General features: G+C 46.5%; 5 long non-coding RNA genes across 6 annotated transcripts; 2 read left to right on the top strand and 3 right to left on the bottom strand.

The window, feature by feature from the left end:
- Positions 1-19,646: 19,646 nt before the first annotated feature.
- Positions 19,647-25,915, top strand: LOC309854572. Its single transcript, XR_014306299.1, has 3 exons — positions 19,647-19,711; positions 23,051-23,172; positions 25,820-25,915. It is a non-coding gene; the product is annotated as an uncharacterized lncRNA (long non-coding RNA).
- A 20,323-nt stretch (positions 25,916-46,238) lies between these two features.
- On the bottom strand, positions 46,239-51,753 carry LOC309854015. Of its 2 annotated transcripts, none has more exons than XR_014306057.1 (3): positions 51,374-51,753; positions 50,359-50,501; positions 46,239-46,718 (listed from the first exon to the last, which is right to left on the bottom strand). It is a non-coding gene; the product is annotated as an uncharacterized lncRNA (long non-coding RNA). The 2 variants fall into 2 exon arrangements; XR_014306058.1 differs by lacking the exon at positions 46,239-46,718 and adding an exon at positions 48,918-49,022.
- A 44,812-nt stretch (positions 51,754-96,565) lies between these two features.
- Positions 96,566-143,022, top strand: LOC309854573. The gene is made up of 3 exons (XR_014306300.1): positions 96,566-96,633; positions 138,234-138,320; positions 142,839-143,022. It is a non-coding gene; the product is annotated as an uncharacterized lncRNA (long non-coding RNA).
- Positions 113,838-133,862, bottom strand: LOC309854571. Its single transcript, XR_014306298.1, has 4 exons — positions 133,818-133,862; positions 124,292-124,513; positions 124,035-124,149; positions 113,838-113,995 (listed from the first exon to the last, which is right to left on the bottom strand). It is a non-coding gene; the product is annotated as an uncharacterized lncRNA (long non-coding RNA).
- LOC309854730 lies at positions 135,393-136,305 on the bottom strand. Its single transcript, XR_014306391.1, has 2 exons — positions 136,082-136,305; positions 135,393-135,912 (listed from the first exon to the last, which is right to left on the bottom strand). It is a non-coding gene; the product is annotated as an uncharacterized lncRNA (long non-coding RNA).
- Positions 143,023-144,179: the final 1,157 nt, after the last annotated feature.

The following is a 144,179-nucleotide window of genomic DNA, read 5'->3' as shown; positions in this document are numbered from 1 at the left end:
TCTGGCCCCCAAGAGTGGGGTTCACGGTATAGATAAATATGGTGGATGATCCCAGAGGTAAGTCTTACATGCTCGTACATTTCCAAACCATGGGACTAGACGTGCATTTAGTGCACAAGGCATGCCCTGGGTACCCCCTTCTCTGCTGTAGCCTTTTCCTCCTTCTCCGTGTCCATCCAGAACTCTCTCACAGAGCCGCCCCCCACCCTCGAAAGCACACAGTTCCCACCAGGATTGTCCATACTTACCTCCTGGTAAGCCACAGCTCAGCCTGGCATGACAGAAATTCTCCCTGCAGGGCCTGTGGGTGTCGGTGATCTTGGAGGCTCCCTATGACCTCTGAGAAGCTATGTGATGCAGGAATCCAGCTTCAACATCGACACCTTGATCGGAGTGTGGGTCACTGAGAGAGGCTTCCCAGAGGTGCTCAGGAGTTAGTCTACACTCATTGTCCCTTTTATCCTGTGGTGCTATTGACCCATAGTTCTCTCCCGCTGAGGTCCTTCAGAAACGGATCAGATGATGCTAGAACTCTGGTGGTTCAGCCAAATGAGCCTCTCTGGAAGCCACTCCATACTCTGCCCCCAGCCTCAGTTGGAAAAGTTGTGCCAAGTGAGTCTAAGGCTCAGGTCTAACTTGCTTTGTCTCTCTTCTCTCTCACCAACTACTTTGCAGACATGGACATTACCCTCCTTGTAACCTTCCTTCTCTTCCCCACCCCTAGTGGATTCTTCATGTCTCAGTGAGCATGTCTTCCCAACTCCACAAAGGAGACAGTGAATTATAATTAGATCTATGACATTGTGCTGGTTAACTGTCGCTGTCCCCCCCACTCATCTTGACATCTCCTCTCTGACTTAGATGCCCCACTTCTGAGTTCCTACAGCCCCTGAGCAGACTGTGTTGCTAACACATGAGTGAGTGTGAGATGAAAAGAAAAAGTCTCATGCCAGATGGCTTGAGTCCAAATTCTGCCCAAACCCTGTACTTTTGGGTAAACTACTTCACTTCCATTTTTTTTCTTTTGGCCTCAATTTTTTTTTCATCTGTAAAATGGGGATATTCAATATGTCTTCCTTCCCAAACTATGGGGAGGATTAAATGACGTGTATATATAAGGTGCTCAAAACAGGACCTGAAAGAGAATGAGCACTATAGAAAATGTTGGTTGGCTTTGTAATGTTTGACACCGTATCTGGTTCGATGCCTCCCTGCCCAGATCGCACAGTAATTTCTTTAAGGTAGGGTCTGTGACTTGTACATCTCTAGTCCCAATTTGTGCCCAGCAGCTGACACGGGATAGATTTTTGATCAATGCTTGTGGAGTGAATCAGTGAAACCACAGATTATTGAGGAAAGGAACATAAGACAAAATTTTATTCTTTTCTTGCAAAGAGATAGATACTCTCAAAGTAATTTTGTGTACTTGTCCGCCACCCCCTAATTGTTATACAGTTCCAATTGGTAATCGATATTGCTCAGTATCTATGTTTTGAACATCTATCTCATCGTAGGTCCTATAATCTCACTTTGCTTATCAGCTGTCAGTAAATACCCTCTGTGTTGGGGAGTATCTTTAACGGAACCCCAGCCTGCGATCCTGAAGGCAGAACCAGAATTACTGCCTTCCTCTCTCTACTGCATTCCCATATTCTGACTGTCATATGGGGTCTGGGTTGTTTTCCAGATTCCTGCAGGCTCTTGTCCTGCTGAGGGGCTGGGGATGCATGGCTGTGTGTGGCCTGGCGTCTCTTTCCATATCTCTCTGTTATCCGTGGCTGGCAATGTTTTCTCATCTCTTCACACGTCCTCACTTCTGACTCAAGTATAACATGAGGGCATCGTTCTTACAGTAAAGGAGGGGGCAGGTGAACTCCCCCATGAGAACCAGGATAGACTGAAGGAGGACCAAAAATGGCAAACCGCCCAGTCAGCTTTGTAAGCTACAGAGCTGCCTGGGCCGCATTTCACTGGAAGATTATATAGTTAGTGCCTCAGAGGCCATAAAAGTCTACTGCGGAATGGGAAAAACCCTCAATTTGCAAAGAGTCAATTCCAAAGGGAAAAATATTTAATGCTTAGGGTTTATTTTTTATTGTAAAGTTGGGTGACAGTGATATTTTGTATCAATTAACTCCCAAGTTAAATTACTTAGGAACAATCTATCAAATGGAAAGGTTCATCGTCTGAGTGAAAAAGTCAGTTCATTGTGATTATCTAATTCTGCTTAAAGAACATGATTAGGTACATTTTAATAGCAGTATCCAGAGGCCTGACTATAAGCTTATACTTCTCATTAACAAAACTTCACGCTTGGCTAGCAGGCCTTGAACTGTGATCAGCGGCAGTAAGAAAACACTGCTTTTGGATCTGTTAAATCATCAAGACAGCACAATCTTAATTAGACATTTAAGCTAAAATGAGTGTTTAAATACTGAGGCTTTCTTTAACTCTCTCTTAATTTTTTTTTTTCCTATAAAACATGGGCATGCCATTTCCTGCCTGAGTCAACACAAAAAGCCTTTGGGACAGGAGCTGGAGGGTGGGGGAATTTCACTCTCTCCATCCATGTTTCATAATAAAACCACTGATCGAATTCAGATAAATTACATCGATTACTAGTGCCTGATGGCTGATGGAGCAGGTTTCCATTTTGTTGATCCCTCAACCAACCGTCACTCTTTTCCATCTGTTTCTGCAGCCATCGCCCACTTAAGGTGCCCTTAAAGATGGTCCAAGCACCATTGTAAAGACACAACAGACCCTACGGCCCACATAAAAGCCTCCATCCTTTTCATCCATCCAGTAAATGTCTTAAGTCATCATGGGACTTACAGATTTGATAGCCAGCCGTCCTTCCTTTTAATTTTGCTCTAATCAAGAAAAGTGACATAAACATGGGGAGAGATGCCCAACTTGGATTTCTCCCCTCAGTATTTCTGATGGGGCTTAATGATTACACAGCATTCGCAAACCTATTAAAGTTTATGGACACACATCTTTGCAAAATGTCTCCAAACTCAAATTTCTCTTCCCCGCTCAAATCTTGCCTTGTTTATGAACTAATTAAAACTGTGGGTATTGACGATGTAACTCGTATCTCAGCCAAATGCTTAAATAACTCGTCCCTACACAATTGTGTGTATGTGTGGGGCAGTGGGGAATGCTACAGGAAGCATAAAGATACACAGTTCTATGATCACAACAGACAGCGCTGTGAAGGAGGTAGACATGAAGTCTCTATTCTTAGAGAAGGGGACACCTGTGAGGGTCAAGAGAGAAAGACCTACAGAGGCAAAGCCAATTCTTTCTAATGAACCCCAGGAAGACTTGTAATTTGAAGCCACCAGGTGCCTTAAGAGCACCCCTCTCCTTCCCCCGTGCTGGGAGAGAATCGCGCTCCCCACACGGCAGGACAGGAGAACCATATTCTCAGGAGAAACTGAGTTGGAGATGCTCTAGGACTGGAAGTGTCTGTCACAGAGGAGGGCATCTGGAGAATTAAGTAAACCTCTCTAAAAAAATCCAATCATTATCTCTCCACGATCTTCAGGATGCTAGTAGCTAGGCATACATGCTCCACACAGCAGAATAGAAGCACTTTCTCCAGAGAAATTGAATTTCCTTGGAGAAAAGATTATACAAATACCAAGTTGGAGGTAAGGGAAGTTTCTAACAAAAGTATCAGCTGGGCACTCAATAGTAAAGTCAATCAGTGGAAAAGCCTCATTTGTGCTTGCAGAAATTCCAATTTGCTCTTCAGTGTCTCCTAAAATATGAACAGATGGTCAAGGATCAATAGACTTGTAGGGAAGGTTTCCTATACACAAAAGAGAAAACTTGAAAAATAAAGAATTGGGGAGAAAATGCAGGAAGCAGAAGTGAACTCCAAAATGACTATACTTGATATCATCCCTGAGATGACAAGATAAGGTACCCTTGAAACGATGTAACGATGATCTGAAAAGAAATCTTTAGAGAATCAAGAATGAGCTCTTGGAAATTAAAAATATAGATGAAGAGTTGGAAAATAAGAAACGAAATATAAGAAAACGAGATAATCAGTTGGAACCAGACAGAATATTCAAGGTCAAGAAAGACAGAGCAAAGGAAAAAGTGCAGAGGAAATGATCAAAGAAACAATGTAGAAACACTTCCAGACTGGAAGGACATGTGAGGCAAATCATCATGAGAATTCAGCACAAAGGGAATAAAAGGAATATTGTTAAAAGCTTCCAGAAAGCAAATCAAAGGACCAAGAATAAACAAAGGCATCCAGCTTCAAACGTGAACATCGGTGACTTGAGGACAATGGAATTGCGCCTTCAGAAGCAGCGTAGAAAAGAACATCTAACCTAGAATTCGACAGGCAGCCAGATTCTCGTCGTTCGAGTATGGATAAGAAGGTCTTTAACACGAGAGAAAGCTGAAGGATTTCCAGCACGGCCAAGGTTAAGTCCCTAAGGACAGCCCTGTGGAAAGTCTGTGGAGAAATCCGTTCCGACCGGAGCCTGAGGGGTCTCCAGAAGGGCCATCCCCGGAAGACGAATGAAAATGGAGAGATTGTCAGATTGTTTTGAGAGATGGTTAAATATGGGGAAATAGGACGTTGTTATTACATGGGAGGGGGAAAAGTGGTCACTGTATACCTTCGAGCTCAGCAGTGATCATTATAAATAAATAATTAGAGTAATAAAGACACTGAACATGGGTTTAATGAAGTTTGTGATATATTGGAAATCTGCAAGAAATCTCCAGAAGAGATCAACTGAGGGAAAGAACTAGATCCTTGCCGATCCAAATTTTAAGTAAGTACTTTGTGTTGTAAAATGAATGACCACTCTGATATGAGGAGTTTGAGGGGCAGGGCGGGGAGGTCAAGGTGAGGAGGGAAAATGAACCAAGATGGGACCAGGGAGGGGAAAAAAAAAAACCGTAAGGGACTCTTAATCTCAGGAAACAAACTGAGGGTTGCTGGAGGGGAGAGGGTGGCTGGTGACGGACACCGGGGAGGGCATGGGCTATGGGGAACACTGTGAATTGTGTGAGACTGATGAATCACAGACCTGTACCCCTGAAACAGATAATATATTGTATGTTAACAAAAAATAAATAAAATGAGTGATCAGAGAGCAGTAGATGTGTCTTACTTAGAAAGTGGAATTAATGAACATATCAGTAAAAGTGCTAGAAAAGTGTTGCTTCCTTGGAATGGGAGAGGGTTGGGGTTGGGCAGGAATCTGATATCTCTGAGGAAGGTCTTCTAGTTTTATACAATTTTCAGGCCATGAATTATTCCTTGAGGATATTTTTAAAAACTGAAAATGAATACTAGTACAGAAGGGCCTATCTAACCCATCCGACCCAGTTGGACCTCCAAGAACACCCACCATATTTCTTCTGTGGCTTTGTCCTCCTTGCCCGGGACGAGAGACACTGGGGATCTACATACCACGGCTGAAGAAACTTTGGACTGGGTTGTCATGATGGGAAAAGGTACATTTCCCATTCGACTCTTGCCCTCTGAGACCCCCTGCCCCTCATTACTAAGATGGTCTCAGTCCTTTCTCTTAATGATTCCATGTGTGGCCCCAGGGTTGGTTCTAGGACCCTTGTTTGCACTGATCACGAAAGCAAGGCCCAGGCATGGTCCACGATTCACCGATGTTCCACGCGTGTTCATTATGGTTTCCAAGCTGGTCACGAAAGTGTGGTGCTATGATGCTTTTGCTCACATCCAAGGAGGAGAGAGGTATGTCTATTTATATGTCCCTTAAAATTTTTTCTCAGCTCGAGGCTGAGCCCGTGGAGAGGCTGTTGAGCACCAGCTGTCTACGGTCTGTATTGCTAATTCATTCAGCTTCATGCTTCGACCTCTCTGGAAATCACCGCCATCGCGCTTACCGGCAGAACAATGACGCCGGAGTGCTTTCCTGCTCCAACTGCTGACGGTATCAGTTATTTAGTTTTCTGCCAATTCCTATTAGACTTTTTCTAACTGGAAAATTTACACTGTGTTATTGAATTAAAAACAGTGGAAGGCTTCAGGGAATTTAAACTAATTAGCCTGCGTTTGTAAACCCTTTTGTTGAAGATAATTTGTTTACAAGACTAATTCAAACCTTTTAATTATGGGGGCCTGCACGGACCACGGAAGGTGCCACTGTGGCCATCCTTGGCTGGGTGGATGCCAGCATGGCAAAACTCGTTTTCCTTGGTGATGAGGTCTGATGGCCCAGCCCACTGGCCCCTAACCTTGCATGTTAGCATGCTTATATTAGCATGCTTATAACTACACTTGGGAGAAGCATCAGGCTTTTCAAGTTCCTGGTTGTGCCTTTTTTAGGGAACAATTTCTCAACCCGTGTCAGCAGGGCAGTTCCAAATAACTGCTTTATCTTTCCCCGTCTTCCTGAGCTTGTCCCTGCCACCCCCAGTCCCACCGATGGCTCTCAGACCTCTTTGGCTACCAGAAGTCATGACTGGATTCTTCGATGCTAAGACGCTCTATCGGTCATGCCACGTGTGGCCTGTAATTGGATATTATCCATCTGTGTGTACTCGTCGTGCTAACTGCATGGCTTGGGGTAAACACAGCCGAATTTGTCCTGGGAAAGGGGAACAGGGAAGACTGATGTCTGCTTCGGCTCCATATTTAAATTGTGTTTCTTTGTGGTCTCTCGATAAACGCAACTTTCTTGTTGAGAGTGGTTGGCAAGCAGGTGACAAACAGACGTGTGTTTGCTAAGAGTGATTCTGAGAAATAATATCAATGCTTGTGAAGGCGGAATGTATTTTATTTTATTTTATTGAAGATTTTATTTACTTCTTTGGGATGAGAATGAGAGATCAATGAGCGAGGGGGAAAGGTAGAGGGAGAAGCAGGGTCCCCGCTGAGCAGGGAGCCTGACGTGGGTCTCGATCCCAGAACCCTGGGATCATGACGTGCGCCAAAGGCAGACGCTTAACCGACTGAGCCACCCAGTACATATTTCAATCAACTGAGTACTTTAGTTAAGATTTAAGGACTGGCTTATCAATTAACATTAGCAAGAGCATCGTAAGCACAGCCACGGTCCCTGTGAGTTTCCGTATGCAGGACCTTCCTTGGCTGATGCCTCCTCAGATGTTTTAAATCCCAAAGTCAAGGCGGGTTGGTAAATAATTGAACGTGTAGATGAAATTTTTAATTGCTTCTCATTTCTGGCTCCAATGAGTCCATTGTCACCTTCGGATTACAAATTAATATGCATGGCAAAGTATTTTAAAGCACTCTACTCCTATTTCCAGGTGTGTTGCAGACCTGGACTTCAGGGCTGCTCTGCGGTATCACCTTCCCGGCAATGTCTGAAAGCAAAGAGACCAACCCTCTTTTGTGGAATTCAGATCCCACGTTCTTTGTTCTGTGCTGAGGTAAAGAAGGTCTCCCTCAGCATCCGGGAACATGGCGGGGCTGGCAGAATGTGGAGGTATTTCGTTAAAATTCGAGGAAGGTGCTCGTCTCGCTTCCTCCTGATTGTACCCAGGGAGGATATTTTTCACTTAATTTCTGCGTGTTTGTGCTGATGTGCAGAGAAGCGCTGTCTCGGCCGCCGGCATCGGGGGCCTCCTTGATAGACATTACATCATGTAATTCCCCATCATCCCTAATGGCTAGTGAGCATGATTCCTTTCTGCTGAAAGGGACAAAAAAACCAATGCAAAGTGATTTGAGTAAAAAGGCATTTATGGCTTCTGGCGTAGGAAAGTCTGGAGGCAGATCTGGCTTTATACTTGCTGGGATCAGGTGCTCAAAGGCATTTGCCTCCCTGAAAATCTCAGCTGCACCTTCCCGTGTGTTGACCTCATTTGGGGGAGGTCATCCCACCTGGAACGTTGCCTGGATCACCCATAAGTGGGGTTCTGCCTTCGATGGTTTTGTCAACTCTCCAGAACTTAGGGCCATGCCTGGCGCATAGTAGATGCTCAGTAATAGTTATTGAATGAATGAAAAAGGTTCTGTTCAGCTCTCGGGCCCAGTCTTCGAGCCTGGGGTTGGAATCGGGTCCAGCTAATGCATGTGGCTAAGTAACGGATATTATAAAGTGAACAATTGTGTCTCCCCCAAATTCATGTATTGAAACATACCAACACGTTGTGATGGTCCAGAGGTCCAGTCTTTGGGAGGCGATTAGTCTCAGGAATTATCTTATGAATGGGATGAGTGTCCTTATAAAAGGGGCCTCAGAGAGCTCCCTTCCACCATGTGAGGGAGGTCAGCCGTGACAAGATGGCCATCTATAGACCAGGAAGCAGGTCCTCACCGGACATGGAATCTGCCAGCACCTTGATCTTGGACTTCCCAGCCTCCAGAACTGTGAGAAATACGTCTCTATTGTTTCTATGCCACCCAGTCTGTGGCATTTGGTCACAGCAGCCTTTAGCCAAAGAGACTAAGACAATGAGAGAGTATGTTTCCCCCAGGAACGGTTGCTCGGAAATACAGGGATATGAATGCTGAACTGGCAAACACAATTGATGCCCACTTCACTGTGGCCAACAGTAGTGTCCCATGTGGATTTTCCAGAGACTGATACACTATCTGGTGGCATGGGGTCCTTGGACTTCTCTTCCTTTTGCATATATACTGGAGGGGATGGTGCCCTAAAGGAATGTTACGATGCTGTTGCCATAGAAAGGAGAAGGAAGAGGGTGAAGCAAAACCAACAGTCTTCCGCAGAGAACATCATTAGGACAGAAGGTAGATTTTTTTTTAAGATTTTATTTATTTATTTGACAGAGAGACACCGAGAGAGGGAACATAAGCAGGGAGAGGGGGAGAGGGAGAAGCAGGCTTCCCACCAAGAAGGGAGCCCAACGTGGGACTCGATCCCAGGAGCCTGGGGATAATGACCTGAGTCAAAAGCCTAACGACTGAACCACCCAGGCACCCCAGAAGATAGATTTAATTCAAGAGTTGCAGAGCTGAAGGGCAACCGAGTGAATGGGGTGAAGGGTGGGTGAAAAGTGATCTCTCCCTGTGTGTCAAAACAATTTCAAGTTTTGGAGAATGTGACAGGCATTGTTTCCAGTGCTTGCATGGGAACTAAATTGTAATAGGGCCCAGAAGGAACCACGAGTGCCCACAAACAACCTCTGGGCACATCTGCCTCTCCCAGACTTCCTTGTGATTGGATTGGTCATGTGGCTCATTTTGGCCAACAGAATATGAGCAGAAGGAAGCATGTTGTTCTGAGGCCCAGACGGTTCAATAATTGGTGGGTCCCCTCTGTGCTCTCTTCTCTAACTTATCTCTACCCGCCTATTATAGGATTCCAGGGAGAGCCTGGAGTCGTGAAATAGAGCCACCAGGTGGAAACAACCAGGTCTCTAAATTGGTGCTTTGAAGAGTGCTGTATTATTTTCATGAGACTGAGATTTAAGTGAGAAATAAAATGTGTTTGTGTTCAGCCCTGGAGAGTTTGGGGATTATTGGAATCAGCAGCTAGCCTTAGTTCTTCTTCAATAATCTGAAGCATAAAGGCAGAAGCAGGGAGGCACATTGGAGGGGCTTTTCCAATAATGCAGACTGAGGGGAAAGGTGTCTCAGAACAAGATGGTACCAGTAGAAGGGGACAGAAGAATGTTTGGATTTTGAATATATTATGAACATAGAGCCAAAGGATTTGAGGGAGGATTCAATTGGGGGAGTAAAGGGAAAGGGAAGCCTCAGTGATGACCTCAAAATTGTTGGCCTGAGCAATTGTAAGGACGGAGTTGACATTTAATTAACTGGAGAAGACTGGGGAAACAGAGCCAAGGGATGAAGGAAACAAAGAAACCAGGAGTTGTGTTTCTGACGTAAGTGCTTATGATGGATTCAACTGGGTTCTGATGTAGGGATGTCAAGGAGACAGACAGCCATGCATCTGGAGTTCAGAGCTGTCTGGGCTGGAGATAGGCATTTAGGAGTTGGCTATGTTTGAAGGTATGTTCAGCCCCAAGAACAGAAGAGATCACCAAGGCAATGATCATACGTGGAGAAGGAAAGCCAGTATTCAGTAAGAACCCTGACATTTGACATCCACAGAAGGAGAGTGTGAAGAGCAAGAAGCATAAGCCACTTAGAAGTTGAAGCTAAAGTGTGTAGAAGAAGACTCGTGAGAGAATGTTCCAGAAGCAAGAAGGAAAGAGTAAAGATTCATGTCAGAGGCTGCTGATGGGTCAAGTGAGAAAGGAAATGATCACTGACCATGAATCCAGCAATGAGGAGACCAATAATGTCCCAGACAAGAGCTGTTCTGGTGCCAGAGGCAAGGGGTGGGGTGGGGAACAAAAGCCGTTTTTTTTTTTTTTAAGATTTAATTAATTAATTTATTTGACAGAGAAAAAGAAAGATCACAAGCAGGCAGAGAAGCAGGCAGAGAGGGGGAAAGCAGGCTCCCCGCCGAGCAGAGAGCCCGGTATGGGGCTGGATCCCATGATCCTGAGATCATGACCCCAGCCTAAGGCAGAAGTGCAACCCACTGAGACACCCAGGTGCTCCGTAAAAAAGGCTTGTTTTGACTATATTAAAGAGAGAAGGTTCAAGGAGGGGAGAGAGTTCAGAAAGAATGAATCCTGTCAACTGTTTCAAGGGGTCCCCTAGCCCATAAAGTACCCCCCTGGTTTTATTTGGTGGGAAAAGGAAAATACTCTCTCTTGCTATACACATCCTTTTCTGCATCTCTCTTGCATCTCTTTAGATCGACATCTCCCTGCACCCTGGCCCCAGTCACTCCCCTTGTGTCTCCTCGTTGACCCCTTCCCCAGCCAAGCACAGCATCTACTGTAGCCCCCATGCTAATCATTCATGAATGAATCCATTCAGCCCAACACCAAGTGCCTGCAGAGGGCCTCTTACCTGTCACGCACAGTGCTGCTGGGGCCCACGGTGGCCAATAAAACAGCTTACAGACTAGAACGGGGTCTTTAAACCTCTCTGTTTATGACTCCCCCAAGACAGTTTTGGAAAAACTGTGATGTCTCTTTCACCCAGACTTCAGTTTTAAAATGAGATTTTAAGTTTTAAAAGTCTTTTGTAGGGAGTACCTTGGTGGCTCAGTTGGTTGAGGGTCTGCCTTCGGCTCAGGTCATGATCTCAGGGTTCTGGGATGAAGCCCCGCATTGGGCTTCCTGCTCAGCAGGGACCCTGGTTCTCCTTCTCCCTCTGCCAGTCCCCCCTCCACCCCTCTCTTGCTCACTTTCAAATAAATAAATAAAATCTTTAAAAAACAAAAGGCTTTTGTAGGAAGGAAGGAGAGAGAGGCTCAGTAGACACTGGGGGTTACACCATACCTCATTTCTGAATACATTAAAATTCCAGGTTTTTTGTGACACAAAAGGTGTTTTTCATGGTCATCAGGGAGGAAAGAACTGGTGGGACCAAAGCAAGGGAAAGGAGACTTTCCAGCAGTCAGTCTAGTGAGTATGGACAATCCCTTGGGGTCTTAATTCCACCAACTTCAAAAAGACCAATTGAAATGAATGTGGATTTGAAAATATTCCCAGTGAGATCCAGTTAGGGTCAGTCACTATGGGAATACTTTAACTTTCTTCCTCAAGTTTTTTTCAAGTATTGACATGCCCTACTAACTTCTTGTGGATAGGCTGTTTCTTTATCTTCTTGTATACATATTTCCTTTTCTTTTGGGGACATGTCTCTTGAAAGAATTGGCTGTGGCCGATGTTGAAGAGATTACTGCCTATGTTCTCCTCTAGGATTTTGATAGATTCCTGCTGTACGTTGGAGATCTTTTATCCATTTCGAGTTTATCGTTGTGTATGGTGTAAGAGAATGGTCAAGTTTCATTCTTCTACACATAGCTGTCCAATTTTGCCAGCGCCATTTATTGAAGAGACAGTCTTTTTTCCACTGTATATATTTTCCTGCTCTGTCGAAGATTAGTTGACCATAGAGTTGAGGGTCCATATCTGGGCTCTCTACTCTGTTCCACTGGTCTATGTGTCTGTTTTTGTCCCAGTACCATGCTGTCTTGGTGATCACAGCTTTGTAGCAAAGCTTGAAATCAGGCAACATGATGCCTCCAGTTTTGTTTTTCTTTTTCAACATTTCCTTAGCAATTCAGGGTCTCTTCTGGTTCCATACAAATTTTAGGATTGTTTCTTACAGCTCTTTGAAAAATGCTGGTGAAATTTTGATCAGGATGGCATTGAAGTTATAGATTGCTCTAGGCAGTATAGACATTTTGACAATGTTTATTCTTCTGATCCATGAGCATGGAAAGCTTTTCCATCTTTTTGTTTCTTCTTCAGTTTCTTTCATGAGTGTTCTGTAGTTCCTTGAGTACAGATCCTTTACCTCTTTGGCTAGGTTTATTCCCAGACATCTTATGGTTCTTGGTGCTATAGTAAATGGAATTGATTCTCTAATTTTTATTTCTATATTTTCATTGTTAGTGTATAAGAAAGCAACTGATTTCTGTGCATTGATTTTTTATCCTGCCACATTACTGAATTGCTGTATGAGTTCCAGTAGTTTGGGGGTGGAGCCTTTTGGGTTTTCCATATAAAGTATCATGTCATCTGTGAAGAGAGAGAGTTTGACTTCTTCTTTGTCAATTTGAATACCTTTTATTTCCTTTTGTTGTCCAATTACTGTTGCTAGGACTTCTAGTACTATGTTGAACAACAGTGGCAATAGTGGACATCCTTTTCGTGTTCCTGATCTCAAAGGGAAGGCTGTCAGTTTTTCCCCATTGAGAATGCCATTTGCTGTGGGTTTTTCATAGATAGATTTTATGAAGTTGAGGAATGTTCCCGCTATTCCTATACTTAGAGGCTGTTCACATTGAAAGTGATAATTGAAAGATGCATTTTTATGATGTCAATAAAAATGTACCTTTCAATAATCACTCTCAATGTGAATGGCCTAAATGCTCCCATAAAATGGCACAGGGTTGCAGAGTGGATAAAATGACAGGACCCATCCATATGCTATCTATAAGAGACCCATTTGGAACCTAGAGATACATTCAGACTGAAAGTGAAGGGATGGAGAAGCATCTTTCATGACAACAGGCCTCAAAAGAAAACTGGGGTAGCAATTCACATATCAGATAAATTAGATTTTAAGCTAAAGACTGTAGCCAGAGATACAGAAGGATGCTACATCATTCTTAAAGGGTCTATCCACCAAGAAGATCTAGCAATTGTAAATATTTATGCCCCCAACATGGGAGCAGCCACCTACAAAAGCCAACTGTTAATCAAGATAAAGAGTCATATTGATATGAATACATTAATTGTAGGGGATCTTGACACGCCACTCTCAGTAATAGATCATCCAAGCAGAAAATCAATAAAGAAACAAGAGCTTTGAATGACACATTGGACCAGATGGACCTCATAGATATAAACAAAACATTCCACCCTAAAACAACAGAATACTCATTATTCTCAAGCACACAAGGAAATTTATCCAGAATAGACCACATACTGGGTCACAAATCAGGGCTCAACGGATACCAAAAGATTGAGATTATTCCCTGTATATTCTCAGACCATAATGCTTTGAAACTGGAGCTCAATCACAAGGAAAAGCTTGGAAGGAACTCAAACACTTGGAAGCTAAAGACCATCCTGCTTAAGAATGTTTGGGTCAACCAGGAAATCAAAGAAGAACTTAAACAATTCATGGAAACCAATAAGAATGAAGACACATTGGTCCAAAACCTATGGGATATGGCAAAGCCAGTCCTAAGGGGGAAATACATAGCTACCCAAGCATCATTCAAAAAGTTTGAAAAATCCCAAATACACTGGCTCTCTTTACACCTTAAAGAATTGGAAAATCAACAACAAATTAAGCCAATCCCACACACAAGAAGAAAAATTATCAAGATTAGAGCAGAGATCAATGAGATAGAAACTAGAGACACAGTAGAACACATCAACAAAACTAGAAACTGGTTTTTTGAAAGAATCGATAAGATTGATAAGCCACTGGCCAAACTAATCCAAAAAGAAGAGAGAGAGGACACAAATTAATAAAATTATGAGTGAAAGGGGGGAGATCATGACTAACACCAAGGAAATAGAAACAATCATCAGAAATTACTATCAACAGTTATATGCCAATAAGTTAAGCAACCTAGAAGAAATAGATACATTCCTGGAAACCTACAAACTTCCAAAACTGAATCAGGAAGAAATTGACAACCTGAATAGACCAATATGTAGTAACGAGATCGAAGCGGTGATCAAAAACCTCCCCAAAAAACAAGAGTCCAGGACCTGATGGATTCCCTGGAGAATTCTACCTAACATTCAAAGAAGAAATAATACCTATTCCCCTGAAGTTGTTTCAAAAAATAGAAACAAGGAAAACTTCCACTCTTTCTATGAAGCCAGCATTACCCTGATCCCCAAAGCAGGCAAAGACCCCACCAAAAAAGAGAATTTCAGACCAATATTCCTGATGAATATGGATGCCAAGGTTTTCAACAAGATCCTAGTGAATGAGCTCCAACAGTACATTAAAAATGATTATCTACCATGACCAGATGGGATTTATCCCTGGGATGCAAGTGTGGTTTGACATTTGCAAATCAATCAATGTATACATGTTTAAATTAATATCTAAATATTTTCATCATGAGTATACACAATTGCAAAGGATATAATTACCACTGAACTATAAACATTATTATTGAAAAAAATAAAATAATTAAGGGTGGCTTAGCAGGTAGAGCATATGTCTCTTGATCTCAAGGTTGTGGGTTCAAGCCCCACACTGGGTGTGGAGTTTACTTGAAAAAATTTTTTTAATAAAATAAAAAATGTTAAAAATGCCTACCTTTAAAAATTATTTTTAAATTTTATTTATTTGAGAAGGAGAGAGTGAAGCAGAGGGAGAAAGAGAACAGACTTTCTGCTGAGCAGGAAGCTCAATGCAGGGCTCCAATCCAGGACCCTGGGATCATGACCTGAGCTGAAGGTAGATGTTTAGTGACTGATCCACCCAGGCACCCCAATGACTACCTTCTTTTAAAAGCATCCAAGGACATCTACATATCATAACACTGTGGTACATAACATCATCCATTTTTAAAATGCACAAGTAAGCTTTTCTTCTGTGGTAAGAACGTTGAAGGTTTCCTTTACTGAGCCTGTATTTCCATTCTGTTCTTGATCCCACACACCGGATTTTATCCTCATAGTTTGAGCTTGAAAGACTTTTATTAGGTCTCTTATTTTTTGTGTGTGCCTTTATTTTTATTATTATTTTTAATGTTATGTTATGTTTGTCACCCTACAGTACTTCATTAGTTTTTTATATAGTTTTCCATGATTTGTTGTTTGCTTATAACACCCAGTGCTCCATGTAATATGCATCCTGTCACCAGGCTCACCTATCTCTCCATCTCCCTCCCCTCGGAAGCCCTCAGTTTCTTTCCTGGAGTCCATAGTCTCTCAAGGTTCATCTCCCACTCTGATTTTCCTTCATTTTTCTCTTCATTCTCCTAATGTCCCCCATGCTATTCCTTATGATCCACAAATAAGTGAAACCTTAAAATAATTGTCTTTCTCTGCTTGACTTATTTCACTCAGCACAATCTCCTCCAGTCCCGTCCATGTTGATTCAAAAGTTGAGTATTCATCCTTTCTGATGGCTGAGTAATATTCCATTGTATATATGGACCATATCTTCTTTATCCATTCATTTGTTGAAGGGCATCTCAACTCCTTCCACAGTTTGGCTATTGTGGACATTGCTGCTATTAGCATTGGGGTGCATGTACCCCTTCTTTTCACTAGATCTGTATCTTTAGGTTAAATACCCAGTATTGTAATTGCTGGATCATAAGGTAGCTCTATTTTTAACTTTTTGAGGAACATCCTCACTTTTTCCAAAGGGACTATACCAGCTTTCATGCCCACCGACAGTGTAAGAGGGTTTCCTTTTCTCCAAAACCTCTCCAACATTTGTTGTTTCTTTTCTTGTCAATTTTGGCTATTTTAACTGGTGTAAGGCAGTATCTCAATGTGGTTTTGATTTAAATTTCCCTGATGGCTAATGATGTTGAACATTTTTCATTTGTCTGTTAGCCATTCATATGTCTTCTTTGGAGAAGTGTCTGTTCATGTCTTTTGCCCATTTTTTGACATGATTATGTGTTTTTTGGGTATTGATTTTGAGAAGTTCTCTCTAGATCTTGGAAACTAGCCTTTTATCTGTAGTGTCATTTGCAAATATTTTCTCCCATTCTGTGAATTGCCTCTTTGTTTTGTCAACTGTTTCCTTAGGTATACAGAGCTATTATCTTTTTCTGCAACAAAAATTTGTACTTTAAATGGCCTCTAGACAAAAGCCAACCAGAATGCACTTGGCATTGAACAAATCAGGTTTCTCATTCACTGAGACAAGGGAGAGCACACACCATGGGGAACCACTGGGCATCTGAGTACAAGGGTTCTAGAAAGGATTTATTATATGATTTGGATTTTAAGTCGTTGGGGGAGAGTTCATGGAAGCTTGGCTTCTCTCTGGATTGGATGCTTTCAGGAAGCAGGGACAATTCCATGATGGGTTTTATCTTAATGTCATGTGGATGGGGGTGAGTAAGGTGAAGGCTTATAATGGTAAGACACTCCTATTAGCTGGGAGGGGATGGGTTTACATTTCTCTAGTTCGCACAGTGACTTTTTCCCTTTGTTTCAGTGAACATCACAAGCTGATTTTGGTTATTGTTTTACTTAGCTATGATCACCCCTAACTTTGTCTGATGTTGATGCTTGGTGAAACTGTTCATATCCAATAGGAGAACAGCATGTCTAGCTGTGAGCACGTGTCAGTGCCTAATAACCACAGTGCATCAGGGAATGCTTTTCACTTTCTGGGCCCCTTCTTTTAGACAAGGACAGATGAAGTCAGACCACAGGATATTAACTCATGATGAGAGATTTTGCTTCCCGTCATCAAGAAGGTGTCTCCTGCACCTCTCCAATAGATAGACTAGGGTCAATCCCTCTTCTCCATTGTAAAATGAGTTGTTGAGCCATCTGATGGGACAGTGGCTGCCCAGGAGACTTTAAGACTCTGGACTGGATACGTCAGCCAACTGTAACATACCCAATTACCAGAAACCACATGATTATTAGTCCTTGTAGGTCTCCAAGCAAGAGGTCTAGACCATAAACCCCAGGCAAGGAAAACATATCCCAGAATCCAGCAGGGCCTGTTTTAGAGCCCCAGGTGGTTTCTTCTCGCCTTGTCTTGAAACTTGCCCTGTAGTGTTTACTTAGAGACCTCAAGCTTGGAGGAAATCAAGCATTACATGATCTTCCACGGCAATGCTGGCTAATGAATTGAGACACGTTTACTAGGTGTCCAAGGTAGACAGTGCATTATTTATGACATCTACTGGGGTCCACGACAAGTTTCAGGTCACCATGGAGATTGCAGTCAGGAGAGTTTGCAGGGGTGAGGGCATCAGTTTTCCCCTCTTGGAATATCTTATGCTGGCTTCATGCTGGAAGTTCCTGAGAGGGCTGGTGTTCAATAGCTCGTATTCTTGAGGAATCACACCCAAGCACACAGGTAGTTAGAGGAAAACAGGCAGCTATGAGCCTGATAATCACTTCGGAAGTAGAGTCCCAAGGGCACAGGCTGTATTGGGAATATAAGTATCATTTATCACAACAGGAGGGAATCAATTCTCTGTCCATTTCCTAGGGGTTCCTGCTGTGCTCCAGAAATCCTTGTTGTTTTTCAATCATTTAAGCCATGGATTAACCCAGACCATTTGCCTCTTATGGTATACATATATATTTGCTCTTCTGTCATTTGTGAGTTAGTAGGTTTTGCTAAGGGGAATTAACTTAGGCATCTCAACTGATTTAATCTCTGTGAGAAGCCCAAATGTCAATGGTAAATTCAGCTCTGTATTGCAGAATCTCTTAGCAAGTTTTAGTTGTTGTTGTGTTTGCTTTTTTTAAGTCGGATGCACCAAAACATAGAATTAAACAGAGATATCCAAAAAAAGACTCTAGAAGATTTGAAAAAGGTGTGAATACTTCCCCAGAGAGGTTACTTTTCTCCATAAAAAAGAGAAAACTAGATTATAGAAAATCAAGAGCTGTTTATGCCCTTTAAAAAAATGTATCACATCATTTTAATAATTTTGATAGCAAAACAATAAATAAATAAAAAATGTTAATATATAAAACCATCCAGAAACAATAAGCATAAAATTGTTACAATCACTACAATTGTGACAAAAACAATTTATTAACCTATTGCTGTTTTAAGAAATCAGGATAAATTATGTTTGATGACCAATGTTTCATAGTTATTCCTTAATTAAAAACTATCCAGGCATCCAAAAATTGTTTATTAATTAATTTAAAGTTTTGTCTAATTCCTTAAAACTAGTTATGGTCCTAAAAAATACAATTTGGCTAATACGCTAAATCCTTACAATTTGTAGTATTGTGAAAGGTGCATACAGTTAAATACTCTGAAGACATATCCATTATCATCAGTTTATTTTCATGAACATAATTTGATGTGTGTAAATGCTTAATTTTAAATAAGCTATGGAGCCAGCAGTAACCTAATGAACTCGTAAAACCAATGCAGGCAGCTTAGAAAGTTGAAATATGAGACATTTGATTCTGTACTGACACAAGTAAAATTTTGTACTGTAAGTATTTTTATAGGGTCAACTAATTTTTAAGGACTAGATCATGCTCTAAACTCTTGTTTTATCCTAGAGCTAAAGCCATTTTTTTCCCAGCCATAGGCAGAATATCAAAGGCTGTTATATAAATACACTTTTGGGGGTCCACAAAGAAAAACACTGCGTAATAACATTTTTTTCTTTTAAGATGTTGTTGAGTGTTTATCTGGGGTAGATATTCCCAGAGTGCTGACACAGCAACTGAACGGTTTTTTTTGTTTAAAATTTTTAACCTCTTTTTTCCTGAGAGAGAGACAGAGACAGAGAAAGAGACAGGCAGGGAGACAGAGATACAGAGGAACAGAGACAGAGAGACAGAGAAAGACAGAGAAAAGGCAGCCAACTCCAGGCAAATACGAAATCATCACTACAAGATGTTGATTGTATTTTCCCTCCAGAAAGAAGACAGTAAGTCTAGATGTAGATGAGGATTTTGACATATTTGCTCAAAGAGAGTGGCACACAACTGGGCTCGGTAGAACTTCTGTGCATTTGACATTTTGTCAGCCCAAATAATTAAAAGTTCAGCAGTCACTAATCCCCAAGTTCTGAAAGGAGAAGGCATGAGTTCTGGGTTAAACGAGATGCTCTCTCTGGCGGAGAAACAAGACAAGTGACCTCCTCTTGAGGATTTCTTTGCTTTTTGTTCGGAGGTACCTTTCAAAAAGCTTCCCATCTCGTACCCAAGGGAGACAAACCATCAGTGACTCTTAATCTCACAAAACAAACTGAGGGTTGCTGGGGGGAGGGGGTTTGGGAGAAGGGCGTGGGGTTATGGACATTGGGGAGGGTATGTGCTTTGGTGAGTGCTGTGAAGTGTGTAAACCTGGTGATTCACAGACCTGTACCCCTGGGGATAAAAATATATGTTTATAAAAAATAAAAAAATAAAAAAATAATTAAAAATTGTAAAAAAAAAAAAAAAAAAGCTTCCCATCATGGTGACTGCAATTTTGGGTGGTTCCTGGGGAAATGGTGCAGGGAGTGAGGTGAGCATGCAGGTTAGCATGATGCTGAGGAGACAAGAGGAAGTGGGCTTGGCCTGGGCGACACACAGTGGAAATGGAGGAGACACAAGGTAGAGGGGGGAGAGGCAAAGTGTAGATGGAGGAGACACAGTGTAGATGGGGGAGAGGCACAGTGTAGACGGGGGAGAGGCACAGTGTAGACGGGGGAGAGACACAGTGTAGACGGGGGAGAGACACAGTGTAGATGGGGAGAGACACAGTGTAGACGGGGGAGAGACATAGTGTAGATGGGGAAGAGACACAGTGTAGACGGGGGAGAGGCACAGTGTAGACGGGGGAGAGGCACAGTGTAGACGGGGGAGACACAGTGTAGACGGGGAGAGACACAGTGTAGACGGGGGAGAGACACAGTGTAGACGGGAAAGAGACACAGTGTAGACGGGGGAGAGACACAGTGTAGATGGAGGAGAGGCACAGTGTAGACGGGGGAGACACAGTGTAGATGGGGAGAGACACAGTGTAGACGGGGGAGAGACACAGTGTAGACAGGGGAGAGACACAGTGTAGACGGGGGAGAGACACAGTGTAGACGGGGGAGACACAGTGTAGATGGGGAGAGACACAGTGTAGATGGAGGAGAGGCACAGTGTAGACGGGGGAGACACAGTGTAGATGGGGAGAGACACAGTGTAGACGGGGGAGAGACACAGTGTAGACAGGGGAGAGACACAGTGTAGACGGGGGAGAGACACAGTGTAGACGGGGGAGACACAGTGTAGATGGGGAGAGACACAGTGTAGACGGGGGAGAGACACAGTGTAGACGGGGGAGAGACACAGTGTAGACGGCGGAGAGACACAGTGTAGACGGGGGAGAGACACAGTGTAGACGGAGGAGAGGCACAGTGTAGACGGGGGAGAGACACAGTTAGACGGGGGAGAGACACAGTGTAGACGGGGGAGAGGCACAGTGTAGACGGGGGAGAGACACAGTGTAGATGGGGGAGAGACACAGTGTAGATGGAGGAGAGACACAGTGTAGACGGGGGAGAGACACAGTGTAGATGGGGGAGACACAGTGTAGATGGGGGAGAGACATAGTGTAGACGGGGAAGAGACACAGTGTAGATGGGGGAGAGGCACAGTGTAGACGAGGGAGAGGCACAGTGTAGACGGGGGAGAGGCACAGTGTAGACGGGGGAGAGACACAGTGTAGACGGGGGAGAGGCACAGTGTAGACAGGGGAGACACAGTGTAGACGGGGGAGAGACACAGTGTAGATGGCGGAGAGATATGGTGTAGATGGGGGAGAGGCACAGTGTAGACGGGGGAGAGACACAGTGTAGACGGGGGAGAGGCACAGTGTAGACAGGGGAGAAACAGTGTAGATGGCGGAGAGATATGGTGTAGATGGAGGAGATACAAAATATAAATGGGGGAGACACAGTGTAGATGGGGGAGGGGCACAGTGTAGACAGAGGAGTGCCTCGGAGCTGCTGGGATCCATCCATAGGTGTTTGTATAATTTCATGGCTCTGGGTCCTGGCAAGGCAGTCATCACCGAGCCGTCATCGGGGAGCAGACAAAACTCCTGATTTTAGGCAAACAAAAATAAAGTTCTCAGAAACACCAAGACAGGACTGAGGGAATGTCCTCATATGGCTCTAAAATGGCAATCCAAGTCCAAGTCAGTCTACGGAAGATGCCGCGTCTCAGGGGACATCCCTCAGCCCCTGGACCCAGCTTGGGCACCAATTGATCAGCCCACTTCCCAATTTCAGCTGCGACGGTCGACATCACGTGTCACTCTGGCCAGGCCACCATCCAGTTCCCCCGTCAGTCGAACATTGAACTAGGTATTGCCGTGAAGACGTTTTGTAGATACGATTGAAGTTTATAATCAGCTGCTTTAAGTGAAAGAGATTATTCCACATGATCTGAGTCGGCCTGATTGGCAGGGTTGGAAAGTCTGGAAAGCAGAGCTGAGGCTCCCCTGAGGAAGAAACTTGCCTGTGGCTAGAAGCTTTGGCAGGCTCCAGAGAGTTCCAGCCTGCCTTCCTGATGGCCTGCACTCTGGATTTTGGACTTGCCTACTCAGGCCCTCACAATCATATAAGCCAACTCATTGCAATAAATCTCTTAATACAGATCGCTCCTACTGGCTCTGTTTCTCCGGTTGGACCCTCACTAGCACATTCTCCCTGTAGACATTTCCCGTTATAGACAAAGAACCCCCTCTAAGCCATTAGACAAGCAGACAGGCCAGGAGCAGGTGTTAGAAGACTGGAAAACAATTTCAGCAAAGAATAATGTAAATATGATCAAATAAACATGATAAACCCAATGCTGGCATATTTAACACAATATTGGAGCTCAACAGAGCACAAACTTATCTCTCAGGCGTGCGTACAGGGGGCCGTCTCCAAAAGGGAGAGACACAGTGGGTCTCAGATGGGAACAACAGCACTGGGTTCAGGCTTACCACCCAGGGCAGGGAGGACTTCAGCTGGATCTTGGTGGCATATCCCATGCTGTCAGTGCCCTCCAGCCGTATACCACAGGGGCACCCACTTCCAGCTGGACACATCAGGCTTCTTGCTCATAGTAGCAAGGGAAAATGTACCCACAGCTGAAGCACTGGGAATCTCAGGAAGAAGATGGTAGAAAGGACTTATTATAGGATTTGGACCTTGGGTAGGTAATTGGGGAGAGCTAAACGAGGCAACCTTTACTGTGAATGGGATGCTGACTGGACACGGGGCCAAGTCTAGGATGGGTTGTCTTAATAAGTCTCATCTGGCAGTCTCCTTATCTGGGAACTTCATCTGGAAGACAAGAGCATGGTTAAAACAGTAACTGGCAAAGAAGCAACAGTCACTCATATTAGCTGGGGTAGGGTGGTGGGGTACTTTTGTTTCTGTAGTAATTTTGTGCTGTAGATTGTGTCCCCAAAAGTCTTAATTCCTGCTGTGATGATATTGGAAGGGGGGGGAGGTCTCTGGAAGGAGGTTAGGGCATGCGGGCAGAGCCCTCCTAAATGGGATCTGTGCCCTTAATGAAGAGACCCCAGGGAGCTCTCTCACCTCTTCGGTCATGTGAGGACACGGAGAAGACGGCCATCTTGAACCAGGAAGGGGGTCCTTGCCAGACCCTGGATCTTGCCAGTGCCCTGATCTTGAACTGACCAGAATCCAGAATTGTGAGAAATCGATGTTTGCTGCTTATGCCACCTAGCCTGAACCAACTAAGACGTTTCGGTTTTGTCTGTGCTTAGATAAGATTCTGAAATTGTGTTTTGTTTGTTTGTTTGTTTGCTTGTTCTTATTTTCCCGTCTCCCTGTATCATCGTTACAAAACACAGAGCATCTGACACCCCTTGGATGCTGGTTGATGTCTGTGGTTGCTGATCTCCCCCAGGAGGACCCCATGGTCTGGCTGCGAGCTCCAGACCAGCTCTTGGACCGGTTCTCTGACAACTTCAAGGTCAGTTCGTAGATGTCCAAAGTTGTTCTCCTCTTCCTTTGTATATAAACTGAAATTGTTTTTAGTTTTTTATGGCCCAAGATTTATTTTTTTAAATGTGGACTGAGCTACAAACTGTGTAAATATTATTATATCCAATATATACCCAGACAATAAAAATATATAACATGTTGTGATCATTACCAAATAGAAACGTATGATTAGAAATCAATCTTGATGAGACAGAAAGGAAAGTTTTCATGTGGTTCAAGCATTTATGAATAAATATTACTTATTCCTTATATGAAAAGAGCTGGTATATATTTCATTCCCACTTTTCAATTTTTATTGAAAAATATGAGAAAACTCATATCCTTAAATGAGTCAATGGGAGTGGAATTAAAAAAAAAAACCAACAACAACAAAAACAGAAACAAAAACCAATGACAACAATTTATTCAAGGTTATCTGCAAAATGCTCATTTTGATATACCATAAAAACTAATTCTAATCATCTGCCAGTTCGCTATGTAATTGAATCCTCAAATTGAAAGCAGAGAAACCAGAAACTTGGAAGCAGAGAAATCAGGAACTACCTAACTTGCAAAGGTCTTGTCTTGTAGTTGTTAGAGCTCTGTTTTTCCAACCTGAAGACCAGCATTTTAAATTCCCCTTTGTTCAAAAGCCCAGAAGGTTCCCCACCCTGCATAAAGGAATGCACTTTAGTAGGAAGGGGGATGGGTGAGAAGCCTGTCTGTCTTTTGTACAAAGCCAGAAAGGTGACTAAAAAAACAAAACAAAAATAAGAGGCTATTTATTTATTTGAGAAAGAGCATGAGTGGTGGGGAGGAGTCTGGGAGAAGCAGACTCCCCGCTGAGCAGGAAGCCAGATGCCAGACTCAATTCTGGGACCCCAAGATCACAACCTGAGCAGAAGGCAGATGCTTAACCATCTGAGGCACCCCAGGTGCCCCAGAGAGGTGACTTTTTAAGGGAAAGTGAGGACTGACTCCATGTCACCTCAAGGGCAGGTGAATTCTGTTAAAACAGTTTCAGCAAAGAATATATATGTATGATGAGAATCTGGATATTAATTCTCTAAAGCTCTACACACTGAATACCCCTTGGAAAGTCTGTTGGCATCGTCAGGATGACCTGTGCTTTACTTCGAAGCTTCCCCAAGCGATCTGTAGGTTGCTTTCCAGGGGAGGTCTGCTGCGCCAGTATAATAGGATCATGATGGCCCGTGACCATTTTATTGTCTAGCAATGTTGCTCTCAAATCTCCCATAGGTCCTATAACACTGTCTCTGCCCGTGGGAGGGTCTTTGCCGATATTAACTAGAGCAGAAGTGTCCATTGTACTGTTTTAGGTAAGAAAACACATCATAAACGGCAGTACAAATATTTGATGTTGTTCCTGCCCCTTAAGAGATGGCCCACAATTATTGATTGATAATATTATTTCTCTTTTATGGAATGCCTAGAGGGGCCTGGCATTGAGCATCCATGTGTGTATGGGGGCACCTGGGTGGCTCAGTTGGTTAAGCATCCAACTGTTTTTTTTAAATTTTATTTATTTATTTGAGAGAGAGAGAGAGAAAGATAGACATAAGGACAGAGAGCATGAGTAGGGAGGAGAGGGAAGCAGACTCCCCGATGAGCAGGGAGCTGGATGTGGGGCTTGAACCCAGGACCCTGGGACCATGATCTGAGCCAAAGGCAGACAGCAACCAACTGAGCCACCGAAACACACGGAGCATCGAACTCTTGATTTCTATTAGGACGTGCTCTCTGGATTGTGAAAATGAGCCCCGCATCAGACTCTATAATGAGATTCTCTCTCTCTCTGCCCCTCCCCCGCCAAAAGGAAAAACAAACACGCACCATACAATGACCTCACAAGATAGCTACTGTTATTTCCATGTTGTAAAGAAGCTTCTCAAGCCATAGATCTAGTAGACGATTGTGCAAACATTCTAATCCGGTCCCAAACCACCGGGATGTTTTCGTTCCTTCTTAGTCATGCCTGGACTTAGATCTTGGCGATCCTAGAGAATAGCAAGTTTATTAAAACAACAACAACAACAACAACAAAAAACCCGCATCTCTCTTTTCTTACATCGAAAAGGAGGAAGAGTAGGTCTGTCTTACACTTGTGAGATAAATATGTAGTATACCAACAGGCACATGGTACACCTTAGGCATTTAACCAATGCTCCTTCCCTTCCTCGTCTGCAAGGAAATTTGAAAAGAAATAGAAAGAAATCGTCAAATTCAGAACTAATCTGTTCAGCTTCTGATGGGACTTGGTGACTGTTTTTTTTTTTTTTTTTTTTTTTTTTTTGGTGAAATAAAACATTTTCCAATTGTCCAAGTCTCCAACCAAAGCAACCAGCTAACTGCCAATTTCAAAAGCCCTGCTTCAGGCAAGACCACTTTAACACAATTCTGGAACGACGGGTTCAATCCACGCTGCCAAGATTAGAAACACTCCACAATTTTCTATCATTTTAAGGAGTAGAACCCAACCTGAAAATGGAATATAATTGGAGCGCAGAAGCATCTCTGGGCTGCCTCTTTGATTCTCACTTCCTCAGGAAGTATTCATAGTTGATCTCTCTGTGCACGAATGGGAATTAGAGTGACTCTCTTTGTCTTTGAAACAGGCAAAGGGAACCAGCCTGGATGACATGAGTGCTGTTGAACCACATCAAACCAATGATCTGATCCTTAATAGCAAACAGCCCCTGGTCTTTTTAAAGGCAGAAAAGAAAAAAAAAAAAAAAAGTCCTGTAACACAAAGGCAGAAATGAAGGTAAGCCGGTCCCATTCTCTGCAGAATTTCTTGCCCGCACCCTCCTGGATGGTCTACTTTTATTTGCTCGCGGTATACATTTGGTGATGGGGTTTGGGAATTCATGTATCCATCAATATATACAAACAGATCTTCAAGCAAATGCAAACAGAGAGCTCAGAGACAGCAGACCTCGGATGAGGCAAGTCTGGATTTGGGAAAGCTTGGGAAAGGCCTTTTTCCTTTTCCCTCCCTGGCTGTTAGGCGACTGAATGAAAATCCAGAGACCCTCCAAAGCCTTCCTCGGTTGGCTTAGCCACACGCAGGGCTTTAGTCTTTGCTCTGTGAAGGGTTCAATGAGGCAGGCATGGCGGTGGGGGAAAAGAATAGAATAGATGTCCCACCTCCTGCTCTTGGCTGGTGTTCAGTCAAAAGTTTCTCTTTGTACATGCTGCGAGAGGACAAGGTGCTAGGAATGAAATGGCATGGGCAGCACAGACTTCCAGTTTTCAAAAACACTGAGATAGTCTTGTAATGCCCCCACTACAAGGTGAGAAATCTGCGTTCCTTCCCCTTGGACACCGTGGAAGGTGGAGCTGGCTTCCTCCTACTCTCATCAAGGTAATTGTCTTCCTGTCACATGAAATCATAATTCCAAACCCTCTGATGATTCACGGCAAAAACAGGTGACCAAAACATCGTGGCCATTGGCAGTCATGGAGCTTACAGGCAGAATCCGTTTCCTATCAGCTGCTGTAACAAATTCTCATAGATTATCCTCAAGCATCTTAATACAGATGTATTCTCTTCCAGTTCTCGAGGCTAGAAAGTTAAAATAGGTCAGCAGGGCTGGTTCCTTCTGCAGACTCTAGAGGGGAATCCGTTTCTTTGCCTTGCTCAGCTTCTAAAAGCTTCCCACATTCCTTGGCCAGTGGCCACCCAGCACCGCCTTCATCATGACTTCTCCTCTTGCTCTGACCCTCCTGCTTTCCTCTACAAGGACTTCCAGTCTTCCATTGGGCCCACCAAGTTAATCCAGAGTTCTCTCCCCATCTCAAGACCCTTCATGACATCTACAAAGTCCCTTTTTACTATGTGAGGTAACATACCTAAGGATTTTCCAGGATCGGGCCATGGACATCTTTGGAGGACATTTTTATTTAGCCTAGCGTGTGTGCCAAGTCCCCGTCTTGGAGTGCAGAATCTAAAATCAAGTTTGTCTTCCGAATGGGCCAAGTAGAGTGAAGTATAAATGCTTGACATACTTTTCAATACTGGGTAGTAGAAACCATTTAATAGTGACAGGTACTAAAACCATTTCCCCTGATGGACTGAGAAGTCCTTGAGGAAAGGGAGTGCATTTAGATGACATTTGTGTTGGTGGCTTATGGACCTGCCACAGGCTGTGTCCAATAATGGGTTTCGAATGAGACTCCATGGTCCTTTGTATACGAGAATGTGGGGATGGTGAGGGAACCTGGTAGAAATCTCAGGAATAAATTAAACCCACATTTGATCTTTCACAACATATATTACTTTCTATTTTTTTTTAAGATTTTATTTATTTATTTGACAGACAGAGATCACAAGCAGTCAAAGAGGCAGGCAGGTGGGGGAGGGAAGCAGGCTCCCCGTGGAGCAGAGACCCCGATGTGGGGCTCGATCCCAGGACCCTAAGATCATGACCTGAGCCGAAGGCAGAGGCTTTAACCCACTGAGCCACCCAGGTGCCCCTTGCTTTCTATTTTTGGCAATGGGTTTTTGGTATTTGAGTGCTCCTTGGAAATGCAGAGGATGAGGGGAAATGATTTATTATAGGGACAAAGCAGGCAAAATGCAAGATCAGTCCAACCAACCAAATAACCAACCAACCACACAGAAAGAAACAGAGAACCAGCCGTGCTGAAGGAGCTCCCAGGAACCACAGAGGCTGTTGAATCCAAACTAGACAGAGGAAAGGAGGAGGGAGGGGAAAGAATGAGATATACCCCTTCATTGCAGAGGAATTCCGAATAATAAATGTAGAAGGAAATAGAATGAGGAAAATAGAAAGTCATCATCAGAACCTCTCAGTAATAATTACTGCTAGCAAAACTGTTATGAATTATAGCTGTATTTACATTCTTTCCCTCTGATAGCATCAGTGTATATGTAACATACCTGTATAACAATGACAACAAAATGCCCCATGCTCACTGAAGCATTATTTACATTAGCCAAGAGATGGAAACAACCTGAGTGGCCTTGGACAGATGAGTGGATGAAGAAAATGTGGTATATGTCACTTCAACCTGTGTGCGTGTACGTATGTTGGACTAATAGTCAGTCATCACAGAAAGAAATTCTGGGGCACCTGGGTGGCTCAGTGGGTTAAAGCCTCTGCCTTTAGCTCAGGTCATGATCTCAGGGTCCTGGGATCGAGCCCTGCATTGGGCTCTCTGCTCAGCTGGGACCCTGCTTCCTCCTCTCTCTCTGCCTGACTCTGCCTACTTGTGATCTCTGTCTGTCAAATAAATAAATAAAATCTTAAAAGAAAAGAAAAGAAAAGAAAAGAAAAGAAAAGAAATCCTGCCATCTATAACCACTTTGAGGACATTAGGTCAGGCAGGGAGAGAGAAATACTGTTGATCTCACTTATATGTAGAGTCTGAATAAGAAAAAGCAAACCAAGAACACAGAGATCCAGAGACCAGATCAACGGTTGCCAAAAGCAGAGCTTTGGGGTGGTTTGGCGAAATGGGTGGACGTGATCACAAGGTCGAAACACCCAGTTATAAAGTAACTAAGCCCTGGGAACGTCGTATGCAACAAGCACTCTTGTGTGTGATACCGTACTGCATATCTGGAAGTTGTGAAGGGAGTAGGTCCGAGAAGTTCTCACCATAGGGAAAGAATGTAACTGGGTGCAGCGATGGATGCTAACTAGACGTGCTGTGGTGATCACTTCACCGTATAGACATCTATCAAATCATTATGTCATCCACCTAATATCAGTACAATGTTCTATGTCAATTACTTGTCCATTAAAAAATAAGTTTACTCAAGAATGGGCGGAATCAGCAGGTGGAAGTTTAAGGGGAGACGAACTATTTGTGTAGTCTCGAAGTTATGCGTGGGATTTGCACATTCTTTCCCAAAAGGAATGCTTATGAGTTAGAAGGGAGAAATGGTGACTTCACGGTGGAGAAACCCTCCAGGCAGCCCCTTAGGCAAGTGACCAAGGTTAAGAACTGATTACCATAAAATGTAGCAACATCAGGTACTCCCGAGGAGAACTCATCACTTGGTGATGTCCCTCCTGATAATTCATAACCTCGGTCCAGGCATGGGAAAACAGAACCAAACTGGAGGTCTGTCCACAAAGTAACAAGAGTCTCAAGGTCAGGAAGGCAAAGGGAGGCTTGTCCCAGATTGGAAGAGACACGAAAACCAAATGCCGTGTGGGATTTTGGACTTGATGCTAGCACCGAAACAGGACATTTGTGCAAAGACTGGGGACGGCTGAGTCAAGTTTGTAGCCTTGTTAATAACATGGTGCTCCTGTGAGTGTCTCCGTTTAGCCGGTTTCACTAAGGTTATGCAGAATGTTAACGTGGAGGGGAGGCACTGCTGGAAGGATATGCCGGAACTCTGTCCCCTAAGTCTGAAACTATCTTAAGATAAAAAAACAGTCAAAGCTGACACAGAGCAGAAGGTAGTGCTGGCAGCTTTTCTGCGTGATTCCAAATGCTTACGTTGCCATTGTCCTAGGCAGGAAGGCACAACCTCTTCCAGGGTGAGGAGTCCCTGCCTCGGCTTAGCACTTAAGAGTTCCGGGATGTTGTCGCAGTGGTTTTCCCATTTGAGCCCTCGGCAATGTGCGTGATAAGTATGGAGTAATGTTCCTTTTCTTTTTTTGGATCAGAAAATAGATGTTTAGGGAGAATAAACAACTCCAGTAAATAACCAGTGGGTGGGGATTCCAGGTCTGCCGATTTTAAGATCAGTGCTCTGGCCGGGCATCCTGCCAGTAACATCCCTATTTGTCTCTTCTTTGTAGCCATGAAGGCATTACCATTTTGGATTTGAAATCTGGCTGATAACTCTTTATTCTCTAATTAAATACCAGGGTATCTGGCGTTAGCCTTGTTTAGGGACGCTGCAGGTCCCGCTACGCCCATCTACGGAGTTTCTCTTCCTAATAACTTTTCAGTATTCAGAAAGGGTCTGGGTTTAAGCCTTTTCTTATTCTGATGCTATGTTTTAAAGAACTCCCCAAAGTTCTCCAACTCTGACAGACTCATTTGCATATACCTAAAAAAAAAACCGCAGGCTCACGCTTTCAGCTTGATCCAATCATCCAACATAGCCACAGCAGGACAGGGTCGATTCAAGGTTTGAATTTATGGATGATTCAGCATTTCTAAATTTCAAAAGCAGCTTTGATGACGGCAGAATTGTGAGCAAGGGAGGTGGGCCCTGGGAGCGATAAGAGTTTCTGTGGGCTGGAGCTAAAACACCCGCTGTTCATGCCTGGGTTTTGATGTGGTAACTTCACGTGTCAGTAACCGCATCTAATTTAGGGGGCTGTAAGCAAGGGCATTGGCAGTCTGGGTGGGAAAAAAACAAACAAACAAACAAACCCAAAAGCACACATTCTACTGTGCTACAAAGCCCGGTTCTTCCCTTTCCCAAAGCAACCCTGAGCGATGGAATATAGCATCTCCCCTAGCCAGCTGGGGCTACCGTAGACTTTGAGGTGACTTAACCAAGAAGACACCTATTTTGTCACCATCTCAAAGGCTGGAAATTGAGATCAGGCTACCAGCAGGCTTTGTTTCTTGTTTCCTCCTGAGGCGTCTCTCCTTATAGAGAGCGAGCCAAGAGCCCCCATACATATATCTTATAAGGACACCCTCCGTACGATCAGAACACACCCTAATGACCTCATTTTAACTGAACTCTGGAAACACCCTCTGTCCAAATACAGTCCCCTTCATTGGTGCTGGGGATGAGGACAGCAAAGTGAATTTTCAGGGGACACAGCTCAGCCTGTGACCGCGTCCTTGTTACAAACATGCAATCAACCTGTAACACTCGACAGGACTCCGTGGTGACCCTCAGCTTGCCCGGTTCTGGTCCGGTTTTTCCTTCCCCTTCAGGGGACTCCGAGATGACACCCGCTACAACCACGCCTTGGGTCCACCATAAAGTAAGCCCATACGGGGTCATCTTAGTGCCACTGGATATCCTCTAAGGTTCCTCTCCTTTCCTTGCCGTGCATTCTCCTGATGGGACTTTGCCATATTGCTGTGGAGGGGGATTGCTGTCCCCCCAGCCCAGGAACCCCCCATCAGCACCTAAAAAGTATTTTCTCACCCTGTTTCCTTGCCCTGCATCTAATGTTCTAGCTCATTACTCAGCTCAGGCTGTCAGTTTCTGAGAGTTCACTCTCTCCAGAGAAGGTCGGAACGGATTGTCGAGGGCTTCGACATCAGGCCAATGTTGAGTGTTCATTTTTAAAATGTCAGCTTTATTATCATTCAGGTGTGATGAAGCTGACAGATCAGGAGATGATTGTCCATGAAAATAGTTTGTTTCTTAAGGGTCCCAAAAAGGGGCATGCTGTGTGGGGACACACGGAGAAGCAATCATGGTTAGTCAGGGGGCAGGGGAGAACGTATGGGCAAGAACCTTCACTGTGGTTTCTGTGGAAAGGTCGACAGGCTTGGGATAGGCAAGTTTGAGTAATAGCGGTAGTCTCTGGGGTGTAAGGACTGTTTTCAAGGTGTTTGGTGCTTGATTCTGGGGTGATTAAAGGGAGACTATTGGTCTGGAGTGTGAAGGCCCAGTAGAAGATGTGGTAGGTGCCAGCTCTGGACTGGTGGGTTTTCATGTGAAACATAGGCTCGTATGACAGTCATTGACTGTCTCGAAGAACTGGCTAGCTCTGAAAGGGGCAGGCTCCTTGGAGTCATTGAGGACCAAGATGCCGGACATCAGGATACAAAGATGGGCTTTAAGGTCGTGGCACCTATGATTGTCCCACTCTGCCAATCATTGGTTCATGTCCCAGACAAGACTAAGATACTTCTAACCTCTCTCCTCTGAGGGTTTGAGACCCTGTGTCCAGAGAACAGGGGAGACAGGCCGTTAGGGCTCTGGCAGTGTGAGATAGATCCATCCAAGTTAGTTTGCCAGGTAGGAAACAGGAGACTCTGTCAAAGTTCTTAGGGGATGTTGGGTCCCTTTTGAGACAGGTGACTATGTTCCCTTGACCCCCTTGCTCACTTCCCATTCCTGGGGAGCCCCACATTTGGTTGGCAGACAATGGTGCGTGGGCCAGAAGGGAGAGGGAGCCAACACTTCCAGAGAGAAGCTCTAAACTTGGCACAGACATGGGGCAATGAAATCATAGTCAAAGCTGGACAGAGGGCAAGGAAATGGGCAGACGGCACACCAGGCAGGGGGTGGAAGCTATCCCATTCCAGATCCTGGTACAGGCATGGTGACACTGAAACCCCAAGCCCTAGATGCTGGGTAGGGGTTTAAGAGGACTGCCCTTCCTGAGGGTAGAGTACAGTGGCAGCTGGACATGTACCTTCTGATGCTGTCAATGCCCAGTGTCATCTGAAGACTAGACAAAACAAGTGTAGGGCTACATGGAGTCTGGAAACCCAGCGCATGGAGCTGTCTGGAAAAGATCCCAGCTCACATGGTCCCTAGGCAGCCCTCCTCTGATGCAGCACCCCAGGTGGATGGAGAGAGTTGGGAACACAGTGACCTAAGGGAACGAGAAGTATCCTGAACACCACAGGAAACATCCAGAGGTGATAATGATACAGTGGTGATCCTGCAGTTGTCCATTCATAAATATCAGTGAACACTTACTACGTCCTGGGTACTAGACCCTGGGATTATAGTGATGAGCCAAAGCACATGGTCCCTGCCTGGTGTTTAGACTGCTTTCACGGCAGAGCCCTGGTCTTTAGCCCTTTAACCCTCTGGCACAGAGCCTCCTAACATCCTCAAATACCACCAGCTGGCAAGTGACCACTCTTTGTATCCTGACCGTCTCACTGGGTCTCGGAGGACCCTCTGTAAGAAGCCAGATGTTCATTCCGTAGCAGAGTTCAAGACTCTTCATGACTCCCGACATACCTACCCCAGTCACTAGTTTTCATGCCCTTTCATGCCTCCCAACCCCCACATGAAGTAAGATGATAATCCCATTTTGTGGATGTAGGAATTGATTCCAGAATGGTTGAGCAGGTAGCCAAAGGTCACGCAGAAGAAAAATAATTGAAACCCAGCTCCAGCTGACTCCAAAGCCAGCGTTCTTTCAAAATCGCCAGGCGTAGATGCATCTGCATTGTTAACCTGATGCAATCATTCCATTTGCTAATAGGTATTGTATCTATTTCTGGGTGTGTCGGTACATGCTTCTTTGTAGCACTTTGACTCGCCGTTAATTAAATGATATGGATATACCCAAAAGATGAGTGGATAATTTACAGTTTTTAAAATTTTAATGAATAAATAACAACTCTTCCTTTATTTATCTAGTTTAAAATGTTAATGAATAGCTCCCCTTCTAATTGCAAAGCTGAGTATTTAAGGGAACCTGACACTTTATAAATATCAAACTGTGAGGTTTTGTGTGTTGGTTTTATATAAACATAGGAATTGAGTAATTATCATCCCTGCTATTCATTAAAATTCAAAATTAGATAAACAATAAGCAGGAATGTTTTTGTTCATTATTATTCATACCGAGTACTTTGCTTAGAATATTCCCTGCTTCTTTTCATGATTTCTTTCCTGCACTGTCCTTTCTCTTTGAGCACAAAAATGAGCCATTGAGTGGAAAACTCTGCTTTTCTTTGTTCTCGCTTCAGCTGAGTCATTTTCTTTGGAGAGAGTGGCGGCAACAGAGTAGGAGGTCTGGGCTCAGGGTTGCATGATCCTTAGTGCTGGTTTAGCTCTGTCTCTAATTTGTGATGGGCTCCCTAAAGCAAGAATGATCCCCGGGCCTGGGTTCTCTTGTCTTGAGGATAAAGAATGTGTATGAGGTGACCATTCATGCATTCCTTTATTTTCCTAGAACAGATCTTGTTGTGTGTCTATGTGCCAGGCGCTGAACTATATGAAATTCTAGAGGTGAACAAGAAATGATTGCCGTTTCTGACCTGGTGGAGCGTCATCAAATAAGCAGGCAAACGATTCTAAGATCACAGTTATGCTTCTTACTACGAAGGGGATTATATAATGTATGAACCATTATAATAGAGCTTTGGACAGAGAAACATCAGGGGGAAGGTAGGCTTACATTGATATCTCAAGGATGAGTCAAAGTTAGCCAGGTGAAGAAAGAAAAGAGGAAAATCCCAGGAGCTAGAAGGGCTTGGGCAAAGGCCCTGGGGCAGGAAACTGTAAAAGGCCCATCTTTCTATAAAGGAGATATGGGGAGATTAGGGTGTCTGATGAGGTTGTAGAGGGTAGGTGGGGCCCGTTCAGACAGGCCATCTGCAGGAGTCTATCTTTACCCTGAGAGCAAGAGCAATGAACATCAACATATATTTGAATCATGTTCCTTTGACACTGGTTTCGTTAGATGGAGGTTAGGTCTGTTTATGCTGCTTTTTTTCTCTCCTCTTTTCTTCAGATCTTGAGAGCCTTCTGAGCGGTTTAATTTGCAAAGCTCTCTTAGGGGTGTGGGATCTGAGGACAGTTTATAAATTTATGGGTGAGTTCCAGGCCACAGGTGGGTGGGGTTGGCAGACCTTAGGGCTGACACGTCTGTGCTCCTTTCCCTGGCCTACTGCTCCAGGATTCCTGCTGCTTTGCTGAAACACGGCTTTGCACAAAAAAGAACGGTCCCAATGCCGTCTTCCTAAAATGGCCTGATGAACCCGCGCCTGGACCGTCACTCAGCAGCTGTCCTCCAGCTCTGTAACCACACAGGCCCCTCCTCTGATTCTTCCAGAAACTGACAGAGGTCCTGAGAACACGCAGTTCTGTACTTTTATGTATTAACAATCTACGAGTCCCATTCCATGGTACTTGGCTTGATATAATAATCTACTCGGAATTTTTTTTTTTTTTAAAGGAATAAGAAACACAACAGAGACGCGACCCTGGCAGTTTCCCCACGGGCAATCCCACTGGATCAGCGGTGCAGGGGCTCACAGCGAGACTGGGGGTTGGCTCAGTACCAGGATTTGTTTTGAAGTTGACCACAGAAGGCTCTCCAGGCTCGAATGGGACCCTGACCGCTGTTGGTGAGAAAACCGGGAATATCCTGGAGGTGACGTACCTTTGTGTGACAGGCGGCTGAGCTGGGAGAGGACATGGCATCAGGGTGCTTCTCCTGCGCTCTCAGAATCTCCTGAAAGCCTTCTAAGACCGCAGATGGGTCAGTCTCACGTCCATGGCTCTGTTTGTGTGGATCAGGAGTGAGGCCGGTGAATGGCCATTTTTCACAGGCTCCCTCATCGGATTCAATTTGGGAGCTTTTCTGCCATCCCTGACGCAAACTATTTCCCCTTCCAGGATGGAAACTCTCCTATTCTTCCTGCTAGAGGAAGGGGATGTCCAGAGGCCCCAGGACATGTGGAGGAACTCAGAGGGCTCCCCGGAACTGAGAAGTCAGGGGCGCTTTTCCCGCGTGCCCTCTGCTGTCCTGTGGTCCGCTCCTCCCGGAGCCCAGTCCCTATTGCTTCTTTTTAAAAAAATTATTTTAATTCAAGTATAACGAACATACAGTGTTCTATTAGTTCAGCCGTATAATGTAGTGACTCAGCAAGTCTGTACTCACGCGGGGTTCATCACGGTAATGGTCCTCTTCCTTCGTTTTATTTTTTTTAGACTTTATTTATTCATTCATGAGAAACAGAGAGAGAGAGAGAACCAGAGGCAGAGAGAGAAGCAGGCTCCCCGCTGAGCAGAGAGCCCGATGCGGGGCTCGATCCCAGGACCCTGGGATCATGACCTGAGCCGAAGGCAGCGGCTTCACCCACGGAGCCCCCCGGGCGTCCTCTTCTTCCCTTTTACTGCTTTCCCCACCCTCCCTTCCACCTCCCCTCTGGCAACCACCAGTTTGGTTTTGTACTGAAGAAGGGGAGGGAAAGTTCCAGTCGCTTGGTCTCCTGCGCCACACGTGGTCTTGTCGGTCTTCTTCAGGTCTGCACTCTCGTGGGTGTGCAGCTGTGAGCAGGCGGCTTCCAGCTTCTTTGCAGTGGCCGTCCCTCATTCCTTCAGAAAGGACATCACCTCACAAAGGCTGTTTTACCTTGGAAACGGGAAAGGGTACGGTATCCAGGGCCTGGCGTACAGTAGGTGCTCATTAAACATCAGCCTGCTTCTCTTGGCTCTGATTCTCCAGCCCGCCGCGGGTCTCACGCCACATCCGCAGAATCAGAATCCCTGGGGAAGCCCAAGAGGGGCTGCTTTGTGGGGATGAAGCTTTGCCGGCCTCGGGACAGGGCCCCAGCCTGGGTCTGGCCAGTATCACGGGGCAGCAGGGGACTGTCCTGACCCTGAGGATCTGAGGTCTGAGCATGCCTGAAGGAGGCCAGCGCGGTGGAGCCGGGTGGCGGCTGCAGTGACCTTCCCGGGCTGGCCGGCCGAGGACAGGCGTGTCTGCGATCCCCGAGGATTCGATGGGGCGGGGAGGGAATTTGCAGCCGTGAGGTCTCAGACACGACAAGCTGTGTCCGCAGGCGCCTGGCTTCAGCTGAGTAGGGATCCTGGGCCATCGGGTGCCACTCCTTAGGCCGGCTTTGTGTGTGTGTGTGTGTGTGTGTTTTGTTGTTGTTGTTGTTGACAAGGTTTACTTGAGTTGCAGAAATTTCCCTCCTTTTAGCCTGTCCTCCCCCGTTCAATCTTGACTGCCACAATGAGACAGACAGAAAGCGCGAGGACGTTTTTCTTGCATCTCTAGTGGAAACCTTAGCAGCAGACAGAACTGCTCCAGGTCTGTCAAATGGATGCGTTGGCTTTGTGTGGTTTAATGAGGCTTTTCCAGGCTCTCCTCTGTAGCCAACTGGCAAAGACGTGCCAGCAGCCAACGGGGGGCTGCCAAGGTCCCCTTCTGAGGATAGCATTTACGCCCAGAGCCCCCCCCTGTTCTCCTGTGAGCATGATCCCCAGGGAGGGGACAGCCAAGCCCTTCCCCGATCCCCACCCCCAAAATAAGAGATCCCTGCTCTTGGCAGAACCCTAAAGCAGAGTGTGTCTCGGCCTTCCTGTGGCTGCAATTCCTGGAAAGACTTTCTTATCTAGAATTCTAAAGAGCTTGCTCATTTTGCAAAAGGGGAGAGCACGGAGAAGGATTGCCCCAGACTCGAGGCTGTTGTCACCTCTTCCTCTGTAGACTTCCACACCGGGCCTTCTGTTCCATAGAGGCTGGGTACCCGCTAGGTGAGTCGAGCCAGGTTGACATCGAAAGCTCTGGAAGGTTGGGGTATTTCATACTCAGGCTGAATGGGGCCGGATGATCCTGACCTGCGCCCTCCCATCACTGGCTGCCCGCCCCGCTTCCTCCCCACGCTCCCACAGCTCATGGCCGGGCCTTCTGCTACTGACGCCCTCAGTGGCCAGGGGCCTCCCCGCCCCGGGAGCTGCTCTGTGCAGGGAGACTTCTCTCCACCCTGTACCTGCCCTGAGCCTCCCCAACACCGTGCTCCCCTGACGCCCGAGAAAACAGTCTGAGCAATAAGGTCTCAGGGCTTTTCTCCTAGTGCCTCCTCAGGGGTGGGAAGCACCCTTTCAGGAAACCAGAATACGGGTTGAAGACCACCTTCCTCCTCTCCATGAACCGCTATTGTGCAGGTAACCGCCTCAAATTCAGTGGCTGAAAATCACATCCTTTTCCTGTGCTGACAATTCTGTAAGGCGGAAATTTGGACAGATCAGTGAGGGCAGCTTGTCCCTCTGACCCCCAACCCCCCGAGGCCTAGGACCGCCAGCGGAGAAGTTGTACACGGCTGGGGATACCTCCAGTGGTGGGGGCCTGGAGTCGTCCAGAAGCTTCTATCCTTGCTACCCTGGTGCTTGGGATAGGATGCCTCAGAAGTGGGGCTAGCCTCCGTGTGGCCTCTCTGTGGGGCGTGATCTTCCTTACAGGGCCCAGGCTTCTTTACACGGAGGCTCAAGGGTCCTAAGAGCAAATCGAGAGCATCCGAAGACACATAAGTTCACCTTGGGTATACACTGTGAATCAAAGCAGTCATAAGCTCTCGTAGGTTCAAAATGTGGGGGCATGGAACCCCTTGGTCAGTAGGAGGAGTGTCATATATCCTGTATTAGAACGGCTTGTGCCTTAGGGATGCCCCCTCCCTTAAGTCATCCTACGCCACATATTATTTGTGGAAATCCCACCCGGAGACGTTCCACTTTGCTTCTCTCCTTGGCAACCGGAAGGGCCTCTGACAATGGCAGCTTTGAGGAGAACACTGTTCCGGGAGGGCCCGAAGGATGGTGCGGAGCCGGGTGGAAAGAAGAGGGGCCTCGTGGCAGGGAGACCACCCAGGTGACCTGGCAGAGGCTCGGAGCAGCTGGGACTTGCATCCACAGAGGGGAGAGAAGCGGCCGTGTCTCAGAGACCAAAGAACGAGATTCGGGAGGGAGCAGCAGCTTTCAAGAAGATCATCTCATAGACGGGTCAGATGGCCACCGTCTGGGGCTGGGTTAACGCGTATATATGGACACGGTTACTCCTTCCCAACGAGTGGCTTTGAGAATAGCAGCATCTCGGTCCCATAGAAATTACACCAAATACAAGTCGGCTGTCCCAAGCCTCTAGTGCTAATGAGCTCCCGGTGTGTGTGTGTGTTTTGGGGGGGGTGTTCCTGGCCCCCTCCGCCTTCGTTGTACAGGAAACGTATGAATCCTTAAACATCCAGGAAGCACATTGTTTGTGATTACTTTAGACCTTCCAAAGGAAGCACGAACATCAATTCTGAGATGAATAGTCGAGTGCTGGAAGCCTGCCTCTCTGCTTGACTTCAATAACTTATCTCAATGAATCCCCAGCAGAAAGCATCTTCTGTACTCCAGTTCTCGAGAAGATGAGACGTGAGTGCTGGGGAATTAGAAGACAGAGGGGCTTTATTGCAACAGTGAACAAGCTGAAAATTACAAGGTAATGGAATCTCAGTGGGAGGTCCCCGTACCCTGCCATTAGCTAACTCAGACGATGATTGCGGCAGAGGAGACGAGGGTTAGAGGAAGGCCCTGCGGATTTCGGCACTTGGCATCCGAGCCCGGCCAAGTCCAGACGGAACCGCGCTTGAAGGCAGAGGGTACACCTGCCCGCCGGCATACACCTGCCCACCGGGAGCTCTGACCTCAAGGGAACGGTCTCCAGGATGACCTGCCTTGGGAATCCTTTATTCTACTGGAGAGGATTTCATTCTGAGCCCTTGTGGTCCTTGAAGCTAGATTGTGTTCAGCAGAAGGGGGGGCACCTGGGAGATACTGCCAGGCTCTGCCTCCTGCACCATTTGTGGGATCACTGAACCCCATGACAGCCCAGGAAGGGACCCCAGGCAAGACCCTCTCTCCTGTGTCCCCTACAGTGCAGCTGTGAAAGCTTTAGGCTGAGAGACCTATGGAAGCCAAGCTGCGTGTCCTGCTCATGGGGCGGAAAGAATACAATAGTATCGGAGGAAATTTGTATACCGGGGACCGGGCTCGTGTTCCACGTACCTTTTCTTTGGCCCTTGTCAGGACCTTCTCGGGTCTCAGCCTCCTTCTGCAGAGAAAGGAAGAGGAGCTTGTGCTTCTAGTGCACGAGCAACTCGGATACCATCGTCCCATGAAATGCTGCTTACTAAAATTTGGCCCTTTGAGATCATCTTTATGGTTTTTGCCCCATCTGAGGACTTGGACTCAAGCTGCCCAGCTTGCCCGTGATGAGCTTAGTTAAATGGCAGCAGAGAGGAGGGGCGCAGCCCAGGGGGAGCCAGGCACTGGACCAGGTTCCCTCCTGCTTGGCTAAGCCAGATAGGAAGTAGGGTTTAGCAGGAAAATCCCCGAACAGCAGTGAGAATCCAACAGGGTGCAGGAGAAGGCAGCCGACCTCCTTGAAGGCTGAGTGAAAGATGGTCGAAGCCTCGGCCGGAGGGGATTCTGTGGGTGTCCTGCAGGCTGGGAAGGAAGTAACCTATCAGAACTGACCCCCTCCGCTGTGACCTTGAATGCAGGCTTTCCAGTCTCCCGGAGGGGCTTCCCAGAGCAGAGCGGGGGGCACCCTCGCTGAGTGAGGTTGGTCACACAGAATAAGGTGGGGGGGGGCGGGGACTCTGTTTCTAGAACGGAAGCCGAGGCAGGGAATGAGGCTAGAACTCTGGACAACAGCCCCACGTGGCAGGGGCTTAAGGGCAGGCCCCGACCCCAGAGTCAGGATGCCCACAGTCTCCCCTGTTCCTCGGTCTCCCGTAGGGCAGAGAGCGAACCGCAGGTGGGCTGACTCTGCAGGTGGACGGCCCAGCTGCAGGGAGAGGAAGGCGCCAGGCAGGGAGGCACGCCTACCAGCCAGGGCTCCCGCGGAAGCCGCCGCTGTCGTATGTTAACACGGGTTTGCTTTCAGTCCCCAGTGGGAGAAGCACGCGGGTCAAGTGTCTGCTCCGATGAGCCGGCAGCGTTGCTGAACACACTCCGACGAGCTCACCTCCCGGAAACTCCTGCGTGCATGCGAATGAGGAGCATTTCCAGTTTGTGTTTACAAGCTAGTGATGTAGAATGGGAGGGTGCGCGCCACCCAGAGCCCTTTAAGGGGGAAGAAAGGAAGATGGAGAGGGTTGGGGGAGGCTCTCTGAAATCCGGGGCCCTCGGGGTCCGTTCTCGGTTCTTTTTTCACCTCGTTCTGCGAAAGAGCACGATCGGCTGATGCCCAAGGTATGAAATTCGGTTCGGTTGACTGAAGATTTTCTAGGAGCGCTGTGCGCTGAACGAGAAGAGGAGGAAGGCAGGCAGGCTTCAACATGGCGAGTTAATGTCTTGCTCACATCATGTGTTCACTGCAGGTCAGCGGGTGGGTCTCTGCTTCTCAGGACCAGGACACACAATCCTAACTCCACCCCGAAGGCAGAGAGTGGAAAACACCGGCTCAAAGGCCATCAGTGAACACCAGTAGCACCCACAGTTTCTACAGTAACCCCAGCTCGCGGAGCTGGAGGTGTTATTCTCATTCTACAGATGAGGCTTCTAGAGCTGGGACAACTTGATGAACTCAATCAAAATAAAAAAAAAGGTTTTTGTGCCTTACTGCGGTTTCTTTTGCTTTTGGTGCGTGTGACCATGTTTCCTAGAAAAAGCTGATCTGTAGGGAAACTGACAAAACGATCATCTGAAGTTAAAAACTGGTTGCCAAGCTCTGTCCAATGACAGGTCCCTTGCAAAGGTCTTGCCCATGGGGCTGGCCACTTCACTGGCCTCTTTCCTGTGTATATCTTCTCACTGCACAGCTTAAGCTGGGATGAGCTTCCCCAGACAAGGGCCCCATAGAATGTTCGCTGCATTGGATACTAAAAATTGTTGCAATCAAGGATTGAATTTGCTACCCCGCCTTGGGTTTCTCCAGAAGGGAGAGCTTATCACACGATAGTATACAATGTATCTTAAACCTATTTGCTTTAGTCTTCCAGAAGATCTATGAACAAGGAAAACACTGGGCCAAGGTGTGAATGAGGGATAGTGAGGCTTACTGCCTTTTTAGAGGTCCAGAGCATAAAACTTCTCTCCTGTAGTGACTCTGCCATAGGAAAATTCGGGCACGGTGGTATTAATTCTATCACACACCGATTCTGCACTATATTCCTGTGGATAGAGACACTCACTGGTACTGTCTCTACCTTCAAGGACTCCATCATTTAAACGGCCCATGGTCAGCTCTCAGCAAAGATCATTTGCTCTCATGGTAGGAAGGCAATTTAAAAATCTTTGGTCTGGCTAACCAGATAGTTCTCGTCTTCGTTTTGTAGATGACTCAGAGTCAGATTAACCTGCCTGGTCAAGATCACGATGCCAGTACGAGACGGGCTTCCCGTCTGGGGTCTGTCACCCTCCGGCTTGGCTACTCTCTGCCAGGTCTCCTGCAGGGACAGGACTAGAGCTGAGAGGAGCAGTAGGCACCAGCTTGCAAAGCTCAGGGGGAAACACCTTCTCTCATAAGTGGGACTTCCCCAACCTTCTCTGAACGCAGAGTGTGCATGGAGCTCAGTGGTGCCGAACCTTGACCATGTAACGGCAACACCCCAGGAACTTCTCAAAGGGCCCATGTCTGCTCTGTACCCCATCTCGGGGAGATCAGAACCTCCATGGGTGGGGGCCCAGTGTGAGGATTTTTCGAAGCCTCCCAGGGATTCCAATGTGGAGTCCAGTCGGGGAACTGGTGGTGTGGCACTTGCTCGGCCTGTGCGATGAACCAGATTTGCTCTTAGAAACTTCAAGTTGGAGGGGTGCCTGGGTGGCTCAGTCATCAGCAGGGTCCTGGGATGGAGTCCTGCATGGGGCTCCTTGCTCAGTGGGAAGCCTGCTTCTCCCTCTCCCACTCCCCCTGCTTGTGTTCCCTCTCTCGCTGTGTCTCTATCAAATAAATAAATAAAATCTTTTTAAAAAAAGAAACAAGTTGGAGAGAGATCCTACCTGAGATGTAAAAATCGGTCTGTTCCAAGAGGAATTCTGTTTTCTTTTCTTTAACATCTATATCTGTATCTACACCTATATATGTATATTTGAGGGATTCCAAATCCCTTGGAAGGTGCTAGAACTTTGGATCTGGACTACCCAGGGTTCTATGCTTGCTGCCATCCAAGCTGGGGAATGGCTTCATCTCTGGTCTGCAGTGTTTTTTGTTTTGTTTTGTTTTGTCTTGTTTTGTTTTTATTGCATCTATAATGATGACCTCTGCGTAGGCTGCTACATAGAGGAAGGGGCAGGGGGAAGGTCAGCATACCCGCCTGGTTTGGTTCTTGGCATACAGCTGGTGTTCAAACACAACAGTCCCTTTCTCTTCCTTCACTGTTTCTCTTCTCCTTTTGCTTAATACAAAATGAATGAAGAATCTTAAGAATTTCATGGCTGTCTTAAAACTGAAGCTGGTGCCGTTGCCCTGAGGCCCCATCACTGGGACCAGGGAAGACCTAGAGGCATCGCTTGTGCCATCTTCTGTTGGCTCAGGCTACACGATGAGCAGTGGCACCATTCTAATGGCCTTTGTTTAACTTGAGGACCTGGAGTCAAATGTTCATTGAAATCAGTGAAGCTCAATGGAGACAAATATGTGTATAGAGTCTCCATTCAGAGATGCACTAATTGCTTGCCCGACTCACTAAATTCTAATTAAAACCATTCCACCAGATGATTTTATTTTATTCCTTTCAACTTGTAATTAAAGCATTTACTGGCCAGCTCTCCGAAAGAAGGGAAGAGAATCCGCTTAGGTGTTCAAAGAAGAGAATGGGAGGAAGGTCCCCAGGGGCGGTGACTTGCTTGTTTGCTGTTGAGCAAGACCAACGCCTTGTTGACTGGAGAGGATTGTAGGGGAGAAGTTGGCTCTGCTTTGGGACATTCAGTTAGCTGGATTCCAGCTTGGTTCGAGAATTCAGTTCTTCGTGTGGATGCACTCCCAGGAGCAGGACCCTTAACGTGAATCGTCACTCCAAGAATTCATTAATGCCAAGCCCAAGGCTCAGGGGAGGACCGGCACACTTAGGACTTTCTCAGGACGCCCTGCTGTGGTCTTGTGTTCCTTGCTCTTGTCCTCCTGGTCTAGATTGGTTCCAGTCCCCTCCTCGTATGAGCGCCCCCCTCTTAATGACTGTCCTCAACTGGGGACCCCCAGAGTTCTCTCAGAGTCTCCTTGTTGCTCACGTCCTGCTTGACCTTCCCAGCTTCCCACCTTCTCTCCTCCTAGACACAGGTAGTAATTCCTGGGGCGTAGGAACTGGACAGACACCAGGTATCCAGGACACCATAGATGCAGCTCGAGAGCATCCTCCTTACGAGAGAGAGGCAGCCTTTACAAACTTACAAGAAAATCACGGAGGTCCCGGTAGAAAAACAAAGGCAAAAATCATTCACAAAATATGAGTGACCCAGAAACCAAGCAAATGAACAGAGGGAAAAAAGAGACCCAAACCAAAAACAAACAAACCAGATTCAAATATAGAGAACAAGCTGGGGGTTGCTAGAGGAGACGTGACGGGGATCGATGTAATTTATGGAACTGAGCGACGGCCTTTAATAATGGTCCCCTGAGTAATGCGCAGAATCGTCGAATTGTTAAATATTCATCATATTATTATACTGTATACCTGAAACTCATATAACTTATACATTTAATTATGGTTGAAATTTTAAAAATTTAAAGATTTTATTTGTTTGAGAGAGAGAGCACACTGAGAGAGAGAGAGAGTCATGCAGGGCGCAGGCACATGTGCACCGAGGGGGAGGGGCCGAGGGAGAGGGACGTGGGACTCGACCCCCTGACCCCGGGATCATGACCTGAGCTGAAGGCAGAGGCTTAACCCACTGAGCCACCCAGGCACCCCACCCCTGCACCAAAAAATAAATGTTTAAAATGCAGATTAAAACAAGCATGAGATACTATTTTGCGCCCATTTAACAATGGAGTCGCTGTAACTCAGAAGTTGGTGAATGCCTGTTCACGATCAGGTGAGCTGGTAGGAGTAGATACGGGTATTAGCCTCCCAGGAACAAGCTCAGGGCCCAGGACAAGGGTCCGATCGGAGGCCTATGTGTCATGCGTCTACGTATGTAAGAGTCACAAAGAAGCTAATACACTGGGAAATATTTTCAGTCTTCCTGCCTTCACAAATACACCTTCCTAATGAGTTGGGTGAACCTACCATTCCCGGATTTCCAAGACTTCCTTCAAGAACTCGGTAGAGGGAGAGTGAGCTGTAGGCTCCTGGTGCCTGGCCTTCCTCCTTTTCCTGCCCCCGCTCTATCTCCACTGTAAGGGGCATTGTGCACACATATGTGGACACGCTGAGGGTATGTTCAGGATCTTTCCAGGTGCCTCCCTGCTCCCCCACCAGCAGATCAGGGGTATGGGCACTGCAGCTCAGGTCTGCTTTTGAGAAAATGGTCCCCAGGGAGGAGACTCCATAACCCTGGAGGCAGGTCTGGGAAACGGAGGCAGGCAATGCCAGGAATCCACGTGCTTGGGCCATGACCTAGGGAGTGAAGGGTCATGGGTTCCCCACGGGTTATCCCGTCAGCCCTTACAACCCTTAGGTTACGGGAAATACCGTGGCTCAAGGAAGGCCAAAAAGGGGCCTGGGAAAGTCTGGGACCAGGGTGGGGGCTCTTCTTGCCAAGATCAGTAGCAATAGGTACACTCTTTCTAGGAAACAACTAAACAATATGCCTCAAAAATGTTAAAATATGAATATGCCTTGACCCAGACGCCCAGTCTTTGATTAGCACTCAATACAAAACAAAAGGTGAATTAATGTTTACATATAAAACATTGATAGCATTATATATCATAACCCCCCCCAAAAAAACCCTACAGCTGACATGTCTAACAATAAATCGGTTACCAAATCACTAGGGTACCATCCAAATAAGGCTTACGACGTCCAGTGTCAAAAACAATACAGTATTTAATACATAACGTTAAGTGAAATATTTAAGTAAAGCGTTTTTATACGTAACAGCGGATGGAAAAAGAAAAAATCAAGATGTGAAATTTTCCAGACATGCTCACTTGCAGTGTAGAAAAATATTTAAATGTAAATATGTCAGAATAGAATATGAAATGCTGTTGATGAGTGAGTAGGGGTGAGGGAATGCATTCCAGGTAATATTTTTCTCTTAATGTTGGCCTTTTGGAAAGTTTTCTAAGTAACAGCTTATTAGTTTTAGTCTCATTAAAAAAAAAAAAAATTAGGGCTCCTGGATGACTCAGTTGGTTGGGCGTCTGCCTTCAGCTCAGGTCATGATCCCAGGGTCCTGGGATCGAGCCCCACATTGGGCTCCCTGCTTGGCAAAAGGCCTGCCTCTCTCTCTCCCTCTGCTGTTTCCCTTGCCTGTGTTCTCTCTCTCTCTCTCTCTGCCAAGTGGGTAAATAAAATCTTAAAAAAAAAAAAAAAGAATGTACAAATTATTTTAGATGTTTTGATATAAGGCTTAAATACACAATGTAAGTCGTTGTGATGACTTTAGACTTCAGTTTGGAACTGGGCTCATAGGTGCTTATTACATTGTTAAACATAAGTTCGTACAGTAGCAAAGTAAGCAAGAATTATGGTTTTCAGAGAGAAGGGCTCGAGGTGAGATCTGACTGATCTCCTTCGGGACAGCTGAGGTCCAGATTTAATGATAAAAAGAAATACTGAATTTCTTAAAAATAAAGATATATAGAAATGTGGGGACAAAAAGTAAAGGAGAAATGAAGTTTTGCTGACTGTACGGTAAACGGCGCCGATTGGAGGTTTTTTCCCGGAGCCTGCCGGCAGGCGGAACAAAGCAAGGCCGGCACCGACTCTACTCTCTGTTTGTAATCAGCGTTGACCAGACGGAGGTCACTTGGCACGATATTGGGATCTGTCTTTTACTGCCGCCCTGCCTTTCTGGAAGGCGTCCTTATCTCTCTGTTTCTGGTCCAGTTTATGAGAGGGGCACAATCAAAACAGGTTGAACTCGGCTCTCTCTGACATTTCCTATACCTGCATGTAAGCTGTTGAGTCAAGACATTTCTCTGCCCTTCCGGGGTCCCAGGAAGACTCCGTGTTGCCTTGAATGGTGCTTTGTGGCTGCTGGAGAGAAAAAAAAAAAAAAATGTTTGTCCCTTCTTTGAAGGTGGGTACCAAGAAAAGCTGACAGGACAAATTGAATGGGGAAAATCAAGACGGCATAGGATTTCTGTGGGGAAGAGTTTTCAGGAGGAATTCTTCTGACTATGGTGCATGGGGGTGTGCGGAGTTCTGGGGTCCCCAAGACCACCAGTGCTTGAGACATTGAAGGCAAGTTCAACGTCCCCAAGTCTACCTTCAGGTTTGGTAATTGTCTAGAAGGACTCGCAGTCCCTGACAGCCACAAGATACGATGCTACAATTTATTATGGAAAAAGGATAAAGACTAAAATCACCCTGTAGGCCAGAGTGCCAGCAAGTTCCACATGTGGAGCTTCTGGTGGTCACCCCCCAGTGGAATCATGGACAACAGTCTCTTCTCCCAGCAACGTGTGACAATATGCGTCCAGTGTTGCCAGCTGGGGAAGCTCACCCAAGCCTTGAAGCCCAGAGCTTTGACGGGGCTTCCTCATGTCAGCAGGAGTGACCACCCCACGTGGCTTGACCATAGTCTGGGGCTCCGCTACTCAGATTCTCTAAAGCCAACCCAGGTATGAGGTGGTTTTGGACCATCCCATGCTTTAGGGACTCCCCATGGCTGTGCCCCTTCCTCATCCCTTGCCAGTGAGAACAACCCAGTCTCGAAACAACACAGGCCTATGGGAGCAGCGTCTCTAGATAGTAGAGTCGCAACAGTCCTCCTTTGGAGAGCAGTTGCTGAGACAGAGTCACTCGTGCGCCATATTTGTTGAGGAGCACCTGGGGGTGAGAGACGGGTAGCCCCACAAATGGCCATCTTATGTCCCTGGAACCTGTGACTATATTATTACCTTACATGGTAAAAGGGACTTTGCAGCCGGGAATGAGTTACGGATCTTAACACGGGGAGGTCGGCCTGGATTATCGGGGTGATCAATACTATCAAAAGGGTTCATAGAGTAGTGAAGGTCAGAGGTCAGAGGGTCGGAACAAGAAGGAGGAAATGTAGCAGTAAAAGGAGAGGTCTTCGAGGGAGGTTCGAAGATGCCTGTGACAGTGTTGGCTTTGAACATAGAGGAAGAGGTCAGGAGTCAAGGAAGAAGCCCGTCTTAAGAAGCGGGAAAAACCAGAGAAACGTTCTCCCACAGAGCCCTCAGAGGGCCTGCAGCCCTACCGATGTCTTCACTTTAGCCCGGGGAAGCATGTGACCTCCAGATCTACAGGACAATGCCTTTGTGTTTGTTTGAAGCCACCAGAGTTTGTGGTCATGGGTTACGACGGTCCTTGGAAACCAATACAGTGTCCAGGCGAGTCTAGCAGTGATGCTGGCGTCTCAAGGACAGCCTTGACCAACGGTCCAGGGAGCTCTGGAGTGAGCGAAGCCTTCAGAGCTGCGGGGCCCGGATGGCCAGGCCTTCACAGCCCTGCGTCTGCCCGACGGTGCTGTGCTGGAGTCGACGGGGAAGTGGCCGCCCGCCCAGTGAGGGCCGCCTGCCATCAGCGTCTCCCATTTACCTAAAGGGACGCCTGTGCATTACGTCCCAACGTGTGCACGTCATTACGTCCACACAGTCACCCTGTTTCCCCCTGGGCCCCGTGCTTAGGTCAGAAGGAGCAGAAAGAAGACCTGTTCCTGGTTTTCTTTCGCAGGGCAATAGCATTTTCATGACAGTTCCGGTAGAAGGTTCCAGAAGAAGGGAAGCCTTCGTGTGTGAGGCTAATTAATCCATGCAGGCAACAGAAGAGGAAGGCCGTTGGCTTACTCCAAATGTGTGGCTCTTCTGTTTGTAGGTTTGCTGACGGTTCCCAAGGGCCCAGGGGGCTGTCAGGATAGAACCCTCAGGACAAGGCGCGTGGCCCGGCACAGGGATGTGGCCGGGGGAGGCTAAAATAGTAATAGTAACCGCCAACACTTGGTTATTGAGGATCATGACCTGTTCTAAGTGCTTTACAACTTTGCCACCTGGGACGCACAGTCTGCAGCTGGCCGCACCCGGGAGCTCCCCAGGAAACGCAGACCCCGAGGCCTCACCCCAGACTAGCAAATGAAAGAGCATTTTAGCAAGATCCCCAGGTCATTTAGAAGCAGGTACAAGTCTGCAATGGACTGCTTTCCTTGCATGAACTCTTTGCCTTCTCCCGGAAAGCCTTAGGAGGGAGCTGCGATTATTCCCGCTGTAGAGATGATGGCGTTTGGGCACGGAGGGATTAAGTGATCTGCCCGGGCTGGTGAGGGCTGAGCCAGCATTGAATTGAGGTCGTCTGTTGCAGATCTGAGACCTGAAGCTCCTGAGGAAAGAAAAAAAAAAAAAAAGTGACTTTGGTATTACCCAGAGCTAGATTCAGTTCTCAGGTCCTTCTTCCTGGCTGTGTGACTCTGGACAGGTCACTTCACCTCTCTGGGCTGCTATTCCCCCATCAGTAAAGCAGGACAAGGACAGCGTGTACTTCACAGGGCGTTTGTGAGGCAAGAGAAGAAAACGCACACGAAGACTTCGCAGTTCGCGTCCGTTCCTGTTAGGATCGCTGTCGGTTTCACTGTCTTCCTTGTCATTGTCGCTGTCCTGATGGTCATCGCCGTCAGACTGCCAGGAGGAGCACCCAGGTTCACGGGGACAGGACCCACGGGAACTCAGCAGGGAGTCACCCGACTGGAGTGTCACGTTGGTGCTGACCAGTGACCTTGATGCGCTAACCACAGACCCAATTTTTTTTTTTTAACCTCCCGAAGCCCCTGCGAGGTTTGTGGCTCCTGATGTGTCGAGAGCCACGACTCCGTATCTTCCTGGGAGAGTTAACTCCAGGGCAGTGTTCTCCCCCCAAGTGGTGGTTGCCGTGGAAACAGGGGCCCCTCGGGGACCAGGACAACGCCGGCAGAGACCTGACTCTTCATCTCCTGGGAAATAATTGTCCAGTGTTTCCTGTGCCTGTTATTCCCAGGTGACGCTGGCCAAGAGAGCGCACGCTGCGGGGATTCCCCACCCCCACCCCGAGCATCACCTCTTCTTTCTGGCTCTTGCAAGGAGTGTGTCTTCTGGCTTGTGTTTGGGTCTCTGCCTTGGTGCTCACAGGCCGGGTCGCAGGCGGCACGGACTCTTCGAGGATGATTTCATTTTCCAAGCCTTGCATTATCTTGAAGCTCCTTGCCGATGTCCTTTTAATTTCTGGGACTCCTCCTTTGAACACTGCCCTCCCTTATTTAAAAGAAAGCCAGAATCCTCAAGGCTCTGTCTGCCGCAAAAGAGACTCTCAAGGAAGGAGGCCACCGTTGTCCGAATCGCTCTGTTTCCTAAAGTCTGTCTTCCCTGCGGGGGGAAGGGGTCTGTGTGGGTCCCCAGAGTGCCCCCCACACTTCCCCTTGAGCGAGCCGCAGCCGTTCTAATCCATCCATATGTGGGTGCGTGTGTGTGTGTCAGGGTGAGGGGTGTGGACAGCAATAGCGTTCCCTGGTTTTCCTTATCACAGCCAGGATGGCCCAAGATACTAAAAAGAACCTCACAAAATGGCAAGGAAAAGCAAAAGAGAAACAAAGAAAAATAACAGAGGCATGAAAACAGCCCAGAACGCTGGGACAGGTGTCTAGGCTCTACTCCCAGAGTTCTCGCCCCTCCTGTGGGTCCTTTACCTTCCAAAGTCCGGCGTCCTCCCTCTGCTGTGACCGCCGCGCAAGGAGCTGGTTACCCGGTCACTTCTTGAAGCAAAGGCCAAGAAGAAAGGTTCTGACTCTGCTGCGCCCACCCATTTCCCACCAAGAAGGAAGGGAGCATTCTAGAATAGAGCAGGATGTAAGAGAAAAGATTGCATCTTACCCTCTTACCATCTGGCCCTCTCAAATATTTCTATAGATGGGACTTACGTTTGTGGTTAGTCAGGATAAACGAAGAGCCGCTTGACTGTCCTGACCATCCTCACATCCTCTAGAATCCTCTCTGCTTAGAAATCAACCAGACTTCGCCCATCCCTTTCTCTGTTTCTTGCTTCCTCGCCCCCCGTCAGTCCATACAGTAAATAGAGTTTCAGGGCCCCTGCGTGGCTCCGTCTGTCTAGCGTCCGACTCTCAGTCAAGGCTGAGGTCATGATCTCAGGGTCGTGGGATCGAGCCCCGTGCTGGGCTCCGTGCTGGGCTCTGTGCTGGGCGCGGAGCCTGCTTAAAGTCCTCTCTCTCCCCCTCTCCCTCTGTCCCTTCCCACCTCTAAAAAAATCGTTTCAACGGTGTGCAAAGTGCCCTGGTAGGGGGCACCGTTTTGAAAATCTGTTGAATTTCAGCCCATGTTTCTGTTCCTAAAATGTGCTGGGCTGAATCGCACTCGACCTTGCGAAGAACGAAACCGCTCTGTAATTCCTCCCTCCCTTTCTTCTCCACAACCTCCCCAACGCCGGACGCGATGTGTTCCCAGTCTGTGTGGACACCCGCGTTCCTGGTAGCCTAGCCACGTGCCCCAGAACGGGTGTGCACGCGTGTGCCTGTGTTTGGAACGACTCCCCCCTTTTCTGTGTTCGTTTTAGGTCCACGGACCCGGACACCTTTTGGAGGTCGACTCGCCAAGCCTTTAGCAGCTCAGCAGCCCCCCACCGTCCCCCCGTCCCCCGCCGCCCACCCCTCGGGACACCCTGAGCCGTCCCCTGGAGAGGCAGCTTACGCAGATCCTGGGGGCTGGCGGGGAGCTGAGCGGGTGCGTGAGCGGGTGAGAGCACAGCTGTTCTCGTGATGCTCCCGGACCGGCCGTGCGCCGCGGGGACCTGTTTTCCAGCGGCTGATGGGAGGGAGGCAGCAGATCGCATCCCGGCTTGTCCGCGGAAACCGTCCCCCAAACGGAGCGGCACCGAGGCCTGCTCCTTCGCTCCCCTCACTGTCCTGGGGACTCTGTTCCTATTCAACAAAGCTTCCTGCCAGCGTTTCCTTCCGAGCAGGCGCAGGAGGGGCTCTCAGGGAAGCCACGGCCAGAAAACCGCCGTTCCGCTCCCCAGCGGCCCGCGTGGCTTCCCTGCATCCTTCTCCTTAACGGCTCTGCCCGGCGACATCCGTCCGAGACATTCACGGCGTCGGCCGCACAAGCCACCTGGATGCCGGGAGCCAAGAGCCCGCAGGATAGTGAGAACCATTTGCTTTTAGGCACTGCCTCTCTTTCTGGGCTCTCCAAGGACCTTTCGGACAATTAAGTGTTTCTGTTGTAAGTGGGGAAACTGAGGACCCCAGGAAGTTGAGCCTTTTCCTCCGAGACACGGGGCTGATGACGCCCAGAACCCGGCCCAGCTGCTCTTCCCCTTTGCGGGCCTTCCCAAAGGACACAACGAGGCTGTCGCGGGATCACGGAGATCATGTTCTTCTCCCATCCTTGACGGCCCTTCTTCCCCGACCTGCTCCTCCTCATCTTCCCAGGGGTCTGCATCGCGCTGAGCACCCAGGGTCCCACTCCCATGCGATTCCGAGGGAGAACAGGGCTTGGAAGGTCATTGGAACAGGCGGAGGCCAGGCTGGCTTCCTCCCCACTCTTCCTACCTTAGCTTGATTGTGTGTGTCTGAGTGTCTGCGCGCGCACGTGCGTGCTTGTATGAACGGACACAGAGATCACCTTCCACGGGTCTCATCCTTACGGGTGTGAGAGAAGATGACATGCACCTGCCTTCTGGCCCCTGCAGTGGGCCCCAGCTCACGGGCTATCACAGCGACCACCTCCATCTGCACAGCAACAGAGCCAGAAAGAAGAGGTCTCATCCTCCCTCTTGTAAACCAAACCACTTAATTACTACTTCCACTGACAGGAAAAGGTGTGAGCCAAAGGGCCGGCGAGGTCCTGGGATTAAAAAGAGCATTCTGTGGCTGAAAAACATCTTTTTTGGGACATGAAAGACCATTGCAGTGTTGATACTGTTTTCCCTCTGGAACGAGCCCACGTAATAATAGTAATAAGTGTCGAAAAAATAGTTACTATTTTAATATATATGGAGTAGTACTAGGTGTTGGGCTACATTCTAAGCCCTGTGTATACATTATCCCGTGTATTTCTCATATCAATTTTTTTAAAGATTTTTTTTTAAGAGAGAGAGCATGAGTGTGGGGGTAGAGCAGAGGGAGAGGGGGAAGCAGGCTCACCGCAGAGCAGAGAGCCCGATGCGGGGCTCGATCCCAGGACCCTGAGATCATGACCTGAGTCTAAAGCAGAGGCTCAACCCACTGAGCCACCCACTGGGCCCCTCTCATATCAATTTTCTGAGCCAGAAACTATTATCATTCCTTTACACAGATGAGAAACTGAGGCACAGAAATGTTACAAAGCCCTCCGAGGTGCTACACCAGGTATAAACCCAGGACTTGAAGTAATCTATCACAAATTCGTTCTGCAAGTCTGAGAAGTACTCAGCTTTCCGTAAAGAAAGGCGGGGTGAGGAGGTCAGGTCCCTGTTTGAGCACTCAGCCTGGGACGGGACAACACGAGTGGAGCCCAGGCCAGCTGTCCCGGTAGTCAGAGTTCTTCACACCGCTGTCCCCACGGGACCTGGAGAGCCTGCCCTTAGCCTACAGTCCATGCGTTGCCTGGTACGGTGTGGACCCACAGTCAACATTCCATAAACATGTGCTCATTCTTTTTGTGGCACAAGTGGATCCCAAATTAAATACCGATTTAAAACCTGTTGTCCACATTCCTGGGAGGAATCGCGTGGGTAGTTCAAAGGGGTGAGTGGTTCCTTAGTCATGGCTGCTTGGCTTTCGAAATGCATTTGTATATCTATGGTTGAATATGGGTTTGCCTTTGATGGGATTCATGTCACTTCTTGTAAAATAATGAGGATATGGGGTGATGGAGAAGCCTGGAGTTGCTGTATCGGTCCTGCCTCAGTGTCCCCTTATCTCCAGGTCTCGCAGGGGAACAGGGGTCATCTCCTGCACTGAGGTCACAGATTGGCCATCCTGGCCATCCTTGGCTTGTGGAGAGCTTTTGTTGAACTTCTCACAGGGGCAATCTGCCAAGGGGTTACCTTCCCCTCTCTCCTTCCTCCTTTCCTCTGTCTCTCTTTCTCTCTTTCTTCCTTTCCTTGGAATTTATCATCCTCGTCAAGATTTTTAAAAAATTAGGAGATCTTGGTTTAGGTTTCCGGCTTCTGAAAAATTCAAATATTTGGCAACGTAAGCCCCACATTTGTACTTGGCGGTTAGCTGGAGGCCGTGAATGAAAGGCTCCTCTTCTAGACGGGCCTGTGCCCTCCCCAAGGTCTCAGCCTTCACCACGCCGTGTCGTCTCCCTGACACCAGGGCTGAGGGTGCGTTGCCACCAACCGTCATCCACACATTTGTTTCCCACACTCCCAGCCAACACTACCCGGTCCTAAAGCGTTGGTGCTGAAGGCACTGCTGTGTGAGCCCCGTCCTGACGGTGTGAGACCCCGGGGTGGGCAGAAGAGCCCAGGCGGTGTCACTCCAGCCGCTCCCCACAGCCTCCCTCATGTCTTTTCTCTGATGGGGCGCCGGTCAGTGACACGGGAGACAGAATGGCTCTTTCCTGGTGTCAAGCCTGGAGAACTTGCTGACTTCCCTTGAGCCACCCAGGGAGAAGCAAATATTAATCTTGAAAACTAACTGCCCCAGGGGTCCAGACCTTCCATTCTCAAATCTTTCAACTAAAATAACACCCTTCTGGGACCCCTGAGTGGCTTGGTCAAGCATCGGCCTTCAGCTCAGGTCATGATCTCAGGGTCCTGGGATCGAGCCCCACATCGGGCTCTCTGCTCAGTGGGGAGCCTCCTTCCTCTGCCCCTCCCCCACACTCATGCTCTCTCTCTCTCTCTTGCTCTTGGACAAATAAATAAAACCTAAATAAATTAATTAATAAATTAAATAACACCTTTCTATTAAACCACTTACTTGTGAGCCGGGAGTCCCCAACCCAGTCACGTACTTTAGCCCGAGCCGTGCTGTGTTTTCTTCTTTGGTGTGCTGCTCCCGGACTCAGTCCTCCTTGGGACCCCGCTAATCGAGGTTCTGTTGGAGAGGAGACTCCCATCCTCGTTCCTTGCTGATGGTGTGTGAATAGAATCATGGGCGCCATTGTCGAAGGAGCCGAGGGATAAGGCTTCCAAGAACCGGGGAGCCCTCTGACTTGACAGAATGGCCACAAGTCAGCAGATCGGCTAAGTTGTGTCGAGACACCAACACACATTTCTGCCAAGTTTGGCAGAATTTGTCTGTTTTATGTGGTTGTTGTGAGAAGTTGAGCTCATGTTCCCAACTCCTCACTCTCAGAAGAGAATTTCTATCCCCGTGCCCCTTTCCTAGGACTTTGCAGTAGCTTCCACTAGAATCTGTAGAGCCTACATCCCCACCTGTCCTTGGACTGGACCATGCAATTTACGCTGATAACTAGCTGACGGTTGAAGAAGTCAGCAAATTCCCACCCACCCCACTGAGCCTCTGCCCTCTGTAATGAGGAAAATAAGCCTCAGGAAGCTGTTGCTCCTTAAGCTTGGGTCTTGGGATGAAAATATGGGGAAAAAACCTGGTGGTAATGGAGCCCAGCTGAGCCCAACTAAGATCCACCGAGGACAGCCAAATTTCAGCCGTGAACTGGAAAGAGATGTTAGTTGCTGCCAACCAGTGAGGTTTGGTTGATTGTTACACAACCTCTCATGGGGACAAAAATAAAAAATAAACACACACACACACACCTGGATAACACAGCTAGTCAAGGGAGGAAAAAAGGAGATTGCTTGTCGACTTTGCTGATTATTGAGAATTTTGATTATGCCATACAGAATGTTGATACAATTTTATTATTTACTAAGATTTTTTTTTTTTAAGATTTATTTATTTAGGGAGAGAGAGTGTGTGAGTGAGCCAGGGTGGAGGGACAGAGAGACGGAGGAAGAGGGAGGAAGAGAATCTCAAGCAGACTCCGCGCTGAGCATGAAGCCAGGTACGGGGTTCAGTTTCATTGCCCGGGATCAAGACCTGAGCTGAAACCAAGAGTCGGACGCCTAACCAACTGCACCCTCCAGGTGCCCCACTAAGATGTTGCTGTGTTTACCCATTTTCAGTCTTGGCTCTGATGGTACCTGCAAGTCAGCTTTATTGTGTACGGCATGAAGCTGACACCCTTCTTCTGTACCCATGTCTTTGGAATCGCTTGACGAGAACCCCAAGTCTACCAGATAACTGTGCAGATAGACAAGGAAGCGTGGTACCCAAAGAAAGAGGGCGTTGAGTAGGCCTTTTGTAATTTGTCAAGAGTAAATCAAGCACCTTCTTTTTCTAAGTAAAAAACCCTCGGTGGTTCGAACTTCACATCGCAAGCTCTGCTTTTCAGTCCTCCTAATTCCATCAGCTTCTGTTATCTTCATTCCATGGGCAGCTTGGAGAACGAGTCCCAGTGGTCCTCTTATCTGTTCATTTACAGTCATCTTGTCGGGGTCACAGCTAAGTACCCAACTCATTAGGCACTGACCCCTACTGGAGTAATCACCATAAACCACCATGAGCTCTTCCCAGTTCAATTGATGTGTAAACTATTTAAGGACAAGATGAAATGAACAGGAAAGATTTTCTGGTTTAGTTTAATTGCTTCTCAGGTGGCCTCTCATTTACCAAGCTCTGCTACAACTATGAACCAGAACTACCCTAGTGAAACTAATATAAAAGACCCGAGTACGTTGGGGAATACGGCTTGATTCGACACATCCCAGGGAACCTGCATTGCCAGATTGAAAGAAAGACTTTTTCAAGTCTACTTGGTGCGCTGATGGTGGTCTTCCTCTTCTTCGCAGGTGCGTGACTCAAAATCGCACTATCTGGAGATTCAATGAGCAGATTCTTTTGTCCACAAATCCCTCGCCTTTTCAACGATCAAAAAACGATGGCTATGTCAAACACGAGGTAAGTTGTCTCCGTTGGGTTGTCTTCACTGGGATGCATTTGAGGGCATCGAGGGATATAAATGCTTAAAATTTTGCAATAAAAATACAGCAGAGTGGATGGCACAAGATTGGCAGAAATCTGTTAGTTGCTGAGGCAACACGGGGCTTCACTATGCTGTCATTTCTGTTTCTGTGTGTGCTTGAAATTTTTCATAATAAAAATGAGAAATGTGTAAGACTGATTGTATCAAGTCTGATTTGAACTCGAATCTTATTTGGGGGCTTGCTTTGTGTCTCCTAGAGATGGGACTCTTCGTCTTAAATGTGAAAATGGAGATTGGAGACCCCAGTTCACCAAACACATTGAGCCCTGGTGGTGTTCAGGTTTCATGATTTGGTCAAGCCAGGGAAACAACCGGCTCTGGATTTTCAAGGTCTGACGCTCCAATACACTCCCGTGAAATGCTCTTGCCTTTTAGTCTTCTGTCCTGTTGTCTTCCAATAATCTCCTCTCCTTGCCTTGGGTATGGATGGAATCCGATAGCAACAGTGTCCTGGGGTTGTGCAGAATGAAGGCTCTACCTTAGTTCCACACCTACCTACCCTTGCCTGCTGAGGCTGGGCCTCGGAGGAAGTTCCTGCGGCCCAGAACCTGAGCCCACGGCTCTACCCCATTCTTGACCCAGTTCAGACGGGGACGTGTTGCACGTCAGGAAGTGGATCCCAGTCACAGGAGGGGTCTTGCATCTAGTATAACTGGGTGGGTGGGGGCTGGGAGCCTGTGAAGCTTCATCCAACCACGGCCCTCAGAATGGGTCCCCAGATCATGTCAGCTGGCTTCCATACTAGATCTGATGGAGAATGGAACCGTGGTCTTAGTCCCAGCCATCGTTATGGGGGTCCTGACACCTTATTTGCTTTTTGTCAACTCCCTCCCCAGGAACCAGGATTTAGAGGCCAGATGCTCCTATAGAGAACAGGACTCCTCTCAGCCTTGCCTTGTCCCACCCCTTGGCCGTGAAGTCTGAATTCACTGCATCTCTTTGAACAACATACTTGGATTTTGGCCATGCCCTCAAGAGCCAGACTTAAGGTAGGTTCAGTCTTTTGCACAGGCCTCACTTGCACAGGCCTCACTTGTTCAGTCTTTTGCACATGGCCTGTTTCCTGATGGTGGCAATGCCTTTTCCTTGTTCTCATGAGCACAGCTGAAACAGGATGCAGTTTACATATGGGATTTTCAAGAAAAGCATACATGAAAATACGTTTAAACTTCAAAAAACAGGGGCATCTTGGGTGGCTCCGTCAGCTAAGCGTCTGACTCTGGATCGCAGCTCAGGTCACGATCTCGGGGCCATGGGACTGATTCCCACATCGGCCTCCACGCTGATCATGGAGGCTGTGTAACATTCTCTCCCCTCTCCCCCTCCCCACCTTGCTCTCTAGCTCTCTAAAAAAGAAATATGATTTTAAAAGATAGAAGAGTGACACATTTAAGGTCCAAATTTTTGACCCTAAAATAGTTCATTTGCTTACCTATTTTGTTTTGTTTTGGCTTCTTTGGTTTGTATGTCTCAGACAGGGGGCACATTTGTACGGAGGGCGTCTCCTAGACTTGATGACACAGAGCTTTTACACTCTAGATGGCTTGCAAGTACTGAGGCCATCTGCCACAGTCACACTGGGCAAAGCAAAGGCTTTTTATTTGGGCAGATGTGGGTCTAAATCCTTTGCCAGAATTTTCTAGCTGTGTGACCTTCACCAGATTACTTAACCTCTCTGGGCTTCAGTTTCTTCTCCTGAAGAACAGAGGTAACTAATAAGTGTTGGCAAGGATGTGGAGGAAAGGGAACCCTTGTACGCTGTTGATGGGAGTATAATTGGGTGCAGCCACTATGGAAAACTGTATGGAGGCTCCTCAGAAGCTTAAAACTAGAACCACCCTGTGGTTCAGGAGTTCCACTTCTGGGTATTTATCTGAAGAAGATGAAAACACTAACTTTAAACGATGTCTACCCCCTCCCCCACGTTCACAATAACCAAGGCTCAGACACAGCAACATTAAGTGTCCAGTGAAGGATGAATGGATAAAGAAAATGTGGTAAAATACACACTTGCACACACACACACACACACACACACACACACACACACACAGGAACATTATTCAGCTGTTAAAAAAAAAAGAACGGAATCCCGCTCTTTGAGACAACATGGATGGACCTTGACGGCATTAGGCTAAGCGAAGTAAGTCAGAGAAGCATAAATACTGGGGGATCTCATTTACCTGCGGAATATAAGAAAACAAAGCAGATGACTAAAACCAGAGACTAGATTGGTGGTTTGTGGGTGAGAAGGGGAGACAACATGAGGGAAATAAGGGGGTTTCATTACAAACTTTCGGTTATAAAATAGATAAGTCATGGGGACATCCTGATGGTTGGATATGATTCTAGTTAATAATAATGGTATTGTGGGTTTAAAAGTTGCTGCAAGTATATATATATATATATATATATATATATATATATATATATATTTTTTTTTTTTTTTAAGATGTATTTATTTATTTGAGAGACAGCGCCCATGATCAGGGAGTGGAGAGGAGGGTCCGAGAGAGAATTTCAAGCAGACTCCCCACGGAGTGCAGACGCGGGGCTCGCTCTCACGACCCTGAGATCGTGACCTGAGCTGAAACCAAGAGTTGGCACTTAACGGACTGTGCCACCCAGGCGCCCTGCTGAGAGTCTATCTTAAAAGTCCTCATCACATGAAAAACCGAAAAATACCCTTTTTGCAACAATGTTCGGCGACATGTTAAATAGACTCGTCCTGGTGACCGTTTTGCCGTGCATACACATATCAGATCCTTGTGTTGTACATCTGAAACTAATATAATATCTCAATACACCTCAAAAATAAAATTTTAAACAATGAAAAATAGGGATAGCAATATCTACTCGGTAAGCTTGACATGAGGATTATTAGATCAAGTGTATGTAAAATGTACCTTGTAGTATCTGGCAAATTACAGAACCTCACTGAGAGTGGCTGTTACTCCCCCCCCCTCTCTCTTGGGTTCAGAAGGGCCCTGGGTGTTCAGATCAAATAGGTCAGGCAGAGAGTGATCTAAAGCGTGGGTGGCCTCCCACTCCCCAGGTGCCCTTCCTCATGGAAGAAAGAGTGCAGAGCCCAAGGGCCACCCTCTTCTCCATCACGGAAAGTGTCAAGGGCTATTTCTTCATGAGAAAATAGTCGTAAGATTTTGTGTTTCGTGGAAAGGCTTTGGGGGGTTTAATGAACCTGAAAGCACATGGTGCTTCTCATGAGCTCTGTACATTTTTCTGGAAAGATTGCCCATAGCTTTTATCGGATACTCCAATGAGTATTTTCATTCATTCCTTCAACAACTACTTTTTGAGTGTTTATTATGGTCTTGGTGTAGAGAGTATAGCAGCAAAGAAAACAGGACAAAATGCCTGCCTTGTAGACCTGCTCATTTTTAAGAATCACTGATCTAGGGGTACCTGCCTGGGTGGCTCCGTCATTAAGCATCTGCCTTCAGCTTGGGTCGTGATCCCAGGGTCCTGGGATTAAGCCACCCATCAGGCTCCTTGCTTGGCGGGAAGCCTGCTTCTCCTTCTTCCTCTGCCCCTGGGCAGTGTTCCTTCTCTCGCTGTGTCTTTGTCAAATAAATAAATAAATAAAATCTTAAAAAAAAAAAAAAAAAGGATCACGGATCTAAGCTAACCAAGAATGTAATACAGCGGACACCCAGGGAAAGGATTAATGGAAATTTACTGATTATATTCGACACCAGCAAATTTCCTCTGAGCACCCCACTGTGGAACCACAGGAACAAAGGGAGGTATGAGACATGTGGTCCAGCGAAAAACGATGACAAAACAAACAGACGAGAAACAGACGCTGGCATTTGGGAATCTGAGGGACCCGCCCTGACTCTTCCGCTCCATAGCCATGAGAGATTAGATAAGGGGCACAAATTCTCTGAGAAACGGCATTATCTGGAATCAGAGATGCTAATCTCACAGGGCTGTTGTGCCCATTTTTTAATTTTCTTTTTTTAATTTAAATTTTAGTTCATGAACACAGTGCAATATTGGTTTCTGGAGTAGAATTCGGCGATACAGTAAATAACAAGGCCGGCCGTCAGGGAATGTTAATTCTCTATATCTAAGACGATGCTTCCTATCATGTTAGCATCATGGGTCATCAGCGTAAAACACACACACATGCGCACACATACACACACACACACACACAAGTGTGTTTCTGATACTGACCAAACTCGGCAAACTTTAACTTTTTTCCAAGTGTAGGATTCACAAAACACAAAAAAGTTACGAGAAAAGCACATGAACGGCTATCGATTACTATCAATTAAGGTAATTTTATTTTATTTTAAAGATTTTATTTATTTATTTGACAGAGATCACAAGTAGGCAGAGAGGCAGACAGAGCTGGGGAAGCAGGCTCCCCACTGGGCAGAGAGCCCGATGCAGGGCTCGATCCCAGGACCCTGGGATCATGACCTGAGCCAAAGGCAAAGGCTCAACCCACTGAGCCACCCAGGTGCCCCTAAGGTAATTTAAAGCAAAACAGTGTGGGGAGGCTGGGAGGCACAGTCGGTTGGGCATCTGCCTTCTGCTCAGGTCATGATCTCAGCGTTCCCGGGCTGAGACCCCACTGGGCTCCACACTCAGTGGGGAGCCCACTTCTCCTTCTCCCTCTGCCCCTCCCCCTTCTCATTCTCTCTCTCTCAAATAAATAAATTCTTTAAAAATAAATAAATAATGCACATATAAAAATAGTAAAAGGGTTTTAATCTCAGCATCAAAGTTCTTGAAATTGGATACATTTGGCTTAAAAGCTAACATATGAAAATGTGCTCAAAGTTGCATATAAATATGTAACAATATTAGGTTCAGTTAGCCAACATATATTGTTACATATTTATATGCCACTTCGAGCCCGTTGAGTTTTTAATAAAAAATATAACAATACACTGCTATATATATGACAATGTATAACATTTAATGTAAACATTTAATGTATTTTCTTTATTTCCTCATTCTACTCCTAAGTGTGGTCATGCACTTGCTTTATCTCTGCTGTCATGACCCTGCAAGATGGGCAGGAAGGGGCTTTAGCTGCATTTTTCCAGAGCAGAACCGAGACTGGGGGACACTGGCTGCTTCCAGCCGGCTCTCTCTCTCCAGCTTTGCATGGGTCTTGGGAACCGGACCTGCAATCCTTCAGCGCTAAACCTGTCGTTCGTCCGGGTCATCGGGACGGTGGTTTCAGCTCAACGTGAGGCAGCCCTTTGTAGACAAAGCTGAGCTCCTGTGACTGTCGATGCCTCGTAGCTGAAGCCCGACGGCCACTTGAGATTATCTGCTCCCCCTTTGCAGACGCACCTTCAAAGGCTTAGAGCTCAGATCTGCCAGTCCTTCCTTTTTCCCTGCAAAACGATCACCAAGCCCTTCGGTTGAACTCACATTCCATGGCGAATTAGGAGAGAGGCTGGAATTTGAAATCACAGAGTCCTGGATTAGAATCAGCGGAATCGGCATTTATATGAACATAGTGTTGACTATCTCCCAGCCAGCTCTATTTGTAAAATGGGGACAGTGATGAAAACCTCGCAGCATAGTGAGCATTCAGGAACATAACACGTGTGTGTAAGTTTCCTGATGTCATGCTCCCAGGGCCGCCATGTACAGTTGTGCAGGTTGTGTCATGCTCCCAGGGCCGCCACGTACAGTTGTACAGGTTGTGCTATGCTCAAGGGTGCCGTTCCAGGGAGCAAATAGGGTTGGCAGTCCAGCCAGTGCTCAGGTCCTGAGACTTGTGCTCTGACAGGGGCTGCAGCTGGGGATGGAAAAGTGCCTCGCATGAGTTGCACTCTTGGACTGGACGTCCCCTCCGTCTTAGGGGATTCTGAATGCCATGGATAGGCCCTGCCTTCCTTCTGTCTCCTCTTTTTCTCCTCTTTTTGACCCTTTAATGAACCCCAGGCATCAAATCGACGACAATGAGCCACTCACCATGCTCTAGGGGCTGCTCAGCCCCCACGGGCTGGACGGCACCTGCTTCTCAGCAAAGGAGAGGAGGAAGATTTCTTGTTACCTCCGGGGCCTTGACAAGGATTGGTTCTGTCTCCCAATGAAATACCCTTTAAATTGCCCTTAAATTGGATTGCTTGTCTCAGTTAAGTGGAATCCTATGGACTATAAATCTGACTTGAGAGGGCTCAGGTTACTTTGACTAAGATGCTGCAGAGGGTTTCCCAAAATGGAGAGCAGTCGTCTATGGGAAAGCAATTATGGACCCCATCCTTCTCACCAATGACGGGAGCGCCCTCCTTTTTGGATAGCACGTATGCTCGTGTACATGTGCACACGTAGGCACACTCGCGCTCGCACAGTTGGGGTGCGGTGTCTGGACTCTCGTGTTCCAGGGCTTCCGCGTAGACCAGGTATGGTTTCTTGATGAACGACAAGCAAGTTATCGAGCGCAGTGATTTTGACTCATTTCGCTCGCTCTTTCTAGAAGGCCAGATCCTTCCAGGCACCGGTCAGGGTGCAGCCTGCCCTTCCTGGCCGGCTCTCCATTCCAGGTGCCTCTGTGTCTGCTGCCCTCCGGCGACCTGGGTAGAAGGCAGCCCAACCTGCGGGGACGAACGCAGATGTCAAAGGTCTCAATGTTAAAGGCATGTCACCCACTTGCCCAAAGCTCAGTGTGGGAAAGAAAGGTGGACTCCTCGTGCACTGAGTTCCCAAGGCCGAGTGCGGCGGCTGCCTAGTCATGACAGACGGCTGAGAAGACCAAAGCACACAGCAAACAGACGGGAAACTGGCAAGACTGCTACGTAGGTGCCACAGCGTCTGTGAGCAGCAGTGAGCAGGCCCCGGACAGGGAGACTGGTAGCGACATGCAGACAGACCTGGTAGGGTCAGGAGGGGCTGTTTGCAGACGTGAAGGGGTAGGGGACGCTCTGCACGGAAACCCAAGCCAAAAGGGACCTACACTGATAAAAGAAACTAGTTCCCAGGAGGGTAGGAGTGAGGGTGACTATTAATAACACAATCACAGCAACCGTAACGCACATTTATGTATATTACGTAATCTACATCTGTATATTGCCTATGGTATCTCATTTAATTTGCACCCAAAAAAATCCTTTGAGATAGAAGGTAGGCGCAATTATTATCCTCCAGCTGAGCACACGTAGCTACGGCAGCTAACGAAGCCGGGATCACAGCGAAGCTCATTAATCATGATTATACGTGGTGGCCTTCAAAGGCATTAAGTGGAAGGTGATATTGGAGGTTGGGAGAATGAGGGTTTGTAACCCCGTGGCTGGGAGCAGAGCACCAAGGAAGGTCCCTCTGCCCCCTGCACCTGATAAGGTCCTGTAGCCCTGAGAGGGCAAGAGGGGACAAGGGGACACAAGGTTAGAAAGGACGCCAGAGAGCCTCACACTCCCCTCCTTTCTCAAGTCAGAACAACGTCAAGAATTTTTTTAAAAAGATTGTATTTATTTGTGAGAGAGGGTGGGGGAGAGAGAGCACACGCAGGGGAAGCGGCAGGCAGGAGGAGAGGGAGAAGCAGGCTCCCCACTGAGCAAGGAGCCCAACATGGGGCTCGATCCCAGGACACTGGGATCATGACCTGAGCCGAAGGTAGCAGACGCTCAACACACGGAGACACCCAGTTGCCCTGCGCTTCAGGAATTTTGGAAGCTCTATTTAAGTCTCCAGACTAAGGAGGAAGCTCCTTTGTTGACCACTTCTGGGGGCTGGCACTGCCTTCTACCTAGAAGACTAGTCTCCCCAAGGAGACCTCAGGGGCCAGGCACAGTGGGTCTGGGGCAGAAGCAGAGAAGGAAAGAGAACCTTCTCCGAGAAGGAAAGAGAACCTTCCAGATTCTTGCAACATTGTCTACCACGTGGATGGAGATTCTTGCAACATTGTCTACGGTGAGAGGGCACACGTGGGTGGAAGGAGAATGGGTTTGGGTGACAGCCTGGAGAGAAGAAGAGCCATCGAGAGGCGGCCCCACCTGTGCCACTGTGGCGTGTTAACGCACTTCCTGCTTCTTGGCGTGTTTGGGAGGCCAAGATCAAACATGGGTGAGGGTCTGCCTTACATCGTCCGGGTCAGACGTTACAAAATAGTGGGGCTCCTTACGCTGTTTGCAAAAACGGGTCTCGTAGACATTAGTGCCGCCCTTTGTATTTTAAGTGTGTATGACTATTAAGCTTCTGGTCATCTCTTGAGAGGCCCTGGAGTAAGAGAGAACTTGTTGGCTAAATCATAAGTGTCCTCGCAACCTGTGTCTTGCATGGCCTAAGCGGGGGCTCCCAGCGCAAGAGAAGAGGCTTCCAGAGGGCCACCATCCCACCTAGAGTGCACCACACGAGCTCCATGGGTGGCCTTCCCCGACTTATTCTTAGAGCAGGCATTGTTCCTCGTTCTAATTTCCCCTGGGGCCAATTCGACTGGTAGGGCCTTAAAGAGGGTCAGAGAAAGGAAGAGAGAGAAACCTCCTCAGATCCAGATGAAGATGGGTCAGCAGTCGCCAGGGCCCGGATGGAGCAGGGCAGGTTTCTTTGGAAAGTAACAGAGGGAGGTTCAGGATGAGTTCGTTCAAGGGACATGCTTCGGACCCTAAGATTGGCAAATACTATGGACAAAAGCAAGAAGAAAGTATATGGCGGGGAATAGGAAAGAAAGCCCAAACCAGGTGCAGGGTATGAACAGAAGGAAGCAAATCCAAGGCCCGAGGATGAATGTTCTGGATTCAGTGGATGAATCCAATGATTCAATGGGTCATGTCATCCCCGTACGAATATTCCTCCTTCCTGGGGTCACAGCCTTGCTCCTCCAGGCAGAGAGTTAACAGAGGATCCTCAAGACAATAGAGAAGCAGAAGGGGAATTCTGGAAGTAAATACTACAGTTACCGCTCGCTTCAAAGAAACAGCCGGGAAACCAGAAGGGCCCAAGAGATCAGGGAGAGCCAAGAATGCTGTCTCCCAGCCCTGCCCTCCCAGCGTCACCAGGCAGCCAGGACTCAGGCTGCACAAGAGTCACAGAAGTAGCAGAGATCTCTCTGGGAAGGGACGCAGGCGATGGCTCTTTCCGTGTCATCCCCCAAGCCCCCTTCACATCCCCTCCTCGAGCCCCCACCAGGCTCCCAGCGCTCTGCAAAGATCAAGGGACAGAAACGAGGAGAAGGCCATCCCCGCCGAGGCCGCGGGGAGGTTTGACTGACATCGCGTTTGCCGCATTAAAGGAGAAGGGTTTTAATGGCATGAAAATGTCTTTAATCACAGGAGCTAAACCGTGCGCAGTGCAGGTTCAAGGTGATAGAGATGCTCTCGTTCAGACAACTGCATTTTCATCTCACTTAGATTAATTCGTATTTTAATTGCTCCTCTCCCTGATTGAAGTGCAGAAGGGAGCGCTGTGATGCCTTTGATCTCGGGTTCTCCCCGCAAGGCCAAGGTCAGGCAGGGGCGCTGGAGCAGAGGGGGAAGATGAAGTCGGAGGTGGCCCCCCGGAGGCAGGCGCCACCCGTGAGCCGTGGCGGTCTCCAGGGGGAGGATGGGTTGGTGGCCGGTGGAGATGGGATGGGGGTGTGTGTGGCTTCCCCCCGGGCTAGAGCTAGGGGCAGCGCCACCAGAAGAAATCAGGTGACGTCTCCACGAAGAAACCATCATCCTGCATGGACCGTGTGGTTTGCATTGGTAAGAACGTAGCTCATGCTGCAGTCACCTGGCAAGGTCCCCAGGTCTTCCCGCCCTGATGCAGGGAAAATGCAAAACACCCCTCCTGCAATTTCCCTGGGATCCTGAGGGCGTCCCCCTACTTCTGATTTCAGGTCTCTACTCACCTCTCTGCAGTGTCTGTTCCCTTCTCTCTGCCCTAAGTAGCCAACGGGGGACGCGTGCCCTGTTTCCCCAGGGGTAAATCCGGGGTATTTGTGTGAACAGGGGAGTCACAGCCAACCCTGTCAAAGGGGGCATTAGAAACACGCTTCTTAGAAGTTCCTGGGCCCTTCCCACCAGCAAGGGACCCCTCGCAGGCTAGCCGCTCCCCGGGTTCAACAGCCACGTGCCCGTCCGGGCGACTGTTCCTTGTCTTCTCTTCTTTACCGGTGTTAGCCTCTCGGGGCGGCCGGAGCAAAGTCCTACAAACTGGGGGGCTTCGACCACAGAAATGTCTTGTCTCTGGAAGTCCAAGATCAAGCTGTTGGCAGGGCCATGCGCGCTCTGAAACCTGCGGGACAGAATCCCCCCATGCCTCTGTCCAGCTTCCAGGGTTGGCCATCAGGCTTTTGTGTCTCCTTGGCTTACAGCCGTCACTCCTGTCTCGGCCTCCATTGTCCCAGGGTTCTCTTTCTGGCTTCACAGGACCATCTTTCCTCGGGGTGTGTCTGTGTAGCCCCATTTCCCTTCTTGCTAGGACACCAGTCATTGGATGAGGACCCATCCGAACCCAACATGGCTGTGCTTTCACCTGAGTACGTCTGCGAAGACCGTATTTCCAAATCAGGGCACATTCGTATGTCCTGGGGGTTTGTACCTGTACATAGCCTTTTGGGAGCCCAACATTCCCTCATTTCTGGAGACTTGAAATCCCTCTCTCCTCAATGGGCTGAGGAGTTCAGCTCTATAGGTCTGTGCTCCAAGCCTTCCCCATTGACATCCAAAAAGGCACGAAAGTATTTTCCCAAACAAAGTCACTTCCATCCCCAGGATGGGAGTATTTTAAAATAAATGTCTCACCTACGTGTCCATAGTTGTATCTTCTTAAATGTGCACCTGCCATGGCTCAGACATTTTTCTTTTCTTCTTTAAACTCTTGTATTCGTGGTCACGATGCTGGAAATGGGACATTATTACTTTCTTTTCAGAGGTTAGGGACTGAGGCGATGGGACGCCTGACATCGTGCAGCTAGCTGCTAAGTGGAGCTCACTCACTGCTGTGCGGTCCCAGAGCCAATCCCGGTAAGGTGCAGTGGATTCTAGCTTCCTCACCCCGCGGCCAACCTCTAAGCCCCACCGCCGTCCCCATCCCTGGGCATTGCAATGACTGCCTCTGTGCATTCCTATGTCTGTTCTACCAAATCATCACATACTGGGTGGTTTAAGGCAACACACACTTATTGTCTCAGTGCCGGAAGCCGAATTCCGAAATCAGTGTCCCTGTGCCAACATCAAGGTGTCGGAAGGGCTCTGCTCCCCACGGAGGCTCCAGGGAAGGATCAGTCCCTTGCCTCACCCAGAGCTGCTCGTGCTCCTTGGCTTGTGGTCACATCGTTCTAATCTCTGCCTCTGTGGTCCCTTGACCTTCCCCTCTCCGTGTACATGTCCACTCTCTCTGCTTCCTTCTAACAAGGATACACATTTAGGACTCACCTAGATTGTTCAAGAACATTGCCCCATCTGAGGCTCTTTACCTTACTCATAACTGCAACGATTACTTGCCATGTAAGGAAACACCCATGGCTTCTGGGGATCCACACGTGGACCCAGGTTTGGGGACCATGATTTGAATGACCTCGCCCCCTTGGTCTTTATGGCTCTCTCCTGACTGTCCTCCCTTCGGCTTGTGGCTTGTAGGCACTGGGTTCCTTGCCCTCCTGGCTCCTTCCAGGAGTGGGAGGTGCGTGGCGAAGAGGAAAGGAGAGGTTCTTATGTGGGGCCCATACCACAGAGAGGCACCGGGGAGCTCTCTCTGTCTGGGTTTTATAAAATGGTTATAATAATGCTTGTTTGAAAACGGGTTGAAGACCGTGTCCTGAGGACGAAGGTGCCGGCTGTTTTGCAAGGTAGATAGCCTCTTTGAGCCTCCAGGATCTCATAAAATGGAGGTCTTGCAGAGCCAAGATGGGAAATTATTGTCCTACTGGGGAAAAGCGTTCTTCGGGTGGGGAGGGGGCGGGAGGATGCCGTGGGCGGACCAATGAGGAGGCTCCAGAGCACGTCTGGCGCCACAGGACCGAGAGTGGCACCTGTCCACCCACCCCCTCACAGATGACAGTCATCATTGCCGATCGCTCACAGGGGCCTGGGGTAAGAAATCCCAGAGCGCTCATCAGACGTTTCTGCAAGAACACCTGATGTTGAAAAGCTTTCTGTCACTTGCTGTTTTACATCTGTTTACCCAACGCTGATTCATCTGCATCGGTCTCAAAGCGTAAGGCATTTTTGCTGTAGACATTTTGGGACAGGGGCACTGTGAGGCCCCAAGGTCAACGTCGGTTCTCTAAGACGAGGCTCTGGATGAGAGAATGCCCTTGGGGTTCTTGATCTGGGAGGGCGCGTGGCTGCTCGTGTTCGGCGCGGCTGCTGGGCTGCTCTGCGGATGTGATCTTAGCCACATGAGGTAGGCTGGCTGCGCTTGGCTTCAGCTGAGAAAACCACAAATAAACAGTTGTGAAAGGCCTTCATGGCAGAGACCGGAGTGTCCCTGCTTGTCTGAGTCCTCGAGAGCATTCACCAGGAATGGGGGAGCATGTGGTGTTTGAGCCACACGGTGATGCTTCTGAAAGTAGAGAGACATTACTCAATTAAGTTGGAATCCTGGGCATGGGTCCGGACTGCGTCCTTTTACCGTCTGGAATGAACTTGCGCTTGCACAGACGGCTGGCCTTGGGTGATGCTGTGAAGTTGATTTGGGGACTTTATTTTCTGCTCTCGTGCTCTGTTCTGCTCTGCCTCTTGCTCCGCAATCATCCTTCTGGATGGCAACCATCTCCCACATCTTATTTTACAATCCAGGAAGCAAAGAGCCCGGAAAAGGGGATCTGGGTCGCAGGATGGCAGGAGATGGGGTTACAACCTGTCTCCTCTCTGTGGAAGAGAAAACAGGTGTTCTTGGTGGCCGTGACCAGCCAGGGTCCAGCACTGCTGGGGTCCTGCTGAGCCCAGCTCCGCTCAGAGACGCTGCTTCTCTCATCTGGCCTCCAGGCCTCGGCTCTCGATGAAATGGCTGATGGACACCTGATGAATTCGCAGATGGGCTCATGACTTCACCCTTTGGGGGATGACACGTTTTTTTAAAGGGCTTCCAGAGAGTGTCTCCATGCAAAGGAACGGATCTCTGATGTTGGCATTTTACCTGCTGGTGGCAATTTGAGCGAGGAAAACGTCAGGTATGGGATGATTTGGAGGACACGCGCCTGGGTGACTTCTCTTATTCTTGTACAGAGAGAACCTAAGAGTCTATTCATGGTGGGAGAAAGGGAGAAAGAGAAGGGTATGGGAATCAGGCAAGATGAAGGGGAGGGAGGAGAAACAAGACCGGAAGGAAGATAAAATAAAAGAGGGAAGAGGAGGAAAGAGAGGCAAGGGGAGAAGGCAGGACGGGGCAGGAGAGAAAAAGAGATGGACATGGTGGGGAGGAGGCTCTTCAGTCAGAACAAGGATGTAGAAAAAGGAGCAGACGAAGCAGACACTTCCCGCACTGGGACGAGCTACCGTGCACATCAGGTCTGTCTACCAAGAAGACGAGGGGGCTGTAAACCAACCAGAAATGTTTATTTGGGGTCTTAGGCATTGGCAATCGGAGAGACACAGAGTGGACCAAAATTGCAAGTATGCTCTGAACTCCAAGAGGGGAGTAGAGGCTTATAAAGGCAACCTCCACCAGGTTTCATAACTTGTCTTGAAAGAATTATGACTGGTTCTGGAAGGGTTAAACTAGTCACGGAAGACACAATCGGCTCTTTGGCTGACGGATGTTACATGATCTCTATCTCCGTCCAAAGGAGGAGGATGTGTTCCAGGAGGTGGTGGACTTAGAGTTGACTAGTTGTGATTGACAGAAGTCAAACGTCCATGGTGTTTCGAAAATTGAAACAGGAGATACGCCTTAGCCGTGCGTCCTCAATGCCCCCTCTCCTTCTGAATGACTGCTAGCAATGCCTCCTTCACTTGGGAATCTCTCTTCACAGGTCCCACCGACAGAAAGTAAAACCAAAGTAACCAAAAACCAGAACAGAACCTTCCCCAACCCAAGAGAACCAAAAACGACAAGGTACATCCTTGATGCACTTCCTGTGGGTCCCAGACTCCCAACCAAACAAGCTGATCTCTGACTTCTACAGGTGTGGTGTCTCAGGATACGCCAATGCTTGCAGATCCGATAATCATGTCAGAAAACCATTCTCCACTGCGAATGGACTAATCGCAAAATGAGTTATTTGGTGGGGGTTTTTCTGTAAATAACTGCTATGTTTCTGCGATGGTAAGCCAGGAGTTCTTTGCAAATTAACATCTTAAGGCTTGTCTCTGAGTCTTCCTTTCAAAGTTGTGTGGGTTACACAACTTCACTCCATGCCCAAATAGAAGAAGATCTATTTCTGGTGATTTCTCTCTAATCCTGTCCCAAAGATGAAAGATCTAGAAGGTCAAAAAGCCTCAGTGTCAGGGCATTGGGTGGCTCATTGGGTTAAGCCTCTGCCTTCGGCTCAGGTCATGATCTCAGGGTCCTGGGATCGAGCCCCACATCGGGCTCTCTGCTCAGCGGGACCCTGTTTCCCTATCTGTCTCTGCCTGCCTCTCTGCCTCCTTGTGATCTCCATCTGTCAAATAAATAAAGAAAATCTTTTTTAAAAATTAAAAAAAAACAAAAACCAAGCCTCGGTGTCTGGCGAGCTCATCCCCTCTTGTCTGCCTTTACAGCTCATTTTCTTTCAGTCCTCTTGTTATTTCATATCATTTCTCAGATTCTACTTGGATTTCTTGTTCCTCTTGCACTCTTTCTGTTCTCTGTCTGCATGCCACCCCCGCCCCCCACGTTCTCAGTGAGCAACCATCTTTATTTTGATCTCCCTGATCACGGCACCAAACCGTCTTCCCCGTGACCTGAACTCCTGCCCAGACAACGCTTTTTTCCTGTCATCACTTCGACTCTCAGGAATTACAGCCTGGAGGAGGCAATGCAGGCATCACTGTGGTTGCCAGGCTGTCATGAACCGACCTGACCTTGAGTTTGGGAAGGACGGCTGCCGTCCCACAAGTCTAACTTCACATACACATCGGGACTCCTCTGGCAATTCTCCTCAGCCTCTTCCTCTCCGTTTTGTATCCTTTGGCCACTTGTGCGCCTGATTCTTCTTTTTCCTCCTATCACCAGAGCTACTCGAAGTGTGGGCCAGCAACCACATCCCTTGGGGAGCTGGTTAGAAGCGAGGTGCGTGGGGTCCCATTCCTGACACACGAAATCAGAGTCCCCAGGTCCAGGGACCTGTACTTGATCGAGCTTGCCAGGTAATTCTTCATGCACATGGATGTTTGAAATATACTGACCGTAATGTCTCCCAGCAATCTGTGGCAGGATAGGATCTTCTGAAGTTAAATTATTAATTAACTGATTCATTATTTGGGGGCAAAGTTGGGTCTAGACCCCAGTGATCCTAAGTGTCCTTCCTTAACTTAATCTCCTTGTCTCTCTCATTGCCCTGTAGACACTGAGTCGGGACAGTGAAGGAGCTGGTCTGTTTTTAAAGTCAACCTTCAGAAAGAATCACTATCCTACCACCTACAGAGCCTGGTGTGACCCTGCCCGCTGGACAGTGACCCGGTCTCCTGCACCCCAGCACACTATTCACCATCCTTGGGATGTTGGCCCTTTAGAGCCACTCAAAGTCACACCATTTACTTGTGAGATCCAAGGGCAGAGACGTCTGAACATGGAACCACCAGGGATGCTGGTGAGTTCAGAAAAATCTGCCTGGACTTTTACGTAATGACAGGTCTACACATGGGTATGTCTACACTACATTCTCTTTAGTTTCTACCCACTTCTAGCTTCCCATTCCCTGCTCCGGATGCGCTGTGGATTCTCATCTTGCTCCCAGATGGAGCTCCGGTTTCTTATTCCTCGTTTGACTTATTTTAGTTTCTATCCCCTGTTTTTCACAGAAGAAGAACAAGTTGGTCTGCTAGGGTTCCACACAGTAGCCAGTAACTTCCTGATTCCATGCGTCCTGATTCTATTCCTTATCCTCAGCTAGCCCGGGTTCATGGAAAAGACAAGGACAGGCTTCAGGCTTACCACTAAGATGAAAGAAAACTTCCACTTGTAGAGGCCAATCGCCGCCATGTCTCTCGCTCACTTCCCGTACTCCTGTTTGGACACATTGGGTCCTCCAATGCAACATGGCCATTTTTCAGTTCTGCCTCTTCTGTGTTCACCTCCTTCCTGGCCCACGCTCCATCCTTATCTCCCTTCCCTTGGACACACCCTTAAATACTCCTACTCCTTCCTCTCACCGTCCTAACTGCCCCCAGCTCAAATTTTAACCTCTCTCCTGAGCCAAGGGGCTGCACATGGCTGGAGAAAACCATCCTACAGCTCTCTTTGTCAATCTATGTTTATAATTCTCAAGCGGAAACTGGGGTCCTCCCAGGGGCCCTGTTACAATTTTAGGGTCTAATCTCTCACACTGCCTCATCTCACACTCCCTGCTCCATAATTCCCGGAGAAAACAGAGGTGGTGGGAGAACCACACGCCACCTTCCTTTACCATCATATGATCTACTTGCAGGGCCGCATTTACACGCATTCTCTACATTCCCTCGTTAGAGCAGACAAAGCGGTCTTGCACGTAGATGAATGTCACTGCTTGACCATTCTTCTCCCCCACCGCCCCAACAATGATCGTGTTCTCGTGGTCATCAGCTTCTCCCTCTCTCCAGAGCCATCACATTGAACTTCTGATGCTCTCCTCACAGTACACATCTTTTAGAGAGATCTTCCCTGGGGTCTGCCTTCTCCTTTCCCTACCTCCCTGCTCCCTGCTCCCTGTCAGAGCCAAGTTGCTCAGGACGGTGTCTCCACCTGCCGCCTGCCCTTGCGTGTCTCACAGTCTCTCTTCGACTCACGACCACCCATGGTGACTGCTCCCACCAAAGTCAGCCGTGATCTTCATTCTGCCAGATCTGCTCGCTTCTCTCTGCTCATTGGACTTAAGGCTTCAGCAGCCTGTGGGACAGTCACTCACGCCTTCGGGCGTGCGGGGTCACTGCTGGACCCTGGTACTCCCCCAACTTCAGTGTGGCTTCTTGACCATCTAACCTTCAGCTTTGCACCCATACCCTCCCCTTCTAAAACCCAAAGACTTTGGTCTTCTGGAAGTTGCCCTGGGGGTCATGGGAATATCAGCGAAACGTCACCAGTTGGCATCATGCATTTCTCTCACGGAGGTGTAATTAACTACAAAATGTATCAGTTTCATGTCTACAATGTAATGACTCAATATTTGGATACACTGCATGAAATGGTCAGCACAATAAGTCTAGCTAACATCCATCAGCACGCATGGTTATAATTTTTCTTCTTATAATGAGAACTCATAAGACCTTGGAAGATCGACTCTCCTAGCAACTTTCAAACATAAAATACACTATTATTAACGATAGCCACCGTGCTTATGTTACCCTCCCCCCAAAGTTATTTATTTTATAGTTGGACCTTTGGACCTGTTGACCGCCCCTCACCCATTTCACCCCCCAACCCCCACCCGCATCTTTGGCAATGTCTCATCTGCTGCCACTCAATCCTATCCATGAGTCCACTTTGGTTTTTTTTTTTTTTAATTCCACATGTAAGTGAGATTATATAGTATGTGTGGTTTTCTGTCCGTGTTGTTGCAAATAGCAGGACAAGACGGGCAGGATAGAGACGTCTGGGTGGCTCAGTGGGTTAAAGCCTCTGCCTTTGGCTCAGGTCATGATCGCAGGATCCTGGGATCGAGTCCCGCATCGGACTCTCTGCTCAGCAGGGAGCCTGCTTCCTCCTCTCTCTGCCTTCCTCTCTGCCTACTTGTGATCTCTGTCAAATAAATAAATAAAATCTTAAAAAAAAAAAAAAGAGGGGTAGGATAGTATGGTGAGTAAGGACATAGTTTTTGAAACAAGACTGTCTTTGCTCTGTCTCTTACCTCAAGTTTTAGGGGCTTTCCGAACTGCTCTTAGGGCATCAGGCTCATGCCCTCACTTGATTATGGTCTTGGCTCAAAGGTCATCTTCCCAGGGTCCTGTCCGGGTCTCTCCAAGCACATCAGCACCCTCTTTGGTCCACGCCTCTCTCAGTCTCTCATTACCTGCTTTATTGTCTTCATAACAATGTCACTACGTCGTAGCACTGGTCTCCCCTTGCTCCTGGAATGTGAGCTCCCCGAGGGCAGAGACATCGGTTTGTTCTTGTTGTATCTCTACGCCCAAGATGGCGGCAGTTGTCTGGAGGCATGCATATGGTCCTACCTACCCTCATGTCGACAGACACAGAATTCAGAATACATTCCCTGTGTCTTTCTCCTCCTTTCACATCCTAACGCCTGGAACAAGCTCAATCAATATTAATTGTATTTTATATACATTTGTATATATGAATTGTATTATATATAATTGCATTATATATGTACACATGTACACATGTACACATATTATGCAATTATAGATATCTGTATATATTACACATATCTATATATATACACACATATGTATTCATATCTATACACATACAAATATGTTATATATTTATATGTATTATGTATGTATTGTGTATATATTTGTATATTATTGTAATATGAACAACATACACACATATGTATTATGGATGAACAGATTTCAGAGAGTCTCTTGGAAATGACTCTCTTGCTTTTAAGTATGATGACAAGACGATGAGCCCCATTTGATGAGCCCATGTCCCCATGGATGTTCTGATCAATAAAAATGCTTTCCATCGGAAAAATAAGGCAAGACACTGGGCAGGAGGACTGTCTCCTACACGGAGGAGGCAGGGCTGTAATTTCAAAGATGATCTTTTCTGTCGTGACCGCCCCCCACCTCACCCCACACCAGCTTGTCCGGTGTTACCTACGTTTGCATATCCTGCCTTAATTTGATTAGCGAAGGATGCTATTATCTGAGGGAATCTAAATTGCATCTTCCTGTGCTAATGAACTACTGCACCAAGTGTGTGGGGATTTGAGAAAGATAGATTTATTAGTGAACGCCTAATTAAAGGGACAGTTGCAGAGTTCTGGGGGTGGGGGTTGGCGGTGGGGGGGAGTGTTTCTATTGCCTGTAAAGATTGGCATTTTTAGGACAAAATGGAAATGTTGCACACCCAGTTGAAAGTTTTCCATGTCACAATTTAGAAACTGGATAGAGCGGTCAACTTCATTAAATGTGGTAGATCGTGATGTCCCCCTTCTGGCTGGGGGGGGGGGTCTGCAAGCCCTTCTGCCTCAGTGGCCCCCAGCCTCACTCACAACCAGCCCTGCTACTTTTCTTTTCCTTTCTTTTCTTTCTTTTTTCTTTCTTTCTTTCTTCCTTTCTTTCTTTCTTTTTCTTTTTCTTTCTTTCTTTCTTTTTACCCAACACTGCCCTGAAAATCCAGCTCTGAAGCAAATGACTTTTTTCCCTACTAAAGTGGAAACCTGCACCTGATGCTCCAGGGACCCCTTGGCCCCATCAACATGTGTTAATGATTCTTCGCCCTGATCCTCTGTCCACAGGGCTTGCTACCCTTCAAGGAGCACAGTAAAAAGAGATTCCATCACTGCACCTTAATTCTCCATCATCCTCCTCTGTGTGAAATGCACAGAAAGGAGAGTCAATGGCTTGGCTTGCTATTCCAAGCCAATCTAATCATCATTAGCCAACCTAGTCATCATGAAGTGCCATGAAGATTAGCCAATCTAATCATCATTAATGTGCCCTCATTAAGATGCTTGGTTTCACTGGACCAAGAGCTTCTCACTGGGCATCGGGCAGGAAGGTGGCAGCTCCCATGCAGGAGAAGGGAAGGGGGGCAAAGGGGATGGGTGCCTGGGAACGAGTGGGTGCACAGCAGCAGAACTAGTCTTGAACTCAGCCCAGGCCCCTCCTCGGCCAGCTCTCTTGATGTCATACCTTGATTTTCTAGCAGTGCAGAGAGTCTCGACATCTGTTGTGGAATGTCCGCGCCCACCACGGTGACCACCATATGTCCCCGATGACAAAGAATCATCCTTTTGAGGCATCCAGGAGGGAAACCAAAGCCTGGAGGAGAAGCTTGACCGCCACCAAGGTCGCTAGAGGTTCTTACAGTGGCACAAAGGAGGAGCGTCGCGGACACGTTGGTTAGCGTGGGGCAGTGGGCCTCAGGGGAGAAACGGAAGACAAATGACTGGGCAAGGCAGCTTTCCTCAGTGAAGATCATCCTTCTGTTTGAAAACTTCACTCTCTAAATTATCGTTAGCATCGCAGCTGCCCTCCCTTGCGAGTCAAAGGGGTTTTGCCTTCTCCTCGCAGCTTCAGCCAGGTGAAGGATGGAGGGCCGGGCGAGGGAAGCTCAACCTTTATTTTTGCTAACCAAAGACGCTGCTTAAAGGGACTGGCTCACTTGCAGAAGCCCTCGAGTACAATGTCCCTAGAAACATTTCTTTATTCTTTGAAGATGTCTCACAAGGATGTCTCCGAGAATGTGGAGTCTTGGCTTACAATTTCTGTAACAGACCCAGAGAACAGAAGAGACGTGTTTTCCAGCTGTATGCACGAGAATAATCTCATCCATTTATATAACGAATAGTAGTCTATTCCGTGAGATTTCCCCAGCCGGCCCGCTCTGTCTTCTTTTATAAAATAAATAGAGGTGCACGGTGAAATCATCAGCTCCTTTTCTGCAGAACCCAGCTGAGGTTTAATATTGGTCTCCCCTGGTAAGAAATCACGACTGCCTTCTTCAGTGGGGAAGTTGCATGGTCAAGAGATGCCGTATTTCTCCTGGGCTTGCAAATAGCATATACAATGTCAGCATTCTGGGTTTAAAGAGGAGGGGGAAATATAAGGCCAAAGCTGGCCAAAAGGTTCCCCTAGAGAGAGAAACCAAGAATGCGTATACATGTTTTCAGCTCTGGCTCATAGGAAACAGCGTCTGTACTGACATCACCTCTTCTATAGGTGGTGGGACCTTGAGACAGGGTCCTCCTTGCCAGTTACCTGGGGTGATGTCCAACCAGAAGTCGTGTCTGATTTGGACCAATAGAAATGGCTGGGGAGTCCAAGAAATAGGCTCATGCTTCTTGCGGAGAAGGTCTGGTTAGAAACGGGGTTCCAGGGGGTGCCTGGGTGGCTCCGTTGTTAAGCATCTGCCTTCGGCTCGGGTCGTGATTCCAGGGACCCCTGCTTCGGGCTCCCTGCTTGGCAGGACTCGACTCCCCCTGCTTGTGTTCCCTCTCTCGCTGTGTCTTTCTCTGTCAAATAAATAAAATCTTTAAAAGAAAGAAACGGGGTGCCAGGCTGGAGGGGAGGTGGGTTGGAGGATGGGGTCACTGGGTGACGGGCATGATGGAGGGCACGGATGGAACGACCACTGGGTGTTACGTGCGACGAATGAGTCACTGACCTCTACCTCTGAAACTAATAATACACGATGTGTTAATTAGCTGGTTTTGGTTTTGTTTTTTAAGAAAAGAAATGCGGTGCCTGGGAGCAGGCAGAGGACTGAGATTCAGGTCTGGACTCATCACTGTGGGAAACTGCCACAAAACCCTACTGGAAAAAGGGAACCAGACCGGTGGTCGGAGTCCCCAGAGAACTAGGGTCTGGGAACCAAGCCTGGGAGGGCTAGAACACCTGACCTGCACGTACGTTCCACAGTAAGGGTCAAGGAGGTGTCTGAGGGTGAATCTGCAGTTGAGATGCAACCCGACTCAATCCACGACGTCTTAGTTAGGGAGGACAAACACGACGCGGAAGGCAAAGGCGGTGTCAGAGCACAACATGACATGGAAGGAAATGGCGATCGTCAGAGCACATCAGGACAGTCCACGAGAGCCCTGTGTGATGGCTGGGAAGTAGGACTTGAAAACAGTCCTGAAGTGCTGACGCAGAGAAGGAATTACGATTCCTCTCCCGTGTTAAGTGCCTACTACGTGCCAGACACTCTCACCTTTTAAAGCTATTTCTGATGCTTGTAACAATCGCAGAAAGTTACCCCAATCTCTCAAACCGGGGAACTGAGACCCAGAAACATCTAGACAACTTGCCCAAGACCTTGGAGCCTAGGACATTGTAGCTAGAATTTGAACCAAATGTATGTGACTCCAAAGTCATTGTTGGGGTCAAACTTTCTCCCCTTCGTACAGAAGTCTGTGTCCTTGCCCATGGCTAGGCGTGAGCCTCTGGGTTTGAGAAAGGGGAGGGAATCATCCACAGAGGAATCTGGGTTTCCCTAGAGGATCCACAGAAGAAATCCGAAAGCAGGGAGCACACGTAAGACCTCCTGCAGTGGGGGTGACTTATTTGTTCCCAGATCCCACTGTCTGCTCTCAGCCAGGCTTCCAAGGGCTCAAGGACAGGGTATGCCAGTGTAGTGGTTTTCCAATCTCTGTTCTGAGTTTGAGTGGGGTAGAGCACTCAGGCTGATGGTGTGCACTCCTGACTTCAGAGGGTGATGCGCCCTGGGTCTGTTACGCCAGCACATCATGGGTTCAGGGGGGCCGACTCCCACTGGGGAGTGATGTGCTGAGTGCTGAGAATTTGGTGAATCTTGAAGGAAAGCTTCCTGCTATGGTTGGTAACAGAGTCTGTGCTGTCCTTTGAGTCGGCCCCTTTGCCGGAGGGGGATGGGACGTGAAGGTGACAACGCAGATACGGATACTTTGCAGAGATTCCTAAACTTGAAGGAGGTCAGTGTGGAGCCCTCTTGTCCGAGGAGATAGAATCTGTCAAGCATACTTGGAGAACAGCTGTTGTGAAATGCTGTCTGTGCTGAGGAGGTCAGGGATCCAAACAAAGCTGCTTTGGAGGATTTTGAGATGGTATGAGATGGCTTCTTCAAAAAAAAAAAAAATGATTTCAGGCAATCCTACATGCTAACATCCCACAAATCCCTAACAGGGCGGGGATAGGGACATAGGACATCTCCTCGCTGCAGAAGCCACGGTGTCTGCACGAAGCTGCTGACTATGGTTAAGAAATGTAAATCTCTCACCATTTCCCAGAGGTCCCAGTGCGATGACGCAGATCTTAGAGTCCAAGTCTGCAGGACTAGAGGCTTTCAACGCTCCTTTTGCAAATGGGAGGCCAGAGAGAGAGAAGATGACATTCGCGGGGGACTCCAGCGGTGCGTGGAGGGCATGGGTTGGAATTCAATCCCTTAACACCTTGAATATCAGTGAATACTGTTGTTGTTGTTGTTGTTAAGAGAAAAGGTCCACTCTATCATGCCACATCCATCAAGAATTCTATAAAGTGGGGCGCCTGGGTGGCTCAGTAGGTTAAAGCCTCTGCCTTCGGCTCAGGTCATGATCCCAGGGTCCTGAGATCGAGCCCCGCATCGGGCTCTCTGCTCTGCAGGGAGTCTGCTTCCCTCTCTCTCTGCCTGCCTCTCTGCCTCCTTGTGATCTCTGTCAAATAAATAAATAAATAAAAAGAAGTCCATAAAGCAAAGGTGTTTGGGTTCCACCCTCTGTCACTTCTAAGCAGGGTCCTCAATTTCACTTTCTCTGCTTCAGGATAAAATGATCGCCTCTCAACTTGGGCATCCCAAGAAGGAGGCTTTCTGGTCTCCCCTTGTTATCATAAGCTGAGCACTGGGTCCTCTTAGGGTCAGCCTAGAGTCAAGCTTCCAGGGCCCACTCCTGATCGACTTTGATTTCCATATCATTCCCAGGACAGCCAGAATCAAAGAGAACCATCACTGTTTCTGCAACCGCCCTCTGTTTTCATACCCTGCTCCCGAGTCAGGTAAGTGCCACGACATGAAAGAGTGAATTCTAACAGAAGTCCAAAGGAGGGGTGACTAGAAATACCCCATCAACGCTGGCATAGAGAAGTGTGTCTTGACTCATGTGAAATGTCTTTTGTCATGGAGGTGGAAGACAGGACTGTGGTTAGGACCCCTGAAACCACCTTCCTGGACAGCTCCCCTACTGATGTTTTGTTTTTGTTTTTGTTTTGTTTTGTTTTGTTTTGTTTTGTTTTGTTTTTAAGGTCCTCCTTATTCTGTGGGGAAGATCTAACTGGGAATGGTTGAGGAAGAGTATCTTTCACATATAGGGCCATCGGTCACTCATGACCCAGGTCACCTTTGTCCCTATAGACTGCATTTTTCATGGACTGGACTCCACCCAGCCCCTTGGTAGGAGACAAGAGTATGGATGAGGAGATAAAGCAGATCAGATGGCCTTGGCCTTCCTAAACCAAAGTTTTGGGTTCTCATTTTATATCGCCAGACTGGCCAGAATTTAAATGGTTTGAGGGGAAGGACATTGTGGTAGTCATAGAGGTAGGTTGGTAGCTTGAATTACATCCTTAAAAAGAAATGTTGTTATCATAGATTTTCAGCCTAATCATTATGATGGGATTGATTAACCATTTAGACAGAATGTATTTATTGAACCACTGAGCCAATGACAAATAGGGTTAGCCCCTACACTCTTGGAATTTTAGAGACTCACTGGGAGACAGGTAAGATATAAATATTACACTTAAAAATTGATGCATTGGGTGACTGGGTGGCTCAGTCAGTTAAGCATCTGCCTTCAGCTCAGATCATGACCCCAGGGTCCTGGGATCAAAGCCCATGTCAGGCTCCCCACTAAGCAGGGAGCCTGCTTCTCCCTCTGCTTCTGCCCCCCGTTCGTGCTTGTTCTCTCTTAATCTCTCTAGTGCTCTCCTGATCTCTCTCTTAGATAAATAAATAAAATATTTTTTAAAAAAATTTGACGCATTGTGGGGTCCCTGGGTGGCTCGGTTGGTTGGGTGTGTTCCATTCTTGGTTTGGCTCAGCAGGGAGTCTGCTTCTCCTCTCCCTCTCTCTCTGTTCTCCCCAACCCCATTTCATTCTCTCAAATAAATAAATAAATCTTTAAAGAATGATTGCATTGGAATGAGTGCCACATGGAAGTAGGCCATGGTTCTCCATGAGCACCGGTATATGAAGCCAGGTCCGTCTAGGCAGGAACTGGACAAACTTTTCTGCCTCACTGTTTTTCACTATTCCCCTACGTGAGCTGATTACTCAACCCAAGCCTCGAATCCTAATAGCATTTTGGTTTTGCAGAGTATGTGCGCCCAGGGCAGCATCATTTTAAGCACATCCTAGTCATTACTGAAGAGGATTCTGGTGGTTGAGGGCAAGGCCCTAGAGATACAGGGTCCACTCCTTCCAGAGCAGGAGACTATCGTCAGCAGTCTAGTTGACTGACATTAAACTGTATGAGTCAGGCTTTCCAGAAAAACTGAACCAATGGGATTATATGATTATTTAATTCTATAATACAAGAATATCAGTATAATAATATGTTGATATTATAATTATATAATAATAACAAAATATTCTGTGATATTAATAAATACTAAGAGTATATTCATATGCTATAGAATTATTAATGATAAATAATTATCATTAATGATTAGAAATACATGGATGTATATTTTTATACATGTATATAAATGTACATATTTATACAGAGAGAGAGAGGAGTGAGAGGGAGAGATTTTAAAGAATTGAATCATGCTACTGTGGGCTGGAAAGTCCCAGGGTGGAAGACTCAGAGAAGAGACGACATTGTAGTTCAAGTCCAAAGACCATCTGCTTCAGAATTCCCTCTTGCTCAAGGGAGATCAGTCTTTGTTCTATGCATACCTTCAACTGATTAGACAAGGCTCACCCACAGGAGGAAGAACAATTTGCTTTCCAAAGTTCACAGATTTAAAGGCTAATCTCTTCTAAGAAAATATCCTCACTGCAACATCCAGAATAATGTCTCACCACATACTGAGCACCATGACCCAGCAACGTTGACTCAAAATTAACAAATACAACACCCTTTAAATAAGCACGAATGTCGCCCAACAAGGGAGAAGTCAAGGGGTTCTGTATCATCTGGAGAAGTTCTTAGAGGAGACAGGAGTGATGCTGAGTGTAATTAGAACAGGAAGATCTGAGGAGCAAAACAGTGGACACAGACTATCAAGGGGATGACTCCAGGAACTTATTTTCCAGCATTTTCTAAATCAAGAACATCTGGCATTGTGATGAAGACACCATCATCACATTCACCATGAACCATAACCCTGGGGCAGAAGTGGGCGTGTGAGGGGTTCCAGGTCCTTGGAATGTTCCTGACAGGCCCACTCCCACCTCCCGAACCTTTAAAGCTCTTTGTGAATGAAATAATAAACAGAAACACTGCTCATGGCCTCATGCCCTTCTCTCGGCCAGTGCTAGGGGGAAATCATGGTAATTCTCTGATACAGTCTCCGTTTCTGTTTGCTTGTCTCCTAACACACATCAGTGGATTATACCTTTTATGGCTCAAACCCCTGCCTTACTTATCCCCATGCTTCCAAAGCCCAGCATGGCATTCTGCCTCGCTTATGTGACAAGAATGGGTGCGTCCCCTAGAGAAGAGAAGAGGGGCTGAAAAGGTGCATGATAAGCCCCCCCAAACTCACACACTTAGGTGCCTCTAAGTCCATCACCCATTTCTCCAGGGCCATCACGAAAGGCATCCCTCTTTTTCCCTCCCCTTCTCAGCCTAACTCCCACCAGCTACTCGAGCATCATGCAGCTTAATACTGAATTCCTACCATCCTGTGGATCCCTTTCTTTTCCTAGCCCCGTGGTGGCAGGGGAATTCTGCCTTATTTGATGTTATAAAACACAGCAACCCTGCGCTTCGGCTCACCAACAGAGGGGACCCTCACAAATGGGTCTATTTCCGCAGAGGCACACAATAGGCCTAATTGCACGGGTTCGCGGTGTAAGTGGAGGTCGTTTGATTACTAGCTGTTTTGTGCCATGAAAGTGCACATTAATTATTTAAGAGATGGACTTATAATTATTGTAAGCCTTAAGTAATTACCTATAATTTTGGCAAGGGTTAGAAAAACTGATAGTCTAGCAAATTCAGGTTTTAGTCATTAGTGAGATCATAATTACATTTAAATTGCAAAATGAAAATTATGCAATTTATCTCCCCAATAATGCATAAACATTACAGTGATTGTAGGTTTTAATGGACTATAAAAACGGAAGCGGCGATGGGCAGTCAGGGGACAAGCTCAGCCCCTTGCTCTTATTTTATATTTTAACTGCTTCTTCTGTACCGCTGCTCTGTCCACCCCTCCTCGGGTTAGCAGGGGCACTCCAGCTTCTCTTTCGACATGAAAGCCATGAGCATTTTGCAGGACAGGAACAAAGGGATGGACTTTAAAGAACAGTCGAGTACTGGCACCAGAGCAAAGGAAAGAAGGAAACTGTTAGGGACTATCACAGAGCTACGAAATACTTTCGAACTCGCATTTTCATGGGAATGAGATTACCACACCTGCTTTACAGATGAGGACTCTAACACCCAGAGCAGGGCCCAGCTGTTCCTGCAGCTGTGCCACTGGACCTGGGACCTGCATGCTGATGGTTTGGAGCTGGCTGTCTCCGCCTCTTTGTGCCCCATTCAGGGTCAGGACCCATTCGGTTGCAGGTGAGGCGGTTTACGGGTTGGTTTTGCTGGCGAACACAGCCATGCCCAGTGTAGACATGGAATCATGACATTTGCCCTGGACATCCTCAGCCTCAAGTATGAGTGGCCGGTGCACTTGCAAAATGAAGCCCAAATGTCCCTTCCTGTGTGAAGCACTTCCTGGGGGCAGAATGCCTCCTCCCTTGCTTCGTTCCCATCTGGGCCCGATACCTCTCTCTGTTGTGATTCACATTCAGAAACAATAAGCTGCCATTGAAGGCAATGTCTGCTTCACCAGACTGAGAGCCTTCCAGAAGAGCATGCCCGTTCCTGCATCTTTGGCAGTTAGTGAAAGCCGGGGAAGTGTTTATGAACAGAGTCAATCAACTAATCAATCATTTATGGCTCGTCCACTCTGCTTATTATTTTTTTTTTAATCGTGTGTGACATGCAGTGGGGTTTAGAAAGAGAGGTAATAATAGTATCGCCAGATGCTGCAATCCAGCAAGAGAAACAAACGTCAGTTGACAGACCACACGACCAAGCCGAAATACCTATCATCGCTGAGCGAACCGCGCACCAGTGTTGGGAGTGTTTGCAGAGATCAGTTATAAATTGTCCCTCTGCTGGAAGGCCACAGAAGTTGCCCAGACACCTAACTGCCTGGCTTAATCAGGTTCAGTTTTACCTCGATGCGAGAAGATAAATATTTCCTGTTGTCATCATCTAATTACGGGATGATACCGACAATAAATATTGACTGAGAACCTAATCTGTGCCAGGCTCCATGCAGCGAGGTAGGACACCACAAAGAACGAACTCCAGCCTGTGTGTTACTTGGGGAGGAAGTAACAGGCATGAAGCCAAGCAGACTCATGGCCTTAATCACTAAGGGCTGTAAGAGTGGGGAACAGGTGGGGCGGGGGTGGGGGGCAGAAGAGCATGAAATACCCCCAGTGGTGGGGGCAGAGGGAGAGCTTAAGGGAGGGGTTTTGAGAGTGTCCTGAAAGATAAAAAAAAAATTTCAGTAGACAGGGAAGAAGGGTTGGAATGGGCCATTCCAAGACTAAGTAACACAATTAAACACAAGAGCTATGTTCGGTCTACACCAGTGATGTCTCAGGCTCTGCACTCTGGATGACCTCTTAGGGTCGCAATGCCTGTGGGATCCTATAGGGTCGCAATCCCTGCTGGTTCTTGTTAGTTTCCAGATCCTAGGTTGATGCTGTGTTCTGATCCTGGCTCAAAATTCAGTGAGGGGGTCCTCTTTGGATGGCCCCCCAACAACATCATCCCATGACCTTCCCAGTGGCTCAAAGAGAAGGGAGGTCCCCTTGGGCAGGGCTGCTTTGCAGAAATAGTAATGTTTGCCTACCTGTTTTGAGCAAAGACTAGGAACTGTGGGTCAAGAGGTCTTGGGGTGGGTAAAGTGCCTATTCCAGGAACCTGAAACTCATGCTTAGAATAGAGTGTGGTTGCATGGAATTTGCTTGTTTAAGAAATTTAATTCCTTCTGGAACTCCGCTCCCATGACCTACAAGAATCTGAGGTAGATACAACTCAAAAAAAAAAAAAAAGCTAAGTGAGTATTTCTTCTCACATGACTATCCAGGTCTAAATACCATAGGATCTAACAAACCAATGATCATACAGTCTCTGGCCTCAGAAAATTTTGCAATTAATGGAGGATAAGAAGTAAGATCAGACACGTTACATATATGGTTTTATTATAAGGGAGAAGAGGTCAGTGCAGGAGAGCAGAGAAAGTGTGATCACTTCAGCTGGGAATATCGGCCGCCATTTTTAATTAAGATTTTGGCGTTTAAATTCGGTCTTGAAAGAAAGGGAGGATGCTGTGTGTTAGAGATAAGGGAATGGATTCACAGATACCTATAGGGGCAGGCAAAGGAGGAAAAGCCCGTATCATGTGTCTAGTTGGAATTATTTTGGTTACAAATGACTAAAATACCAACCTGTCATAGCTTCAGTAACAATGGCAATTAAGAGAAAGGCTCACAAACTTGTAGGACCAGGAGGGGAACAGCTAGTCGTGATGACGCATGGGACAAGTGACTTGAAAATCACCAGGACTCGCTGTGACCACCTCTGTCTCTGAATCCCTTAGCTTGTCGTTTTCATTCTTCTAGACGATCTATCTCCTCCTGGTGGGAAGCATGGTGCCATTCTCCCAATCACACACCTCCCAGAATCTGGATCAAGTTTTAAATTCCCATGCAAGAGGTGAATAAAATAATAGATGCCTCAAAATACAAAATACAAGTATGGAAGACAAGTATGGTGGGAAAGGTTGGCCAGAGGCAGGTCATGGAGCGTGTTGAATGCTGGGCTATGAGGTATGATCCTTGTGCTTGAGACAATATCTAGTGCTGGTCAGTTCTGAGTCGATGTTTTCCTTGTATCGTAATCCCTGGCTTTTCACTAGCTCTCCATCAAATCAAGCCACTGTGGATTAGATTAAAGGCGACTTATCAGATAGAAAAAAGTTGTGAGATTTTTATCACAAACAAAGACCAGGCAGATACACTGGTCTATAGCGGAGATAATAAAACAAAGCATCCCCTTCGAAAGCATTTTCACCTACAAAAATGATGGTTAGTTTTCTTTGTAAGTGCCAGCGCACGGAGGTCTGCAGGAAGCTGGAATGGTAATGTTGCGTGGCGTCTGCTTCCCAGAACTCTGCCCTGCTGGTGTCCTGACGGCACAGGGCGGGCTCATTAGACCCATCTCGGTGAACCGGTGCTTCCCAGCCTGTATATGAACTCAACCACAGCCAAGTTCTAGCTCTTGTTTAATAAAACATGCCCACTATGGAGAGTGTGAAAGATGTGGGTCCCGTGGGGATTTTAAGTGTAGTTTTTCCTCCGGAGAGTGAACGCAAGTTCTTCCTCCCAAGGACATCGGGCTTCCCCTTGACGTAAGCTGGAGGACTCTGTGGGATTTCCTGACCTGTTGCCACCTGAACCGTCTCATCTAAAGAGAAAGAATTATTTAGATGATTATCCAGGGATAAAGGGTTCCTAAACTTTGCCCTGCCCTTCTTCCATTAATTATCTTTGAGCTAGATGCCGTTAAGGGGGGACCAAAGGACTCTGCTTCTTCAACTGAGGAATAGTTTCCTTTTCTTGTGTAGGATGGAGTTTCCTGAATACACCGGAGCTGTAACAAGCCCAGGGCTAAAATGCTGACTTCTCAAGAAATGATGACAGGTGGGCTGAGTCAGGAGTTTGGTAGCGATGAACGAGCTCGAAAGAGCATCAGTTATCCTCACCAAAGGCTGGATTGCAATGTCTCTGACTGGAAGGCAAAAAGTCCCTGTTCCAGGCACCATGAAAGCTCTCTCATTCTTGGGCAGGGATTAGGTCTGGAATTGCTAACAGCTGAGCCCCCACAAAATCTTGGAGGGCTTGCTACCTCTGTGTTCATCCATGGAACATGAGACATGTAGATTACCTATGCCCCATGTCAACACTGAAGAGCCACTGACCGGGCTAGATCAGATTTTGTGTGCACACATCTGACAAGTTAAACGTGTGCCTGAGGCATGCAGGGGGAGAATGGCTGACTGTTGAGGGTCTGTAGGGAGGACGGGAAGCCAAGATTGGTCACCAGGCTGCACCCAGATGTCACAGAGATTGAGCCAATGTCAGAAGTTTGCCAATGTCTAGAAGTTGAGGTGATGGTGGACTCGGGTGTGGTTGAGCAGACACCCGTACCAGCAGCATCTGTACCAGCTTCCAGAAAGGGGAACATATGTACACATGAGATCAGGTAGAGTGGGTCCAAATTAGGTGAGTTGTCTTCATTCACAGAAAGACCCAACAAGCTTCCAGGAATGGATCGACTTTGAGCGCTGCAAAGACTCTAGGAGCCAGGGAGGCATGGAGATCTCATTTCAGTGGGCTGGCATCTCAGAAAGAGCTCAGAGACCCCCAAAAAAGGGTAAGGGATGAATCAGGGTGGCTGGGGATAATAGAGTGGAATGCAAGCAGAAGCCAGGGCTCTGGTCTGCAGATGCTGGGCAGGCTAGGTGCGTAGGAAGAATGATGACTTCCGGACGACAGAGGACCACATCCTGGGTCTGGTACAGGTTCTTTTCTTTTGTCCCAGATGCCCCTGGATACTGAGGCTGTGGCTGCTGAGGGGCATTCTGGATCAATCAGACCCAGTCCTACTTGGCTTCCCCTGTGGCATCCCCAGGTGGTAGGGGTTAAGACCAGCCCCTGTGGGGCTGACCCTGTCAGAGAGGCATTTTCTAATTAGACCCAGAAGGCTAGTCATGGCAAAAGAAAATCCCCTGACTCTGACCTCTTAGAGTTTCCTTTGAAAGGATCCTTATCTGTCACAGGTGCCACAGAAGGATTCTTGATAACCCAAAATGTCACTTCCAAGTCCAAGATGATTATTTCTTTATTCCATTCTACATAGCCGAGGCTTACGGTATATGATTAAAGTCGCTTGTTGTTTTATTATAAATGGACTACACGCTCATCACAGAACACAGAGGAAAATGTTAATAAAAAGAAGCAGCATTTAGTGAAGATGATGACAATCTCTGAGGGATAAACAGCTAAAATTAGTGAACGAAATAAAAGTCCTTAAAAATCTTGGGGTGATTTTTCCCCTGGGGTTTGGGTGTTCTGTTGAGCCATCCTCTTAGTCATACATAGAGGTGAGCTTACCATCAACCAGTGCAAGACAGGCAAGCAAGGGCTGGGAGGAAACACAACGGGAGAAGCCAAAAAAACCCTCTTTTTGATTTCTACATGCATTTTCCTAATTCCGTTTGAGCAGAGACTTGTCTGGTGTATTTGAAAATTCACTTCAAAGGAAATAATAAAATCTTGGTGCAAGAGAAATTGAGACGCTTTCCAATTTCCCGACTTCAATAAAAGGCTCCCCAGCACGTCTCTGAAAGTCACTCTGGACAGGAAATTGACAGCCATGGTTCATTTCCAAGGGGATGAGGGAGGGACAGTAAGGAGAACACTGAGCTAGGGCCACTACGGCCCAGGGACAGGGAGACACTGGCCTCCCCGGCAGCCGATGCCAAGACTTCAAGACTCCTTGGGCGAAGAGCATGGCTGATGGTGGTCGCGGTGCCATAAAGGTCGAGGTGCAGAGGGACCTGAGTAGGGGTATGTGGCTTCTGAGGCTGTAGGAAACATGATACCATCAGAGAACTGTCAAAATGTTAGACCCAGGAGAACCACTCCAGTGGAGACAATGGGCGTCTACTGTGTCTGGGCACTGAAATGGATCCAGATTATCCATGTAACTCAGTGTCAAGAAGAGTAAGGCCAGCCAGGAGGAACATCTCCCTGCTTCTCTCTCTGGCATGTATCCCCATGGACCTCCCATGAACCCACCATCTGGATACCCCTGACTCATTCTCCCCAGATCGTAAGCCCTTTGGTCATTCTTGGGCTCCAGCTACCCACCCAGGTTTACTTTGCTCGCCTGAGAGTTTGGACTTCCCAGCTCTCAGGATATGTGTCTGACCAGCCTAACTCTTTCCAGGCATAAGCTTTGACTCCATAGCTCCCTTTGCCCTGATCCTTTGGGACCCTTCCAAGAAAGTGAATTCCAATAAAGAACAGCAGTTAAGGCTTAACCCTACATTGGTTGGATGGAAAAACTCTTATTGGGATGAGGTCAAAAGGACAAGACCCCAAGCCACTAGACTGGATTCAGGGCTGAGAGCTTTGTCCGTTGGGGATATGAAAAGTAAATCCGATTCCAGAGGGAAAGCCAAGCCAGATCAATGCTCCACACACGGACCATGGTTGGCCGGTTGCAGTTTGGGTCTCACCAAAGTATTATGATCCTCATTTTCAAGATGGAGACTGGGAGTCTGGTCCAAGGTCCCCAGAACTGGAATTTGCAGACCTGGGATGTGGTCCCAGGCACTATCATCATCCTCATGACACAGAAGAGAGACTTGAGGTTCGTAACTTGGAAAAAGTTATTCCCCGGAAGGAAGCAGGAGGAAGGGGGGATGGGTGCTGAAAAGCTAGAAGCTAACACTTGTTCACTGCAGTGAAGTGTCTACAGCCACTCTTCTCCCTCACACGTACTTCTCGAAACACCTTCACTCACTGTTCTATGTTCCAGATACAACCCAAAACACTCCCACCCCTTTACCAAAAAGGAGCAAATGAAACTCTTATCGATCAGCCTCCAGCTCCATGGCTAGAGCCCAGCTAGATGTTTTGCAGTCTACGAAGTAGATGGTTAATTTAACTACCACCCACCCAGCCTACATACCAGGTGAGGCAAACAGAAGAGGAAAGTGAAGGGAAATTCATTAAAATACAAAAATGCATATTTAACATCGGCAACCTGCTCTGCCCTATGCCCACCTGCATGTCTCTATGTTGGCCTTCAGGTGTCCAAAACGAGCTCTAGATCTTCTCCTTTGACCTGCACAGTTTTTCCATCCCTGTGACTCTGGCCAGAAACCTTGGGGACTTCCTTAATCCTCGCTTTTTTGTTCTCATTCTGTATAAATCTGTCTGCAAGTCTCATTGGTTTTACTTTCAAAAATACACATGGAATCCAACCACTCCGTGTCCCTTCCCTGTTCTAAAATCCTGTTACAAACACCACTGGCTGTTGCTAAGATTGCCGCCATGACCTCCCAACGAGCCTTCCTGTCCTTCTCTTGCTCTGCTACAGTCTACTCTCAACACAACAGCCAGGGTGAACCTGTTGAAACAATATATGTCATCCTGCCCTAACCCCCAGTGGCTTCCAGAAGTCTCTACTGGAGACCAGACTCATCCTCGTGCCTGTGGAGTATCCATGATCTGGCCTCTGTGACCCCATTCCTCATGCTCACTCTACTCCAGCCACCCTGACCCCTTCACTCTTCCTACAGGGCTGCTCGTACTTCTGTGCACCTGTCATCACTTCAACTTGGAAAAACCCACATATCTTGCTCATTTTTCAAGCCCCTGATGTCCTTGTTCAAATTTCGCCTCTTCAAGGATGCTGGCCCTGACCACAAGGCTTACACCCTCCTCCAACTCACACTCTATGATGGAAGGGAATTTTGTCTGTTTCATTCATTACTTTCCCCTTGGTCCAGACTGTGCTTGGCACATAGGAGTTGCTCAGTCAATGTTTGTTGAATGAATGAATGAATCAATCAATCAATCAATCAATCAACTTTTCATGGGGCCATAGCTGATGTCCCACCAATCTATAATGTTTCCCTCTTCCAGTACCCATTCAACCTTCCCTTGCATTGTCCCAGCACCACAAACAATGGTGGCAGCGGGGAGCGGAAGGATGGCTCTTGGCAGAGTCTTGGGTCTTATAAAGACCCAACTGTGTATCCTGGGGCTCTAAGCCCTTACAGATTAGCTGGCATCTCCCATGAATCTTTGTCATAGGTCAGGATGCTGTGACTGTCCTGGGAATGCCCCAAGTTCTGTCTGTACTTTTCCTATTCACCACTGTGTAATATGGTCCAATTTCCCTTTATATTCTGGTCAGTCGCCCCAGTCAACAGGGAAACCACTTTTGTCCCAGGGAAATGAGAAGCAGGAAATATCTGGGTGGCAGTTTCTGCTTCCAATTCCACATTCAATCCTAGGAATGTCAGAGTCATGGGTATGGGTAGGACAATGCTTACAAGTGGGTCATCAGGTATGTTCATGGGAGATGCCCCTCACCTCTTCCCCTCTGTGGTTCTGGACCGCGGTGCACCCAGCTTTGAAGGTCTTGTCTTCCACCCGGCACCGGGACTGGGCCATCAGCGGAGCCAGCCCACCAAGCTGTGAAGTCAGAAGCTCCTGGCTCACAGGACTCATGAGAAGAGTGGACTGCATAGACATTAGCTCATTGCCTTTCTTCTCTGCCTGGGGAGTACATTCTTTGGTCAGGAGCAATGTTGTGTGAGATGGTGAATAACATATTCAGTAACTTGATGGATGACGGTGCTGGCAGAGGCCTGACAAGCCAGAGAGGGGACGCAAACAAACCCAGAATGGAGGTCTGTTCCAACAGGACAAATTGCACAGGCCCCTGTGACAGGAGTGGCTCGGTGTCACTGACCCACCCTAGGGTAGCTGGATGACCTCCCAGAGGCATTGTATTGTATTGGTGCTTCCTCGTGTCCACAGTTGGTTACTGACCAGCATGCTGGTCATTCTAGAGTGACAATAGGGGACAGGAGGGCCATGGTGAGAGGAAGTACATTTTGCTGAGCCTTTTCCTACCCTCCAGCCTTAGTTAGCTAAGGCTGCCATTTTAATAGCTGCCATTTTGATTGCTAGTTTCTGTTCTTGGTATTGGGTAACTGGTATTGAAGGAAGAGTCCCTCTACCCATCCTCAGCAGAGGGGACTTTCTGGTGAGCATTTACACTGGGTACAAATATTCTCATATACCAGCCCCTGTAAAAGTTCCATCCCACCTATGTCTTCCACCAACTGCCTGGTCATCCGTATCCTGGTCTTGCTCCTTCCAAGTCCCTGCCCATCATAACCACCCTTGCCTCCTGGCCTGGCCTCTTTTGTGTACTGTATAGTGTCTCTTATAGGGTCTAGGGAGCATGGATTTTGATAGCCCCACCAGAACACAGCTTCTGGAATAACCAAGCGTTGTTATCACCTTCATGCATGTGGTCACAACTCAAGATCCACGTTCTGTCGCAGAGTGTCCGAGTGGTCCTGCTCAGGTGCCACATCTCTGCTTCTTGGCTTCTCCATCCTGTATCTCAGGGGAGGGAAGCGGTTTCCCAAAAGGAAGTCAAGATGCCAATACCAAAGGCGAAACGGACATGGCACAGCCACGAACTCTACAAATGTCCACTACACTGGACTCGTCTAAAGATCTTTAAGAGGTTCAGGGGTCTTGTAGTGGGGATGCTTGTGGTGCTTGGGCAGGAATGGGGTGACCAGTACTCCTGGACTTATTCACAGAACTGATGCAGAACAAGTGCTAGATCCTTCTTACCACCCACCTCTCTCTTTCCCCCCTCATCTCTCGGTTGTCCACAGTCTAAACGGATCCTTCCGCTGTTTGGTAGGTGCTCACCAGTCACAGTCATCTTAGCATGGGTCACCTTGGCCCCAGTGACCTGTATTCTATCTTTTTAAGGACTGCCCTGAACTCACACCTGCACATCAGACCACACAGTCTAGCTGTGGCTGTGGTCGCCCCAGCCTGTAGGCCGCCGTCTCTGACCCTGGGCTTTCCAGACACAGGATCCTATAAAAGGCTGGCACAAAGGAAAAAGAACAAACAGCTCATAAGTGCCCGTGCTGAGCCTCCTGACAGGTTTTCATTAGGTCTTAATGAATCCGGGGCTGGTAGTCCCTGAGGTCCTTTTGAATTGCTACTTGATCTGGGTCTGCCAGCTCCTTCGCCCTAAGGAGCCCTCCCGGAAGAGGCAAGACGTTCCTGAGTTCTGGTGTCAGATCTGGAACTAAGCCTTGCACTGGGGATGAGGAAGGGGAGTGTAGGAACCGCAAAGATGCTGTAGAGTGCTGGCTCTGTAAGACTTTCTCCCTGCCTGGGTCTCTGCTGAACCCCAGCTTCCTGAGAGGCAACCCCCAGACAGGGAACCCAGGCTGTAAGGGCAGGGTTCTGACAGTTTGCTAGCCCTGTCTCTTGCTGATTTCCCCTCCGGGACTCAGTTTCCTCTTCCCAGAGGAGCAGGGTAGAGAGCTGTGTCTGTGTGATATGTATCATATGTATCATTCCACAATGATGCATTTAGCTCAGCAATGCATTTAGCTACATTGTTTTATTTAATAGCCACAGCTAGTCTTTGGGCTTAAATACTACCAAAGGCATTTTATCGATGTGAAAACTGGATCATAGAAGGAACGAATTAACACATGGTTTGGCCGGCATCAGAATCCCGTGGGTCCGACCCCAGCCCAGGTGGGTGTACAACCCATCTCTGCCTCTGTGCCTACCTGCGGAACACCGCATCTGGGGCAGAGTAGCCACTCTGTAATCGTCGCCGCTGTATTTGAACATATGCTTAGTTTCCATGCATAGAGGCGGCTAGCCGACTCCATGCACGTGGGCCCGGCTGCCACGAGCGATCTTTCGGCAGCGCTTGTCACCGAGAGTATTTTCATATGCTGATAAGAATTAATAATTCATGTGCAGTACTCTGCCTGGTGTTTTTCCCATCCTCCTCTCTCGCTGGGGGCCCAAGCAGACCAGACATGATGCTTCCTGGAGGGAGGCGGTCTGCAGAGCTATTTCCGCGGAAGGCGAGGTGAGCCTGAGTCTCTTCTGCTGAAGGTAGGGAACTGGCTAAGAGGGGAGAGATTACAGGCAATGCCCCTTTGTCCTTATGGACTCCTTCATGCTTGGTGCTGGCATGCAGGCGAGCTGCAGGGAGCAGCCTCTGTCTGCAGTGGGAATGCTCTGACCTTCTGAGCTTTATTAAAGCTGACTTTTCATGGCGATGGTTTTAAATTGGGTGCCCCGTGATTTTCTGGACATTGGGGAGTCTGAGTAAATACTCCCTGGAAAGCAGACCTCCTGGTAGCAGGCCATGAGGGCTTTTCCTATGCCGACGAATGTCTGTGTCACCCTCCAGCCTGGGGGAATTTTCCAAGCCACTAATTTGTACTTTGCCAGGAGACAAGAGTGATGAGTGGTATTATTTTAGGCTTTCTAAATTGGAGCAGCGCTTTTGGGTACTAGATGTTCTCAATTTCCTATTTCCTCCAACTCCGAGATCTGGCAGTTTTTGTTGTGTTATTTAAAAGGGCAGTTGGGTTATTCAGAGAAGTATTTCTGGCTCCCTTCCTCAATGTGCTAAATGATAACTTTGGGTTCTGCAATTGAATTCAACAAATATTTATCATGGGCTTATTGGATGTCGGGCTCAGAGCTAAGTGCTACAGAGGGATAAAGATTAATGACTTGTGTGTCCATTCAGATACTTATCTAGTCATTCTTCCAAAAACATTTTTGGCCAGTTCTTGACAGGTGCCAAGATGGAGTTTTATGTCAATTAAGACGATTTTCTGCTCCCAGTAACAGGAACCTGGACAAAAGTGCCTTGAGTAAAGAAGGGTTTTGTTTTCGTTTGTTATCAAGAAGGCTGCAGTCAGATAATTACTGGTATCAGCGAATACGCTCTGTAGTATTTGGGATGCTGTTTCTGCTGTCAGCTGAGCTTCATGACCTCAAGGTGGCTGCTGAAGTTCCAGCCATAGCTCCCAACCCAAGTCAGGAAGAAGGAGATAGGCTCAGTGGGCTGTTAGGATATTTTCATCAAGAAGGCATAAACCTTCTCCACATCACTTTCTCTAAGCCAGGTCCCCTTTACATCACCTTGGTCAAGACAAAATCACTGGTCAGTCCCTAGGTGCAAGGAAACCCAGGCAGGGGACAGAGCTATCATGATGGGCTTTGTCCTGATAAGCTGTCTGGCTCTACGGCACTGGATAATACAGCAATACAAACAGTATCTGCAAAAGTACTAAAGGAAAAATCAACGTACTTGCCTTCAGGGAACTTATCCTCTGGAGGCAGAGGCAGAGGGAAAGAGAGTGGAAGGGCATTGCTGGAGGGAAAGACCACAGTTCCAAAGCACCTCACACATAGGACTTCATTTGATTGTCAACGGAAACCTATGAGAGGCTGATCGGAAACCATTAGCCTCATTTTATAGATGTCCCTGTCCACAGCATGAAAAGTCTGAATGATGGTATTCTGGGGGCCAGGTACAGGTGCAGTCATCCAGGGAACAAAATCGAGGTCTGCTGACACTCACATGGTGTTCCTGTCCTATTCTCAAGCACCTAGAGTCTGACACGTGAGGTTGCTATCATTGTGTCTCCTCATATTACAAATCAGCAAGTGGCCAAGCCTCTTCCTGGCCTCAGCTAATGGCCGAAGCCTACCTACCCCCAACCCACTGTTCCACTCACCCACCCACCTGCCTTCCCACCCCTCACACACATGCAACTTCAGAAACTTCCACTGGCTTCGGGCAAGCATGCCACAAATGCAAAAGCAAACGTTGGCTGAAGGAGTGACTGATGAATCCTAAAAGTCAGATGTGTTTAAAGGGAACACAAACTCCATAGTCATACACTAGCTTTAATGGCTTTTTCTTTACGTCTTCATCCTCGCTTGGATGCTCTGTGCAAATCCCAAGTTCCTAGCTCTGCTGCCAGTGGGCATTCCCACCCAGAGGAAGTGCCAGGTTGCTGAGCTTCCGTACTGTTTACCTTTCAGAAATGAAAGTTCTCAAATCGACTTGCCCGAGAAAGCCAGCCGGAGCAGGGAGGCTCATTGCTAAATGACCTTCAGCAGCCAATCCACCTTAGACGGGACACGTGGCCCAGGGAAGGCCCTGGCATTTAGCCTCCGGGTTCCTCTGACCTGCTCTGCCTTTTTCCACGATGCACTTGAACTACGAAGAATGGAGGCTGCAGGTGTGGAAGTCCGAGGTTAGCCCTTTGCATATGCAGTCTCATGGAGCTGTCACGGTTTACCCTCTGAATGTCCTTCTCGCCATACTGCCGACGAGGACTTGAAGCTCAGAAAAGGTAAGCAACGTGGCCAAGGTCACATAGCGGAGACGGGTGGCACAGAGTTTGAATGCAACTTTGTCTGAGCCCAAACCTTTGCTATTAGTACGGGCCAGACTCGCCTCTATAGGAATCTCTGCTGTGGTCCTTTCTAGAGCTCCAGCGCTGTGCGACCGACCTTTCTGTGATGACAGAAATATTATACAGCTGTGTCGTCAAGTTCGGTAACCTCCAGCCACACGAAATGAAGCAAGGGCTGCTGAGGAACTGGATTTTTAGTTTCTTTAAATTTCAACTCATTTAAGCAGCCAGGTGAGACCAGAGGCTACCATATTGGACAACAGAGCTCTAGAAGAGTAGCCACAGCTGGGGGAAACTGAGGCCAAATAAAACAACTGATGTCCCTAATGTGGCACACCCTAGGGACTCCTCACTCACACATGGAAGAATAAGTTCAAGGGAATGAAAAGTCAGTGGGAATGTTTGACCTCCAAATTTACTACTTGGAAATCGGCAAATTCCGGTTTTCGGTTTGTTGGTGTTGGTCGGGGACGTCAAAACTGCTCTAGGTGTTTTAGGCAGGGTGGTGTTCCACTCGATCAACTCATCAGAACCCTGCCCACCCCCAGCCCCACCAGTAGAAATGTCAAAACGTTTGGTATTGATACTTGACCTCAACTTTTGTACACAGGAGAACAGTGAGAAAACCCAGTTCCTGGGTGGGAGGTGCTGAATGAAAAGGAGTTACTGTTCTCCCCCACATCACATTATAAGGGAGCAGTAAAGGTACATTCAATTCTTGACTGTTTAGCAACAAAAAAAGCAGAGTTTAAAAAAAAAAACAGAGTTTGAGAATAAGGAGAGGAAGTAGAAGGTGGCAGAGAGCATTTAGACATTTTTGACAAAAAACGGTCTCCTTGCTGTTGGTGTTGGTGAGTGGATAAGTAGGGAGAATTGGAGACAGTCAGGCCAGAGTGTCCCCCAGAACATCCAGGGCTTGTCCGGGTGGAGCTGAAACTTGGAAGGAGGGACACTGGGGAGGAGGCTGCAATCCCTTCTCCACCTTCCGGATTAGCCCAGCCTTATCCTCTCAGGGATAGAAGATAAAACCAGCTACCTAGACCCTCTCCTGTCTCAGACAGTCTAATTCCTTTCTCATGTATGAATTCCTTATAGATTCTGAGCTGATTCCCTGAAAACCCAGGGCTGGCATGGTCACAGGAGAAGAATAGAAAGTGTCCTCTCTAGTTTTCCTGCCAGGAAGCAAGGTACTGATCTGATGGAATCAGGTCTCCAACCTTATGAGCATTTAACTTTAACTACTTCCTTGAAAGCCTCATCTCCAAAATGCAGCCTCACTGGGGGCTTCAGTGTATGAATTTAGAAGGACCGAAGATATTCGGCCCCCAACAATGGGCTTCTCATTCATTCTAGGAAGGGAAAAGCCCAACATCTCATTAACTACGTCTCCCATGAAAGATTTTGAGACCCATAGAGGCGCAGACCAGATGGCATATAAGAGGTGTTCTTGACCATCCATGAATATGGTCTCTCCCCCATTTCTTTTTTTTTTTTTTAATTTTTTATTTTTTATAAACATATATTTTTATCCCCAGGGGTACAGGTCTGTGAATCACCAGGTTTACACACTTCACAGCACTCACCAAAGCACATACCCTCCCCAATGTCCATAATCCCACCCCCTTCTCCCAAACCCCCTCCCCCCAGCAACCCTCAGTTTGTTTTGTGAGATTAAGAGTCACTTATGGTTTGTCTCCCTCCCAATCCCATCTTGTTTCATTTATTCTTCTCCTACCCACTTAAGCCTCCATGTTGCATCACCACTTCCTCATATCAGGGAGATCATATGATAGTTGTCTTTCTCTGCTTGACTTATTTTGCTAAGCATGATATGCTCTAGTTCCATCCATGTTGTCGCAAATGGCAAGATTTCATTTCTTTTGATGGCTGCATAGTATTCCATTGTGTATATATACCACATCTTCTTGATCCATTCATCTGTTGATGGACATCTAGGTTCTTTCCATAGTTTGGCTATTGTGGACATTGCTGCTATAAACATTCGGGTGCATGTGCCCCTTTGGATCACTACATTTGTATCTTTAGGGTAAATACCCAATAGTGCAATTGCTGGGTCATAGGGCAGTTCTATTTTCAACATTCTGAGGAACCTCCATGCTGTTTTCCAGAGTGGCTGCACCAGCTTGCATTCCCACCAACAATTTCAAGAGCATGTCTGCTTGCAAGCACAGTGCCTGTCCCACAGGAAGTGCTCATAAATGTTTATTAAATGAATATGTGGCATTCCACTCTTAGCATTGCTCAGATGGATAGTGAAGGAACTCAGAGCTTTTTAGTGATGGGACCCCAGAGCCTGGACAGAATTGAGAGTCAGCAGAGAAGTGTTTCAGATAATATACAGGTTTATCCGGGGAAGACCTTCCCCATACCCACTTGCACCTTGTGCATTTGCAAAGGGGACAGTCATCTTCTGGCTAATCTAGGGAGGATGTGCAAGCTGGGACTGTTCTCTTAAGCACATGTTCATTTCATAATTGTATCCCTGATTGAGAAAATGGGTCACCTGTCAGAAATTGTGAACATCAGATAAAATGTAAAGTATACAAACGGTACTTTCCTAGCCTCAAAATCTGACTTTGCTCAATGCCCCCCAACCAGATTATTAAAGACTAATGGCATATTGAAGTAGTGGGGGGAAGGAGGGCGTAGGGGGTCATCTGGTCCTCACAGAAGTCAGAAGCAGCAGTGGGGTCATTATGGGAAATTTTGTACTCAACCACTATTCCACCATTTGTTATTTTCATGACCCTAGTCAAGGAATTGAACTTCTATGACTCATTTTGTCCTCTAAAAGCTAACATTGTCTCTTCCCCACTGGGTTGTGGTAAAGATGGAATCAGATCACTTTTCTACAGTACTTAGCATCATGCCTGCAACTTAAGAGGGAAGCTGAAGATGAGGGCCCTATCAGAATATGTAATAACAAAAATCATTTGACATGCTTTTCAGAACCTGACCGTCAAGGCAGATGCAAATGGAAATGATGAGCGAGGAATTTGCGTCTTAGATGATCAGTGGGAACGTTTGTCCCCAAATGTATTCTTTTCAAATAAATCAGTACGTTCCAGCCTATCGAGGTGATATGGTTAAATATGGGTTTGCTGTTGTGATTTTAGGCAGAGACGCAGAAACCGCTCAAGATGTTGTTGTTGGGAAGGGATGGGATGCAGGAAATTAGGTGCTGCAGAGTAAAAACCCAGTCCTTCCTCCTGTGTGTTCCTTCTTCTCATGTTCTTACCGCCAGGCAACATTCTGAAACATCAGCTGGGTGACTTTGAGTTTACCTGCATTCTAACACAATCTACCCGAAGATAACATCAGATACTTCAGGTCAAGGGATCTGTTCTGTAAGACCTGCCTTCCTTTCAAAAGTCAATCACAGGGGTGCCTGGGTGGCTCCGTCATTGAGCATCTGCCTTCAGCTCAGGTCATGATACTAGGGTCCTGGGTTCAAGCCCTGCATCAGGCTCTCTGCCCGGCAGGGAAACTTCTTCTCCCTTCTCCCTCTGCAGCTCCCCCTGCTTGCGTTCCCCCTCTCTCTCTGTGTCTCTCTCTGACAAATAAATAAATACAATCTTTAAAAAATTGTCAGTTATACATCCACAGGTTATCACCTGGTTGATGGGCTATAGGTCACAGCTTCCCCTCGTCTAGAGTGGCTCATGGAACTCATGAGAACAGTGACTTACATTTACCAGTTTATTAAAGCATGTGATGAAGGATTCAAATGAGCAGCCAAGGGAGGAGATGCATAAGGCAAGCTGTGTAGATATGGTCATTGACCTGGTAGCCTCTGAACCCAGTGCTACTGGGATTTTCATGGAGGCTTCCTCATATAGGCATGGGGAATTACTAATTCCATCTCCAGCCCTTCTCCACACTCTCTGGAGAATGGAAGGTAGGACTGAACATTTCAAGCTTCTAATCACGACTTGGTCTTTCTGGTGACCCGTCCCCCATTGCAGAGCTCACCCAGACTCTGTCATCAGAAACAGAAGATGCTTCTAGTGTTCTTATCACTCGGGAATTGATGAAGGTTTCAGGTACTCTGTGTCAGGGACCAAGATTCAATATATATCCTGTTATATATCATAACATCACAGGTGCTCCACAGAAGTCTCAGCAAAGTGGCGAGGGGTGGGAGTACAAACAGCAGCGGGAAACATCGGTGGTGCCAATCATCAGGAAATCAGGCAGTTGGAGGAATTGTAAGAAACCGCCACTCAAAGCAGGCAATTCCCAAGGACATGGAATCACAGGAGAATGGAAAACATCATAAGACGTCACACAGCCTTCTGCTGAAACCCACACCCTGCCCACGAATATCCGAGGACTATACTGTTCCTGCTTCTCTCCCACCTTCCAAGTCTGTCATTGGCAGAATCTAGAAAATAATCCAGTGAACAAGGGACCCTGGAGAATACAGTCCTCAGGCTCCTTGCGGCCAGTATAAAGGGAGAGCTTAGAAGCAGAGGATGCTTTCAAGTCCAAGAGTTACCATTGGTCCTCATAAATCACAGATCCTGTATTTGCAGATTCACCCACTCACTTCCTAAAATTTATTTGTAAATTTTCAAAGTACAATATGCAGAGCTTTTTCACAGTCGTTGCAGATATGTGCAGAGCGGCAAAAAATGTGGTTCATCCCAATATACACGTGCCCAGCCGAGGGGTAACAAGGGGGTGCTCTGTTTTCTTGTTTCTGTTCTTATACCATAAATGAGTATCCTTTTCATGATCTAATCAATGCCTTTTTTTTTTCTTTTACAGTTTTGTGCTTTTTTGTTGTTGTTGTTGTCAGTGATAATTCTGTCATTTAAAATGGTCCCCAAACACAGTGCTGAGGTACTGTCTAGAAGTAAGAAGGTGGTGTTGTGTTAAACATGCTTGCTAAAGGCATGAGTGATAGCACTTTTTGGGGATAGTGAATCAACCATATATATTAACTAAGGTGTCTTTAAACAGAAGCACACGTAAAATGGAGTCATGCATTGATCCGTGGGCCAACAAGAAATGGGCAAACGTCCTGAACAGACACTTCATCAAAGAACATGTCAGGTGGGCGCATGCGCGTGGGAAAACATGCTCAACATACTGGCCACCAGGGAGTGAGACTGAAACCACAACATGAGGCTGCCACACACATGTATCCAGAGGCTCATAGGAACCCCACCCTCTCTCTACCCTAGGAGCAGTGATTCAGGATTCATGAGTTCAGCATTCACTGAAGCTTTATAGCCGGTAACTGCTTTGAATAGTGCGAATTAACGGTAATATTTAGTCCATGATCAGAGATACTCCAAATGCATCTGGGATCCACAACTGGGCTTGTGGTCCTCTTTCTCTGTGGTCCTGAGGACAAGAAAGTCAAGCTTTGATGTATCGGAATCTCTTTGTGAGGATGTGTAGTTCAGAAGAGAGATGGTTGAGCGTGCTTTGGCTTACTCAAGGTCACCACAAAGTCACGAACAGGATCTGGCTTTGTGTGTCTTCTTTTGTAGATTTTGTGTGTGTGTGTGTGTGTGTGTGTGTGAGAGTGTGTGTGTGAGAGAGAGAGAGAGAGAGACTATTGATAAGTAATCTCTGTCCCAAACTTTAAATGTTCTTTAAACTTTAAAATGTTCTTTATACTTTAAATGGAGGAAAATAGAAGAATTCATCTTGTTGCCTTGGTGAGGGAAGGGAAATAGCAGGGTTGGCCAACTGTCTTCAGGCAGTAAGTCTGGACTTGTTTTACATACAAAACGCCTGAAGTCCACAAAGTTTAAGAGGTGAGCCAGAGGCCACCAAGAGGTCAAAACACCTGCCTTCTACTTCACGGTCTTTCGCTTCTGCGTGGTTGCTTTAAAATACAATGCAATTGCTTATAAAATGAGGAATTTAAACTAGCTGATCTCTGAGGTCCCTTGCAAATCTAAAATTCTATGATTTTGTGACTCCCATTTATGGAGGGCTTAAAACTGTTGAGCCTCAGGCTGCTGGCTGCGGCTGAGCTAATGAGAAAAGATATAAAAAGTGTACACACTGATAGTCTGCAGAGAATTCCCATGCGTGTGCAAACAGGTCACAGAGACATAACAATTTAAATAATGGTGCATTGTACCCTTTGTGCCTTTGATCAAATGACCCCTCCTTCAGGAAGCCCACCATGATTTCTGCCCTCTTCTCCGTGGAACCTTATTCTATCATCCCAACTGCTGTGGCTTGACATGTCTCATTAATGCGAATGATACATTTACAGATTGTGTATTAACAATCATTGCACTTTACAGAGAGTTCAAGTTCATCCTTGCAACAGCCCTGGGACACATTTGTTCTTACTGGCTTCATTTTACACGAGAACACACTATCTTTCCTCCTCCGATACAGTCTCTTATTAGCATTCCAGCTCCTGCCCACTTTCTCCTTCCTGAGATACTATTTGCCACCATCTGCTGGTCTTTCCCTGTACTCTTTGGCCACTACTTTTCCATTTTTTAAAACGTAAAAAGTTTATTTTGATCGTCTTTGTTAAGGTACAATTGACATAATCATCTGCTGACGCTGGAAGTACACAGCGTTACGTTTTGGCATATGAATATGCCTAGGAAGCCATCACCTCCAGGAAGAAAATGTGTGGACCCATCTCCCCCAAGAGTTTTGTTTTGTTTTTTGTTTTTTTGTTTTGTTTTGTTTTGTTTTTTATTATATGTGCTTGATGAAGTCAAGCCTTTACTTCCTTGTTGATCTTTTGCTTGGATGATCTGTCCATTTCAGCAAAGGGGTGTTAAAGTCCCCTACCATTATTATATTACTGTTGATGTGTTTCTTTGATTTTGTTATTAATTGGTTTACATAGTTGGCTGCTCCCATGTTAGGGGCATAGATATTTAAAACTGTTAGATCTTCTTGTTGGACAAACCCTTTGAGTATGATATAGTGTCCTTCCTCATCTCTTATTATATAGTCTGTGTCTTAAATCTAATTTATCTGATATAAGGATTGCCACCCCAGCTTTCTTTTTGTATCCATTGGCATGGTAAATTGTCTTCAACCCCTTCACTTTAAATCTGGAGGTGTCCTTGGATCCAAAATGAGTTTCTTGTAGTCAACATATTGATGGTTTTTGTTTTTTTATCCATTCTTATACCCTGTGTCTTTTGATTGGGGCATTTAGCACATTTACTTTCAGGGTAATTATTGAAAGAGATGAATTTAGTGCCTTGTAATGCCTTTAAGGGGACTGTTACTGTATATCCTTTTAGGCTCTCTCTTTGCTTAGAGGACCCTTTTCAATATTTCCTGTAGGGCTTGGTTTGGTGTTTGCAAATTCTTTAAATTTTTGTTTGTTCTGGAAGCTTTTCCTCTCACCTATTTTCAAGGAGAGCTTAACTGGATATAGTTTTCTTGGCTGCATATTTTTTTCATTTAGTGCTCTGAATATATAATGCCAGTCCTTTCTGATCTGCCAGCTTTCTGTGAATAAGTCTGCAGCCAGTCTAATATTTCTACTGTTGTACATTACAGACCTCTTATCTTGAGCTGCTTTCAAGACTTTCTCTTTGTCACTGAGGCTTATCAACTTTACTATTAGATGATGGGGTGTGGACCTATTTTTGTTGATTTTGAGGGGCTTCCTCTGTGCCTCTTGTATTTTGTTGCTTGTTCCCTTTGCCAAATTAGGGAAATTCTCTCCTATAATTTGCTCCAATATACCTTCTGCCCCTCTCTCTCTTTCTTTGTCTTCTGGGATCCCAGTTATCCTAATACTGTTTTGTCTTATGATATCACTTATCTCTCAAATTCTCATGGCCCAGTAGTTATTTGTCTCTCTTTTTTCCAGCTTTTTTATTCTCCCTCATTTGGTCTTATATATCAATAATTCTCTCTTCTGCCTCATTTATCCTAGCAGTAAGAGCCTCCATTTTTTCTTGCACCTCATAAATAGCTTTTTTTTATTTCAACTTGGTTATATTTTAGTTCTTTTATTTCTCCAGAAAGGGATTCTCTAGTATCTTCCATGATTTTTTCAAGCCCACCTAGCACCTTGATAATCGTCATTCTGAACTCTAGATCTGACATCTTACTAATGTCCATATTGATTAGGTCCCTAGCCATCAGTACTGCCTCTTGTTCTTTTTTCTTTGGCAAGTTTTTCTGCCTTGTCATTAAATCCAGGTAAGAGTAGATGAATGAGAGAAGAAAATATTTAAAGGGTAGCCATGACCCCAGAAAAATATACCCTGTGTCTAACCAAATCAGAAGAGACCCAAAACACCAGGGGGAGAAGAAAGAAGGAAAAATATATATTTTTTAAATATATAAATATTTAAGATATATATGTATATAATATATGTTTATATACATATATACATATATAAAATATTTATAATATATTTACATATAAATATATATTTAATATATATGTATGTGATATATGTTTTTACACATATATACATATATAAATATTATAGATATTATATACACTATGTATATAATATATAAATCCTGATATATTAATATAAATATATACACATATATACATATATAGATACACACACATACACAGATATATATATATGACTGGTGATAAAACAGAGCCACACACTTGATTTTGGGTGTATTTTGGTCTGCTAGAAGAAGCTGCCTTCCAAAATTTTAAAGAAAGAAAAACTTATATATATACAAAAATAAGGGTAAACAAGATGAAGGGATGGAATATGACTGTAAAGATGAAAATTTTAAAAAGATTCTAAAAAAGGATGTGATAAGTTGGTTGAAAAAGAAAAAAGAGAAAATCAGGCTGGAGACTAGAACAAAGCTATGAGCTAGATTTAGGGTACATTTTGATCTGTTATAAGAAACTGTATCCCAAAATTTTAAAGAAAGTAAAACCTGTATGTATACAAAAAATAAGATAGAACATAATAAGGGATAGAATATGACTATAACAATGACATTTTAAACGATTTTTTAAAAAGGTATTGATAAGATAAAATAGTTTAAAAAGGTAAGATAGGAAAGATGAAAAAATTTTAAAAAATAGAGTAAGAAAAAAATAAAATTAAAAAAATTTAACTTTGAAAGACTAAAGGATCAGGGAAGAGAGCCATGAATTCTGTGTGTTGCATTTCCCTATCTCTGGACTTCGCAGTTCTCACTGACTCCTGAGCTTGCCCTTGGCCGGATGTTCTTGCTGAGCCTCTGGGGGAGAGGCCGTTGCCGATTCTCAAGTGTCTTTGTGGGAGGCGGGATTGCACCAGCCTTGCCAGGGGCGGGGCTAAGTCGTCTGCTCCGGTTCGCGCTGGAGCTTTTGTTCCCTGAGCGCTTTCCGTAGAGCTGGGGAGGAGGATAAAGATGGCGGCCGCCCAGGTTCTCCCAGTGGAACCCGAGAGCTCGGCCGCTCCTCAGGCCCCGGAGAAAAGCCGTCGGTCCCTCCCGGCTCCGGGTCCCCGCAGGCTCCGAGCTCCCCGGCCTGGGACCGCGGCTCCGTCCCCGGCGGCTCGTCCGGAGTCCGCACACCCGCCGCTCCCGCGCGCTCCCCGGAGGAGGACGGTGAGTGTCCCCGCGCCCCGCTGCCCTCAGACCCCGTCCTCCCGGGACCCCCGGCGCCGAGACCGCGCTGTCCCCCGAGGGCCCGCCCCGCCGCGACGCCCCCGCGGAGCCGCGTCTATGCGGTCGGACTCTGGGCCCCGCCCCGCCCCGCCGCGACGCCCCCGCGGAGCCGCGTCTACGCGGTCGGACTCTGGGCCCCGCCCCGCCGCCGGCCGGGAGCCGCCCCTGCCCCGCGGCCCGTCCTCCCGCACGTGGCCGGTCCCGCCTCCCGGCGCGGGTCGCTTTGCTGCCCCGGACCCGCGGCTCTGGTTCTGTCCGCGCCGGGTGGGCCTGTCGGGGCGCGGGGTTGCTCGATAACTAGCGGAACTCTCGGGACCGACGACATTAAGGTCTCGCCCTCCTGCGCCGTCGTGCTTGGCGCAGTTGAATCTTTACGGAACTACCCAGCGCCCTTTACCCTCCGCCAGCGAGGCCGGAGAGCCCCGCTCTCCCTGATCCCGGCCAGCACCGCTGTCGCCGGCCTTTGGGGCTGTAGCCGCGCCCCTCGGTGTGCGGCGGCCTCACTCCCGCGTGGCCGGTACGTCGAGCACGGTTTCCCACGCGCATGCGCCCGCCTGACACGCCCTTTGATGGACGTGTCTGTTCAGGGCGTTTGCCCATTTCTTGTGGGTTGTCTGAATTGTAGGTGGAGATGGATGCCGGCCCTCTACCGCGTCTCTGTTTGGCCAATACTTCCTCCCGGGCTGTGCCTTTTCTTTATTTTTTATTTTTTTAAAGGTTTTATTTATTTATTTGACAGACAGAGAGCACAAGCAGGCAGAGAGGCAGGCAGAGAGAGAGGAGGAAGCAGGCTCCCCGCCGAGCAGAGAGCCCGATGCAGGACTCGATCCCAGGACTCTGAGATCATGACCTGAGCCGAAGGCAGAGGCTTAACCCACTGAGCCACCCAGGCGCCCCTGTGCCTTTGTTTAATAGCGCCTTTTGAAGAGCAGAACTTTCTAATTTTGATCAAAGCCCGTGTATTAATTTGTCCTTTTGTGGGTGGTGCTTTTGGTATCCTATCTAAGAAGTCTTTGGGTGACCCTAGTTCACAGTGAATTTCTTTGATGTTTTCATTTGGATCTTATACAGGTTTAGGTTTCACGTCGAGTTGCATGATCCATTTCGAGTGATTTTTCTATGTGCTGAAAAGGATGGGAAGACATTTGGAGGGGGGGAGCTATTATCCACTTGTTCCAGAATTTTCTGTTGAAAAGACTATCATTTTCCCACTGAATTGCTTTGCACTTTTGTTGAAAACCACTTTTCCATATAAATGTGGGTCTATGACCCGACTCTTGGGTCCCCTCGATCTGGTTGCCTATTTTGACATGAAAACCGTGTGAACTTGATTACCGCAGCTTTAAAAGAAGGCTTGAAATCAAGGAATGCTTTCTGGTTCTTTTTCAGAATTATTTTGCCATTCTAGGTGCTTTGCTTTTCCATATGAATTTTAGCATTGGTTTGTCGATATCTACAATGGCTCACGGAGTTTCCAATTGAGATCGCACTGAAAGCATAGATCAGTTTGGGAACAATGGACAGCTCGGCAATATTGAATCTTCTGACTTATGAACAGGGTCGTTTCTTCATGATTTAATTCTTTGAACTTTCTCAGTGTTTTGTTCAGTATATGGGTCTTTTCTGTTGCCATAGGCTCACTAAGCATTTAATATTTTTTCATGCTTAGTAAAAGGTGTTATAATTTCAAATCTTCATTGTTCACTTACGGTGCATAAAATTATGATGATTTTTGTATATCGATCTTGTATTCTGCGACCATACTAATCTCGCTTATTAGGTTTTTAGAGATTTTTATCCTCTTCACTGCATCATTGATTGTAGGGGAGCGAAAGCTTTCCTCTATCTTCTTAGGCTCTGAAACTGGGGCCAGTGAATTAAATTGATAAAATAAAGATTAATAGGGGAAAAAGAATACAATTTTAATTAATATTTTTAATTTTACATGCAAGGAGGATCCACAGGAGAGAAGTAAAAACCCAAAGAAGCAGTTGGACTCAGAAGTTTATATATCATTGTAACAGCATGTAATAAGAAGTGACTAGACAAAGGGAGAAAAAGTTCTGGTTTTTAGCAGCAGTGAATTGTAGGAAGGTAAACACATAAGGAAACTAAAGGCATCTAAGTGTTACTTTAGTAAGGCTTGTTTGGCAGACTCATCCCAATGCCAATTTTCTGGCCTCTCCATATAGAAGTCCCATTTTGCAGAAGTTTTTGGTCTTAGTCAGATAAAGGAAGCTCCAAGAAGTCTCCCTTCTCTGTGGGTTCTCAGTTCCTTTCAACTCAAAATAACCCATAGGCCAAGGTGGTGTGCTTTGGGGTCACAGATTCTGATTCCCTTCACTATCATGTAATCTGTAATCTGTAATAAGGGCACTGTTACTTTATTCTTTCCAATCTGAGTGTCCATCTTCCTTCCTTCCTCCTTTCCTCCCTTTCTCTTCTTTCTCTCCTTTTCCTCCGTCCCATCCTCCCTCCCATTCTCCCTCCTTCCCTTCCTTCTCTCTCTCTCTTTTTCTGTCTGCATTGTTAGAACTGGTGAGAGTCCTTCTCTGCCTTGTCCCTGATAGGGGGAAAGCAGTAAGAACGATGATAGCCACAGGTTTCGCTTAAATGCCCTTGTCAACTGTGGAAGTTTCCCTCTGTTCTTGAGCTGTTGACAGCTTCTGTCTGCAGTGGATGTTGGAGTTTGTCAAATGCTGTTTCTGCATCTATTGACATGCTCGGATGGTTCCCCTTTTGAACTTTGTTAATGTGGTAAAACACGTTGATTGATTTGCTGATGTTAGGTCCCAAGAAACCTTTCCTTGGAAATCATTTTGTGTTTCCAAAACAGTGTTCCCTGGGGGAGGAAGAATGTGAACCAGAGCAAGTAAAGGTGGGAGGAGGGAAACTGTTAAAGTCAGAGAAGGGAAAGCCAAACCTAATTCACCAGTCAGTCCTGGGACGCTGTCTGCACCGCCGGTTCAAAGATGCTGATTAATGGAGTCTGACTGGAGGGGGGGAGATCTCTGAGAAGAGATAGGAGAAGACCCTGAGGAGATGACAGAGGTGAGGCTCTAGGCACCTTAGTGTCACTTTTCACAGGTCACTGCCATTTCAAAATGTAGCCAAAATTTGAGAATTTCCTTACTATTACTAGAGGATTACTATAATTACTATACTATGATTATATTATATTATATTATATTATATTATATTATATTATAGTAGTTATATCACTACAATTACTATAGTGATTAGCCCTGGGCACATGACATCTCACTTCCTTCTAGCTCTTCTTTCAGATTGCTTCCTGAGTGATTTGCTTAGATATCCAAATAAGTGCCTGTCTGTAATTTGATTGCCTAGCCCTCAACTATAAAGTGGCTATCCCATTAGCATGACTTACAAGACCCTTTCCATTCTCACCCTGACCTACCTGTCCAAGTCTTCTTCCACTACCTCCCAGGCACACCCAGTGCAACAGAAGAGCTAACATTTGGGATAGTCAGAAAGTAACACTGCCTCTCCCAAGCCTCATTACCTTTGTCTGAAATGACTTTCCCTGATTTTCAATCTGTTTCTGTCTCTCTCCTTTTATAGTCTTGGGATGAGAGTAATGTTAATCTCAATTTTAGTTCATTAAACACTAGCATCTGTGCAAGGGGTCACATTTAACCCCCCAGGACCCCAAATAATGTCACAATGGGGTTGTATGAAAATTTCCCTGGGGGCTAGACCTCAGAAGTAGAACTGATGACTAGAAGCCATTCAAGTACCTAATTTTACTTAATATTCAGAGATCGTTCTAGAATATGGCCAAACTAGTATCTATATCCTTTGCAACTCTGAAACATCTGGCATTATCCAGCTTTCTAGATTCCCTAGTCTGGTAGGAATTAATTACAATGCTTTTGAATATAACATCATGTTCTCCTTATCTTTGAAATTGTGTTCTATCAATTTCCTGTTTATATCCTTTTCCCTCTTCTCTGTTGCCTTTGGCTTTCTTCTTTGGCCAGTTCTCCTTTCCATAGTTGTCAAGTGAGACCCAGTTCAGATGCCACCACATCTCTGAAATCTTCCCAGATGGATTTAAAACTTCCCTCTTGGACGCCTGGACTCTCTTTCTGTCAAATAAATTTTTAAAAATATTTAAAAAATTAATTAAGTAAATAAAAAAAATTTCCCTCTTTGGGGTATCTGTGGCACTTTGCTTATACCATATTACACATGGGTCCCCAGCTTACGATGTACAGTTCAACTTATTATTTCCTTGACCCTACAATGATGTGAAAGCAATATATATTTGCTAGAAACCATATTTTGAATTTTGAATTTAGATTTCTTTTTTTGAAGATTTTATTCATTTATTTGACAGAGAGAGAGATCACAAGTAGACAGAGAGGCAGGCAGAGAGAGAGGGGGAAGCAGGCGCCCCACTGAGCAGAGAGCTGGATACGGGCCTCGATCCTAGGACCCTGAGATCATGACCTGAGCCGAAGGCAGAGGCTTAGCCCACTGAGCCACTCAGGCGCCCTGAATTTAGATCTTTTTATGGGCTAATGATATGCAGTACGGGCCTCTCTCTTGATGCCGGGCTGTGAACAAGACACAGCTCCCAGTCAGCTACACAATCATGGGCTAAACAACCAATACACTTACAGCCCTTCTGTACCCATATGACCATTCTTGTTTTCCCCATCTGCTACAATTTTCCACGCATTACGTGAGACATTTGATACTATATTTTAAAATAGGTTTTGAGTGAGATGATTGTGCCGAATTGCGGGCTACTGGAGGTGCTCTGAGCACGTTTAAGGTTTGCTAGGCTGAGTGATGTTTGGTAGATTAGGTGTATTACATGCATTTTTGACTTACGATATTTTTAACCTACCATGGGTTTATTGGGATGTAACCCCATTGTAAGTGGAGAAGGATTTGTGTATGAATCATACTGCAATGTCAACATTCATTTCCTTTTTTGTCTCTTCTAGTAGAAAATGAAACATAAATAGATAATAACACTATCTCTTTATCAAAAGATATAACACAGGGCTTGGCACTAAACTAGATCTCAGTTACATTTCATGAAAAGAAAGGGAGAATTACATATATTTTCCATGGGCAACATGATTAAAAATAACCACAGGAAAATCCAGTCTATGAAATCAAAGAGAATGTTGCATAGAAACGTAGATGATCCAACAGCCTTACCGATGTTGGAAAGAGAGGACGGTTATGTTCAGAGGACAATCCCACGCCCAATTCTTCATGCAAACATCTGTTTCTTTCAATTTACATGTAAACAAGCTCAGTAAACTCCCTGCTTCACAACCAAATGCATTTGTTGACATTGAGCCAAAAGGTATCACACTGAATTCAGATGATTGGAAGGACAGATTTGTTAACGCAGCGTCTCAAGGCACTGCCAAGTACATTCACATCAATTTGCAAAGCCACCATTCCAGTTAGAGGTGTCATCTTGCAGGGATGCACTTAGAACTCCAGAATTGCTTAAAGCAAAATGAACACAAAGGTTTAAATGCCATAGGTTGAAAAGTCAAGTAGACCTTTGCTGGCAAAGAAGAGAGACGTTTCTATTCCCAATACCCAGTGAATGTGGTCAGGGTTGTCCTTCAAGTTGCGTAAATAAGGATAACATTGAACTTCAGAGTTTTTATGAGAGCGTTCCTATGATAGTTGCCGCAGTGGGTCAGGCATGCCCAAAGGAAATAAATAGCCCCCTGTTTTGCAGCTTTGGAACAGTGGGTCCTCTAGACTCTGAGCTTGGCCAGGTCTTTCCAGAGTGAGTCTGATGACTGGCCAGCACACCAGGACTGTCCTGTGTGTGGTAGGGCACCCATGCCCCAGATTCTGCCTGGGGTGTGAGAGGGCAGTGTCTGAATGAGCAGGAGATCACCACTGACCAAGCATGCAGTGTTTTCTCGTGGCTTCCTGGAATTTCCGCTGAGATAATGTTTGTTTGGGCATGCCTATGGGAGATTACAGGATAGTGATGAAAGGGGAGGAGATGGGGTGAAAGGGAGTCCAGTCTCGGACTGGCCCTTAGGAATTAACCAGTCTTAATAACTGATCCCCACATAGACATGGGATACCTGGTCCAGGCATTGGTCTCCAGCTTGTCTGTGGTGGATGAAATGTTTGGGATGAGGATAGACACCAGGAGCAGGCTGGCAGGTGTGCCTTGGTCCTTGGGCTGAGGGAGGCCAGCTGGTGTGGTGTGGAATTCCAGGCTTCCACACAACACCTCTAAGAAGATGAGGATATTTATAATAAGATAGCCACTTTATAGAACATATAACTGAGACACAGGAAGGATGTTCTTAACAAACATGCATTCATTCATTCACTCACTTACTCATCCAGTGACTTTTAAGTAAGGCTCTACCATGTATCAATTCCTTTTCAGCCTTTGGAGATATAGTAGAGAACCAGACAAAATGGATTCCTGAATACATGAAATGCACACACCTAGTTAACAGAGATCTCGTGTAATTACAACCATGATAAGTTCTCTGAAGAACCAAGAACAACTGCCTGAGAGGGTGTAGGACAGGAGACTCCAGCGTGTCTTAGAGAGCCTGGCAATGACAGTGAGCTACTCCAGGAAAGAATGGGGGAGAAGCATTTCAGCTGAAATCTGATAAGCACACATTCTCATGAAGAAGAGAGGTGGGGAGGTTCTGAAGGGCATTTCAGGCTGGGGGAACAGTAAGTGCCAAGGCCCTAAGGGACTAGAACTCTGTACATTGAAAGAACGGAAGGCTGGTATGGCTGCCTGTGGATGATGGCAGCTGTCAGCCAGACCCCGCAAGGGTGTAGAAGCTGCACTGAGAATTTTCCGCTGGTCCTCCGACCAAGGAGAAGCCATTAAAGAATGTCAAGAAGGGGATGCCATTATCTGATTTGTGTTAATAAAACTCAGCTTGGCCGCAGCCTGAAGAATGAATGGACAATGGGGGCTGGAGTAGATTCCCATGGACCCGTCAGGGGGCCTTTGCAATGGGCCAGTTGAGAGATGTTTGTGCCTAGGAGTAAATGGTTGGGAGCAGAATTCTAGATGGGCAGATCCTGATGTCTCATGTGACTGTCATCTCTCCGTGGCCCATCCTGTCACTCTTGTAGCTGCTGCGTTGGGGACTAGTAGATGGGTACTCTGGGGACATCAGCAGGAAGGGACCAGCCAGAGAGATAGCCAGGAGAAGCTGCCAATCAACACCCCTCTTCAATGGTAGAAATTCATTTCAGGTCACCTTGTAAGGGACAAACAACATATCCACTCCCTGCCCCCAGGCCACTGTGAACAAGACAATGCTCTTTTGAGGAGAGAAGAGGAAGGGAAGAGAAGATCTACAGCCCCCATCCTATCCCAGGCATCCACCCCCTCTCCCCATGCCCAGATGCCTCAGTGTATTAAATCAAAAAGGAGAGAAGCATTTCTCTTGCTCCTACCATGAGAGCCATGGAAACCATCGTCATCATCACCCTGAGTCAAACCAAGAGTACCCATCACAATCCTCTTTGAAAAGAATCAAAAACATATACATGCATTTATTTAGGATTCTCACATTTCTGGGATCCTATTTCTGTAATTTTTCCAGCGAAGCAGTGAGGAAAAGCACTTTGCCGACAGGAACACTGGGACTCCAGAAGATTTGTGTCCTCTGCCTCCAAGTCCCTTAACAAATAAATGGCAGATTCACATTTTACCGAATCAAGTAAGATGAATAGTTGACTTTCCACTGGCCCCAAAGTCCTTGAGGCTCAGAATGTTAGCCCCATGATTCTGTGATTACAGCATGCGGGATCTATGGGTCCCAAGCTGAGGGGACAGGTGAGAAGCTTTGTGTGTGCCTGGCACCCATGGCCCCCCGGCAGTTACCCTCTCACACTGCCGGGGAGAAGATTCTGGAAAGTGTCTTCCTTCTTCTATATGAATTGAAGCTAAAGCCCATTTCCTCCCTCTCCTGTCCCTGGCACAATAACACACACACTGGGAGGAAGACAAGAGACGTGTTCTCACGGTGTCCTCACATAGGAAGAAGGTCCTCTGAGCTGTTAATAGATCCTGTCTAGTTGGAGTTCTAATGAGCTCAGCAGGGGACAGTGTGTGCTGGCCCCGGGCTCAGTCGTTCCTTCTCACGGGTCACCCAGTGCTTCAGCTTCTCAGGTGTCCCAGGTGGCTCAGAATGCTTGAGCTGCTTCCCAGACACAGGGTAGAATTGCTGGGCTGATCGCCCATCTGGCCATGCAAGGAAAGAGGAACTGCAAGGTATTGGGGTCAGTTTTCTATTATGTGACTGAGGTGAATTCGTCCCTCCAGGAACATGCCTGACATTTGTCACAGGCAGCAGCTCCTTGGAAAACAAGGCGAGAGTCATTGCTGCCTGCTCCGGGTCTCTGGGACCTCAGAGCCTGCCTCACCTTCTCCAGCCTGCACTGTCTGTGGGGCCTGGCCTACAGACCGCTTCTCCTGGACTTTATCTGGGTTCAGCCAATGGAGGAATCGGCAGGAAACGGAAGGCTCTGCTCCCACCCCGCCTGGGCCAGCATCTCTAACATCACTCCCTCCCTTGCCCTGTCTCTGTCTCTGCACCTCTTCCCCCTCCCTCTCTCTTTCTCCCTCTCTCCCTTTGCTCTCGGGAAAACCCGGCACTCGGACCTGCAGGCCGGCCCACAAAGTGCAGCTACTCCCTGAGGCTTACTGCCCTGATTTTGCAAGCAAGCACATTCCTATTTTTGCCAGATACCTTAGAAATCACTCACTGTGTTATTCAACACCCTGTCCCATTTGGGGATGGTGCTGGCCTATGCTGGGCCTTCTTGGACTGATTAATCACGTGTCGTTTCTAGGACATTTGGCTGGTAATGTGATGCTGGTAATGTGATGGTCTATTTCATAAACTTGGGACCCTGGTATTCCCACATAACACCTGGCTGAGAGAAGACCACAAGTTTGGCTCTATTGGCTTGTCCTCGGGGCCTTGAAATTCCTGTGGGCTCCAGATTTAACCCCTGAGCACTCTCAGGGAGTGGGTTTTGTTGTTGCTGTTGTCCTTGTGTGTCTGTTTATTTTCCTTCTAGAACTCAATACGGGCAGACCCGGCTTCAGCTTATTCTCTAATAACACCCACCATGGGGTGAGAGCCACCTGAAATGCAGGTGTACAAGAGGGAGGTTTCTTTTCATGGCCCAGGTCGCAGGCTGTGGACGGCCTCCTGGGAAGTGCATTGGGATGGAGAAGAAGGAAGGTCCTCGTGGGTGAGTCGTGGCCAACCAGCCCAGGATGAATGAGTTCGGGGTCGGGGGTTCCTTCACCTGGAAACCCCTTCATCCGCTCCCCCTCCGCAGGCTCTAGGTGGCCCTCATCCCTACCTGTCATCCTGCAAGACTGTCAACCTGGAGGGTGATAAGGAGCCCAGGAGAGCAGGGCCTTAGCCGCTCCAGACAGCAGAGAAGCCCTGCTGGTAGGAGCACTTTGCTAGTCAGATGTGGGTTATTTTATTCAAAACCAGGAGTGCCTGTTCCTGGCAGGCACTTACGGAACAGAATGCACACCTGTGCCCTCTGCTGTCCTAGGTCCTGGGTGTAAAACAGTTTGAGTCAAAATAAATAAAGTAAAATAAAATAACATAGTTTGAGCCTCTGTACTAACGTAGAGCCAGTTCTCATGGGGAAGCCAGTAGAGGAAATCAGCAATCAAACACTCGGCCCGAGATGGGAGGGCAGAGTCTTCTTGTTACTTTCACAATTGAGAATGAGGCATGTGTGTGTGTGTGTGTGTGTGTTTTCTGCTAACAAGAGGGAGTATGAAAAAGAAATGGGTTTTGAAATCAACCCTGAGCCATGCTATGCCTTCATCTAAATCTGGAGACCCAAGAGACATTACGATAATAATAACAAGGGCATTTCTTTGGGGGATGTTGAGGGAGGAGGAGGTGAAAGGTCAGCTTTGAAAATAGGCAGTAGGAGAATTTGACATTTGACAAATACGGTTGGGTAGTGTGTATCGTGTGTGTACGCTTTCATTCTAAGATATATCAACTTTTCTCCAGCGGGGTCCTAGGGGATCAGGAACAGGGGGTTGATTTTAAAATAAAGGTTATGAAAAATGGTAAGACCCAGGAGACACTTTACATGAATTTCCAAAGCCAAGAGATTGTCAGCTGAGGCCATGGGGTCAGCACTGGGCTTTCAGGGACAAGCTTGCTTATTTTTTTTCCCAAGTAAAACTGGGAATTGCCTTTATATTTCCTGAGCTAAAGTGGTTCAAGTCATGGGTGAGATCTCATTTGCCCATCAGATCCTGGTGGCCAGCTGTGAACAGGTGAAAAATAGATTAAAGACAGCTCTGTTGACTGTGTTTATGGACTGCCAAGGAACAGAGTCTAGTTTTCCTGCCAACTAAATCAAAAAGTTATCCAGGCCACTCTGGATTGAGTTTTCCTGGTTGTCCCCAAATTCCTACTTTGAAACCCTAACGCCTGCTGTGGTGTGTGAAGCTGGGGCCTTCAGGGGTAATTATGAAGTCATGAGGTTACAGCCATAGTGGGATTACTACCTTTATATGAAGAGACCAGAGAGCTTGCTCTCTGTCTGTCTGTCTCTTCGCCTCCACAATACCATGGAGTGCCTACACCAAGGAAAGCAAGAGCCATGTGAGGACTCAGCAAGAAGACAGATGTCTGCAGGACAGGGAGAGATCCCTCACAGGAAGCACATCTGCCAGCACCTTGAACTTAGACTCCTCAGCCTCCAGAACCAGGAGAAATAAATGCTGTTTAAGATGAATGTCTGCCGGGGTGCCTGGGTGGCTCAGTGGGTTAAAGCCTCTGTCTTTGGCTTGGGTCATGATCCCAGGGTCCTAGGATCAAGCCCCACATCAGGCTCTCTGCTCGGTGGGGAGCCTGCTTCCCCCTCTCTCTCTGCCTGCCTCTCTGCCTACTTGTGATCTTCGTCTGTCAAATGAATAAATAAATAAATAAATCTTAAAAAAAATAAAAAAGATAAATGTCTGTCCGGTCTATGGCATGTTTGTTACAGCAGGCTGGGCTGACTAAGACACATGCGGGGTGTTTTAAAACGTGCCCCCAAATCAGAGAAATCAGAGTTACTAACTTACTCCCTTGATCACCTCTTGCTTTTGTCTTTCATAGTGGGCAGAATCACTCGCTTGCCCGGCCTGGAGACCGCAGAGTCACATGCGGTCTTTCCTCATCAGACACATTCCATGACCAAGTCCAAGAGAAGTCCACTCCCTGACCCTCTGCCACATCCATCCATTACATGACTGCAGCTTCCAACCAGGCTCATTCTGGCTCGAGTTTCCTCAAGGTAGAGTGGCACTCCACTCTACCATAAGGGATCCTTTAAAAAACAACCTTGGGGCCACCTGGATGACTCAGTGGGTTCAAGCCTTTGCTTTCGGCTCAGGTCGTGATCCCAGGGTCCTGGGATCAAGCCCCACATCGGGCTTTCTGCTCCTCCTCTCTCTCCCTGCCTGCCTCTCTTGCCTACTTGTGCTGTCTGTCAAATAAATAAATAAAATCTTTAAAAAAATAAAAATAAAAAACAACCTTGAACTTGAAGAGTGTGTTTGTTCCTCCTTTGTCTATGGTCAACAGTCAAGGATCCTCAGCACAGCATGGAAGACCCTCCCCCACTGGGCCACAGCCCGCCTTTCTAGTCTCATCTTCTGCCTCTCTTCCCTCCTCCTCCTACATCCCTGGCTATAATTAAAAGGACTACGACTCTCTCTTTCTCTGGCTGCACCTGCTTCCGTGTTTCTGGTCCTTGGAGCACACTGTTCCCCATTCTCAGAATGCTTTCTCCATCCTTCTTTGCTTGGAATGCATGACCTACCCTCAAGGCCAGGACCATGGGAAAGCAAGTGAGGCATCTATGGCTCAACAATGAGCTGCCCATTCTCAGGGTTGTGTCAGTGTGTGCGAGCAAGTGCCTACTTTGTTCTGTTCCTTAGGCCCTCCGTTTTCTCCCCATTGTCCCTGCTCTGTCGGCCTCCTCATTAGGCCAGTATGCTTCACACACAGGTCTGTTCCAGAATACATTTAATTCAACCCATTGGACATTTATTGAGAATTTACCATGTTGTATGAATAAACAAATGGCATTATAGCCATTTTGCTCTGACCTCCCATGACAGCGTCTTGAATTGAGTGGAGTGAATGCTGATCAGTATATCATGCCTACTACTGGTGTACATTTATTAACCTGCTGGCTTCAGACTTGTTCTCTATATTAGGAGGAGACAGTTGTGGGTGAAGATCTTAAAAAACAGACAAGTTAATTTTTCAAGTCCCTAAAAACTCATCCTTTTATTACAGAGTAAAGACATGTGAGAAAGTCAACTATTTTGAAGGTAATTTATAAAGATTAGGGGATAATTTTCCTTTCTAATCATACAAATTATTGATTATGTCAAATCCCCCAAAATATCCAGTAGGCAAGTAGATCTACTTGAAATTCAACTAGCTGTAGGTTCAGTATATGTAAATAGTCAGTATTGCCATGAGGTGGAAAGAGGGAGTTCATATTTCTATACATAAATCTATAGTCATGGACATTGAGTAAATAATCTGGGGGAAAGGTAAAGAATCTCTAAGGGGAGAAGCATAAAGGGAATAGAGGATGGTTGAGAGCACACCCTCGGCGCCTACTAATGTGTCATGTAGAAATCAGAGGGCACAATGTCTTCTGAATAATATCCATCAATTGTGAAAAGTTGGAGGCAGCTCTCTACATCATTGCTGGCTGATGAGTTTGCAAGGTTTTCTCAGGGTTGAAGAAAATAGGTCAGAAATTAGAATCAAACTCACTTAACAGATATATTTAACTTCAACCAATATTCAAGATTATTTGGAAAATAACTGGCTTGCTACTTGCATTAATCAAGCCTCTTTTGGCTGAAAATAATAGAAACCAAAAGAAGGGCTGGGTTGTTTTGTTTTTGTTTTTTTTTAATGACTGTAAGAGAGTGTATATAGCTACAGGCATGCCTGAACCCAACTGGCTAAAATGATAACATCATAAAGTTGTTTGTTTTTTAGTCCTGCTTTTTCTGTGCTGCTTTCATCCTTAAATTGGCAAAGATGGCCACCAGATGATGCAGGTCTGTATTTTATCAGCTTAGAACCTTATGAGAAAAGAGCTTCTCTTCTCCAGCATTCCCACAAAGGTGTAGGCTGGGACCCACATTAATGAGTTTGGGTAATACTCCTGTTTCTTAGTCAGTCACTACGGATAGGGGAAACTCTGCTATGACTGCCCAAGTTTGGGTTACATGCCCTGTTTGGGAGCCATACATATGACTAGACCTACCATCACGCTGTGTGAACTGAAAGTGGAATTTCCAGTAAGGACAACATATTCACTAATCCTATTTGACCCATTTTTCCAAGAGAGTTTATTCATTCATTCATCCCCCCTTTTTTTTTCTTTTTTAATCTGGTCTGACATTATTTACTTTTCAATCTCAGTGCTTTGTGTATTTACATTTAGTGTATTCTGATATATGGTTGTTATTTAGGTCAACTGTTTCACTCTCTGTTTTCTATTTCTCCCATCTGGTTTTTTGTTCCCGTGTTCTTTCTCTCCTGACCACTTGGAACTAATCGAATATTCTTAATATTCCATTTAAATTCACTAATACCCTCTTAAGCTATAATTTTTTTATATCAGTGTTGTAGTGGTTGCTCTAGGGATTATAATATGCATCCTTGTTATGCTCTACCTGTATTTAATTTTATACCACTTCACATAAAATATAGGACATCTACCATAGGACAATATAATTCCACTTACTCGTTCTCTGTGTTTTGTATTTTGCATCTACTTACTTTATAAGCCCACAAAACAGTATTAACACTTGTGTATTAAATAGTCATGTGTCTTTAAAGAAGCTAATAAGAAACGACAGACTCCCCTTCCCATATGCAGCTGATACTCCATTATTCACAGCAATGTTCTATTGAGTTGCCATGAATAGTGAGTTAGTGAATACTGAGCTGTCCTTTCTATGGGAAATACAGGGTAATGTTCCTGTGACACTATGGTCACAACATTTCCATCAAGTGATCAATACCTAACCCTGGAGACACCTGGGGGGCAGTGTTGGCTAAATGTCTGCCTTTGGCTCTGGTCATGATCCCAGGGTCCTGGGATCAAGTCCTACATCAGGCTCTTTGCTTGGCAGGAAGCCTACTTCTCCCTCAGCCTCAGCCTGCCACTCCCCCTGCTTGCATGCTCACTCCCATCTCTCCCTCTCTCTGATAAATAAATAAATAAATAAATACCTTTAAAAAAAAAACTAATGCTGTTTTATGTGTGTTTATGTTTAAAGACACTTTAGTTAATATATGTCATTGATTCAATAACATTGAACTCATGCCAACAGTGTTCTAACTCATACCTGAATGAAGCTTAAGTCCATACGCATTTTTTATATCATAGCCTGCTTACACTTAAGAATACTAGACAGATGTTCAGTACTACACTAAAAGGGTCCTTTTAAAGATTTAATTATTTATTTGACAGAGCAGGAAAGGGAATGAGGGAAGGGAGAGGAAAAGGGAGAACCTAAAGCAGACTCCCCACTGAGTAAAAAGCCCAATTCAGGGTTAGATCTCATTAGCCTAAGATCATGACTTGAGATGAAATCAAGACACTTAACAGACTTAGCCACCTGGGCACCCCAAAAAGGCCACTTTTATGTTATTTTATTATTTTTTTAAAATATTTTATTTATTTATTTGAGAGAGAGTGAGAGAGAGAGAAGGACAGATAATCCAAGGGAGACTCCACACTGAGCTCAGAGCCTGATGCGGGACTTGATCCCACAACAGTGAGATGATGGTCTTAGCTGAAACCAAAAAAGTCCAATACTTAACTGACTGGCCATCAGGGTGCCACCGAATGGGCCATTTTAAATGGCAAAGCCACCAACAGAAAGCAGAGATATGTGAAAAATGAAGCACTAAGTAAAACATAAAAAGGTCATTTGTATACATTGTGAGAGCTGAAACAAGAAAGCAGGGGGTCACTGCAGCTGAGACCAGGCCCATCAGGCAACTCACATTTTCCACCACTCTGCACCTGCCCGTGAAGAACCACAAAGGAGCCACAAGTATTCATGTTTTAGTCACACATAAATTTTAGTGAACGGGTGAATTCACAAATATGGAATCCATGAATAATGAGGACTGACTCAACTTACCATTTCTGGCGTTCTTTGTTCCTTTCTATGGAATTCATTTCTATCAGGTGTCACTTATTTTTAGGCTGAAGAAATGTCTTTTGCATCTTTAAATTCAGGTCTACTGACTATGAATTCTTGGAAATTGTGTTTATCTGAAATGTATTTTGCTTCCATGTTCAAAGACTATTTTTACTAGATATAGAATTCTAGGTAGACATTCCATTGTCTCCTGATCCCCATTGTTCCAAAAGAAAAGTCACTTATAAATAGTATCATTGTTACCTGCATATCATGTGTCAGGTTTCTCTGGCTGCTTTGAAGACATTTTTTTTTTATTCTTTTTGGTTTCCAGTAGTGTAACTATGATGACCTACTTATGGTTATCTTTATATTTATCCTGATAAAGGTTCTCTGAGTTTCATGGATGTGTAAGTTAATGTTTTTCACCAAATTCTGGAAAGCCAACAATTACTTCATATATTTTTCTGGTCTTTAAAAAAAAATCTTCAGGGACTACAATTACACTTATGTTAGAGGATTTGATATGGTCCCATATGATATTGAGAACTTATTGAACTTTTTCCCAATTTTTTTTCTTTTTCAAGTTCACGGTGACTTTCTCATACTGTATCTATCTATAATCTGCTACTTAGCCCATCCAGTGACTTTTTTTCATTTCAAATGTTATTTTTTAAAATTCTAGAATTTAATTTTGGTTCTTTTTTTGTAGTTCCTATTTTTCTGTTAGTATTTCTCTTCTGTTCACCAATTATAACTATCTTTTACTTTACATTCCTGATCATATATTTAATTACTGCTTCAAAGTCCTTGTTTGTTAATAACAACACAGTTGTCTATGGTCTTGGCCTATTGACTGAGTTTTCTCTTGACTGTGGGTCACATTGCACGATTCTTCCCATGTCCAGTAATTGTTTATCGTGTACTGGACATTGTAGGTGTTGCAGAAACTCATCTCCTTTGGACGAGATGGCTTTTGCTCTAGCAAGTGATCTAACTGTGAGTCCAGTCCAGTAATTATTTATTGTGTACTGGACACTGTAGGTGTTGCATAAACTCACCTCCCTTGGACAAGTTGGTTTTTGCTCTAGCGAGTGATCTAACTGTGAGCTAGTTAACTTGAACTTGTGGATGTTTTGTTTTATCCTTTATTACCATGGGTCAGTTTTAATATTTCTTTTAGCTTCAGATGAATCTTTATTTCTGGGAAATAGTAATTAAGGCATTGCCCTTAGAATCCGTTGAAACCTGACATGTTTCCCAAGACTCTATAACTTGATGGGATTCAAACACTGAACTCTGTCACTTCTCAAGTAGGTCACAGCTGAAATCTCTGCTCAAGTTTTCCAAGTTCCCAGTTTTCGTCTCTGCTGAGTGTCTTGGCAGCACTGTACCCCCCTCACATATATGTAATTCTGATGGCATCATGAGTTCAAGGGGAGTTTACATGTAAATTTCTACAGAAATTTTTCTACAGAAAGACTTTTCTACAGAAAGAATTCTCTTCCTATAGATCCTTCCTTTTAACCATTCTCCTCTCCTTAAATTTTCAACTACTCTGGAAGCCCCAAATTCTTCCCCCTGATACTTCAGGCTGAAAGGCTGTATGTTGTTGTTTGAGTTCTAGGCAACCTACATGAGCATACTGGGGTAGCCCTCAGGGGAAAAGCTATATAAACATAGCTCTCACCCAGTGCATTTTCTTTCATTCAAGTGTTGAATCCTTTCCAATTTCTGCCTGCTTTTGATCGTTCTCCAGTGCCAACAGAAACATCGTTCTTTGCTTTTTTGTTTTGTTTTGTTTGTCCCAGTTTCATTATTGTTTTCTGCATGAAATTTAATCAGATAAAAACTATTTCACAGTTACAAGAATTGGAACTTCTATTTATTCTGTCTTTAATCCATTTGTTTAATGAGAGACTTCCAACCTGTGATTTGAATCTCTCAGTGGTGTTATGGGCAGCCCAGTGGGGAAATGATGGAGTGGACGATTTGGAGACCCTCTATACATGGCTGAAAAAGGCATTTTCCTAACAATACAAACTGAGTAGAAAATATTCAAGAAGAGAGCAAAGAGTTGCCCCTTGGTGAAGTGGGCAAAAGGCACATGGCATGTGAAGTTGTTCTGAGAGAGAACAAAATGATACTGCATAACTCTGGGGTGACCAGTGGGCCCTGGTGGGGGGTAGGTTTGATGAATTTCTATAGCTTTGTTTGTTTTCTCTATTTTGTTTGGTATTTGAGCAGCTTTGATGTGGAGAAAATTAGGGGTTTCGAATAACACAATCAAGCTTACTTTAGTGATTTTATTTTCTCAGAAACTTTTCATTATTTTTTGTTTCTCATCTTTTCTATTTAAAATAGTAATTCCGAGGCTCATGTATTTTGAATTGTGTGTGTGTGTGTGTGTGTGTGTGTGTGTGTAGAATCATACCTATGCTTTGATTGGCTGAAGGACATAAAAGTCCATTACTTATCCACATACCAGCATAGTGCAGTTTCCAGGAAGCTAAGGAAGGGAGTGTTCCATATGGCCACTCAGGCATCCAGGCTAACCAGTCTTCTGGCTTCATCATGTGCTCCCAATGTCAAATTAGGTGCTGCAGGGAAATAGAGTATGTTGAGCACTCATGAGAGCTGTTGTTATGAGCTAGGCTCTTAAAAAAAAAAAAAGGTGCACACAGTCCTCTGCTCCCATCCTACCAACTGGAGTTCAGATTCATTTCTGCACTGAGCTCTTACCTGTGCAGATACAGGTTTTGGAGGTCAGTCGTGGGTGCTTTGGCATACACATATTCTTTTCTTGAGATAAGGCTCCTGATTCTTTCAGAAAAGAACCTGAGCACCTGGCATCAAGTTATGTGCCATCTGAGCTGTCCGTCATGGCCTGGGTTCTCCTGGAAGCATACCTGGAGACAAGTTTTGAATCCATATGGTTTGGTTGAAAGATGGTCTCAGGAGACACTGGTCAAGAGCAGAAGTGAAGATATGAGGCAAGGGAAAGAAAGGCATATGAGCACATGCACGAGTTTTGAACTGTGAGCAACTCACAGTGGTTAATCCCACCGGACACCTTTGGGAGACTGGAAAATACTACCTAAGGGTAGAAGAACCTGGTTTACTGACTCACCACCTCCCACTTGTCGTTGGCTGAGAGCTGTTCCCAGGGTTGTTAACTGCTGTGCATGCCGGCCTGCCATGTGCCCAAAAAGCCCTCAAATAGAGAATTGCTGATGACTGCAGCAGAACACTACTGGCATGTACCAAAATGATGAGTGTCAAGATCTGGGCAGAGCACCAAAGCATCTGTTACTCTACTGACTATGAACTGGCTATTAACTGACTCACCACTTTCAGATATGCACAGCAACCATCTCTCATCAAGTTCGAATATTCTGGAAGAGCTCAGGGTTAAGCAGGTCTGAAGGGGAGGTAAGATGCATGAACAGGAGGCCCAGATTCTTACTTCATCTATTCCCACTATGGAGCCTCCTTTCCCTCAATACACATCTGTGCCCTCAAATATGACTGGTTTACTGAAAACCAAAAAAATAAAAAAATAAAAAACAAAACCTAGATCTGGTTCACAGATTGCTCTGCACAGTGTGTTGCCACAATCTGAAATGAACTGCTGTGATGTTACAGCTCCGGTCAGGAATATTCTACAAAGACACCAATAAAGGCTAATCTGCCCCAATGGCAAAACTTTGGATAATTCTTTGTCCAGTTTGGTTGGACTGAGCGACCAATAATCTGGATGTATCCTGACTCGTGTGCAGTAGCTAAGTGTCTGGCTGGCTGGTCAGGAATCAGAAAGCACAGAATTGGAAGACAGGCAACAAAGAGTCTAGGAAGAGGTATTGGATGAGCACAGGGTGTCAACATATTCATGTTTCAGTTAATGCTAAGCAAAGGCTGTGCCCTGCAGAGGAAGCTCTCAATAATAACATGGACAAGGGGCCCCTGGGTGGTTCAGTGGGTTAAAGTCTCTGCCTTCGGCTGAGGTCATGATCCCAGGGTCCTGGGATCGAGTCCCACATTGGGCTCTCTGCTCAGCAGGGAGCCTGCTTTCCCCTGCCCCCCACCTGCCTCTCTGCCTGCTTGTGATCTCTGACTGTCAAATAAATAAATAATAATCTTTAAAAAAAAATGGACAAGATGATACATTCTGTAGATGTCAGCCACATGTATGATGTTCCCACAAAGTCAGAGACAAAGACTTGGTACTGGCTCACCAGTGTGGTCTGAGGGCATAAGCTTTCCACAGAAGAGTCCTGCTTTCATGCCTTTGTCCAGGGTGACCAGACAGCCACTTGATGAGTTAACATCTCCAGTCTACTTCTGGCATGAAGAAGGCAGTGATATGTTCATATTAGGATCATATGTGCCTTCTTCCAATGTTTGTGCCAACATGAAAACTATTAAATGCCTTATTCTCAGTCTCTTTGTGACATATAACATTGCTGCTGATGAAAGAAACTATTTCCCAGCCAAAGAGTGTGACAATGGATTCATGCGTATGGAATTTACTAGTCTTACCATGTCTCACTTTCCACTGAAGCAGTTGGTCAGAAAGATGGGGAAATGGCTTACTTATGAGTTGATTATAGTTCCAGTTGGGAGAAGGAGCTCTGAAGACCTGATGTTGAGGCTACTTTCAAGAAGTGCCAATGTATGGTGCTGGTTCTCTCATAATTTATTTGAGAAAGAGGGAGAGTACAAGTGGCCAGAAGGCCAGAGGGAGAGGAATAAACAGACTCCCCACTGAGCCAGGACCTCAATGCAGGGCTTAATCCCAAGACTCCAGGGTCATGACCCAAGCCAAACGCAGACGCCCAACTGACCAAGCCACCCAGGTGACCCCATTTTGGGACCTTTATGCCATTGGTCCAATAGACAAAGAGGGCTACTGTTCTATTGACCAAAGTGATAGATCTCGATTATTTAGGGTTGCAGCTATATAATAGTGATATTCTGGGTCATGCTTCAAACTTGGGATTCTCCAGAGAAGCCATTTCTTGGTTCCATGCTCAACAGAAAACTAAACCAATCAAACAAAAGCAGGGCCACTCAATATTCAGACCCATTCTGAAATGGAGGTTCACATCACCACACAAGGTCAAGAACCCTGACCAGTTTGGGATCTGATGGAAAGCAAAGGAAGCATGGAATGGTAGTGAAGAGGAAAGTTATGAACATTAACAATGACTAGTTACAGAAATGCAACTGTTTTCCTGCATGGACTCTGAATAGCACACCCATGAAGAATGGGATATTGGCTTTCTAGCAATGTATACACTTTGCATAAACTTCCAGCAATCTCTACCAGACTGCAGATGGGCAAGTGGTCTTATCTTAATTAATGACCATGATAGAAAAGAATTTCGGCATGGTTCATTCCAAAATCAGAGTCACTTGACTTTAAGACATTTTTTGACTCCTTCTACCACAGACCTAGGCACCTGTGATGTCCCGGAGGTCCATTTTCTTTCCAGATATGGAAATCTCCTTCTGGCATAGCTAGAAATCTATCCAGTCTTACATTCTGCTCCCTGCTCGAGAGCTATGCCTCTCCTGAAACCAGATCATAACCTTGTTCTATGATTCTAAATCCCTCGAAATGGCAGCGAGCATGATCTATACGGTACACAGACGCGCCCTCTCTCATCATCTGAGAACAACAAAAAAAAGTTGAAAATTCAGGTTTTACAAAGTTCTCCAGCTAGAACGCAGAGAGCCAGTGAAGGGACAGAGGAAAGTCAGACAGAAGGTAATAAGGCAGAGTAGATGCTGACTGACAATAAGCTTAGAAACATGGTTTACCAAGTTGACATAGAGTGAAATATGGAATTGGGTGATCCAGGGCCAGCCGCCAATGCATCAGACCCATGCCTCTGGCTCTGGGATTTTGCTGGGGGAAGCAGTTATTATCTCTCTGTGAGATGATCTTTCTTAATGTGAACAAAAGACGACACTCAGGCGCATGGCGTGTCACCCATTTGCCAGAGCCTCTGGGCTGAGCCGTGCAGCTGAAAGCCGCCGCTCCGTAGGGGTCATAGAGAAATCTCTAGTCCTGAAATGGCAAACAGTGGCCTTTTCTTTCTCTCTGAATGACCACCTTGAAGGCAAATCAACAGGAGTGACAGGGGAGGAAAGAGAGCCACGCAGCTGGGCTGTCTGCCGGCCAGAAGGGAGCATTCAAGAGTGCTCTCCTCTGAACTGAGCCCCGAGTCAGCCTGTCTGAAACCCAGTGACATTTCTGCCTGCTAGTGAATGGAAACACACGCCTTTCATTCTGGAGTCGAACGATGGTGTTTTGTGCGGTGTCCTTGCTCTCCTGGCCTGATTGTTTGCTGAGAAAAACAATTAAATCTTCCTTTCAATTATGGCCTGTTTGGGTCTGAAGAGCTGTTTAAAACCAGAGAGCCTTATCATATTAATGAGCACGGCTGCCGAGATTAATACCCGAGAAAGGGGATTCCCTGGGGAACTGAGGAACAGAGCTGAGAATCTTAGGGTGTTATGATCTCCACTCAATGGAAAACTACTGATAAAAAGGCACATTACCCCCAGAGATAGGGACTTCTGTGTTAAAAAGGCGTGAAAATGAACATATATATTTCACATAACCTGATAGACAATTCAAACTTAGACGAAATGTGCACGCACTCATAACTAATTATCGGCCTGATATCACGGGAGACCCAGCGCTGAATTTCTCTGCACGGTAGGGGTCAGGATCAGGAACCTGGTAACCAGGGAGGCAGAGAGGTAAGCCAGCTCAGACTGGTGGAGGCCTGTTGGTGTCAAATGCTGGCATAAACCAACGGCAAAAGCAAATTTCAGAGCCAGAAGCCAGGTGAAAGACAAGACTGTAACTCCAGGAGCTCAGAGTGGAAGGCGGGGGCAAGAGGGATGGGGGCAGGGGTGAGCATGGAGTAGGGCATTGGAAAGGGAGGCCCAGTCTGTGCAGTAGCCATGAGCGGCTCTACAGCTTTGGGAAGTTCTGCTTGGTGAACTCGCTGGAGCTAGGATGCCTGGACTCATCCAACTGGTTCAGAGGTGGGCAGATGGATTTCCAGATTAACACAAATTTCACTTGTTTGTTTTTTAAACCCTCACTAGCTCAGACTCTTAGCTATGCAGAACAAAGTGATGGTTACCAGTGGGGAGGTGGGTGGGGGCATGGGTGAAATAAGTGACAGGGATTAAGGGTGCACCTGTTGTGCTGAGCCCCGGGCATTGTACAGAATTGTTGAATCACTGGATTGTACACCTGAAACTAGTAGAACTCTATATTAGCTAACAGGAATTAACGTAAAAACTTCAAAAAAACCACTCATCAGCTCCAAATAGAATATAGTCAGTCCTCACAGGTGTGGATAACACAAGTGGATGGGTCTTCACTATCAGGTAGTTTTACTCTTGTTTCATCTACCGTGATTCACTTAACACACTTACCTTGATTTAGCCATGAGGTTACCTTACCCGTAGATTGTTCTTGTTCGTTGTTGCGTAGTATTCCATTGCAAGGCTACAGCACCTTCCTTTTATCCACTCACCTCTAAGTGGGTGTTTGGGTTGTTTCTGGTGTTGAACTATTACAAATAAAGCTGCTCAGCATATTCATGGACAAGTGCTTGAAAGGACACATACTTATTTTCTCTTGGGTGTATACCTAGGAGTGGACTAGCTGGCTCATATGGTAAACATATGATGTTTGACTTTGAAAGAAACTGCTGAACTGCTTCCCAGTGTAGTTGTTCCCATTTTATATTCCCACCAGCGGGGTGTGAGAGTTCCAGTGCTCAACGTGCTCCTCAGCACTTGATGTTGTCAGTATTTTTTTTAATTTTCACCAGCGTAATAGGCATCTTATCATGGTTTGATGTATATTTCCCTAATTGCTAATACTATTATATATATGTGTGTGTGTGTATTTTTATGTGTGTGTGTATATTTTTATATTTTATTATTTATATTAATATTATCTGGTAATATTAAATATATATATTATTTCACGTTTGGCACATATTTTCTCTTAGTTCATGGCTTGTCTTTTCATTTTTACTGGTGTCTTTGGAAGAACAAAAATTTCTGTTTTTATGAGGTCCAGTTTGTCTATCTGTTTTCTTTCAACGGATCATGTTTTTAGTGTCCTGTCTAAGATGTGGGCTGCAAAATTAAAAATATTTTCCTTATGTTTTGTTCTAAAAGTTTTATAGCTTTAGAATCTATATGATGTAACCCTCTATCTATTTCCTCTTTAAATTCTTACAGAAATATTTTGTGGCTGTCAGTGTACGGGTAGGTCTTGCTCCCTTGGTCAGGTACATTCCTAAATATTTCATACTTGGATACTATTTTAAATGTCATTGCTTCCTTAATTCCAATTTCTGGTCACTCATATGAAATATAATTTATCTTCATGTATTGATCTTAGATCCTGCAACTTTGCACTTTGTAGATCTAGTAGCATTTTTTTGTAGATTCCATTGGATTTTCTATATAGATTATCAGGTTGTCCAAGAATAAAGGCTGTTGTTGTAACTTCTTTCTTTCCAACCTGGCTGTGTTTTACCTCTTTTTTCTACTTGATTGCACTGGCTATGAGCCCAAATACGTATAGTGTGTAAGTGATGAGAATAGATGTCCTTGACTGTTCCTCCTCTTCGAGGCCTTGCATCTGATAGAGGAAGTTCTTCCTGCTACACTGCTCAGAGGTCTGTTCATTTTATTTTATTTTATTTTAATTCAATTAATTAACCCATAGTGTATCATTAGCTTCTGAGGTAGAGGTCAGTGATTCATCTGTTTCATACAACATCCAGTGCTCGTTATACCAAGTGCCCCCCTTCCCGTCCGTCACCCAGCTACCCCAACTCCCCACCCCACTCCACTCCTACCACCCTCAGATTGTTTCCTGTGATTAAGTGTCTCTTATGGTTTGTCTTGAGGTTCATTCATTTTAAATGTGGAGTAAGTTGTGTATTTTTAATGCCTTTCCCCCCATCTACTTAGATGTTCAGATGAGTCTCCTTTTTCCCCCTGTTAATACAGTGAATTGATCTTGATTGCCTTCCTAATGTAAAACCAAAATTGTACTATTGAGATAAACTTCACTAGCTCATGACGTCTTCTTATTTTTGTTTTTTAATTTAATTGGCTACAATGTGGTTTCGAAGTTTTGCATCATGTGCATAAGGGATATTGGTAAGGGATATTGGCTTTCTTCTCTTGGGATGTCTTTGTCTGGATTTGACGTATGTATAAAGTAGCCTCATTGAATGAATGGGGACATATTCCTCCCCCCCAGTTTTCTAGAAGAGTTTGTGTTGAATGAGAATTGTCTCCTCCTTAAATGTTTGGCAGGACTTACCAGGGCTGTAACCTGGGGCTGGAGTTTTCTGTGTGGGGAGGATATAGACTACGGATTCCATTTCTATAATAGATACAGGACTCTTCAGGTTATCTATTTATTCTTGAGAGCTTTTTGGAGAATTGGTCCTTGTTACCTAAATTGCTGAAATTATCGACATACCCTTTTATTATCTGTAGCACCTGGAGTGCTATTACCTCTTTCATTCGTGATATGGATAATTTAGTTTTTTCTCTCCCTTACTTTCTTTTATTCCTCTCTCGACTCCCTCCATCCCTCTTTCCCTCCTTCGCTCTCTCTCTCTCTCTCTCTCTCTCGCTGAGTCTGCCTAGAGGTTTATCAATTATATTGATACGCAAAGTGTTGCTGGGATTGCCCACCAGACCCCTGAAACCAGGGCTTTTTTTCTGCACTCTGCCTATTTTTTCAATGTCCATACTGAAGGACAAGGAATTAGAACAAGTAAGATGAGGTGTAGGGCTGTATCTCACTCAGTCCGGAGTTGAGGCCTTTGTGAACAAATGGGCGGATGAAAAGATGTGTTGCCCAGTAAGAGCACAGATCCAAAGTCTAGACTTGTCTATGGGGCAACTAATGAAGTTAGGGGTGATTGATACATGACGGTCAGTCTATCAGGGGTGCCTGATCTGAGCTGAATTTCCACCGACATGACCTGACAGGACAGTCATGGTGTGACCCTGTGTGTGCTTTTGGAGCCTGTCAGAAATCTCTGTGGCCAATCAGCCTCAAGCGGAGGCAAATGTAATCTGTGAGCACTTGGCATCTCAGGGCCTAGATTAGATTTTGTCACTTAGCAGAAGTACAGGAATATAAATATGGCTCACGGGAAGTTGATACCACCCTACACCCCAGTCCCCTGGCTTCATATCGGCACCGTCACATAAGACAGGCAACATAACTGCCAAGCACAAAGGCAGGTCTGCTCATTTTGTTGGTGTCTTCAGCTCTCTGGCCTAGCTCTTAGGAGGTAAGGAACATGACAACAGGGAGGAAACCACGGTTTGGGTGGCTGACAGCAAGAGGGCGTTTCGTACAAGGCCTCCTAGCCTCAGCTCTGGGAGATCTATTCTCAGGACCTTTGGCTTTTTTCTCCCCATAGTTCATTATTTTCTAATCAGTTACAGCCCTTATCAAGAAGAATGCCTCTGAGACCCCCAGAGTAGAACAAATCCATAAATCAAACACAATGAAATTGTGTTATTGTTTTCTCTTTGTTCTTTTTTTTTTCCCTCATATCTACACATCTCCACTGGCTCAGAAAAGCAATGAGATATAGAGTGTCCGGGCTAGCACGGAACACTTGTCTGGAGACATTTTTAACTGGATACTATTACGGAGAAGCATTGGGACCGGAGAACTATGTCCCATCTTCATCTTAGTTATCTTTGAGTGTGAACTCTCCTGGATACTTATCAGCCAGGCCTTGGGCCACAGCGAAAAGATAGGCATGAGAGTCCAGTTGTATAAAATAGATAGAAAACCTATGAACACAGGATTTTTTTTTTTTAAGATTTTATTTATTTGACACAGAGATCATAAGTAGGCAGAGAGCCAGGCAGAGAGAGAGGAGGAAGCAGGCTCCCTACTGAGCAGAGAGCCCAATGTGGGGCTCAATCCCAAGACCCTGAGACCAGGGCCTGAGTTGAAGGCAGAGGCTTTAACCCACTGAGCCACCCAGGTGCCCTGGAACATAGGATTTCTGAATCTGATTCATATAGCTTGTCTTCCCTCATTAACATCCCTGTTTCTAGATAAAACCTATTGGCCTACAAAAACAAACAAATAAACAGTGTTTGTAAGCAAATTAATTTTATAAACACAAGCCCCAGGAGAATAATTAAACCGCTTAGGAGACAACTCTTCAAGCTTTGCAGAAATACCTTCTTCTCCTCCTTTTTTTTTTTTTAAAGTCACGCTTATCCCAGATGTGTTATATATTCATGAAAGCAGGTCCCCTAAGGATTTTTGTTAGACAATGTTTTGTTGACCCAATTTTAATTCCTCTATGCATTTGGAAGAAACGAAATGACACTTATTTGGAAACGGTCTATAATCCGTAATCCCAGAATAATGATTTTATTGAGTTGGCTTTGATATTATAGCCTCAACTCTTATTGAGAGATGCTGTAAGAAATAGCATTTTACTTACTGCCAGGATTGGGTTCCAAGCATCACCCACTGATTTCTCATCATCATAGAGATGATAAATTTATTTTAGAATTAATTGAGGGCAAAGACTTGGTTCCCTTTCCGGGATCCGTATCAAACTTCCTTAAAGACAAGGAAACATGTACAACCAGCTTGTTTTTTTTTTTGCTCTGTTCACAGGTAATTTGAGAGCCAACTTCACCGCGAAACCATCCATATAAACAAGCCCTGCAGGTGACTCGCACGCACGCTCAAATTTGAGAAAGCACTATTCTGGATTATTTCCGATTTATGGCTTTTACTGGGGTATTTCCTCTACTCTTCTTGGGGGAAATCATTTGGCAATTCCAATCTGAGCGGCCCAGGCCATTGATTCCTGATTCTACCCTCGTGTTCAGGTCTTTCTACCATTTATATGTGAAAGCCTTAACTCCTCCCCCATCCCAAGGCTCTCTTTGCAGACAGGACCCCTTAGGAAGTAGTTAAGGTTACAAGAGGTCATGAGGGTGGGGCACTGATCCTGTGGGATTAGAATTAGTGTCACTGGAAGAAGGGAACACGGATAAGAGGCTCACTCTCCCTCTCCTCCCCCCCGCTCCATCCCTCTTCCTGTCTCTGTCCCTTTCTCCTGGCACCTACACGAAGAAGAGATCCCATGAGCACACAGGGAGATGGTGGTCACCTACAAGCTAACAGAAAAAGCCTTTGGCTGTAACTCACCTAGTTGGCACCTTGCTCTTTGCTCTATCAGCTTCCAGAACTGTGAGAAATACACTTCTGTTGCTTACAACGTTCAGTCTGTTGGGTTTTTTTGTTTGTTTGTGTTTTATTTGTCATGGCAGCCCGAGTTGAGAAATACACTACAGTCCTTCAGTCCCATTCCATGCTGCCCAGCAACAAGTCAAGGGTTAGAATGTGTGGATTTTATTTTTAGTTCAATTGTTATCTTACTGTTTAACCTTAAATCCATTTTTCCACCTCATTCACCACAGTGATTTGCAAGATACCGGAATTAGACGGTTACTGTAACGAGCCTTATTTCTTTCAAGTACACAGATTCTGCAGGGTTGGAGGAGAGCTTAATGGTCCTCCAGTAAAAACGTTTTATTCTATAAATGAGAAAAATTCAAGTCCAAAGAGCTAATTGGTCTTAGGATCAAGATGAAAGCCAGTGTCCCCGGCTCATCAATCCTGCTGGTTGTTTCCTGAGCCAACATACGGCATCAGCTCCAAGTTCCTGATTGCCCGTAAGCCAGCTGGTGTTAGAATACTGATCTACTGATGCCCGGTTGGTTGCTCACTGTCAGTTGTCTTCCGTGGAAAGCTAACCACAGTGAGATTACGCTCAGATTCCTATTTTTAAAAGACACGGGAAGCCAGATAGACCAAAGTTCAAATTTGGCATTGCCCCATAGGAACGGTGTGACCAGGGAAGATGCCTACTTTGTAATGGAATGCCGTTTCTTCTCTGGAATAGAGAGGAAAATCCCCTTGTGGGAATTTAGCGGATTGTTGCTATGGGACACCCACCATAGTGTAGGGAGGGGTCCACAGATGTTGGTTCTCCAGACTATGTATATTCCTGTCCCATTCAATCCACTCCTCGCAAAGGGTCAACTTTTACTTAAGTTCCCAGCTGGTTCCCTCTTTGCCATCATGAGGTTTTGAAGGGCACTACCCGACAGGTCCCAGAAGAAGTAAACCTAAGGCAGAGAATCCAAGATGAAACCCACGATGACTGCCTCAGTAGGGGAAAATTGCAGGGAGTGCGAAGGGGGGGAATTGAAAGGCAGAATGGGAAGTGTCGGGGCAAGATGAGCTGATAGGCTATCTCACGGTCAGCAGCAGACACAGAAAAACCCCCCTAACAGGACAATGAATTTCTCGAAAGTGATGGTGTCAGGATATGCTTGATGAGGGAGATGAGACGAAGGGTTATTTGATAAGCTAGCTTCGTGGTGGCTTAGACCTTTGATGAGGAGGTCTTCAGAGAAGCATGTGACTCACACGTACAGTGAGACAGAAGCTCAAAGGCAAGCCTGAGAGTCCCTGCTGTGTTTTTCTGATTTCACAAAAATTCAAGTCATGTGCAAAAGTTATGATTCTCACATTTGGTCTGAAGCAAATAAACCTGATATCTTGAGGTGAGTCGCAATTTCCCAGGAGAGGATGGCAGTTTAGTTTTTTGTGTTTGTTTTTGTTTTCATTTGCTAGAAGGATATTTTAATTTTTTCTTTTAAATTGTAATCACAGTATTAGATGCATATGTAAAATAATCAGATAGTTCAAAAGTTATTTTTTTGAAGTTTTTATTTATTTATTTATTTGTCAGAGAGTGATGGGGAGAGAGAGAGCACAAGCAGAGGGGAGAGGCAGACAGAGGGAGAAGCAGCCCCAGGACCCTGGGATCATGAGCCGAGCTAAAAGCAGACACTTAACACGCTGAACCACCCACACGTCCCTCAACAGTTATGTTTTAAAAGATTTTATTTGTTTATTTGAGAGCGAGAGAGAAAGCACAAGCAGGGGGAGGAGGAGAGGGAGAAGCAGGCTCCCCACTAAGCAGGGAGCTGATGCCCTAGGACCCCGGGATCATGATCTGAGCCAAAGGCAGAAACTTAACCCAACCCAGCCACCCAGGCGCCCAGAACAGTTCAAAAGTCCTTGGAAAAAAAGCAAACAGGCATCTCCTCTGAGCCCCATCCTTAACCACAGAAGCCAGAACTTTCGACTCATCTTGGCTTTGTCTCTCTTCCAAGTAACGCGCTTATAGAAGTGTTTCCTAATTCATCGATGGTGAAGCAGACAAAGGTACCTAGTAATAGAAAGGAGGAACCCGTCAGTCACTCCGCTCCCTCCTCCCTCCAGCCTCACTGTATTTACCCCACGCGGACTACAACAGGAACCTCTTCCATGCTGATGTTTGCTATTTATAGTTGGGATTTTTCCCCTCACAGGTAGACTGACAGTTTTAAGTACTATACTTAAATTTCTAATTCCTCCTGTGTAAACATCAGCAGATGCCTGACTGCAAGCCATCCACGTGGACGGGCAGTCTTTTAACTCCTTCCTCCTCTACTCCTCCCTGCGTCTGCTCTCAGACCTCTGCCAGCGTCACATCACCTTTATGGGATCAAGATGAAAAACACAACCGTGATGTTCCATAACCCAAATGAGGACTTGCTTCCTTTGTCTACAGATTAATTCTAGAACTTGAGAAACAATTCACCCTAATGTAACTACGTAAAATCGTTAGTCATACTGTGGGCGAGGATTACATTTCCTTCTTGGGAATGATGCCCACTCCCGAGAAGAGGTTTCGAATGTGTAAATGAAGCAGAATTTCTCTCTCCTTTTTCTGAATAGTCTGTTAATGACTCAGAAACATTCCCATTTTATTTGGCTTTATTTTGGGATCCTGAGTTTCTTCCCCCCATTGGGACTCCTCCCTTCCCCCATTCCTCTCTCCCTTCCTCCCTTCCTCCCTCCTCCCTTCTTGTCTGCTGATTAAACAATACCGGGTCTCACCCATGTCCTCAGAATTATCCAGTCTGTCGAGGATCCCACCTATTACGGCACCCAGTTTCACGTCCTGGAGCCTCCACACTCCCCTTTCAACCTCAATCCCGCTGCCTCCTGGCTTGCATCCTACAGTGGCCCTCGTTCCATTCCACAAGAACAAACATGGGGGAAGGGTTCGTGGTGCATTCACTCTGAAGACAAAGAAATGTTCGGGTGCCTGGGTGGCTCAGTGGGTTAAGCCGCTGCCTTCAGCTCAGGTCATGATCTCAGGGTCCTGGGATCGAGTCCCATATCGGGCTCTCTGCTCAGCAGGGAGCCTGCTTCTCTCTCTCTCTCTCTCTGCCAGCCTCTCTACCTACCTGTGATCTCTCTCTGTCAAATAAATAAATAAAATCTTTAAAAAAAAAAAATGTTCAATTAAGTCCTGTGCTTGTGCTCTCCTCTCCCTGAAAGCTTCTATTCCTCCAGATCTCCAGTCTGGGGTCTGTCCTGACCTCTTCTGAGAAGACCAGCTTCTCCACCACTGCATTCCTCCCTTCGCATATTCTGGGCTAAGGTTCTTCCTGTTTTATCCATCAATACACCTCTCTCTGGCTTCCATCTTCTTTCAGTGTCTTGAGATCTCTCAACCACTAATGCCAGTGGCCCACTGCATGCCTCTTCCCTTTGGAAGGACATACTTTCTCTTCCGCTGGGATTCCTCTGGGGTCTCACGGGCAGGTTGGTGATGGTCAGTTTGTCCCCGTGACAGGGAAAGAGGAGACACCAGTGACAGGTGTTGAGTGGAAGTGAATGAGCCTGGCCAGTGAGAAGCTGGTAGAGTCCTGCTTGCTTCATTCATTCCAGAATTTTCTTGCTATTTCTGTCTTGTCCCCACTCCCCCCCCACCCCAGCCACTTTTCTAGCCACTTGGTCATGGGGAAGATGGAACATTTTTTTGTGTTCAGCAGAGGTTGGGGAATCCTTCTTCCATCGATGGTATTGTTTTGTTATGACGTCAAAGTTAACAGTCTACCGACGATGGGGAGCTGGCGATTGATAAAAATCATGCCTGCCTCGTGGAAGTACTTAAACATTGGTATTAATTTAAACAGTCACTCAGAGACTCTTGAAAAAATGGGTGACTTTTGTGCTTTGCATGGCCATGAATAGATCATGGGCTTATAGACTGTTGCTCAACAGCAAATGTAAAATGTATATGAAGATTTTTCTTTTGTAGGAGGGGGAAGAGACAGGTGGGCGTGCTGGCTGGGAATACTTCCCTGTGCAGAATCCTAGGAAGCAAATGGAAGAGTCCCCTGTGGTGTAGACACCAAGAGAGCCATGAAGAAGGTGGACATGGTGAGAAATACGGGCGTGGTGGTTTGTATGGCTCCCTCACATGGGCATTTAAATAAAATAGAAGACATCAATGCAGAACAGTAAGTTCCAAGGTCCTGGGGTCACCGATTGGGGTTTCTCCTTTTGTACCTTACTGCGTCACCATGCCTAATATTCCATGTTGACTGTATAAGGAAGGAGCATCTTATAGTGAACAGAATTTAGGCTGTGGACATTAGGCCTTCCTTAGCTGCCTCCATCCCGGGCAACTTACATAAATTTCCTGTGCTTCAGGTGCCTCCTTTGTGAAGCAAGAGATGGGGATGAGATGTTGACAAGTGGGGGCAAATGACTGCCCTTGAAAATGGCAACAAACCCTTGGTAAGTATTTTATTAGAGTAGGGGGGAAAGAAGAAAAAAGGGGAAACGGTCTGGTCGACACCCAAAGCGAGAAAAAAAACATTCAGAAAAACATTCCACAAAAAGACATTTTTTATATTTTCTCTAGTGACCTTCTTGTCACCTCTGGCCTCCCCTTCCCCACTGGGTTCAGGGAAACCTGGGGCAGTGTTGGCTTTAGGCAGTGGGTCTGAGCTTGCTTTCTAGAAGCTTCTTCTGGAGGCAGTAGCTAGTGCGGGAAGGTCTGTGTTTAGTTGGACCTTCAGGACAACAGGGTCACATCTGTGTGACCCCCCAGCATCTCCTGGTCGACATGGTTAGGGGCAGCATGGGGCAAGGGTGGCATATGAGGGACAAAACTTAAGGAGGCACGTAAGGTCCCAGGCCTACTCCAGACCCACGTTCCCCCACTGGGGAGACCAGATTCCCACCTTGTCGGAACACACAGGGCTTTGCTCTCATCCTTTGTTATTTGCTTCGCATGGAAGGAACTTTGCGCAAAAAGGAACTTTGCCCATAACATTTATGGAGGCTTCTCAATTTCTTCGGCTCTTTGACCGATCGGAAAACAAAGTCTAGGTTCACCACTGATGAACTCCGTGATGGCTTTGAGCAAGTAACTTCGCTCTTCTGTGTCTCAGCTGCCTCATCGGTAAAATGGGCCAAGAGCGTCAGGGTTTCCCTGAGTTAACGCGCGCGACGTGCTTAGGATGGAGCCCGGCCCTCACAAACCCTCAGGACACCCTTTACGACAATCCAACCTCCTGTTCTAGAGCTAGGTCTTTAATCCCAAGGTGACAGTTACTCGGTGACTTCCTCTAAAGTCCCCGAAGACTACCCTTCAGAGGAGGGGCGGCACGACATTCTCGCCCAGTCACAATGTGACAGGTGACACCCAGAGGTTTCCCTGTGCCGACTTCTTCCTCCTCACAAGGCCTCAGCCTGGTTTTTCCGATGAGCAGCTCAGGTTTTGAGAAGTGAATCAGACCTTCCAGCCTCAGCTTCTAGAACCAGAGGCTGAGTGGACAAGGAACCAGCCCAAGACCTGAGCGCCTCCCCACGCGTTGGGTCTTGCTGGCCAGACCAATTTCTTGGGTCACACTTTGGAAAAGGGATCACGGAAAGAGACTGGAGAGCAGGAGGCTGGCCGGAGGGATGCGGACAAGTGTCTCCCAGCATCGCCGTCCACTCTCATCCCCCGTCCCAGACCCCTCCCATCCAGGATGGATGGCCTCTGTCCTACAGGCTCTAGGCAAGCTCTCAGTGAGAATCGGACATCTTGTGTGCACAACTGTGTGTGTATGTGAGAGACAGAGAGAGAGAGAAAAGGGAGGGAGAGGTGAGTCATTAAAAAGTGGTTCAGCTAAATAAAGGATCTCATTATGTGAGCTATTTTTATTCCTCAAATGTCTGCCTTCCTCTCCCCGCTCGAGGTTCCTACTGAAATCTGACAATCAGGGTTGAACTTCACTGTCAGCTTCCATTAGGCAAATCAAGCAGGAAGAAAGGGAGTGTGTGTCTGGCCTTGGCAGGGAGCTGAGTCAGCAGTGATAATCTGTTGGAGCTCGTGGGGGCCGTGGGGGCCGTGGGGGCCGGCTACCAAAGGCTTTAATTAGTCAGCCGAGGTGTTGTCTCCGCCCCGCCCCCCCTTCCTGTCCCTTCTCCCGCCATCCTCTGCGAGAAGTCTCTTCCCCTGCCTTCTCTGCCTCTAATTCCTGGGAACACGGCGGGAACAGCACATACCCAGGGCGGGGGCCCCCAGCACACGCTGCTTCTGTCAAGGGCATTTCTTCCCTGTGGAACTGACGGACTGATGTTCCTGCGCCAGCTGTCTCCCTCCCTCCTTCTCTGGGCTGCCCCGCTGTAAGCGAGACCGGACCCCTCCCGGGCAAACGAGGCTGCGGGGGGCCTTTCCCAGAGGACGCCCCCTCCCCTCCCCGATCCGGGCTCCCTCTCGCTCTCTTCATGAGGCACACTGTCACGCTTTCCAAACCCAGATCACCCCGTCGGTACTGCGCGACGGCTCGGTTGCAGGGAGCACTCTGGAGACGAGGTCTCTTGATCTAAAAGGAGATGTTGGATGTCAAGAGGACATAGGAACACAAGGCAGGTGGCTGTGGTCTAGAAACATTAATTGGGGCAAATGGACCACAGCCAGCCAAAGTACAAGACGGAAAATAATGTGTGTAATAAAAGGTTAAGCGCTCTGGGAGCTCCAGGAGTTCGGAGGGAGATGACCCATTTCTAGAAAAGAATGCTTCCGGGGCTGTCCTTGGAGCTGGGTTTTAAAGGTTGAGTAAGATATGATCAAGTGGAGAGGGGAACCGGGGTCTCCCGTGGGTGGGGTCGGTCCCTCGGGCGTCATCTCAGAAGACTCCCCCTTCCCCTCTCTCCTGGTGGGGGGGGGGGTCACTGAAGTCGTCCAGCTACAGCTTCTCGGAGGAAGTCAGCTCCATGGCACAGCTGACCCTGCCGTCCTGCCCCTCCCCCTCCCCCACCCTGGCTCATGCCGGGTCACAGGAGGACTGCCCCACCGTGGGGGCTGAGTGGATGTCACCTCCTCCTGCCCTTAGCAGCTCTTGCCCACCGACTAGCCACACTGGGGTGGAGGATGGCCCTCTCTGTGGCTCTGTGACAAGTGTCCCTGCAGTCATTGGCCCCTGATGGTCCTGTTGACTCAGTGTCTCTTCAGAGGCAACGGTCCCTGCCTTCCCCGTCCCTCTCGTCAGTCCCAAACCACACCCCCCCTCCCTGCTGGGCCAAGTCGCGAGCAGGTGCACACAGGTGGGGACGTGCGGTACCTCGAGGCCCCTTGGCTCTCCCTGGTCTTTCCTTCCTGCCGGGCTGCTCACTCTCTGCGGGGCTCAGTCCCTTTCCTCCAGGCCACCGGGAGTGCCAGCCGCGCCCTGCGGGGCTTCCGCTCTGGAGCACTGAACGAGACGGATGGGATGAAGAATCCAGAAGGCGCAGCGCTAACAACTGCGGACGCGGCGCTCTCCGGGGGGAACGGCTGTTCCAGACAGCATTACCTCAGAGAAGCAGGACCGTGGCTCTGAAAGGCCTTTGACCCGGAATTCACAGTGTCGCCAGCCATGCAAAGGAAAGAGCGCGGTCTGGGACGGAATCCCGACTACGCTGCTAGCGTCCATGTTCCCGTCCATAAACTAGGAACAAGTGCGATCGCCTACAGTGTGCTTTTGAGGGGCCGTGTGAACTGCCTGGCACAGAGCCGTGGGGCACCCCCAGGCTTTACTGGAGAATGGACTCCGTTCGCAGCTGCCCGACAGAGAAGGCGGGGGGGAGACCGAAACCCCAAATCCAGCCCGGACTGCATTCGCCCGAGTAAGCACTGAATTTAGGGCACCATGAACCAAACCTGGAGAGGCAGGAGTCTGAACACCAACATGTCCAGTCATGCCCTCTCTTGAAACAGGAGCTGGATCCCTATCGCGCAGGCAGTAAAATCTCGGTTCTAGAAATCGCTTGGGACCTTCCAGCTTCCGGTCACCCATCCATTCAGTTCACCTGCAAATGTTTACTAAGTGCCTCTTAAGGGCTATAACCCTAATAGTCCTTTTTGGACACATGTCCCACCACTGCCAACCATGGGCTCCTGCCCTGCCCAAACACCATGACTTTCTGCCTTTGTGTCTCTGCTGTTAGTTGCATTGTCCGGCCCATTCTTCCCCACACCTTCTCAGACTGCTCCATCCAAGACGCTCTGTAAGTGTTGGCTCTGCTGACACGTCCTCCCCAGGACCCTCACACATATGTCAAGTACCTCGTGGCACCCTACCCCAAATCCTGGCATGGTCCTTGTCACCGTGGAAGACATCTGGGTTTTGCATCTACAACCTCCATTAAACTGGGATTTGCTTACCCCTTAAAAAGGGCAAGACTTTTTCCTTCTTTTTGTCTGCCCCCAGCCTGGGGCCCCAAACAGTCAGGTGCTCACAGAGCCCTTGATAAATGAACAAACAAACATTTAGAAAAGACAAGTATGAAAGAAAGAAAGAAAGAAAAGAAAGAAAGAAAGGAAGGAAAGAAGGAAGGAAGGAAGGAAAGAAAGAAAGAAAGAAAGAAAGAAAGAAAGAAAGAAAGAGAAAGAAAGAAAAGGGAAAGGAAGGAAAGAAAAGAAAAAGAAAAAAAAAAGACAGACAAGTATCAACTCTTCTTTCTGTCTTCCCGTGAAAGTACACCTACCTAAGGTGGAAAAAAATTAAAAATTTTTTTAAAAAAAGCTTAAAAGAGGGAACTCAAATGTACAGATTGTACTCCAAGTTAGTTTTATGAAATAAACTTTTAAGTCTGGAAAAGCTGTAGATGTTCTCAAAAAGTTGCAAAGACAGCACAGAGAGTTGCCTTGTACTTCACACCCAATCCCACCCCCCCCATTAACACGGGTGAATGAACTGCTACCTTGTGATTACCTAAATCCCCTGCTGTATTCAGATGTCTCTACTTTTTATCTCATGCCCCTCCTCCCTTTCATTGTTTCAGGATCCCATTGTGAGAACCAGCACTTGGCATTTTGAGGTCATGAGTCAAAATTGGTCATGTCCCCACCATCTCTGGGGTGTTTCAGGCCCCAGAAATCACATTTCAGCCCTTCCCAAGGCGAACCCCAACCTCTGTGTTCTGCTTCCTGCCCGACAGAGGATGCCCACCGCTAACAACTTCCTACCACTCCAGAATAAAGGTTCTTATCTGTGATCTCCTGTCCCTCCTGCTGCTCCCCCACTGACCCCGGCGCCTCCTTTTCTGGCCCCTGCGTGATGTGGCGTGCCCACCCCTCCCCCTCAGGACTCATAAGTAATCAACTCTTCTCCCAAGGCAGTTGTCTGCATGTCTGTCATCTTACCATACTTGATTAGAACAAATCCCAGGTACGTTTCAAAATAATTGGTGTGACAAGCCAATGCTCAGGTGACAGGCAGTGACGACGTGCCTCTCTACTGCTCTTGGCTTCCTAATTAAATTCACAGAATGGCATGCACGGCCTTGAAAGGGATCGTAGGCTTCTGACACGCTTACACTTGGCTGCAGAGCTTCCTGCTGAATGCTCCCCCTAAGTTGTTATGGGACCTAAGGGGGAAATCCCAGGACTCCTGCATAGCTTGGGGTATCCCCGTCTGGACCACACTCCCCAGTTAACCAGCGCTTACGATGTGCCTACTGTCTGGGCAGGACTCAGGGGGCCCCAAGAGCAATTGGCTAATTTATTAGGCTAAGGCTCCTTTCCAGGAAGCTGGAAAGAGTTCCTAAAGGCACTGGGGTGTGTGTGACCTATATTCTGGGCAGCACCTGGGCCACCCATGGAATTGCTCTGCTCTTTCAAATATACTTGAATCAGTACCCTTCCTCCTCATCCTCTTCCTCAGGGTTTCCCCCGCACATTTGTAGTGCACGTAGAGGTTTTCTCTTGCCCCATTCTATATTCCATCCTGGGGTCTCCTGAATTCCTACACGACTCTCAGTTTGCCTACATTCAGGTTCGCTCTTGATGTTGTCAGATTCTGTGAGTTTTAACAAACATCTAGTGAGTGTCACGTATCCACCGTTACGGCGTCTCACAGATTATTTTCACCCCCTAAAAATCCCACATGCCTCATCTGTTCAGCTGCCCTTCCTTTCCCGAATCCCCTAGCAACCCCAGATCTGTCTGAAATCTCCATAGCTTCGTCTTTTCTGGAACGTCATACAGATGAAGTCACTCATATGTAGCCTTTTCAGATGGCTTCTTTGACCTAGCGGTTTGCCTCTGAGATGCCTCCATGTGTTCTTATGCCTTGCTACCTTGTTTCTGAGACTGCCAAATACTGGTTTTTTGGAGAGATGCAT

The sequence above is a fragment of the Mustela nivalis genome (assembly GCF_964662115.1).
Source record: "Mustela nivalis genome assembly, chromosome: 19".
Taxonomy (NCBI): domain Eukaryota; kingdom Metazoa; phylum Chordata; class Mammalia; order Carnivora; family Mustelidae; genus Mustela; species Mustela nivalis.
This window is presented reverse-complemented; position numbering and strand designations above follow the sequence as displayed.